At 31.2% G+C, this 144,179-nt stretch overlaps 3 protein-coding genes and 1 long non-coding RNA gene across 4 annotated transcripts; 1 reads left to right on the forward strand and 3 right to left on the reverse strand.

Annotated features, from left to right (window-relative positions):
• Positions 1-20,026: 20,026 nt before the first annotated feature.
• Positions 20,027-57,565, reverse strand: LOC139504237 (fibropellin-1-like). Its single transcript, XM_071294304.1, has 28 exons — positions 57,455-57,565; positions 56,868-56,918; positions 55,361-56,035; positions 53,331-53,444; positions 52,370-52,483; positions 50,944-51,057; positions 49,641-49,754; positions 48,677-48,790; positions 46,766-46,879; positions 46,161-46,274; positions 43,700-43,813; positions 42,572-42,685; positions 41,560-41,673; positions 40,180-40,293; positions 39,169-39,282; positions 37,773-37,886; positions 37,545-37,658; positions 36,758-36,871; positions 35,366-35,479; positions 32,961-33,074; positions 32,733-32,846; positions 31,952-32,065; positions 31,249-31,362; positions 30,133-30,246; positions 24,898-25,011; positions 24,039-24,152; positions 22,039-22,152; positions 20,027-20,255 (listed from the first exon to the last, which is right to left on the reverse strand). Exons 1-28 carry the CDS (start codon positions 57,468-57,470, stop codon positions 20,104-20,106), a joined length of 3,630 nt encoding a protein of 1,209 aa, XP_071150405.1. The 5' UTR covers positions 57,471-57,565; the 3' UTR covers positions 20,027-20,103.
• A 9,179-nt stretch (positions 57,566-66,744) lies between these two features.
• On the reverse strand, positions 66,745-69,501 carry LOC139504238 (uncharacterized). The gene is made up of 2 exons (XM_071294305.1): positions 68,661-69,501; positions 66,745-66,809 (listed from the first exon to the last, which is right to left on the reverse strand). Exons 1-2 carry the CDS (start codon positions 69,499-69,501, stop codon positions 66,745-66,747), a joined length of 906 nt encoding a protein of 301 aa, XP_071150406.1.
• Positions 69,502-120,178: 50,677 nt separating this feature from the next.
• LOC139502627 (uncharacterized) lies at positions 120,179-125,850 on the reverse strand. The gene is made up of 4 exons (XM_071292156.1): positions 125,825-125,850; positions 125,062-125,510; positions 123,702-123,892; positions 120,179-121,877 (listed from the first exon to the last, which is right to left on the reverse strand). Exons 2-4 carry the CDS (start codon positions 125,474-125,476, stop codon positions 120,693-120,695), a joined length of 1,791 nt encoding a protein of 596 aa, XP_071148257.1. The 5' UTR covers positions 125,477-125,510; positions 125,825-125,850; the 3' UTR covers positions 120,179-120,692.
• Positions 125,851-142,359: 16,509 nt separating this feature from the next.
• On the forward strand, positions 142,360-143,740 carry LOC139502406 (uncharacterized). Its single transcript, XR_011658834.1, has 2 exons — positions 142,360-142,670; positions 143,187-143,740. It is a non-coding gene; the product is annotated as an uncharacterized lncRNA (long non-coding RNA).
• The last annotated feature ends 439 nt before the right edge of the window (positions 143,741-144,179 follow it).

A 144,179-nucleotide genomic window follows, 5' to 3' on the forward strand; every position in this document is an offset into this window, starting at 1 on the left:
GGCCATATTGAATCTCGTAGTGACGTCACGAGAATCATAAAGATAACTCAAATATCCTCGATCTCCTATGTTGGAGGTGAGGAACGCCTATGAAAAACAAGAACAGATAACTCTTTTAGAAAAACACGTGTTGGTTTGTTTACTTATTTCTAACCGTCAATCGAGTGTTTTCAAGACTTTACAACATTAATTCGTTCGAAATATTTAAATAGCTTGAAAGAATTATTATTTCCATTAGTATTTAACCTTAATTAAACGTACTTTCATTCAAAAAGTAATGAAAATAAAATAAAAGACAACGTAAACAGACCAACACGTGTTTTCCTATAAGAGTTATCTTTTCTTGATTCAATAACCTATGGCTATAGAAAACTAGAAATGTAATTCCACGAGAAGGAACAACTGTCACAACAACGTTTAAAAAAACATGCTCTACTTGAAATTATCAATACCGAGTAAAAATATGTAAAGCATGGTATCTAGTCCGAAAATACTATATGTCCGTTAAACTGGAACATCTGAACTGCATTTATGGTCGTAGTGAGGTCGTAATAACGTCGCTGTGAGATCGTAGTAAAGTCTCTCCAAATAGAATCACGCTTTCGCTACGCTCTCACTACGATGGTACAGCGACCTTTGCGATCTTACTACGACCTTAGTGCGCCTTCACTACGCTTCTACTACGACCTGATTTAGTCACGACCGTACCACGGTTGTTTTGAACATGTTCAAAGTTGGCCACGCTCATCACGATCTTGAAGACTTTACCACGACCGTGATACGATCTTACTGCGATCGGCACGATCGTACTACGATCATCAAAACTAGCATTTTTTTTCACAGATCGTAGTGCGATCGTGGCCTAGTGGGACTGCGGTATTAGGCAAATTTTACCTGAAAAATATATTCTGTTCTGTCTACGTGATTTTGGTTTGAAGGTTTCTGATGAAGGTCAATCAAGCAAAGCGTTTCAGATGCACGAAATTGATAAAGTGTTCTTTCCATTTGCTTGTTGGTGGATATTTTGAACGGACTAGGATCTTATGTTTCGTATTTTAAATGTTGCGCGCAGGAACATTCATGGATGGACGTTAATCATTGAAAGTTGACCTCTGAATATGAGAAAACTTAACGACAAAAGATGTATATGAATTAAGTTAGCAGCCGGTCGACTGTTATTCGATACTCGATATTCAATACTAGTATCCAATGATATTCAAAATTTAGAAATCATAAAAGAATTAAATACTTGATAACATTAAAAGCATGATTTTTACAGTTAAGAGGACTGAAAAGATACGTAGGAAATCGCTTAATGACCTCTTCAAGCTTCTAAGTTGCATATTTGTCTTTATGTAATATAGATTTTTGTCAGTAAAACACCTTCAAAGATGTACTTTTATATATGATATTTCTTGAAACAAAGAGAAAAACCGATTACACTAGATAAATTTAGAAATATAAATATAAATATTTATGGAAAGCCCCGAAAAGAAATATATAGCGAAAACCTACCTGAGATCACTGAAATGAGGGTGAGACCCCCTGGTCTTTCAATGTCCATAAAATTCAACTAAATCATAGACTCTGTATATATTAGGGTTGTATTATGATTTCCCAGAATAATGTCATCTTCGATATCAACAGAGGACTTAGATAAAACTATCATCGGTAGAAAAAAAAACCTGTCAGGATATATTAGAATCAAATCAAGCGATATACCTTGTTGTCTGTTATAGGCTAGATAGTTGTTGACAGATGATTCGCGAGGTTAGAGCTAATCCCAGCCATGATAAGTTTTATAACTGTACTTACCTATAGTGGCGATGGCGGTATTTAAACATATAGCGAAACATACTGAAAATAGCATTTCTGAAAAATAAACAAATAGTTTAGAACTGTCCTTTCATACCTATTGAAAAAGGTGTTAAACAGCTAATTTAGTTTTTCTATTTGTTTATTTTTAGTATAATTGTTTGTTCTTTTCTATTTAAAAATACGGAGAAACAGTATGATTTCCATTGAAACAACTATTCTCAAAATTTAAAAAAAAAGTGGATGTAAGCACTTATTGGCAACCGAACAGCCTTCAATAATGACAGAAACCAAAACCGTAAAGTCAGGTATAAATGGCCCCGACATGAAAATATGAAACAATTCTATCGAGAAAATTTGCTGCCTTTTTTATAACCAAATAATGACTTTTTTGTACAAAAAACAAAAATGACAGACATGATCCAACGACTTGACTTGAGACAGGTACATGTATACATGTGGCGGGTTACAATGTGTTTAAATGTGCCACACATATTCTAAACATGGCAAAGTGGTGTAACATTTTTACATTATTGTTTTCCCCTTTTATTAAGATGTATCTTCTTTGTTGTGTGCATTCGCGCAATACTTTCATGATTTTATCAGTGAAATACACCTGCTCATGCTGCTTGACATATGCGTAACAAATCTCCAATTCAGGAATAAATTGAAGCTCGCATGCATAAGCATGTAAATGAGATAGCATTTTTAACTTGCAATCTTATTATTCCTTCACACATTTTTTGAGTATATTTTGAAAAAAAATAATCGAACTGAATAGCATTTCCAATTTTTCGCTTTGATGAATGTTTGAAATAATAATCATTACTTAGATTTAATGTTTGAGTCGTGGCTTCATGTTATGACCCTTTAATATTTTGAGAATAGCATCCGAAAGCGGTCGAAAATAATCATTTTTTATAGTACAGTATCGAGCATCAGGTGTGTAACACATTTTCATTATTTTAGTAAGTGTACACATTTACAGGTACAAACGTAGGCATAAAAATGCATTTTTACTCTTAAAAGAAAATGAAAATTCATAAACATCTTTGAACAATTTATTTCCTGTCATTCGGATTTGATTTGTTTTATTTGTTTTCAAATTTGTCGAAGGTGTCTCACATTTAAGTGTCCCTATCTCAAAATGTTTTAAGATTACCAGCAGGTATTCTATCCATTATAACTCGTCTCAATTTCATAATTTTTTCATATACGAATTTTGAAAAATTGAATGAAAGCTAGTTGGTTTCCTAAAATATGTTTATTAGAATAGTTTTACATTAACACTCGTTGTTTTGCATGATGAGTTGTCGGCGTATCTTTTTTTTTCTTCACTTTTGTTGATAATGGAAAGTGGTCTTATACACAGGCACTTGTCTCAGATTTTTTTTTTATATATATATATATATATATATATATAATACCTTAATATAACACAGGGTACTTAACTCGCAATTTAGAAAAATGTCAGCCGGTGGCGAAATTTCGTTGTATGCTGATTTCTTGACTGTCAACCCCACTAAAACTTGTTATGTCATAAATCTGAATTGATTTATCTTCAAAATGGTGTATTAATAACACGCCTACTTTTGTTGTCGGAATCATCCGTAGCAATCCTACCCAAGTATGTCAATCGTAATTAGTTCGTCTACCGACGAAATAAGTGTCTTGCAGCAAAAGGTATCTTCCCAACTGTCTTTATATATCTCTGTTTCCGATTGGCCAAATTTTACGGGAAAGTCTAAATGATTCTCGAAGTTATCTGATCTTATTTCATTTCATACGTAAAGTCAGGAGAGTGTCTGAATGACATTAACGTTATGGGAAAATGTGTGTTTAAAAAGGGAAATTCGTAACTTATTATAATTAGACATTCCACAAATAACATTATATTTTTTTCACGGTATCTTATACAATCTTACTAACTGGATGAGAAGTTCTATTCAGACAAAAACTAACAGGTTTCTTTTTAAAACAATTTTTATATTTAATCATTTACTGCGAGTTTAGCGCTTCCAATCCGTCGTCAGTAGACGGAATAATTACGATTGATATACTTGGGTAGAATTGCTACGCATGATTCCGACAACTAAAGTAGGCGTGTTATTAATACACCATTATGTGGAAAAATCAACTTACATTTACGGCATGACAAGTTTTAGTGGGATTGATAGCCGAGAAATCCGCATATAACGGAATTTCGCCACCTGCTAACATTTTTCTAAATTGTGAGTTAAGTACCTTGTGTTATATTGAGGTATATAGAAAAACATTCTTAGACAAGTGCTTGTGGTCATATATCATGTATATACACATGTAATTGAGCCTTTAATTCCAACTTTATATATTACAAATTTGTTGTATAATTTATAAGGGGACTTTACTTGTTCAGCAAAAAATATTACATGCATTTAAATGACTTGTTGGACATGCCAACTCTATAACGGTTGCGTCTGATAAGGACAAACAGGTAAAGCTAAATCCCAACAAGGAATCAAATCGATGCATAAGGCAGATGCGTTCAATAAGGGTCCCGTTTTTTTTTTTGCATAATGGCCCTGTTTATTCATTATACAAAATGTAGCTCTGAGACTGTTAATTTATAACGGCTTATGTATTATCATGTATATATATCATGTTAGTCTGTAATAGACCCGTTTTGCAATTATAAATAAAGGGGCAGTTCTATACTTACATGTACATGTACATTGTACGTCACTAAACTGGTTAATAATGGGTAATAATAACGATATGTATTATATAATGAGTGGATTAACTGTATTTCATTCATCCAAAACATTTAGGATAACTTAGTAACCATTGTATATAATTACGCATCAAAATGTAAACTTTTGAATAAATGTAATGCAACTCCTTAAAGAAACTAAATGTTAGAAATCGATCTTTTTATGTCAATAAACACAAATACCCTAGCTTCTTAGTGGAGGATAAACCCATGCATTTGCCATTATATACTACAGTTCTCTGATTTGGAGCCTCTTGTATTCCCTTTTATTATTTACAATTGATATTTTCAAAATTTTGCTTTCACTGACTAGACTGTGTTAATGTAAAAAAGAAGATGTGGTATGATTGTTAATGAGACAACTGTACACAAGAGACCAAAATGACACAGACATTAACAACTATAGGTCACCGTGCGGCCTTTAACAATGAGCTAAGCCCATACCGCATAGTCTGCTATAAAAGGCCCGATAAGACAATGTAAAACAATTCAAACGAGAAAACTAACGGCCTTATTTATGTATAAAAAAATGAGAAGGGTTTCTTAATTAAATCAAGTTAAAATGGAGTACAACAAAGTTACCAAAGCGAGCGAGTTACATTCTTTTTTATTTGATATCTTCAAGATTAAAGTTAAGAATTTCAAGATGAAAGTGGACAATTTTGAAAATAAAATAAAACAGGATGGTCCTAATATTACTCTCACGTACAAAGTACATCGATATGATAAAGATGTGCCTCTTTCTATGATCGATATCGTGGTCTTGTAATAAATTCAACAATTTGTTTTACATGAAAATGTCAAAATAACTAAGGCGTGTTAAATATACTAATGACAAACAACAGTTTATACGGCGTTATATATGATTATACATGTCACTTCGCCAATCTGTGCGTCTATTTGTCTATACGATAGTCTCTGGTCTGTCCGTCCGTACTTTTGGGAAAATTTTCCGTCACGGCAAAACAAAAATCAACGTTACGCAGTTGTAGATCACTACCTGATAAAATTTATATAACTGACTACAATTTGGGTCCGAAATTTTTAAATAGGGATAGGTATCGCTAATGTCATTGATTATCTGTAAAGAAACATCAAATTCTCATCTCGAGATGTTATTTTGTTAGGTCCCCTACATCTAACATGATTTAAAGTTTTATTGATCTGCTCCGCAACAACTAACATACATATGACATAGTGGATAATAAAGGGTATGACAGCGATCCATTTTCAAACCAGAATTATTTATACAAAATAAAGTAGCGTACAGTAGACATTTATGCAAATTATGGTCCATTAAAACGGAAACATACAATGATAACAATGCAATTTTACAACTATTGAACAGAACAATAATTTATAAATCATTGTTAATTGAACTTGTGCATGTGTTGACTTTAGAGAACAATGAACAGTTCAAGTATAGAGAAACAGGTGGATTAGAATATTAACACAAGATACATGTAAAATGAATGACATTTTATGGATTGTACTAGTCAAGATCAGATATATTGTTATCAAGACATGTGTTACTACTTTTTAGAAATTCAAATAAACTCCGCCTTTCAGCTTATCAAATTATGAAACTTCCTTGATGAATTCCGTGGTTTCTATGTTGTCTTTAATATATGATAATTTTTAATTCAAACGTATAATGATAAAATAAATAACAGAACGGGAAAAGGAAGAAATTTCAAACACAATGACAAAAACACCAACACAAAGAAGTTTCACTACAAATATTAAATGCACCTTTTTTTTCATTATAAAAGAAGCATCAAATATAGAATATTTTTTTTTTTTTTTTTTTTTTTAGATAAATGAGATATTTCTGCAACAGTTTTAGCCATACCTTATCAAAGGAAGCAGACAATTGATGCGTACATACGACGGATAGAAAGTTAATGGAGTTGTCGTTCCCTAGTCTTTAGCTCTTGTGCAATGTTTTGTATGAATTTTATACGTCTTTTTTTGTGCCTGTGTCTTTATTTTGTTGGTTTTTCTTCGGCTTCTGAGTTTCGATTGTCCGTTCGTCTCTTTTTATATAATTGTTCACTTCAAGGGATTACTTTAAAAATTGTAAAAGTCTGTATAGGTATTAATCCAAAATAGCGTCTTACGACAACAATATCTTCATAAAGCAAAGTAAAGTGTAATATTGAATACTTATATGTATGCGTTTAACACTGATGTTAACTTTTTTTATTCAAACAGAGATGAGATTTTTTTATTTTATCAATCTACTTTGATTCTTTTTTTGTTTGAAAACAAATATATCCTGATTTTGTAAAGACTATAAACCATAAATATATCTAATAGGTTAAAGATTTTAAAACATTCAATATTTTTGGGAAAATCTTACCTTCTATATATTTTGCTTTGTTTTTGTCAATGATACTTAATTATTATAATCCTCTTTTTCCACAAAAATAAAACGTATACGAACGTTTCAATTGTTCTAACTTTAATGCATCAATTTTAAAAGTCGCTTTTTCGGACTGTAAAATTTAAACTGCATTGATAAGATATAGATTTAAACAGTCTAAGGGCTTTAATTTCTACTACAAGTACCATATGGTTTTTGTAGAGTGTCATCTGATTAATCTTGTTTAAATCAACTTAATAAAAAGCACGTCTCAAAATGTTTTTTATTCATTCATCTAGGGAAGATCTATATAATATTGTTAAAATGTGCCATAATAGGATCGACGTAAAGAAATGAAGTACAAAATTACCTGTTGATTTTTTAATCAAGAGTTTAAGAATTTTGTCACAAAAATACCGCAATTGAATTCAAATCTGCAAGTTTCCAAATGAATCTTCAAAATTATAAATATTGGCCTGACAGACTTCTTTAACGACTGAAGACACGTTGTTTAAAATTGTAAGCACGTTAGGGCAATATTTAGCTTGGGATCCTGCGAATTAAATATTGAATATTAACGGAACCATATGATTTTGCTTGCGGCAAAAAACATACAAACTACATGTATATCACGCAACTGCCAAAGACAAAGATGACCTCATGCATAATTAACTTAAGAGCTGCCCCGTTTTATTTTATAAATTGTTGTATTTCAAGTGGAATAAATATTGCTGGATGTTTTTCACTCGTCACTTTATCATAGTGTTATTCAAAATTTTTACTTAATATTCAGTCGAATAAGTTTTGTCCTGTAGTGTCTTGTAGTGTAGTGTAGTGTAGTGTAGTGTAGTGTAGTGTAGTGTAGTGTAGTGTAGTGTAGTGTAGTGTAGTGTAGTGTAGTGTAGTGTAGTGTAGTGTAGTGTAGTGTAGTGTAGTGTAGTGTAGTGTAGTGTAGTGTAGTGTAGTGTAGTGTAATACAGTGTAGTGTAGTGTAGTGTAGTGTAGGGTAGGGTAGTAGTGTGTATTGTAGTAGTGTAGTAGTGTGTAGTGTAGTGTAGTGAAGTGTAATGCAGTGTAGTGTAGTCTACTGTAGTGTAATAGTGTGTAGTGTAGTGTAGTGTAATACAGTGTATCGTAGTGTAGTGTAGTGTAGTGTAGTGTAGTGGAATGTAGTGTAGTGTAGTGTAGTGTAGTGGAGTAGAGTGGAGTGGAGTGGAGTGTAATACAGTGTATTGTATTGTATTGTAGTGCAGTGTAGTGGATTGCATTGTATTTTTGTTTCTGAGATTTTCAACACGAAAACACAAGATAAATGAATATGAATATTTAAAATCACAAAGAGCAATAACTAAGTAAGATTTTAAATCTTTTTCCTACAGGTATGTTGTTTCTAAATTTGAAAGAATCGGCAAACAGAAAGTTGCTACATAGCGGATGTAAAAATGCTAATTTACAGCAACTTTCTAAAATAAATCATTCCCTTTCGCAGAAGCCAAAAAAAAAAAGAGAATTTCCTGCAAAAGACGCGAATAGAAAGAACGGACTCGAGCTGTAACAAACACTGATTTTCCCTTGACTTATACATCTTTATGTTCAACCATTTTTCGAAAACTTGCGGATAAGCTTGCAAAAAGTATTTTTCATTTGTTTGTATCAACCTGATATCAAAACATGAATTATTCATACGTTTTGCACACGAAGCTAAATATATATCTGACGTGTAAGAACAATATCAAATTTTAAAACAGGAAACAGATTACTCGGTTAAATAGTTAAAATTAAACTTCGTTTGGTTTTACTTAATGATACCTAACAAATATACCTTAAAAAACATGTATTGATTTAGGGGCACATAGCATGTAGAATAATGTGATCAGAAATAAAAGTAAATCTGCATTGCTTAGTACGGCAGAAGTGTATATATTTGAAGAACAATTGCGCAATGAAATATAACATTATTATCTTTGATGGTATATTCAAATAATTGACAGACAGTTGCCCTACAATATCATTATTTATTCCAGCCGGAAGATCTTGATGTTTAATCAACAGATTACAAGGCCTTTTATTGTCCAATCATTACAACACTACATATGCATGGTTTTTCCCTGCACACTCAACGTATTTTTGATTTAATCTATTTTAAAGCAAACCAGTGACATTTGTTATGATTTATTTTAACAAAGACAAAAGATATTAGAATGACAAACTTAAGATACCTGATAATAATAATTTGTCAAAATACACCTTTTTTGAACCCCTGTTGATTTGAGCATATGCATATCGAGTGGAATCAACACAGGCAAATCATAACATCTTTTGTTCGTTACGGATATTCCATATATAATCAAGTCATTGGAAATTCAATAGGGACTAACTATGCGCCACTTAGTATGGACACTTTTTTGTACAGTTTTAAGTTACAATGTATTACTAAAATCAACAAAGTTCTATCAAAACAGCATCAGTTACAAAAACGTTAGATATTATGATGATATATTGGCTCCTAATAATGTCGACATCGGTTTGTACACTTCAGAAATTTATCCCGTTAAACATGTTGAACTGACATTGAATAAAGCGATCTCCAATAATGAATACTGCTCATTCTTTGATCTTGCTATCTGTATCGTTGAAGAAGAAGTTCCACGATAAAAGAGATGATTTTTTCGTTTATTATTTATTTTTGAAACAGAAACGTTTCATTGGCACAATCTTATGGTATTTATATATCTCATCTTGATCAATGCACTAGTGTATGCAACAACGTATTAATGTTAACAGGAATCTGATGTACAGTAATTTTGGGGCCTTTTATAGCTTGATGTTTGGTGTGAGCCAAGGCTCCGTGTTGAAGGCCGTACCTTGACCTATAATGGTTTACTTTTATAAATTGGTATTTGGATGGAGAGTTGTCTCATTGGCACTCATACCACATCTTCCTAGACCTTTTTATTTGTTTTTGTAAATTATTAAACTTTACTGTTGAGTCCTGATCGCTAATGTGTTGTAGTGCTGTAGTCGTTTTGCGATTTTTGTCTTTTATTTTTGCTAATACTTTGCCTATTTGCCAATTTTCGTTGATATATTTGTTTGATTTATAGTTAGTAAGATTATAACGCGATGTTGACTGCTGTACCCCTTTTGTAGACATGTTTACCTGTTATGCACGTTTATGTTTGTTATTTTTTTTATACATTGTTGTCAATTTAATAGAACTTAAAGCAATTGTCTTGCAAGTAAGAGGTTCAGCTAACTATGTACCAGTTTTCCGTTTGAAATGACCTTCCGATTTTAATTTTCCGTGAAGTTTGATAATTTAGTGTGTTGTTATTTCATCCCTTATTTTTCGATGATTACTGACAGCATTTTAATTGATATTGATTATGATATGGTCTTTGCATCGGAAATACATACATTCATTCTAAAACCAGTGGTTATACTGCAAACATAATAGTTTGATCAGTTTAATTGATATCTTGAGTTGGCATGTCGTTAACTATTAGCATGATTAGTAGTTGTTAATTTATCATGTTTATGTTGATCATTGTCATTTTGCGTATTTTTTCATTCTGTTACCTATTCTAACCTCAATTGATCGTACATGTTAAATACGAAAGTAGTTCTATTGACGAATTCAAAGCACATGAAAAAGATCCTGTCACACAAATCTTTTTCCAGAATCAGCTAGTTGCCACAATGCATTGTCGATATGTAGCTGCGTAATAAGACATCCGGTACAGCAAAACAGATTTCCTGATTGTGACCATATGTCTATTCCCTAGTCCCTCTTCCACATAATTTTAGACAATTGAAAGACCTTTTTTTTTAAATTAGTCTCATTAAGAAGTTTGTATTCAATTTCATTTTACGACACTGCTTTACGAAGAAGGAATTTGACAACCGTATACAAATGAAGCTTGTTCGCAATAAGTTATTTGGACTTAATAAACAAAAATGGATACTAAAAAATGTATACCAAAAAAATACTTCGTGCACGTAATCTGCGTTGTATCCAAAAAACTAATTCCGCTTTGAATTAATGTTACATCAACAACTATTGATCACTTGCATGTTCCTCTAAATGGGTATTATTTCTACGGGTAAGTGTTTTAATGTGTTATCAATTTGACAGACAAATCTTGAGCGAGATCTGTATCTATGAATGTTGGACATTCAACTAATGTCTATAACTAAAAATATAGACGGTCCTTGAAATGCTGAAGAAACTAATATATTATAACATGTTTGCTTTGATGTGACGATATAATCAATACAAATAAGTCAAGTCGTGATTATGCATTTGCCCTCTTTACAAGGTTGCATAGAAATAATCTATTTAAGTAAATCGGCCATATTAGAACATGTTATCGCAAAATACACAGTATACATGAAGGTTCTAGTCTGCAATGTATAAAATAAGTGTAATATTGGCCATTATTTTACATCTTTTTTTATGTTTATATTAACAAATTATAGAAAGATTATGAAAAAGTCAAACATTTATGTTACCACTCCATATATGGGGTTTGCTAAACGTTGAAGGCAAATTAATAGGAAGTTATACTATAGTTTTCAGTGAACTTGTGAAAATAAGAACAATTATTGTTACTGTCATTTTGGTCGCCCTTTTCAAGGTTTTTAAGAATCAAAATACATTCAGGAACGAGTTCATTTTTATTACGAATGTTCATGTAGTTATGGTCTTGGGTGGTCTCATATATAATGTATTGACTGTCTGCAAGTCTTGAATTTAAATAATAATATGCCAATAGTGTCTGTTTGCAAATGAAATAGACCTAATGCTACCATATTTGGAAATGATATTGACTCAATATTACTACTTTAGTAACATGCAGACACTATTATTTTCAGACTATTGAAAACATACAAAATATATATTGGGAAACACGTGAACAAATAAACCAATGAGAAACAAGAGAAATCAAACCATATGTAATATATAAATACCCCTCATTGTTGCTGTTCTGGTTTATACAACCTTCATCCTCTGGATTTGGAGTCTACTTATATATTTTGCAATGCAACTGTATCTACTCATTTTCAAAAATTAAATCAAATGTCTTCTTTCGACAGTTTTTGTGAATACATAAGAATAAATACAGTTGTCTACAGCTCATATTATACCTATTTTGGAGTTTCAACAACAAAGATATCGATACAATGGCAGGTGAATGCTTCTTTGATAAAATTTTGAAAAAATACTAAATTAATAACGATTTTTTTTTAAATTCAAAGAGCCAAAAGTTACCTTGTGGAAATTTATATTGTTACCAATCATACACAATGATACATAAAACACATCTCCTAATTTTACATTACTAGTTTCATATCTTGTCATTTTTTTTCGTTTTTTGTTCGGATATTGATAATACCCGGATCTGTCGAATAATCAACATGGGTACGCTGGAAAAAGCCGTTGCGTCAAATGCACCAAACTACACTTGATACATGTGATAATATCTTAATTTTTCATATGTAATTTTAAAAAGTGCGTCCATTTCGATATATTAATAATTACTGCAAAAAAAGAAATGATGGTATTTCAGGGTTTAAATAAACAATGATAAAGTGTAAAAACGAAACAGAAGTACTTTGCAATATTTCAACTAATCAGGAAAAAATGTACATGAAGTACTTCTTACATGCGTTTTTTTTCTAAAAACACAAATTCTTCACGATATACGGGGTCTATACATGCTATATGTGACCCACAGACAGTAAATAATTGAAATCCAACTAGAAAATAAAGTAGGAATCTTTCGATTTAACAATAATGTAAGTTATTTATTTTTGTCTTGTACTATTTAAAGAAGGATACGAATGAAATAAAAGATTATTGACAATATCACTTGATATTGACAACTTAAATCTCTTTGTTATTCTCTTGAAGTATTTAAATATGTTTTGGTGCAGTTTCAACGGTTAACTGATATGATACGTGCTCCACCTGGGGAATGTTTGTAGTGGGTAAATTAAGTAAACACAAAACATGCTTTTACCAAGACATGTAACCATAAGGAAAAATATGAATATTTAATATCGTTGTCAACAAAGGAACGCAAGTTTTAGATTAATATTATATACTATAATACTGTTGTATTTCTATACAAAGGAGTGACTATTTAGATTGGAATGCATGTTTTATATAAATGGTCTGGGTACGTTGACCATTCGAAAATACGACGCACAGAAAAACATAAATGAATCAATGTGCATACAGACAATTTAAATATGTTTTAGCTTCATAGACATTTATGAATACATTTTTTTTGTGTTGCCTTTCGTTAGGAGATATAGACATATGATATTGGCATTCTCAAGATTTGTAGCTCAGTTACGCATTGATAGTAACCTGTTTAACAAACAATTATTTGATATATAGACATAGAACATGTAGAATAAACATTAGGTTAATCTTATGATACCGCTAAATTTAAACTCATGCGAAGAAACGACTACCCTTCTAAATAAAATAAAAAAAAAAAAAATAATAATTAGAAAATAACAGAAAAATAATAATAATAATTAAAAACCAATTGTTCAGAGAACAATTGAAGGTCTTTCCATCAAAACAATGTATTTTGATATGAAAAGTTGTGAAACTAAGTTTAAAATGTCATTTCATTCGTCAAATGATAGCTCCTAGTAAGCTGATTCCAAAAATATATTGTTTCCATACATTTTTTTTAAATAAGGGAGATAATTTGTTACTTCCGGTTTGAAAAATGTTACTTCCGATTATATTTGAATATTTACTTGACACTGATTCTAAAAAATATCTGGTTCTATATACTTTTATATTAAAAAGTACAAAAAAATAGCTATTTCCGGTTTACAAAAGGTCACTTCCGGTTGTTTTTTACAAGGTTAAATGGTTTGATATCTTTTCTAAAAGTTGTATATCTTTATCATGTATACATATAGAATAAAAGCAAAGGTCAAAATCTAGAACGTCAAATTAAGCTATGACCTTGAGATCAATTTCAAGGTCATAAACCAAGGACCTCAAATCAAAAGACCATAGGTCTTTATTATATTTAGTTAATGAGTTATATCACCAAACGCGTATTTTTAAATACAATAGGGGAGAAAACTCCCTTTTACATTCAACGTACGCTTGCAATCAAAATTTACATCTTACGACATGTCGCAACTAACAATTTAGTAAAAATAATTTGTTGATATCTTATACAGTCTTTGGATATAAGTGAAAATAAGCCAAATTCAAATATTAGAATATGACCTTGACCTTTGACCTTGACCTAATTTTCATTTTTTGGGACCAAGGACCTCAAATCAAAAGATCCTAGGTCTCTATCACTTATGATTTATAAGATAGAAATTCATATCACTTATATCAGATGCATAAGGGGAAATAACTCTCATATGGAGCGGTCATATCGCTTCGGTCAAAATAGGACAAATCATGCGAAGGATATAACGAGCAATTTTGTAAAATAAATTTGTCATAATCTTTTACGGTTGCGAAGGAGATGCGCTAACAAGGAAAACAGTGTTTGGGGAGATAACTCCTACAAAGAAAAGTATTCGTTTACGCAGGGTAAATTTCAAAAGTGCATAAACTGTTCGATATCATATACCAAATATCTAAGCGACATATTGCGAAACAAATGTTTATCGCAAGAACAAAATTAGGCGGAAGAAAAAAAAAAAAAATAATCAGAAGAAAAACAATAGGTCTTTCCACAGAAAAGTGGAAAGACCTAATAATGATTTGAAAAGAAACTCAGATTGACCAATTTATCCTCGATTGATCTTTACCACTACTTGTAGTACACAATGTATATGTATTTTTATGAACTGACAAAATAGAATATTGAATGGAATGCATCATGTTCTCCAATACCACAACACAGGTTCATCAAATTTATTTTGCATGACATCTAGCTTCAAAAAGACCAACAATATATATATATATATATATATGTTTTATATTGGATGGAAAAATCGGAATCAAATCAGATTAACAGAAATTGTTTGTAGATATTTGCACATGTCGAAGACCGTTCGTACAGATGATCCCAGTTGTATCTATAATATTTGATCTTACCTCTTAAAGATTTAAAGATATATAATTGGTTTAAGGACTACACGTGGTGACAATGTATATTTGATAAAGGGTCCTAAAACATATAGGGTTAGTTACCATACATGGTTTGTTACCATATGAGGTTAGAAAGGAGTTACTTCCCTTTCAAAACAAAAAAATGAAGCCACAACCCTTTATAAAAACAACACGGTGTTGAGGAAAAATCTAAAAAGATTCAACAGACGAAGAAAGAACGATTAAAAGGTTGAAATAAGTTCATAAAACATAAAGCTAACAATTTGTTATTGTTGTCATAACGTAGTTACTTCCCTTTCAAAACAAACAAAAAAAGAAATCTAAAAGGACTCAACGGTCCTCTCACCCCATATGGAATTTACTGACCCCATATAAACCGTACTAGGTCACTAGCACACTATGTAACTAATAATACACCTGGATGCATTTGGTTTGAAGGTGGTATTTTAATCTATTTATGACGATGATATTATTTGTAAAACTTACACATTTTATTGTGTCCATTTTTTTAAATCAATTCAAAATGAAGGATAATGTTCAAAGACAAACTATTGTTTCAGAAAAAAGGAGAAGGTTTTATACCATTAGAACGTTTAATCCCGCTGCACATTATTTCACCTGTCCAAAATCAGGAATCTGATGTACAGCAGTTGTCGTTTGTTTATGTAATTTATACGTGTTTCTCGTTTCTAGTTTTTTATATAGATCAGACCGTTGGTTTTCCCGTTTGAATGGTTGTTAACTAGTAATTTTGGGGCCCTTTATAACTTATTGTTCGGTGTGAGCTACGGCTCCATGTTGAAGGCCGTACATTGACCTATAATGGTTTACTTTTTTAAATTGTTATTTGGATGGAGAGTTGGCACTCACACCACATCTTCCAATATCTAAGAAAAATGACTGTATGTCAAATATTGTGTTTTGGAATGCAATAACACTTTACTTATACATTTAACAGTTATTAAGTATGTACTTAGGTAAGGTTTTTTAAAAGTGTCAAATGTTCGGACTCTTTTGTGTTTTTCCATACGATACACGTTAAAATATATCATCCCAATAATACCTATTTATCTCTTAACATAAGACTTAATAGCTTATAAAAGGTCAGTTTTACAAAATTTAAGCAGATTTTTTTTTCTTTCGATTTGAAAACCAAATAATACAAATGCAAATATAAGGTAAAATTCCGAATCAGCCTTTTCCTGCCATATTTTATCAATCAAATATCTCGAAAAGGAGCTCATAGGCCTTTCAATATTTTCCCCTTATTTTGATTCTTAACTAATACTCTTCCAGTTTGAAGTATCAATTTTGAATTCTTCATTTATTTATTCTTAACTTAGATCACCTAAGAACATCCTTAAATTACACATTCTTAATTACAAATACAAGACATACTTAATAGAATAAACCACTAACATAGAGAGGGACATGTCCGGTTATATTGGAATTATTCCCTTTACAACTTTGAATGAATACCCTTTCCTGACTCCAAGAGTATCAATACCTTTACCATAAACCGATTATCTCACTATATAGTTTACTGTTATAACAGATAGTACTAAACTATAATACTATGAATATCGTTTGGAGTTACTTCAATAAAAAATATCTTATACACTTAAGGATTTGTGATATTATTGCCAATGACACAACTATCCACCAAAGATAAACTGAAGTGAATGTAAGTCATTACAGGTAACCGTAAAGTCTTTAACAATTAGAAACAATTTCCATGTTTTTTCTTGACGTTCTGGTGCTTGTTAAATCTGCTGTGATTAATCTCGTTACAGTAGATTTATCATCTCTATATATGACACACTCGATAGTTTTAAGAAAAAAACACCCTAATTGATGTAAATCTAAATGTAACAACTCATGAAACTTGTAAATTTATTACTCATCTTTTGGTAACCACTTATATGACATACAATATTCATCTACATTATAATATTCGTTATTCGTTTATGATATCGCACATGACAGATCGATTAACGGATACATACATAAAAGATTTTACAGTTTACTTCATAAAATATGAATATTTATAACCCATTAACATATATTTTACTGCATAACTTCAAATTACCTCAGTGAGATTGCAACCCAAATTGATATATTTGACATTCTTAAGTATATGAAACAAGAGTATATTAAGAAGTTCATTTAATAACAGTATATGCGTTAAAAATAGAGAAAACAACAATGAGAACATTATGATCTCTCCGCTGGCATGCGATTTTATAAAGGGGCATAACTTGAGACATGTGAAAAAGACGCTACCCAAATTCAAACTTTATCAGCACTTCTGACAAGCGTACACTGGTCCTACGTACAGACATTCCATTTGCTGCGACGAGTGCATACAATCATTTTATACAATTCACCAAGCATATCACTTTAATTAAAACATGACAAGTCCTATAGTGCTGTCCGATAGTGCTGTCCTAAAGTGCTGTAGAGAAATCTGTTAGATTATTCCGAGGAGATATATCTTTTTAATATATTATGTTGTCAGTAATATTCTTTGGTCACTGAAGACAAATTTTTTTAGTAGTCAGACGCTTCTTTTTAAATTCTCCAACTGTTGTTTTGTCGCAATTTACGCTGTCTATAAAATATAAAGAAAACCCCTTTATTCATATCATATGCATTATCAAATCTGACACATAAAATAAAGAAATAAAGGTAAAACTATTATTTGGAAGAGTTTTATTGATATGTAAACTAGGTTCTATACTTTTAACTAGCTGTTAATTATTTTCAATACTCTGATCCGATCTGTATTTGGTGTATTTCTTGTGTGGGGGTATATACATATCCATTAAAGTTGACAGTTGTCTCATTTAGTAATGATACCTCATCTTCGTCTATTTTTTTTTATATTAGTAAAATCTAGTACTTCAAATTTGTAACAGTATTTAAGAGTAAGAATATGTTGAATTATTGGTTAGTCATATATTTAATGGCGTTTTAAAGAATATTATTCCAAATCAAATTCATGACAGAAATAATACTTTAATTTATTATATTTACTTATAGCAGTGTCTCTTCCATAATCTGTTAACACTATCTTTGTCTTCATACACTGTCCACTAACTTGATTTGCATTTTACCAAAAAAGATATTAGCGCCATGCTTCATGCTTTGGAAATACTATGTCAGATCTGAAAGTGTCAGCAATTATAAGTACTGCTAAAATTCCTGCGAAAAAAAAATGAAAACCATGGCTATATTGGTTTTTTTTAAATTTCACTTTAGAAATGATAGAACAGTGCTGGAAACGTTGCTTCCGTCAAATCCCAAACTGATGTTATGATAGACATATCTAATCATATTCACTTAATATTCACTATTTATAAACGAAACGCATTATCTATAAACACATTTTATATTACGACCGACTTTGGTTTCGGAAAATAATAGCGAAATGATACAGCTTTGCGCTTGCAGGATGGTTATTTCAGATTTTTTTGTTATTTGTTATCTATTCATGCTTTCAATACAAAATTTATATTCGGCATTTTTCAGATGTAAATAAATGTCTTTATCTTTCATTTCTTATCCAGCATTGCAACTGAAAGCGTATGGATATCAAATGTTATAGATTGAGAAAAATTTCACTAAAGATACCACTTTTGCAAATTTGTTATCTATCTGCGGGTTTTATCCACAAAAGACGCACAAGTGAATTTAAAACATTAAGAGACCCAAAATAAAGAACCAGTCATCTTAAAACTAAAGTGCCACTCTTTCTTTTATTACAGTCTCTGAATTAAGTAAATGAATTAATTAGCTAAATGTTCTATAATTCATGTACCATACCCACTGGTTTCACTGCAACTCTGAAGATATACATTTTCTATATTTAATTTTTGTACAATCAAAAGAACAAACAGAATTGCTTAAATGTTTGCAGTAATTAAATCAAGTTAACTGTTGATAATCACTATCAAATGTATTGCTACTTATCCGTTAAATTGGTAATTTGACAGAACCAATCATTTTAATACAAACAGTATGAAAACCATACTGTTTTATTGCATTTAAGTTTATTTTCTAAGCTTAATAACATTAAAAGGAAGAACATGTTTAAGTATTGCAATTAATTTAGTTTTGCCTTAACAAGAGTATAATATAAACAAATAAAATAAAAGATAAAAAAAATAAGTACTTGATCTAAAAGCTCTATATCTAATAAATTGAAAAAAAATATATCAGATATATATACCATGTATACAGAAAACATATAATGTGATTAAAATAGAATAAGAGACTTCTAATAATGAAGATAAATATGCGTAAAAACAACACACAAGCAGATAGTATATAATATATTGCAGCACATCATGACAAATAATTAAAAATTGAGCAGCAAAATAGCTTATATTATAAAAGTATATATCTATTAACATACATCATGCAATACTTTATCATTAAACCAATTAAAAAGGTGAACATTCAAAACACAAAATATATGATAATAATTAATGTTGGTAAAGAATTTTTGAATTAGCATATGAAAAATAAACAACCTCAGAAGACTGCGGGGTTGAATAACTTTGTTAAAAATGACTTCAAGTTTTTACTTCAATTTTTTATAGTTATCTAACATAGTAAGTTTCAATTCAATAAACATCCATTTTCAACAGGTTTCACCAAATTTTGATGTGTATCTGCTCCATCGTTATGTACAAAATAGTCATTAGAACAAAAACAATTAAATTATATGTTTATTTTATTTAACCATGTCAATTTTACAGTTTATGTATGAAAGAGAAAGTTCATGTTGTCGTAATGTGCATGTTCATGCATCCATTTTCAATAAATTGCAACAAATATAAACGGGTTTCAGTAAATCTATCCGATTCGAATTTTTACCATTCGTCAAAACAGGCAAATAAACTTAAATTCCCGAAAGAAATATGAATCTCATAAATACAGTTATTTAATCGATATAAAGCCTTAAATGCAGTCTGTCAATTGTATTGAGAAGGTCGAAAAATATGTTTTTGGAATAACAACATCAACAACAAATATGTTTGAATGCAGATATGACACACATTACTTTATTAATAACAACTCATCTGAGTAATAGTTACCTGTGCTACAATTTTTGTCAGTGAATCCAGGAGGACATATGCATTGGAAATCATTGACTCGATCAATACAAGTTGCACCTTGTTCACAGGGATTAGGTAGGCAATCATTGATATCTAGAACGGATTTATAAACATTAGTAAATATTGTCATATTCAACAGGTTTAGCTAGCACAAATTGATCTAAGATAACTAGGCACTTATACACAACAGCATTTTAATTATAAGCATGAATAAAAAAAGCATGATCAGAGAGCGGAGATAGAAATTAGTCAGAAAACAGTATTATGTTAGAATTGATTTGGGAATCTATAAAAGTGATGCTGCTTAATAATTAAGAGTGCTAAATATTTTGTCAGTAAATCCAAAAAGACGTGTTTATTTAGGAATACATTGGTATCATGATTTTTTGTAAAACAAAGAACCTTTATACAAAGAATTGTTTATCACTTCACATAAATCAAATCGGGAACGGAATTGAAAACTAGTTGGAAAACAGTATTTTGGTGGAATTGATATTTGAATTAGTATCCGAATGCAATATGCACACATACACAACATTAAATGGGCATGGTCGTTTGTGATTAACATGTGATGCAAGTTTGGTCATTACATGTATATTCAGATACATGGACACATTAGAAAAAAATCATAACGGTACAGGTTACACATAGTCCAATAGAATATATCATGAACAGTACTTAGTCCATAGGTTTAGCCTTATTAAAGAAAAAAAATGTTTTTTAAAGAAAAAACGCAGAAAAATAGCATTTTTATTTACATTATTACATATCTTTCATGCTGATTCATGATTGACATTGACCAACATATTATTATTTGCTACAGTAAACCGAGTCGTTAATTATAAAGTTAATACATTTTTGATAGGAACATGTATCATTAAAGCAATTACAAGAAGAGTAGGTACAGGTTTAAAATCAGAACATGTCATTTACACACACCTATACATACTTTAAAACAGGTTTAATAATTATAAAAGCGTTTCAGTAGATTTACGCGAAATGTACACTAACCATTCACCTTCTATATAAACATATCAACATACAAATAAGTGTATAGATTACATAAACCCAAATATTAAATCGATACTCTTATTAAGGACTGTTTGTGAAATAAAAGCATATACAACAGCATGATCAAAATTGAATGTGGATGCAGATATGAGGAACAATATTTAAGTAATTAAAGTAATGCCGCTTAACAGTTACCTATGCTACAGGTTTTGTCAGTAAATCTAGGAAGACATACGCAATAAAAAATGGCTGACCATATCAGTGCATGTAGCGTTATTATAACATGAGTTAGATAAGCACCTTTCAATATATAAAATGAATATCATTCACGACTTATTAAATATAGTGCTACAGTTAGCATGCAACCAAGTACATATAACATAAATACAATTATTTGAATTAGAAAATAACATGCAATTTTTATCTATCCATACTCCATATACCAATACAATTGAAAAAGATATACTGTAATATTACAAAAAATACCGAGCTCGGAATGTCCATTATGAAGCGGCGTTATCAAATGCGTAAACGATTCAAACGAATGTAATAATCGTGTCAGTAAACCTACCTGATAAGTATTTGCTCCATCCGTCATACACAATTTTAAATCAACATACATACATCGGAATTAAACACATTTATTCTAAAACCCGTTGTTAGAATGTTACAGGTTATGTTCTTTCACATATTTTATGATGGTATGATACTGAACATGCTGAACCCTAACGGGAAGGATAATGATAAAGACATAAACTTTCAGTCAGTTAATTGAAATCTGAGGTGTTTTCGAATCACAACATAAGCAGAATGAAATTGGAAGCAGATATGAAACACAACAGTTAAGTAATGTTTAAATACTTACCTTTGCTACAGGTTTTGTCGGTAAATCCAGGAGGACACATGCATTGAAAATCATTGACCAGATCAATACAGGTTGCATTACGATCACAGGGCATAAGTAAGCAATCATCGATATCTGTTTTGAAAACAATATTATACAAATATAGCCTTTGTATGAGGTCGATACAAGGATATACTGACCTGAAAGAAGTATATTGACTGAGGACGAAGTCCGAGGTCGATATATTTCTTTGGGTCAATATATCCTGTATTGACCAAATACATTTTTGTACAAAGGCTATATTTGTTTTATTATTAATTTCAGACCATTATGCATATTTGTATCAAAATCGTCATTTGATTTTGTTTGAATTTTATAGATATCATATTGTCTCCTTGACAATAACAACATATTAGTTGTTATTTATTTTTTATTATTTTTTGTTTGTTTGACATCTTATGTATTTGAAGATTTTTTCGTCAAATAATCGATCACACTGTCAGATATCCATTTGTTTCAAAACGTTTAACGATATCCTGAAATTCATTACATGACGTCACAAAGTAAATCGGTTTTTAGATATTCTAGAAATAACCGTGCAATATGCTCTGTGCAATATGCTTTTTGCTATCTTCCGTTTTCTCTCTACCTTCGAAAATATAGTTTATCACGAATCAAATTTGTTAAAATATACGAATTAATAATATCAATAGATATTAACTATTATGTCTAAGTAACATCAATTGTTGTCATCAATGTCATTATATTTGTCATGTATAGGTTTCATGAATAGATTTAGGTCAACACGCATCTATGGACAACCAATTGGTTATGTTGTACATTGTAGTATAACTCAAACAGAACGATATGTTAAACTAGATGTGTGTTAGGCATTGACAGGAGTAAAGAAAGACAACATCGATATCTGAAATAAACACCAACGCAAGATTTATACTGTAAAAGATATGAAAATTGGAATTAAAATTACGTTCTTTTAAGACTCTTTAACGCACAAAAAGTATCACCCGTTCTTATTATTTTATATATATATATATATGGTACGCTCATATCTGATTGGCGTTAACTTCTGCTGCAATACACATTACTGTTAATATTGGCGAATGCTTCTTTTCAAACCATAAATTAAGATATTTCCAAAGTATTATTGTAACTATCCTATCATGAATATCATCTATATGAATTGAGAAATGTTTATATGCCGGATTAGATTACTTATCTATCCATTTTTATTGTATAGTTAGTCACCGATTTTGTCATTTATATCTATCACATAGTCATCTATAAAAAAATACTGTTTGCAAAAGCATGAATTATTCTAAATGATAAGGATGTTCTTATTCCAGGCAGAAAATCCTAGCCGTATTTGGCACAACTTTTTGAAATTTTTGGTTCTCAGTGCTCTTCGACTTTTAACTTTTTTGACTTTCGAACTTTTGTCATCAGAGCGTCACTGGTTTGTATTGTCTGGACGAGACGCGCCTCTGGCGTATTAAATTTTAGACTTGGCACCTTTTGTTAGCTATTATCCGTGTGTTTCTGTGTCCTATACGTTTTCCCATTTATTTATATTGTAGTCCTATCATGTAATGTTGTCATTTTAATGTTATATTTAACTTTGCAATACAAGAGTGAGGTTTGGCATGCCACAAAACCAGGTTCAACCCATACATTTTAATGTTGTGTTTCTGTTGTGTCGTAGTTCTCCTCTTATTTTTGATGTGCGTCCCTCAGTTTTAGTTTGTAACACGGATTTGTTTTTTTTAACGCTTTTATGAAGCCTTCTTGATTCGTATATTTATATTTTGACAATCTGTTGTGTATCGTAGCAAGAACAAACCAAATAAATAACACAAGTACAGATAATAATTTGCAGTTAGAAAGTCGCTAGAGTTATTTTTGGAATAATAATAAAAGCAAATGTGTTTTGGAATGTAAATATTAGTTATGCTACTATATTTGTAACAGTAAAGCAGCTTAAGAGATTAGTGTTTTAGTGTTACCTGAGCTACAGTTTTTGTCTGTAAATCCAGGAGGACATATGCATTGAAAATCATTGACCAGATCAGTACAGGTTCCACACTGTTCACATGGGTTAGGAAAGCAATCATTGATATCTGAAATGAACGCAAAAGCAAGACGTAGTAGTATATCAAGTAGAACGGTTGTTTAAATTCAGTGGCATCGTGTTTCACTTTTATTTGTTTTATAAATAGATCTAATGTTCTATAACAACAAACACCTTTAGACCATTAGTTTTTTATTTGGATGAATCAAACAGCAAACAGTAATGTAAACTGGTTGTTGAACATTTCTTGTCGTTAAAAGCTATCCAACTCAACAGCCCAAAGCTCTTTGTAGCCAAATAAATAGCCAATGGTGAGAAGCACATAATTCACATTCTGGAATTTACATGTGATTTTCTCCAACCTATATTCCAATACATAAGCAAGAAGCACAAACGAGTTTCGGTAGAACTTCTTGATCTGTATTTGACAATTTCTAGTCTATATGAACTTGCGTCCAGAAACAATATAAATAAACAATAACAATTAAAACCAAGGAGTAAACAAAGACTCACAAAACCAAAGGACATTTACATCAACATAAAGAATGCATTAGAAACTACACAAACTCCGCTAAAAACCTGGAGTGAAATCAGGTTCTCCGGAAAGTTAAGCATTTTCTGCACCATATACACACTGGTATTTAATCAATACAAGGTCTTTACATGCAGTTTATAAACTGACGTCAGATGCCTATGAATGTTATTGAGGAATAACAATATCAAAAAGTAATACTTTGGATGCAGATATGAGGCATGCTAGTTTCTTTATTTTATTGAAGCTGCACAAAGGTTACCTCTGCTACAGTTTTTGTCAGTATATCCAGGAGGACATGTGCATTGAAAATCATTGGCTAGATCATTACAGGTTCCGCCATGTTCACATGGGTTAGGAAAGCAATCATTAATATCTGAAATGAACACAAAAGCAAGATTGTTAACTTAAGTGAATAAAGTAGAAAAATTGTTTTATTTGTTTTATAAATAGATCTTGGACAACAAACACCTGTTAACAACTATGTTATTCTATTTGGTAAGATTAAATCAAATGCAGAACTAGTTGTAAGACAGTTTTTCGATAGAAAGCTATTGGACTCAATATCATAAAGCATTTAAGTTAAATTAAATGGCCAAAGGTGAGGTGCACTTTATTCAAATTCAGGAATCCGCAGGCAGGTTAATGCAGTTTAAAAAAATTTAACAATGATTTTCGGTGTTTGCATCGCAATCTAAATCTGACGTCATTTTCCTAACTATTCGACACATGATTGGCTAGAACGTTTCGTCGACGTCAAATTTGAGCTTGTCACCAACAGCTGATCGGGCACCTTGTTATGATAGAAGTCAGTGTCTTCAGTTCGACAACAACACGTTAATATAGATGTGGGCTGCTTATATTTTGAGGTACGTTAGTTTTAAATTATTTTAGCCTTCTTCCGAGGATCTTGGATATTCATTTCATTCACGATTATGAATGTAGTCTGAAGAGAAAGTTGCGTGTTTACTTAAAAATGTGGTTATTTACAAGTTTCGCTGTCAGCATGATGTGGGCAATCTGTTGAAACTTCCTTTGAATTAATTTTTTACGTTAACCCTATTTTACTTGCTTATAAACAATCCAATCTTTATTAGCTATTGACTTTATAAAAATAGTTTCACGTCGACAGTTTGTAGACTGACCAGGGTTGCATTCATGCGGGTCAAATGTTTAAATTTGGAATCTCGGTGGTCAGGAACCATGATCAACCATGCAACGTAAGCAGTAGAATTTGTTAAAATGTCCGAACAACATGCCGGCTGATGCCCGCCACCTTTCACCTATGCCTTTATAACCCCCCCCCCCCCCCCTTAATTAGTCTCGTATAAAACACCTTAACATTTTCTTTAAATATCTATTAGGTATATTTGTACCTGAATCTTAAAATCGATCGCATGTTAAATCATTCCTTATTCCAATTTATAACATATTGTAGAAGTAAAACAAAGAATTATTCAAAATATATGCATGCATGACTCTGTGCATCATACTTATGCCTCAGTCTGTATTTAGCAAAATTGTGTAAGCATTCACATGAGATGTTATATGTGAGAAATATTATTTATTATCATGGCCATAATTTATTAACAACTTAAAAGTTTTCATTTATGGTTTTAAATTTGATGCTAATTCATTATAGTATTATTTTTAAATCATCCCTTTTAGTGTACATTTGAATTTTTTGTCTTTATTAATTTTTTGTCTTATCTTTTTTTTATATATAGACATAAGATTAAATTAAATATGTACTTTTAATATTGATTAACTATAATAATGTGTATCTGAAGTATATGTGTGTTTGTGTAAATCTTTTCAAATTTTGACACACTTGTTATAAAACAATTTACATCAACAGATCAATCTTAATTGTGTAATTATTGTAACTTCTTTTGCAGATTGATTTACAACTGGCACTAATAAGTTGACTGTTAACATGGTTAATGCATAAAGAGTGTAGTTTCTATGATATGAGGTCTACACAATTAAATGTAAGTATTAATTGTATTATAATGAATGATTCCCTTCAGTTCTATATTTTATATACCATTTTCTATAATCTTTTAATTATCTGTTTTGCTCATTATTCTCTATTCTTTGTATTTTAATACACCATCATTCTCTTTTATTATCAGTGTTTTCTTAATCTTTAATGTCTCAGCCTTTAAATTTTGCTCTTTTGCCCATAGGGATTATTACATGATTGGTGTATTCTGTAAACACCATCCAGACCCTCAGTTTATGTGAATATATAAGTTATCTGGTGTATTTAGTCACACTCACCCAATCTTGATTAAGCCATATTGATTATTAATAACAAATTGGCAAAGCAATGTGATGGGTAAATATCAGTTAAAGTAAGTTGTACTTACAAACTTTATTGTACTTTTACAGACAATTCATCAATTAAACTTTGTGTCAAGTTTTCTTTAAATTCAATAATAATTAAGGAATACACAAATGTGACAATTTTGACTGAAGTTTTCTGTTTGTATCATAATATGAATACCAATTACTTTTAAATGCCATTAATGGTTTACATATTTTTTTTCAGTACATGCATGAAGATGACTTGGAGGTAATGGTGTCATACATGTTAGTTTTAACTATAATAGCCTAACTGAAATTTGAAAAAAGTTATCAGAGGAAAAGAGTGACCACTTCTTTCTTATGAAGATCAACACACACAAGGAAATTATCAGACAATTTGTAACCAGATATGGGGGCAGTATTAGATATATGCATGAAAAGAAAGTGAAATCAATATTTTTTTAGACAAAAGCTTGATGATATAACAAAAATATTAAAACAGTGCTGAATATGAAAACCCCATGCCATGTCACATGTAACTTTTGGAATGCAGAGATTTTCAGTATTGCAATAAAAGGAATGATTTGATTACTGTTAAAACTGACTCTGGAACATTCAAGACAAAGAAATAAAGAAATAAAAACATGAGAGGAAATGACTGTGCACTTCTTTTTTGAAGGATCAACACACAAAAGGAAATATTCATATCATTATGCATCATGTGCAGTAGTTGAGTTAATTTTGGATATATATATATACATAAAGCTGTGAACTAAGTGATAATTATAATTCAAACATCATATGTGGTACCTGCATGTACTTACTGGTATATATATTGTTATTCACAACATTTTACATGGATATATATATAGGAATATTCTTTGCATGATACATGTGAAATAAAAAAAGACAAGTATAGGAATAAAGAATTATCTAGTACAGCATTATCATATGAAAACCAGCAGGATGATACATGTATATGTCTATACATTTATTATGGATCATGGAAACCTACAAGGAAGTATTGTATGCATTGTTATAAAGATTATTAGTTTAAATTCAATGTGACATATATGCAATGCCTTTTGTTTTAATTTGGAGAAAACTATTTGAAATGAATGAAAAATTATAAGTTTCTTTGACATTGAAACCTTTGAAATAGTCATATTTGTATGTAATAGGCAGATAATACTCATACTGAACTCAAGGCTTTCACATGCATACAACTTTATTGAATAAACAAATAGATTTACCTCAAGAAAATTTCTTTTTTTAATGTTTTTTTTCTATAATAATTTACTGTTTTGTACTGGAAAAAGTGCAATGAATGAATGATGCACGTTCAAAAAAATGAACATTGCTCTAGAAATTATTGCTTATAGCTGATATAGTTTTAAAAAAGACCCATTCACACATGTGATGTGAAAGTAACTGATCCTTATAATTCAATGAATTAATTAAAAATGTTTTTAAATAAAAAAACATTGAAAAAACTTGAATAGGGCTGAATAGATAAATATTTCTCATAAAACATGAGTATGATAGAAGGGGCTACATACTACCATGCACTAGTGCTTGTTTTAAAAAGTGTTTTCCCTATCAGGAGAATCATTTTGTTTGAGAAATACTGTTATGCCGTTCGTCATCACGTTATTTCACTATGCTAAACCTTGGTAATCTAAAAGTCGTAAAGACCCTATGATATTCAAATTTAAGGAAGGAAGCAAGATAATATTATTTGCAATCGGCAGTTATGACACACATATGTTTAGAAAAGAACATTTGGTTACGAAAACCCTCACAAAGTATAACGTCAGAGTATCCCCCCTTTTTTTTTTCTTCGTATGTATGGTGATTCGTTAAAGATTCATGAACAGCTCAAGTATGAAAATGTGAAAAAAACCCATTATTTTACATCTTTAATGTGTTTATCTCTAGTCAGAAACTATCAAAATGTCGATTATTTCTTTCCCTGCATTTTTACACCGAAAAGGGGAATAATCGATCTGAATCAATTCAGTGTTTAAATGTCGCCGAGTAAGGACTTGAATATCATTCATCTATAAAGATCACATTGGCACACCCCGTTAACATTTATTGATCTCTTTAAAACTTGGCATATTTATTCTTGAAAAGCTCAGGAATACGAAGATTGCTGTTTCTTGTTTTTAAAATGAATATAAAATATCTAAAATTGGCAAAATAGTTGACTTTTGGTGGGGCCACGGTTGGATTGTATGTCATTTCTGTTATTTTTTATTATAAAAGGGCACATTTAAAGAATGAAACAGCTGTTACGGGAAAGATAACATATTTGTCAACCAAATACAACTTTATTTTTATTCATTTGTCTAGTTCTATGGTGGTTGCCAGGCTCTTGAAGTTGGGCGTTCACACGCCATCTTTGAATGCTGCCCGTTACCATGGCAACCAGATGGAGGGTTCTGAGACACCAGAAATTAAAACTTTGGATACTATTAGGGATGATAAAAATAAGTTCTGGGTATGAAAGTTTCTAGTCAAAAATTCTAAATAATTTCAAATTTCATTGATTTTTATATGAATAAATAGCCGATTTACTCTCGAACAGCATTAACCTACCTGCGTCTACTTGTTATATTCACTAATGAATATTCCAATACACGAGCAAGAGTTCACTTTTAGGAATTACATGTAATTTTTACAAATTTATTTTCCAAAAATTAGCAAAAGGCATAAACGCGTTTCAGGGTTAATTCTTTACCTGTAGTTGACATTTCCTTGGCAGTATGAACATATTACTATTACTAAGAATAAAATGAATAGATCACTCAAACATGTATTTTCTATTAAAACACGGTCTTTTAAGGCAGTTTGGCAACTGAAGTAAGAAAGCCAATCAAGGTGTAATAGGAATAAACATTTCAACAAGTATTATTTTTAGAAGGCAAATAAGAAACGATTCTGTAAACTAACTTAATTTCGCGACTTTTGCGAGTAGAAAAATAGCGCGAATATAAATCCTCACGAATATGTCTAATTTGGATCTTCCCTTATTAAACTACATCAAGTAAATTAGAAAATTGTGCAAAATTTAATAGCCGTGAAATGATCTAGAAAGGGTAAAACACGAAATTAAGTATCCACGATAACAAGTTGCTTTACAGTAGTTTATTTGTGTCAGTAAAGCTGCTTAAGAGTTAATTACTTGCGCTACAGTTTTTTCCAATAAATCCAGGAAGACAAATGCATATTATATCATTGACCAGATCAATGCAGGTTCCGTCATGTTCACATGGGTTAGATAAACATTCATCGATATCTGAAATCAAAGCCAAAGCAAGACTGTTAACTATTGTTTTTTAGGTAGAGCAATAGTTGTAATTTAGTAGCATCGTGTTCGCAATTCTTGTGTTTTTAAATTAAGCTAGGTCAACAAACACTGGTAGACAACTAATGTATTGGTTTGCCTGATAAATCAAAATGAGAGCGGAAATTATAACAATGCAAGTTGTAAAACAGTTTCATGTTAGAAAGCTATTGGATACCTATTTCTTAAAGCACTATATAACATGTATAAGACAAAAATCAATTGCCATTGGTGAGAAGCACCTAGTTCACTGTTAGAAATAACATGTAATTTAATTTTTTTTTATTTGAAAACATGAGCAAGCAGCATAAGTTTGATAAAATCGTTGTAGGGTAACTTTTCTTTCTGTATTTGACATTTAGTCGTTATTTGAACATATTTATTTTTTCAGATCATGGGTTAATAGCATGCACTCGTTTCAGGGTAACTTTTCCTTCTGTATTTGACATGAAGTCGTCTACGTGATATGTTAGTTATTTATTTATGTGAAGAGAACAGAGAACTGTACTACAAACTAGTTCTAAAAACGTTTTTTTTAATAGATGTTGGATTTGTATTCAAATATCTAAAAGCACTTCATAAACCAACTGCAATGGCCAATGATAAGAAGTGTATAATTCAAATTATTATCGAATATGCATGTGATTTGCAGCACGCTTTTGTATTCTAATACATGATCAAGAAACATAAACTTGTTTCAGTATAACTTACGATGTGTATTTGACAATTCGTGTTCTATATGAACATATAACCAGGAAAAATAGATACAAGTAGCTATAGATATCTGAAACACTTATATTAAATCAATACACATTATTTGAAGAAGTCGATCATCTAAAGTACGATGTCAATACAATGTGTGTCAGGAATAATGAAGTTCAACAAGTAATGTTTTGATATTCAAATATGAGAAATAATAGTTTATTTGTTTCAATGAAGCTGCGTGAGAGTTACCTGTGCTACAATTTTTGTCAGTAAATCCAGGAGGACATATGCATTGAAAATCATTAACCAGATCATTACAGGTTCCGCAATGTTCACATGGGTTAGGAAAGCAATCATTGATATCTGAAATGAACACTAGATTTATCAGCTATAGTATATAATGTAGAAAGGTTGAATAATCAATAGCAACGTGTTCAACTTGTATTTGTTTTATAAATATATCTAGTCTCCTATGACAAAAAAACACTTTTAGACAATTTATTTTTTATTTGGTAAAAATTTTTTACCAGAAAACGGTAATATAAACTAGTTGTTAAACATTTTTTTAGATATCAAAAGCTATTCAGCTCAATATCCTAGAACATGTTTTAGCTAAACAAAAATGGCCAATGTTGAAAAGCATGAATTTACATGTAATGTTTCTTTTCTCAATTTATATCCGAATACAGAAGCAAACAGCATAATATCGTTTCAGGACAGCTTTTCGATCTGTATTTGACAATTTCTCGTCTATATAAACATGTTTCCTGAAACAACATAAAATTCATATAAACACGGATCTTTAATAAATACACGGTTCATGTAGTTTATAAACTGATGTCAGAAAGTCAATCAATGTGCTTGAGGAAACATAATACCAATAAGTAATATTTGGGATGCAGATATGAGGCATGCTTGTTTATTAATTTTAGAGAAGCTGCACATGAGTTACCTCTGCTACAGTTTTTGTCAGTATATCCAGGAGGACATGTGCATTGAAAATCATTGACTAGATCATTACAGGTTCCACCATGTTCACATTGGTTGAGAAAGCATTCATCGATATCTAAAATAAATGCCAAAGCAAGACTTATTAACTATGGTGTATACGAAAGAGCGATTGTTGTAATTCAGCAGCATCTTGTTCACCCTATTTGCTATTAAATAGATCTATATCAACATTTAAGAATCTGTAGACAACTGTTTTGTTTTAGTTCGTTACATGAATTAAACCAAAAATGGTAATACACACATATTTTTGTTTGAATAGATGATGGACTCGTATCCAAAACCTTTATTTAATGGCCACTGATGACAAACGCCTAGTTAAAAGTCTCGAATAATATTTGTAATTTTCAAGCATTTATATTCCATACATGAACAAAATAATAATCTCGTTTAGGATAAATTAATGATCTGAATTCGACAATTCGTCTACTATATAATTATATAAACATGGACAATATAATTAGATCACTTTTACATTTTAACACGGATTTTTAATTAATACAAGGTATTGTTAGGCAGTTTAGAAACTGAACTATGATAGTCAATACAGGTGCTTTATGATATTAAAACAATACACATAATTTTGAAGAAGTCGATCATCTGAAGTACGATGTCAATACATGTGTTTTATGAATAATGAAATTCAACAAGTAACATTTTGAGATACAAATATGAAAATAATAGTTTATTTGATTCATTGCAACTGCTTAAAAGTTACAGTGTACCTGTGCTACAATTTTTGCCAGCAAATCCAGGAGGACACATGCATTGAAAATCATTGACTAGATCATTACAGGTTGCATTATGTTGACAGGGGCTAGATAAGCAGTCATCGATATCTAAAATGAACAACAACGTAATGATTAGTTACTCTAGTATAACACATAAAGCAATAGTTATAATTCAAAAGCATCTTCAATATATGTATAAGAGTACAGCTTCTTAAGAGTTACCTGTGCTACAATTTTTGTCAGTAAATCCAGGAAGACATAGGCATTGGAAATCATTGACCAGATCAATACAGGTTGCACCATGTTCACAGGGCTTAGGTAAGCAATCATCGATATCTGAAATAAATACCAAAGCAAGACTTATTAACTCCAGTGTATGAGTAAAGACAATTATTGCATTTCAGTGACATCCTGGATATTTTTTGTAATGTATTCGATTTTCTTCTATAGCTAGTCACCACTTCAGTTTAATCATGTATATCTATTATATAGTCATTTTATAAAATTTACTGTTTGCAAAACTATGTATTATTCTTGATAATAATGATGTTTTTGTCCCAGGCGGATAACCCTGGCCTCACAACTTTTTGGATCTTTTGGTCCTCGACGATCTTCAACTTTGTAGTTGTTCATGTTGTTATGGCTTTCAAACTTTTTACTTCTGAGCATGTGTGGACGTAGCGCTCGTCTGGCGTATAAAAATATTTTGTAACCTGTTACTTTTTGATGGCTATTATTCGTTTGTTTCTCTGTCCTATATTTTCGCCCATTTATCTGTTTATTTATTGTAACCCTGTCGTGTAGTGTTGTCACTTTAATTTTATAATTAACGCTAACATTAAAGCGGGAATTTAGGCATGCCTCAAAACCAGTTTCAACTCACCATTTGTTCATAAAATATCCTGTACCAAGTCAGGAAAATGGCCAATGTAACATTATAGTTCGTTTCTATGTGAGTTACATTTCGCTGTTGTGTCTCTGTTGTGTCGTAGTTCTCTTATATTTGATACGTTTCCCTCAGTTTTTGTTTGCAACCCAGATTTGTTTTTTTTTCTATCCATTTATGAATTTTAAACAGTGGTATACTACTGTAACCTTTATTTCGTCTTACACATTAGTATAGATAAACTGTCTACATGTTTTTGTAGACAATACATTGTTTAATTCGTTTCACACAGAAACATTGACCAGAGAACGATAACATAAACTAGTTGTTAAACATTTTTTTAGATATCAAAAGCTATTGAGCTCAATATCCTAGAACATGTTTTAGCTAAACAAAAATGGCCAATATTGAAAAGCATGAATTTACATGTAATGTTTCTTTTCTCAATTTATATCCAAATACAGAAGCAAACGGCATAATATCGTTTCAGGACAGCTTTTCGATCTGTATTTGACAATTTCTCGTCTATATAAACATGTTTCCTGAAACAACATAAAATTCATATAAACACGGATCTTTAATAAATACACGGTCTTTTCATGTAGTTTATAAACTGATGTCAGAAAGTCAATCAATGTGCTTGAGGAAGAATAATACCAATAAGTAATATTTGGGATGCAGATATGAGGCATGCTTGTTTATTAATTTTAGTGAAGCTGCACATGAGTTACCTCTGCTACAGTTTTTGTCAGTATATCCAGGAGGACATGTGCATTGAAAATCATTGACTAGATCATTACAGGTTCCACCATGTTCACATTGGTTGAGAAAGCATTCATCGATATCTAAAATAAATGCCAAAGCAAGACTTATTAACTATGGTGTATACGAAAGAGCGATTGTTGTAATTCAGCAGCATCTTGTTCACCCTATTTGCTATTAAATAGATCTATATCAACATTTAAGAATCTGTAGACAACTGTTTTGTTTTAGTTCGTTACATGAATTAAACCAAAAATGGTAATACACACATAATTTTGTTTGAATAGATGATGGACTCGTATCCAAAACCTTTAATTAATGGCCACTGATGACAAACGCCTAGTTAAAAGTCTCGAATAATATTTGTAATTTTCAAGCATTTATATTCCATACATGAACAAAAAGCATAATCTCGTTTAGGATAAATTAATGATCTGAATTCGACAATTCGTCTACTATATAATTATATAAACATGGACAATATAATTAGATCACTTTAACATTTTAACACGGATTTTTAATTAATACAAGGTATTGTTAGGCAGTTTAGAAACTGAACTATGATAGTCAATACAGGTGCTTTATGATATTAAAACAATACACATAATTTTGAAGAAGTCGATCATCTGAAGTACGATGTCAATACATGTGTTTTATGAATAATGAAATTCAACAAGTAACATTTTGAGATACAAATATGAAAATAATAGTTTATTTGATTCATTGCAACTGCTTAAAAGTTACAGTGTACCTGTGCTACAATTTTTGCCAGCAAATCCAGGAGGACACATGCATTGAAAATCATTGACTAGATCATTACAGGTTGCATTATGTTGACAGGGGCTAGATAAGCAGTCATCGATATCTAAAATGAACAACAACGTAATGATTAGTTACTCTAGTATAACACATAAAGCAATAGTTATAATTCAAAAGCATCTTCAATATATGTATAAGAGTACAGCTTCTTAAGAGTTACCTGTGCTACAATTTTTGTCAGTAAATCCAGGAAGACATAGGCATTGGAAATCATTGACCAGATCAATACAGATTGCACCATGTTCACAGGGCTTAGGTAAGCAATCATCGATATCTGAAATAAATACCAAAGCAAGACTTATTAACTCCAGTGTATGAGTAAAGACAATTATTGCATTTCAGTGACATCCTGGATATTTTTTGTAATGTATTCGTTTTTATTCTATAGCTAGTCACCACTTCAGTTTAATCATGTATATCTATTATATAGTCATTTTATAAAATTTACTGTTTGCAAAACTATGTATTATTCTTGATAATAATGATGTTTTTGTCCCAGACGGATATCCCTGGCCTCACAACTTTTTGGATCTTTTGGTCCTCGACGATCTTCAACTTTGTAGTTGTTCATGTTGTTATGGCTTTCAAACTTTTTACTTCTGAGCATGTGTGGACGTAGCGCTCGTCTGGCGTATAAAAATATTTTGTAACCTGTTACTTTTTGATGGCTATTATTCGTTTGTTTCTTTGTCCTATATTTTCGCCCATTTATCTGTTTATTTATTGTAACCCTGTCGTGTAGTGTTGTCACTTTAATGTTATAATTAACGCTAACATTAAAGCGGGAATTTAGGCATGCCTCAAAACCAGTTTCAACTCAACATTTGTTCATAAAATTTCCTGTACCAAGTCAGGAAAATGGCCAATGTAACATTATAATTCGTTTCTATGTGAGTCACATTTCGCTGTTGTGTCTCTGTTGTGTCGTAGTTCTCTTATATTTGATACGTTTCCCTCAGTTTTTGTTTGTAACCCAGATTTGGTTTTTTTTTCTATCGATTTATGAATTTTGAACAGTGGTATACTACTGTAACCTTTATTTCGTCTTACACATTAGTATAGAAAAACTGTCTACATGTTTTTGTAGACAATACATTGTTTAATTCGTTTCACACAGAAAAATTGACCAGAGAACGGTAATATAAACTAGTTGTTAAACATTTTTTTAGATATCAAAAGCTATTGAGCTCAATATCCTAAAACATGTTTTAGCTAAACAAAAATGGCCAATGTTGAAAAGCATGAATTTACATGTAATGTTTCTTTTCTCAATTTATATCCAAATACAGAAGCAAACAGCATAATATCGTTTCAGGACAGCTTTTCGATCTGTATTTGACAATTTCTCGTCTATATAAACATGTTTCCTGAAACAACATAAAATTCATATAAACACGGATCTTTAATAAATACACGGTTCATGTAGTTTATAAACTGATGTCAGAAAGTCAATCAATGTGCTTGAGGAAACATAATACCAATAAGTAATATTTGGGATGCAGATATGAGGCATGCTTGTTTATTAATTTTAGAGAAGCTGCACATGAGTTACCTCTGCTACAGTTTTTGTCAGTATATCCAGGAGGACATGTGCATTGAAAATCATTGACTAGATCATTACAGGTTCCACCATGTTCACATTGGTTGAGAAAGCATTCATCGATATCTAAAATAAATGCCAAAGCAAGACTTATTAACTATGGTGTATACGAAAGAGCGATTGTTGTAATTCAGCAGCATCTTGTTCACCCTATTTGCTATTAAATAGATCTATATCAACATTTAAGAATCTGTAGACAACTGTTTTGTTTTAGTTCGTTACATGAATTAAACCAAAAATGGTAATACACACATAATTTTGTTTGAATAGATGATGGACTCGTATCCAAAACCTTTATTTAATGGCCACTGATGACAAACGCCTAGTTAAAAGTCTCGAATAATATTTGTAATTTTCAAGCATTTATATTCCAATACATGAACAAAAAGCATAAACTCGTTTAGGATAAATTAATGATCTGAATTCGACAATTCGTCTACTATATATATAATTATATAAACATGAACAATATAATTAGATCACTTTAACATTTTAACACGGATTTTTAATTAATACAAGGTATTGTTAGGCAGTTTAGAAACTGAACTATGATAGTCAATACAGGTGCTTTATGATATGAAAACAATACACATAATTTTGAAGAAGTCGATCATCTGAAGTACGATGTCAATACATGTGTTTTATGAATAATGAAATTCAACAAGTAACATTTTGAGATACAAATATGAAAATAATAGTTTATTTGATTCATTGCAACTGCTTAAAAGTTACAGTGTACCTGTGCTACAATTTTTGCCAGCAAATCCAGGAGGACACATGCATTGGAAATCATTGACTAGATCATTACAGGTTGCATTATGTTGACAGGGGCTAGATAAGCAGTCATCGATATCTAAAATGAACAACAACGTAATGATTAGTTACTCTAGTATAACACATAAAGCAATAGTTTTAATTCAAAAGCATCTTCAATATATGTATAAGAGTACAGCGTCTTAAGAGTTACCTGTGCTACAATTTTTGTCAGTAAATCCAGGAAGACATAGGCATTGGAAATCATTGACCAGATCAATACAGGTTGCACCATGTTCACAGGGCGTGAGTAAGCAATCATCGATATCTGAAATAAATACCAAAGCAAGACTTATTAACTCCAGTGTATGAGTAAAGACAATTATTGCATTTCAGTGACATCCTGGATATTTTTTGTAATGTATTCGTTTTTATTCTATAGCTAGTCACCACTTCAGTTTAATCATGTATATCTATTATATAGTCATTTTATAAAATTTACTGTTTGCAAAACTATGTATTATTCTTGATAATAATGATGTTTTTGTCCCAGGCGGATATCCCTGGCCTCACAACTTTTTGGATCTTTTGGTCCTCGACGATCTTCAACTTTGTATTTGTTCATGTTGTTTTGGCTTTCAAACTTTTTACTTCTGAGCATGTGTGGACGTAGCGCTCGTCTGGCGTATAAAAATATTTTGTAACCTGTTACTTTTTGATGGCTATTATTCGTTTGTTTCTCTGTCCTATATTTTCGCCCATTTATCTGTTTATTTATTGTAACCCTGTCGTGTAGTGTTGTCACTTTAATGTTATAATTAACGCTAACATTAAAGCGGGAATTTAGGCATGCCTCAAAACCAGTTTCAACTCACCATTTGTTCATAAAATTTCCTGTACCAAGTCAGGAAAATGGCTAATGTAACATTATAGTTCGTTTCTATGTGAGTCACATTTCGCTGTTGTGTCTCTGTTGTGTCGTAGTTCTCTTATATTTGATACGTTTCCCTCAGTTTTTGTTTGTAACCCAGATTTGTTTTTTTTTTCTATCGATTTATGAATTTTGAACAGTGGTATACTACTGTAACCTTTATTTCGTCTTACACATTAGTATAGAAAAACTGTCTACATGTTTTTGTAGACAATACATTGTTTAATTCGTTTCACACAGAAAAATTGACCAGAGAACGGTAATATAAACTAGTCATTAAAAAATTTTTTAGATATCAAAAGCTATTGAGCTCAATATCCTAAAACATGTTTTAGCTAAACAAAAATGGCCAATGTTGAAAAGCATGAATTTACATGTAATGTTTCTTTTCTCAATTTATATCCAAATACAGAAGCAAACAGCATAATATCGTTTCAGGACAGCTTTTCGATCTGTATTTGACAATTTCTCGTCTATATAAACATGTTTCCTGAAACAACATAAAATTCATATAAACACGGATCTTTAATAAATACACGGTCTTTTTGTGTAGTTTATAAACTGATGTCAGAAAGTCAATCAATGTGCTTGAGGAAAAATAATACCAATAAGTAATATTTGGGATGCAGATATGAGGCATGCTTGGTTATTAATTTTAGTGAAGCTGCACATGAGTTACCTCTGCTACAGTTTTTGTCAGTATATCCAGGAGGACATGTGCATTGAAAATCATTGACTAGATCAATACAGGTTCCACCATGTTCACATTGGTTGAGAAAGCATTCATCGATATCTAAAATAAATGCCAAAGCAAGACTTATTAACTATGGTGTATACGAAAGAGCGATTGTTGTAATTCAGCAGCATCTTGTTCACCCTATTTGCTATTAAATAGATCTATATCAACATTTAAGAATCTGTAGACAACTGTTTTGTTTTAGTTCGTTACATGAATTAAACCAAAAATGGTAATACACACATATTTTTGTTTGAATAGATGATGGACTCGTATCCACAACCTTTATTTAATGGCCACTGATGACAAACGCCTAGTTAAAAGTCTCGAATAATATTTGTAATTTTCAAGCATTTATATTCCAATACATGAACAAAAAGCATAATCTCGTTTAGGATAAATTAATGATCTGAATTCGACAATTCGTCTACTATATAATTATATAAACATGGACAATATAATTAGATCACTTTAACATTTTAACACGGATTTTTAATTAATACAAGGTATTGTTAGGCAGTTTAGAAACTGAACTATGATAAGCAATACAGGTGCTTTATGATATTAAAACAATACACATAATTTGGAAGAAGTCGATCATCTGAAGTACGATGTCAATACATGTGTTTTATGAAGAATGAAATTCAACAAGTAACATTTTGAGATACAAATATGAAAATAATAGTTTATTTGATTCATTGCAACTGCTTAAAAGTTACAGTGTACCTGTGCTACAATTTTTGCCAGCAAATCCAGGAGGACACATGCATTGAAAATCATTGACTAGATCATTACAGGTTGCATTATGTTGACAGAGGCTAGATAAGCAGTCATCGATATCTAAAATGAACAACAACGTAATGATTAGTTACTCTAGTATAACACATAAAGCAATAGTTATAATTCAAAAGCATCTTCAATATATGTATAAGAGTACAGCGTCTTAAGAGTTACCTGTGCTACAATTTTTGTCAGTAAATCCAGGAAGACATAGGCATTGGAAATCATTGACCAGATCAATACAGATTGCACCATGTTCACAGGGCTTAGGTAAGCAATCATCGATATCTGAAATAAATACCAAAGCAAGACTTATTAACTCCAGTGTATGAGTAAAGACAATTATTGCATTTCAGTGACATCCTGGATATTTTTTGTAATGTATTCGTTTTTATTCTATAGCTAGTCACCACTTCAGTTTAATCATGTATATCTATTATATAGTCATTTTATAAAATTTACTGTTTGCAAAACTATGTATTATTCTTGATAATAATGATGTTTTTGTCCCAGGCGGATATCCCTGGCCTCACAACTTTTTGGATCTTTTGGTCCTCGACGATCTTCAACTTTATAGTTGTTCATGTTGTTATGGCTTTCAAACTTTTTACTTCTGAGCATGTGTGGACGTAGCGCTGGCGTATAAAAATATTTTGTAACCTGTTACTTTTTGATGGCTATTATTCGTTTGTTTCTTTGTCCTATATTTTCGCCCATTTATCTGTTTATTTATTGTAACCCTGTCGTGTAGTGTTGTCACTTTAATGTTATAATTAACGCTAACATTAAAGCGGGAATTTAGGCATGCCTCAAAACCAGTTTCAACTCAACATTTGTTCATAAAATTTCCTGTACCAAGTCAGGAAAATGGCCAATGTAACATTATAATTCGTTTCTATGTGAGTCACATTTCGCTGTTTTGTCGTAGTTCTCTTATATTTGATACGTTTCCCTCAGTTTTTGTTTGTAACCCAGATTTGTTTTTTTTTTCTATCGATTTATGAATTTTGAACAGTGGTATACTACTGTAACCTTTATTTCGTCTTACACATTAGTATAGAAAAACTGTCTACATGTTTTTGTAGACAATACATTGTTTAATTCGTTTCACACAGAAAAATTGACCAGAGAACGGTAATATAAACTAGTTGTTAAACATTTTTTTAGATATCAAAAGCTATTGAGCTCAATATCCTAAAACATGTTTTAGCTAAACAAAAATGGCCAATGTTGAAAAGCATGAATTTACATGTAATGTTTCTTTTCTCAATTTATATCCAAATACAGAAGCAAACAGCATAATATCGTTTCAGGACAGCTTTTCGATCTGTATTTGACAATTTCTCGTCTATATAAACATGTTTCCTGAAACAACATAAAATTCATATAAACACGGATCTTTAATAAATACACGGTCTTTTCATGTAGTTTATAAACTGATGTCAGAAAGTCAATCAATGTGCTTGAGGAAAAATAATACCAATAAGTAATATTTGGGATGCAGATATGAGGCATGCTTGTTTATTAATTTTAGTGAAGCTGCACATGAGTTACCTCTGCTACAGTTTTTGTCAGTATATCCAGGAGGACATGTGCATTGAAAATCATTGACTAGATCATTACAGGTTCCACCATGTTCACATTGGTTGAGAAAGCATTCATCGATATCTAAAATAAATGCCAAAGCAAGACTTATTAACTATGGTGTATACGAAAGAGCGATTGTTGTAATTCAGCAGCATCTTGTTCACCCTATTTGCTATTAAATAGATCTATATCAACATTTAAGAATCTGTAGACAACTGTTTTGTTTTAGTTCGCTACATGAATTAAACCAAAAATGGTAATACACACATATTTTTGTTTGAATAGATGATGGACTCGTATCCAAAACCTTTATTTAATGGCCACTGATGACAAACGCCTAGTTAAAAGTCTCGAATAATATTTGTAATTTTCAAGCATTTATATTCCAATACATGAACAAAAAGCATAAACTCGTTTCAGTATAAATTAATGATCTGAATTCGACAATTCGTCTACTATATAATTATATAAACATTGACAATATAACTAGATCACTTTAACATTTTAACACGGATTTTTAATTAATACAAGGTATTGTTAGGCAGTTTAGCAACTGAACTATGATAGTCAATACAGGTGCTTTAGGATATTAAAACAATACACATAATTTTGAAGAAGTCGATCATCTGAAGTACGATGTCAATACATGTGTTTTATGAATAATGAAATTTAACAAGTAAAGTTTTGAGATACAAATATGAAAATAATAGTTTATTTGATTCATTGCAACTGCTTAAGAGTTACAGTGTATCTGTGCTACAATTTTTGCCAGCAAATCCAGGAGGACACATGCATTGAAAATCATTGACTAGATTATTACAGGTTGCATTATGTTGACATGGGCTAGATAAGCAGTCATCGATATCTAAAATGAACAACAACGTAATGATTAGTTACTCTAGTATAACACATAAAGCAATAGTTATAATTCAAAAGCATCTTCAATATATGTATAAGAGTACAGCGTCTTAAGAGTTACCTGTGCTACAATTTTTGTCAGTAAATCCAGGAAGACATAGGCAATGGAAATCATTGACCAGATCAATACAGGTTGCACCATGTTCACAGGGCTTAGGTAAGCAATCATCGATATCTGAAATAAATACCAAAGCAAGACTTATTAACGCCAGTGTATGAGTAAAGACAATTATTGCATTTCGGTGACATCCTGGATATTTTTTGTAATGTATTCGTTTTTATTCTATAGCTAGTCACCACTTCAGTTTAATCTTGTATATCTATTATATAGTCATTTTATAAAATTTACTGTTTGCAAAACTATGTATTATTCTTGATAATGATGATGTTTTTGTCCTAGGCGGATAACCCTGGCCTCACAACTTTTTGGATCTTTTGGTCCTCGGCGATCTTCAACTTTGTAGTTGTTCATGTTGTTATGGCTTTCAAACTTTTTACTTCTGAGCATGTGTGGACGTAGCGCTCGTCTGACGTATAAAAATATTTTGTAACCTGTTACTTTTTGATGGCTATTATTCGTTTGTTTCTCTGTCCTATATTTTCGCCCATTTATCTGTTTATTTATTGTAACCCTGTCGTGTAGTGTTGTCACTTTAATGTTATAATTAACGCTAACATTAAAGCGGGAATTTAGGCATGCCACAAAACCAGTTTCAACTCACCATTTGTTCATAAAATGTCCTGTACCAAGTCAGGAAAATGGCCAATGTAACATTATAGTTCGTTTCTATGTGAGTTACATTTCACTGTTGTGTCTCTGTTGTGTCGTAGTTCTTTTATATTTGATACGTTTCCCTCAGTTTTTGTTTGTAACCCAGATTTTTTTTTCTATCGATTTATGAATTTTGAACAGTGGTATACTACTGTAACCTTTATTTCGTCTTACACATTAGTATAGAAAAACTGTCTACATGTGTGTGTAGACAATACTTTGTTTAATTCGTTTCACACAAAAAGTAGAGAACAGAAATTACAAACTAGATCGAAAAACATTTGTTTTTTTATATTATAAGTATCTCTATTTGTACAGTTACCGCCATTTTCACATTGTTTAATCCGTTACATAAATTCAAAAAAATAGAACAGAGACACACACTAGTTCAAACTGGTAAAGTTGTTTAAAAGTTACCTGTGCTACAGTTTTTGTCAGTAAACCCAGGAAGACATAGGCATTGGAAATCATTGACCCGATCAATACAGGTTGCATTATGTTTACAGGGTTTAGGAAAGCAATCATCTTTATCTACAATGAATACCAAAATACGACTTATTAACTTTAGTGTATTAGTTAAGGCAATTGTTGTAATTCGATGACATACAATATATATTTAGGTCTCATTAATTACTTTAGAAAAACAAGACCTCTGTAGACAACATTTTTTTTAAATTTGTTACATAAAAAATAGAGTCTAGAGATGCAAACTTCTTTAAACTAGTGAAGTTGCTTAAAAAAGGGACAAAAGATACCAAAGGGACAGTCAAACTCTCATATCTAAAATAAACTGACAACGCCATGGCTAAAAATGAAAAAAAAGACAAACAAACAAACAAAAGTACACATGACACAACGAAGAAAACTAAAGAATAAACAACACGAACCCCACCAAAAACTTGGGGTGATCTCAGGTGCTCCGGAAGGGTGAGCAGATCCTGCTCCACATGTGGCACCCTTCGTGTTGCTTATGTGATAAGAAATCCGGTAAATAGTCTAATTCGGTAGGTGATATTCATGAAAGGGAAGGGGGTTGTAGATATGACGTAAGGACATATCCGATATTATTTGTGAATAAAAGTTTTCTGTGCTACAGTTTTTGTCAGTAACCCAGGAAGACATAGGCATTAGAAATCATTGACCCGATCAATACAGGTTGCATATGTTTATAGGGTTAAAGGGGCACTAGCTACGATATATATAAAAAAATAAAGTATGATTTTTTTTTAGATCAATCATTAATCAAATTGGAATAATGAAAAAATAATTTGCTTTTAGCAATCAATTTCCTTTAATTTTGTTGAAATAAGCGATTAAACATAATTTTTGACTGATTCACTTGCAAGTGAAAACGTCATCATCATTCTAACCGTTATGCATGTGAACTTCAAGTTAACCCCTAGCTAGAGATTGACAACGCATGCATTGTACGTGTACTGGTTATTTAAAGAAAAAAAATGTCAACAATGGAAGTGAAACTACGGTAAATCATTTGATTACTAATTCGAGGCACATAAAATCATTCTTATATGGTTAAAAACAATGAAAAACATCTATTTTTAATCTATAAAATAAAATCAAACAGACCTATAAAAATGTAATTGCACGTGTTGGTTTAATCTCTTCGTATCTTTATTTTTGTTTACATCGCTTATATGGGCATCTGAGGTCAAATCGATAGTTAATGAGATGGCGTCTGGACTAAAATACAGATCAATCATTAATCAAATTGGAATAATGAAAAAATAATTTGCTTTTAGCAATCAATTTCCTTTAATTTTGTTGAAATAAGCGATTAAACATAATTTTTGACTGATTCACTTGCAAGTGAAAATGTCATCATCATTCTAACCGTTATGCATGTGAACTTCAAGTTAACCCCTAGCTAGAGATTGACAACGCATGCATTGTACGTGTACTGGTTATTTAAAGAAAAAAAATGTCAACAATGAAAGTGAAACTACGGTAAATCATTTGATTACTAATTCGAGGCACATAAAATCATTCTTATATGGTTAAAAACAATGAAAAACATCTATTTTTAATCTATAAAATAAAATCAAACAGACCTATAAAAATATAATTGCACGTGTTGGTTTAATCTCTTCGTATCTTTATTTTTGTTTACATCGCTTATATGGGCATCTGAGGTCAAATCGATAGTTAATGAGATGGCGTCTGGACTAAAATACACACGAAACGAACCTATATATTATCTACCCCATGCTCTGTAAACTGTTTATTTTAGACTTTTGATAGTTTGGATAAATGTTTTACATTGTTATAAACCAAATATGAGAATTTGAGTCAAATCGGTTACAATGAATTTGACAGCTAGTGCCCCTTTAAGGAAAGCAATCATCTATATCTACAATGAAGACCAACATACGACATATTAAATTTAGTGTATTAGTTAAAACAATTGGTGTAATTCGATGACATACAGTATATATTTAGGTCTCATTAATTACTTTAGTATCATAAGACACCTGTAGACAACATTTTTTTAATTTGTTACATAAAAAAAAATAGAGTCTAGAGATGCAAACTTCTTCAAACTAGTAAAGTTGCTTAACAGTTACCTGTGCTACAGTTTTTATCAGTAAACCCAGGATGACATAGGCATTAGGAATTATTGACCCGATCAATACAGATTGCATTATGTTTACAGGGTTTAGGTAAGCAATCTATGTCTACTATGAATACCAACAGACGACTTTTTGAATTTCGTGTATTAGTTAAAACAATTGTTGTTGTTCGATGGCATACTGCATATATTTAGGTCTCACCTGTAGAGATCAAATTGTTTAATTTGTTCCATAAAAAATATACTAGAGTTGCAAATCTCTTCTAACTAGTAAAGTTGCTTCAAAGTTACCTTTGCTACAGTTTTTGTCAGTAAACCCAGGAAGACATAGGCATTGGAAATCATTGACCCGATCAATACAGGTTGCATTATGTTCACAGGGGTTAGTCAAGCAATCATCGATATCTACAATTAGCACCAAAGCAAGATTGATTAAACTTATTATACAAGTTAATGCAATTGTTGTAGTTCAATGGCAACCTGAATATGTCAAGGTCTAATATTTTTTTCTATGAAAATAGGTCAGACGAATCGTTTTATTCGTTACATAAAAACAAAATATCGAATGAGATTGGAATAAAATAGCAGACATAATCGTTATTCAGCAATAGTTTACAGTACACAACGATCTTATCGAAAGACATAAAGTTTGTAAAAAGTAAGAGGCCAATACAAAAATGTTTGTTATTAAACAATTAAATCATCTTTATTGCACTAAATGCTGTTTAACAATTTACCTAGCTTACAGCAAAAATGTTGATTGAAAGTATTAATTATCGTTAAGTAAGAAGGCCAATTAAGTTGTTTTCGAAATAACGACATTAACAACATTTAAATTGTTATGCATATATGACGCATGCTAGTTTATCTATTCAGTAAAGCTGCTTAAGAGTTACCTGTGCTACAGTTTTTGTCAGTAAATCCAGGAAAACATAGGCATTGGAAATCATTGACCCGATCAATACAGGTTGCATTATGTTCACAGGGGTTAGTCAAGCAATCATCGATATCTACAATGAGCACCAAAGCAAGATTTATTAAACTTATTATACAAGTTAATGCAATTGTTGTAGTTCAATGGCAACCTGATTATGTCAAGGTCTAATATTTTTTCCATGAAAATAGGTTAGACGAATCGTTTAATTCGTAACATAAAAAAAGTTTACTCGTTAAATTTCTTAAATTTATTTAAACTACAATAGACTTAAATTTTAGTTATCGAAATTCAACAAGCACTGACTGAGATAATTGTTTAACAAGATATACATTTTTAGTTTAGAATTTGATTTGTTCTTTTGATATATGTGCATGGGCAGATTTGTCGAGTTTTATTAAACGTGCTATTATTTCATTCAGACGTGTTTAAATTACATTATCATTTATAATAAACTTAATTGTTTACCAGTGTTTGAAACGTGATTCTCTTTCAAATTTATTTTGTACTGTAAAGAAACGATTTTTTTTTGCAAATTTGCATATTTTTCCATTGATCTTTTTTAGTTATAATTTTTGAAATCGAAGTAATCGCTTGCGTCGACAAATTAGGTCGCTCTTAACGTTAGACTTGGCAATATTAACATAAACACGAAATAACCAAAATAGCGATACACAGAGTATCAGTGGTATTTCAGTCTCGGTGACATTTCGTTTATAGACTAGCATGTACCATATCTGGATTAAAATAGTTATAAAAAGTACCAGGATTATAATTTAGTACGCCAGACGCGCGTTTCGTTTACACAAGACTCATCAGTGACGCTCATATCAAAATATTAATTAAGCCAAAGAAGTAAAAAGTTGAGGAGCATTGAGATCCAAAATTCCAAATAGTTGTGCCAAATACGGCTAAGGTAATCTATGCCTGGGATAAGAAAATCTTTAGTTTTTCGAAAAATTCAAAGTTTTGTAAACAGGAAATTTGTAAAAATGACCACATTATTGATATTCATGTCAACACCGAAGTGTTGACTACTGGGCTGGTGATACCCTCGGGTACGAAACGTCCACCAGCAGTGGCATCGACCCAGTGGTGTAAATAGTTATCAAAATCACCAGGATTATAATTTAGTACGCCAGACGAGCGTTTCGTCTACACAAGACTCACCAGTGACGCTCATATCAAAATACTAATTAAGCCAAACAAGTAAAAAGTTGAAGAGCATTGAGGATCCAAAAACCCAAATAGTTGTGCCAAATACGGCTAAGGTAATCTATCCCTGGGATAAGAAAATCCTTAGTTTTTCGAAAAATTCAAAGTTTTGTTAACAGGAAATTTGTAAAAATAACCACATTATTGAAATTCATGTCAACACCGAAGTGTTGACTACTGGGCTGGTGATACCCTCGGGGAAGAAACGTCCACCAGCAGTGGCATCGACCCAGTGGTGTAAATAGTTATCAAAAGTACCAGGATTATAATTTAGTAAAAATGTTTTAAAAAACAATAATTGTTTATCTCGTCATATCGAAAACACTTATATTGACTGTTTTACTGCAGTTAACAAACTACATCGAAAGAATTTGCATTGATTAAACATATTACTGATTGTCAAGGTAAAACTAGAGTAGGTCTACTTAAACGCGTTAATGCTTCTTGTACAATGTATTGGAATAAGAATCGTTGTAAATGTAATGTAAAGTTCGAACTTCGCGCCTTGCATCATTGTAAAAATGATACACTTTGTAATCGTATAATGCATAATTGTATTTTTTTAAACGTGTCAACATTTAATTTAGGGTGGAATGTATATTATAATGATTATAATGACATATTACTCCGTTTCTTATTTCGAAACAATGGAACTTACTAGTTTCACAATTCTTTCCAGAATACCCCGTGACACAATAACAATAGTAATTGTTTTCTCCGTCTGTACAGTTACCTCCATTTTCACATGGGTTGGAGGCACACTCGTTTATATCTGGAAGTAAATATTGTAATTTAGTGGAAATAAAGATATATAATATATTAAAAATCAAAATAGTTTTTGACATACAACGAGATTATAAATGTTATGAATTAGGTCATGATGACAATTGGTTACTGCCATCCATACCAACTAAATAAATGTAGACCTTAAGTTGGCGAAAACCAAAATCTATTTGATATAGATCGCTGTTCTAATTGTTATACTTTACATCATGACTGCATTCGGTTTAAGCCATGAAAACCAAATAAATCAATGATGACACATTTAAAAGTATTTGATGAATGTGCACATAAAGGTACATAATAACAAAAAGCTATGCGAATTATGAATTATAAATTAATCTTTATAAACATATATATATATATATAAATATATATATAATAAAACTATAACACAAATCCCATACGTTTCGGCATATATTATATATATTATCCTGTAACGTAATGTTTTCATTTTAGGTGGTATTTTGTACCATTCACATAAAAGCGGGATGTTTTGCTAGCAAGAAAATCCTGTACCAAGATAAGAATATGTCAGTTTCATTTCAGTTGTGAACGTGTTTCCCTGGTTTTCAGTTTGTAATCCCGAATGTTTTTCATCTAATCGATTTATAAATATTGAACAGTGGCTTACTACTATCGCTTTCATTCAATAAGTTACAATATAGCTGAATGTAACACATTTTTTCCAGGGCTTACATATTGATAGATGGATATCAGTCAGTGTTCAATTTTAATTTAAGAACTTATAAAATTAACCAAATACAATTTGCTTTAACGTGAAAATAATATCATAATTATATTTTCTCCCTTTCTTGTTTTGAAACAAGAAACCAACTTACTCGTTTCACAATGCCTCCCAGAATACCCTGTAACACAATCACAAAGGTAACTATTGACTCCATCTGTACAGTTACCTCCATTTTCACATGGGTTTGAGGCACACTCGTCTATATCTGGAAGTTGTCAACAAAGACATATAATTGATAGCAAACTACAATCGTTTTGACATACAACACTGTTATAAATTAAACCATGATTGTACTTGACTACTGCCATTAATTTCAACCTTAATTAAATGATGACATGTTTGAAAATAGACATTTATACATCATACGGTTACAAAAAAAGTATCATTTTATCAATAGTGAGAAGTTCAAAATTCAAACTCAAGACTTGACATAACATCTACAACCATTCATATTCCAATACATTGTGCAAAAAGCACCAACGCATTTTAGTAGACCTACTCCAGTTTTATTTTGACAGTCTTTCAGATGTTCAATTGATACAAGCTCTTTCAAATGGGTTTTCAACTGCAATAAGACAGTCAATAAAAGTGTTTTATATTTAATATGATAAACAATATGTCTAATTGTTTCTTTATATACACTTGCATTCATCCTAATGGCATAAAAACAAATTGTAAAACTAGCAGGAAAACAATTTTTTGTTAGAATTGTTTTTGAATCAAAATCCGAATGTAATATGCACAAATAAACACTATTAAATGAACACGGTCGTTTATAAATTATTTATGTTAAAAGTGATGTCTTTAATCAGAAATGCAGAGATCATTTAAGACTTGTTTTATTGACATATGTTGCAGTTTGTGAAACTTGAGATATAATGACAGCAATTCGTCGATAGATACAGTCAAATTATAGATAAACAAGTTAATTTGAAAGTCCAAACGCAGGGAAAAAATCCATTAAAGGGGGTGTATATTTTTCATGCTGATTGCTGATCGACATTTACCTGATATGCGTTATCATTAGGAACTGTAACCAGAGGCAGACGATACTTGTAAAGTTCATGCATTACTTAATATTAAAATTATTTATCAAAAGAATGATAAGAAGAGTATGATTCGAGTTATTTCAAAAGAAGTGTACCAATTATAAAAGCGTATCAGTAGACCTTCTCACAATGTACTTTAACCATATCAACATGCTAACACGTTTAGAGATAATAAAAAAAACACATACTAGTATGCAATCGATACAAAATGTTAGGGTTGTTTGTAAAATAGAAAAAAGAAAGTCGTTATGGGTGGTTTTGAAACAACAGCATGCACAGAAGCATGTTTAATGAAGATATGTATATAATATATAAGTAATGACAGTAATTCTGCTTCATAGTTACCTGTGCTACAGGTTTTGTCAGTAAATCCAGGAAGGCATACACATTGAAAATCGTTGATCGTATCATTACAGGTAGCGTTATTAAAACATGGGTTAGATAAGCACTCATCAATATCTGAAATGAAAATCAGAGCTAGATCAAATATAGTATATTGGTAAGAAACACTGATGGTATTTGAAGGTATTTATTTAGAAATACGTTGAAACCATGAGTTATTTTAGGAAGACAAGGAGCTTATAAACAACGATGTATGTATTACCTCACCTACATTAAATATAGAACAAAGTTGGCAAATCAGTGTTTTTTACAATGCTACTCAAATCAATATCCGACGGCAATTTGCGGACATAAACCTTATCAAATTGGCACGATCGTTGTGATTTACATGTGTTCAGGTTATATCAATGTATTTATCAAAGTTGTACAAAATCGAACATGTAAAATGTTGTTTGTTTATAGTTAACACGTGCTTGTTTAATTATAGTAAGGTCGGTTCGATTTGGATATTGAGTGCATGCACGAGTGAACTCAGGTGGTTTAAAGTCATTCGAGCCATTGCAGTCAAAGTGTACAGTAGCATTTTGCAAAAAAAATAATATTATTAATCATATTATTTATTTTCAGATTTGTGGACCACAAGTATGGGGAAACCAGTACAAGCTGCTTAATAGCTATATATTTGTATATGAACTTTCAATAATATTATACTCATATTTATAATAAAATGTGCGCTTGTCTCTGCAAGTGGCGTCTCCCATGTAAGAGTTTGTGGTTATTTGATAAAAATTTTATGTTCGTTTGAGTTTACGAATTAGAATTAATATATATCTAGATGCATAGATACAATCAAAACAAACATTTTTTTGTACCGATACAGTATGCATTTTTTCAAATAGGATATATAATGAATAGCAAAACGTTGATAGGTTTAGTCAAATTAAAGACAAAATATTATTTTTAAATGTTACATATCGTTTATGCTGGTTGCAAATTGATATTGAACAATGCTTTATCATTTGCCAATGTAAACAGAAGCATACGTTCTTATCAAGTTGATACATTATTTCATAGTTGATACATTATTTAAACAATGATGAGGATAGTATGATTCTAAAACAGGAACTAACATGTCATTTACACCTTTTAATACTAAATTCTTTAAAAAGTGCAACAATTATATAAGCGTTGCATTAAACCTACTCAAAGTATACTTTGACTATCCGTCTTCTATATGAATATATTAAAATGCAAACACGTATATATATATCACAATAACCCGAACATTCAATCGATATGACTGTTGGTTAGATAGCAGAAAGAAGTTCTTTATAGGTTTTTATGAAACAAAAGCATACCCAGTATCATCTGAAATGCAATTATGAGACGCAATATATAAGTAATGACAGTTATTCTGCTTTATAGTTACCTGTGCTACAGGTTTTGTCAGTAAATCCAGGAAGGCATACACATTGAAAATCGTTGATCGTATCATTACAGGTAGCGTTATTATAACATGGGTTCGATAAGCACTCATCAATATCTGAAATGAAAATCAGAGCTAGATCAAATATAGTATATTAGTAAGAAACACTGATGGTATTTGAAGGTCTTTATTTAGAAATACGTTGGAACCATGAGTTATTCTAGGAAGACAAGGAGCTTGTAAACAACGATGTATGTGTTACCTCACCTACATTAAATAGAGAACACATTTGGAAATCATTGTTTTGTTACAATGCTACTCAAATCAATATCCAAAGGCAATTTGCAGACATAAACCTTATCAAATTGGCTCGATTGTTTGTGATTTACATGTGTTGAGGTTATATCATTATATCTAGATGCATAGATACAATCAAAACAAACATTTTTTTGTACCGATACAGTATGCATTTTTTCAAATAGGATATATAATGAATAGCAAAACGTTGATAGGTTTAGTCAAATTAAAGTCCAATTTTTTTCTTTTTCTCGTTTGCCAATGTAAACAGAGGCATACGTTACTTATAAAGTTGATACATTATTTCATAGTTGATACATTATTTAAACAATGATGAGGATAATTATGATTCTAAAACAGGAACTAACATGTCATTTACACCTTTTAATACTAAATACTTTAAAAAGTGTAACAATTATAATAGCGTTGCATTAAACCTACTCAAAGTATACTTTGACTATCCGTCTTCCATATGAATATATTAAAATGCGAACAAGTATATATATATCACATTAACCCGAACATTCAATTGATAGGACTGTTAGTTAGATAGCAGAAATAAGTTTTTTAAAGGTTTTTATGAAACAACAGCATAACCAGTATCATCTAAAATGCAGATATGAGGCCCAATATATAAGACAGGACAGTAATTCTGCTTTATATCTACCTGTGCTACAGGTTTTGTCAGTAAATCCAGGAAGACATACACATTGAAAATCGTTGATCGTATCATTACAGGTAGCGTTATTATAACATGGGTTAGATAAGCACTCATCAATATCTGAAATGGAAATCAGAGCCAAATCAAATATAGTGTATACATAAGAAAAACTGATGGTATTGTAGGTCTTTATTTCGAAAAATGTTGGTATCTTGATTTATTTTAGGAAAGCAAGGAGATTGTTAGTTAAAAACTAGTTGGAAATCAGTGTTTTCTTGGAATGCTATTCAAATCAATATCCGAAGGCAATACGCAGACTTAAACCTTATCAAATTGGCACGATCGGTTGTGATTTACATGTGTTGCACATTTATCATAATATCTAGATGCATATACACAATCAACACAACCGTTTTTTTCGTATCGCTGCAGGTTGAATTCTGTCAAATAGGATATATAATGAACAGCAAAACATCGATGTAGTCAAATTAAAGTTCTTGGTTGAATGTTATATATAGTTCATGCTGATTGAAGATTGACATTGAACAATGGTTTATTATTTGCCACTGTAAACAGAGGCAGACGTTACGTATCAAATTGATACATCATTTCGTAGTAACATGAATCAATAAAACAATGGAGAGAAGAGTATGAATCCAAATCAGGAACTAACATGTCAGTTTCACCTTTTATTCCTAAAAAAACGAGTGCGAAAATTATAAAACCGTTTCAGTATTTCTACTCAAGGTATGCTTTGCCCATCTGTCTTCCATATGAACATTTCAACATGCCACCAAGTATAGAGATCACATATATCCAAATATTCAATCGATACAAAATGCTATATTGCTGTTTGTAAAATAGCAGAAATAAGTTCTATATAGTTTTTTTTATGAAACAAGTGCATGAACAGAATCATTTCCAATGCAGATATGAGTCACAATATATAGATAATGACAGTAGTTCTACTTTATAGTGGTCAGTAAATCCAGGAAGACATACGCATTGATAATTGTTAATCGTATCATTACATGTAGCATTATTATAACATGGGTGAGATAAGCACTCGTCTATATCTGAAATGAATATTAAAGCCAGTGTTTTGTTGGAATTAATATTTAATGACCATTGCTGTTTGTAATATAACTGTGTAGCAAACTGATTTTGCAATTGATTTACTTATCAACATTAGCATCAGTAACCTCAGACTTTAAGAGGTCTACATTTATGGAAACCTATACCATATGACGTACGAACAATAGCATAATGTTCATGTTGTCGTATAACCAATTGACACTATTGTCACCTTGTATTGATGTCGACATAGAATTTGTCATTCAAATTTAAGTTCCGTTACACATGGAGGAACAACAAGTATAAGTTAACAAATATAAATAAGAAAAATTGAAATAGTGTACCTCTTTTATTGTCCATATAGTTATTTAGGTTAGTATTAGTAACACTCATGAAAATACACTTGTATATCTCTGAATATAATGTATGTAGTACTAATAGCTTTGATGTACCAAAAAGACATAGTATTCCAAAGCAATGAAGACTATTGTCACCTTTTGTGCATGTCAGATTAATTGCAGAGGTACAAACTAAAAGAACAGAATTACTGGGTCATTACAAGAGTAAATAAAATATTCATTGTGACTTTTAATAATTATTGACATACGTATCAGCAACCAAAGACTTATCGAGCTTGTAAGTTGTGTAAACTACTCAGTCTTCACTTGTAGTTTAATTCCTGAGTATAATTTAAACGCTTCAAATGTGAAATCTACGTTGAAGTAATCATTCTGATTTACTTGTTATCTTATTTTCGATGACACAATAAACCCTTATTATTGATTTATAGATAATTATGTACCTTTGTTATAATGTTTGTTATTTAAATGGTATGTTAAATTAGTAAATAGTTGTATCAATGTGTCCGATTATGGATTTTGTCGATATGTTAAATAAATATGCCAACTTTTCATTAAGCTTACAAAAGGATGCCGTCAAATGAACACTGTAAATAATTTTACCTGTTGTTGTTTGAATATTATAAGTTGTTAATGGGTTGGAAGTTGGTGTTACTGTTGTTGGAGTAGTAATCTCAGTTCTGACTTGAATTGAAGTCTTTGTTGTTGTCGAAGTAGTAGATGGTATATAAGTGGTAGTCTTTGTTGTTGTCGAAGTAGAAGGTAGTGCATAAGTGGTAGTTTCTGTTGTTGTCAAAGTAGTAGGTGGTGTAGGAGTGGTATTTCTTGTTGTTATCGAAATAGTAGGTGGTATAGAAGTAGAAGGCTCTGTTGTTGTAGGAGTAGTAGGTGTTGTAGGAGTGGTAATATCTGTTGTTGTTGAAGTAGTAACTGTTGTTGTTGGAATGGAAGTTGATATAGGAAGAATAGATCGTGGTGTTGTTGTTAGATCAGTCAATACTGTTGGAATGGTATAAGTAATTGTTTTAGTAGTTATCGTATCTGTTGACGGAATACTTTGTTTTGTTGTTGGAACAGTTATGATTGTAGGGGTAATAGTATCTGGTAGTGTTGCAGGTGTATGAGCCATAACTGTAACATTAGTCGGTGTTTTAGATGAACTCCTTATTAAATCATTAGCTGTTGTTGAAGAATCGTTCATGATTGAATTATAATCTGTCACCGATGTTGATTGCTGTATTATCGTTGTGCCGTTTCCATTTATTATATTTGAAAGCCCTGTGTATAATAAAGAAATACAAATATGTATGAATATGCATGTAATACATGTAGTTACAAACACAAAACTTAGACTAAGAACTCCGGAATCATATGCACGACGAATGTTGATACTAAAGGATATTTTCAAACGTGATTTATTATGAATAGTCTAATATTGAATAAAATCGACTTGTTTTTCTGATTGCTATCGGTTTAAGTCGTTTCAGCTTCACAAGAATGTCAAAACAATCTTAATGAAAGCAATTTGTTGTACTTTTTCATGTTTGTTATCGAAATATAATAATCGATTGGTAAATATTTAAATCATTTATGTGTTGATCGATTCTGTCAATTATTTAGATTTTCATTGATGCATTCAAAGGATGGAATAAAAAAAACACTAAATATAGAAGATATAAAAGGGATGGAATAAAACTACATATCCATCGTAAATATGTTATGTTCTCTTTGCTACATGTTAAATATAGTTCCCTTATTCTAGTTGGACGTTGCCACGTACATGAACATCTCGCAAAAAAAAAAAGACGAAGGCGTCTTAACTGCAGTTATAGCTTTGCATTAAAAAATTGCTTAATTTATTTGATAAACAATTAAAAAAATACTTGTAAATTTGTAAACTCGTCAATCCTTGAATACCGTAATGTAAATGTGTGTTCTTTGCTGCATATACGTGGTTTCCTTGAAGTGAATACCATTACCTTTTTCACTTTTTATGCATTGATATCAAGATATACATATAGGTTATATATCATAATGCAATACATCAATTTTAAAACATCAATAACATATTGGTTAGCCGCTTTGAATTATACATGCAAAACAAACTTACATATTTGGGCTACCAGAACGTATAGGACTGCAGATGCCCTAGAATACATCCCTATATACAAAAGAAAAACAAATTTATGATATCAAACGGATAAAGATGATCATGTTGTTCTTGTAACTTTGTTTTGATATTTGATAATGATACTATTATATTTAGCTGTAGGCCACACGAATTAAATGTCTTGTTCTACGTATTATTTCACTCAAAAAATTTGGGCGAGCAAGCGATTTGAAAATAAAAATAAATTGCAAACTTTTGAGGAGAAGCTTGAAAAGTAAATGCGAGTGATTATATTTTTTTGTTTGTAAACACAAAACCATAGGTTTTGACAATATTGATCAAAACAAGATGGTATTACAATTGATTAACCGTTTGTGCCTTGACATTTCTTTACTTCTGAAGTTTTTCCCCTATTCACAAAGACGTGTAATTGCCTCTTTTAATTGCAGCATTATTATAACTTCTGGTATTTGTTAGCAAACATTTAGCGTAAAAAAAACATGGTACCATTACAATTGACTAACTTTTATTCAATTTTAGCTGTATATAATAGAAATCAAACACAATACTATTTTGTAATCTCTTACCTTCGACGGATAACATATAAAATACCAATACAAAAGTCCCCTGTATTGTTGATATATGTAGAAAGATAAGCGCAGACAATCTTAAATCATCTCATAAAACTTGAACGTATTGATTCTATTTACACTCTGTATATATATTATCTTTTATTATCTATTATTATACATATTTTGAAATAGATAACCCTTTTTAAATATAAATACTTTATCTACTTAGGTTTTCTCATAGAAATAGTTTAATCTGTTTATAATGATGTTGCTTGTTATCGTGGACATGTTATATCTTCGTTCTTTTATGTGAACTGCAAGTTATTTTATTTCAAATCATACCGCAGCTCGTTTTTATTTACTGTGAACACTGTTTTGATGAAGTACCTTAAGTTTCATGTATCTGCAATGTATTTCATAATTATCCTTAATATCTGTAATGCACAATATCATCAGGCAAGACGGTTTCACAGATTTGTACGAACTAGTAAACTAGAGAAGTGCAACAATCAACGCATGTTTCATATGAGGAAAAGTGGAAGATAATTGATATCCCGTAAAAGTATTGTTTGCAAAAGGTCATGCACATCTAATTGATTTTTGCAGTACAGAGTTATGAATAAATGATACGGTCATATTTCAAGAAAGGTGATTGTTAAATTCATCTGATATTATCACTACATAAAACTTAAGATCGGCATGATAAAACAAAAATGTTCGAGTGTCTTAAAGTATCAATGATTTCAACGTTTGAAGGATTACTGGGTTGCTTGTCAAGTTTCTTTTTTAGTTGACAGGGCAATCTTCATTTATAATCTTGTGTTTCACTGTTATTTAGATTAAACAGTTTATCTGTAAATGTCAGGATAGATTATTATGTTGTTGGGTTTATCTGACCTGAGATTGAACTTCCTCATACTAAAATGAGCCCTGAACATTTTGCTAGCCTTCTTTGGATGCTTTCACCTGTTTATTTAGGTGTGCCTTAATTGTGTAAAAGTATGCTGAAAATGTTAGATTCATTATTTCCTGAATAATTGGGTGTTTTGTAAAGACACAAATTTCAAATAAATGAATGTTTTATATTACTGTCTTTGAATATAAATAGTTGGCATAAACCCGTCCCATGCAAGTAGCTGGTAAGCAATCAGCGACTGTCGTAGACTGCTATATGCCACCTTTTTTTACTATTTCTGTATACACCGTAGGTTTTGTCGTTTGCATTATTTTACATTTTTTCATGTAAGTGTCATAGCAAAATGTAAACATACGAAAAAAAAACTCCGACGAACCATTACAGATTTACTGCTTGATATGCTAGTTGAATGTTTGATTCCAATTTCATATTATACAGCGTATTCAGCATTGTTCAGGATGATCACAAAATTGCAATAAATTGAACAGGCATATGCAGGTTCTGAAATAGGCGGGACACAGTCATTTTGAATTGCAACAGAAATCATACGAATACCCTACAAAGTAGTTGCACATTCTCAGTTGAAAGCATCTAATTTGACGTTCTAACTCTGATCGGACGTGATCTCTAATTTTGCATCCTGCACTGCCAGGAAAACATATCAGCTGAGGACCATATGTCTAAACTCAAGTCCCCCCTTTGTGGTTGATAATAACTGAGCTATACTTTGGGTTCCACAATTGACTGTACAAATGACAAATATCTGTCTACGTTAACACTATTTCCTTTTTGCCTAGCAAACTATATTTCATGTGCATAACAACAATATTTATGCCTGTCCCACTTGCCTGTGATTCAATAGTGATTCTCCTGTTGTTCTGTACCATATTTGTTTTTCTTTCATTATTTTCTACTTACTATTAAATATGGCTGGTAGTTTTATCGTTTGAATTGTTCATAGTTCGAGGCCTTTTATAAAAAAAAAACCAATGGTGTATGGATTTTGCTCATTCCTGAAGGCCATTCGGTGACCAATAGTTCTTATTTTTTGTCTTGTTTGGTCTCTTTTGGAAAGTTGTATTATTGACATCCATGCCACATTCTTTTTATTCTTGTATTAACTGTTAATTGGCGATACAAAATGTATCATTGTATATTGCTTCCAGTAAAACAAATACAAATAGTAAACACGGTATAGTTTCCTAAACAAGGAATGCTTGTTCAAAAGCCAAATGGAATCGTCATCGTAACTTTAAGAATAATTTTAACGCTTTTTGTCATACGGAATAAATAGGCATGCCTTTACAACTTCCATAGCGCTTCAATAATTATCATACTTGCCAAGGTCGAAATATATTCCAAAGAAGTCAAATAAAACAATGAGAGTTGTAAATGATCAACAGAATACGATGACACACAATCTCACATATCAGTATCATGCATTTGTTTTGCCAATTGATTCAAGGAATGATTGTGCCCTGACGGACGCATGGTCAGATAGACAAATAAAGACTCTCTGTAGCTTATTTAGAGAGTCCAGGGATATCAAGTTTGAAAAGGGTATAACTGTGTTGCCATTAAGTGTAATTACTTAGTATATGCTAAATCTGGAAGACTCTGTTTAAAAGATAGACTTCATACCTTAAGATTTGTATCACTTAATGTATTGGGTTTTTTTCTCTCTTGTTAGTTTAAGGTTCTGTCAGAATTCGAGCTAGTCCTGCTTTCTTTGATCAGTGTACAAAGTCGAATAATATATTAGAAGATTTAAATGTCAATGGTTAGCGGCTTACAGCATATACGCAGTTATCTTCCTCTGACACCCATCTCCCCCCAAAAAAGACTAGAGAACAGAAATTTTATCATTTTGATATAGCTCTAACTAGAAGTAAAACACCCTAGCAGAAGTGGGGCGTCTATTTGGCAGCGCTGAATATGTAAAACCCTGTCACCTCCGGTCTGATTACGAACGTCTAGTATAATGTTTCGTGTCAAAAAGAGTGTCAGTCCTTGATAGATAGTAGATGGCCTTTGCAAACCAAAATGTATATCCCTATCATATCAGCCAAAAACTTCCAGGGCAGTCAACATTTTATTGACCACCATTTCAAACAGGGAAACTAAATATGCACCACATATTGCAATGGTAACGTTGTAGTTATATTGAGGATGTATTCTTCTGACATTTCAGTCTCGTTCAGTCTCGTTGAAATCTTGTTCTGGAATTATTTCTAAAAATGTGATACAAGTGAAAAATATCAATGAATTTAGAAAATGTTATAATCAATCTTAACTCAGTGAAAAAAGGGTCTTTCCAATGAGCAGTTTTTGAGTAATCTTTTTTTTCAAATTTTATTACCAATCAAGTCAGTCTTTTTAGCCAAAATTTTGAGAAAATGGGTGAGGAATACAAAAAATGATTTTTACCAGAAACATGTACATCCAACTTCACTTTTTTTCTTTTTTAAATTTCTTAGATATGTATTTTTTTAATCATTTATAACAAAGAAGTTGAAATATATGCAATTTTGTACTTAAAACGGAGAAAAATCAAAAATTGACAAAATTGACAACATGGTAAAATTGACACAAAAAAGTATCAACATATGATAAAACTTTCTTATATAAACACCTACCTATAATTTTTTAATTCAAATTGATTCAGATTGGTCCCCTTCATCTTTATTGAAAGTATGACAACAAGTATAATCGTGGAAATGTGATTTATTTCATGATTAAAGCCCAAAAATAGGTAAAAATTTATGGAAAATGGGAAAATCATCAAACTTTGGTACTTTTTAAGGGCCGTAGCAAAAAAAGAAGTGCACAACCATATGCTTTTTGCTTCACCAATTATTTTTGGACAGTCATATAAACCCCAAAAAACAGGTTTAGAAAAAAAAGTTAAATTCTAGAAATTTTGGGCTCCTCAGAGGTGTACATGTACATCATTAAATCGTATTTTTGTATATAATGAACTCAGATATATAAACCAGGTACCAAATGTAACGTAATATAGACATAAACATATCTAGAAGGATAAAAGGTTGGCATACAGGTTTAAATGATGTTCCTGATGACATACTTATGACACGTTACAGAGACATGTGATTTTTTTTCATAATGATTCATTAACTGTTAATTTTCTATAAGGTACAATGCACATAGTTTTGCAACATAAAACAAGAAAGAGTATTGGTTGTGTGACATTGAACATCAATTACATTTGAATTGCACCCACCTAATATACGGATAAATTAAATGTATATACCATATACAGAATATCAATTGTACTACCTTTTTTGTCCGCCTATACATTTTATATAGATCTTTCGATGAAACAGGCACGCATGGTATACATATTGAAAAAGCAAAAACAAAATATAGTGTTCCAAACATTTAACAAAATAATGTTTCAGCTCTCCCTTGACACCAGAGAGATCCATATTTCTTGCACGTTAAAAACACCTTTGTAGATTAAAAAAAAATGCAGGCTAATGCCGCTATAAGGTATCACTCACACCCCCAAAGTGAAAAGGGGTTAATATAAGTTGCAAAACTTGTTTCACAATCCAATATAAAACAAAAACAAACGACTTCAGTATGTATATTAATGAAATTCATCCTGTTGAACTTACTTTAAATAAAGCTAATACTAACAATGACCACTGCCCTTTTCTCGATCTTGATATCTATATCACTAATGGAAAGCTGAATACTAAAATTTATGATAAAAGGGATGATTTTTCATTTCCTATCGTTAATTATCCGTTTTTAGATGGTGACGTTCCCTTGTCACCATCTTACGGTGTTTATATATCTCAACTTGTACGATTCGCTCGTGTATGTAACAATGTTTTAGATTTTAACGAGAGAAATTTATGTATTACTGAAAAATTAATACACCAGGGTTTTCGATATCACAAACTAGTCAAAACATTTACTAAATTTTATCATCGGTATAAAGACATTATTCGTAAATATAGCTCAACATGCAGACTTTTAATACGTTCAGGTATTTCACATCTAATTTTTTATGGTAATATTCTTTATAAAGCACAAAGGTGTCAGTATTCACCTCAGAAACTTACAAAACCTTTGAATAGACTTATTAAGAAGGGATATAATTACGATACTGTTGTCAAGTCATTAAAGATTGCATATTTTGGCGTTAATATTGAGTCATTGATAAGGTCTTTGCATCGGAACTAAACACATTTATTCTAAAAACAGTTGTTGGCATGACACGGGTTATGTTCTTCTCATATATGTTATGATGGTATGATACTAAACCCCTAACGGGAAGGATTGTGCCTGATGTTCATATGATGAAATCATAATCTTTCAGTCAGTTTAGTTGAAGTCTGGAGCTGGCATGTCAGTTAACTGCTAGTAGTCTGTTGTTATTTATGTATTATTGTCATTTTGTTTATTTTCTTTGGTTACATCTTCTGACATCAGACTCGGATTTCTCTTGAACTGAATTTTAATGTGCGTATTGTTATGCGTTTACTTTACTACATTGGTTAGAGGTATAGGGGGAGGGTTGAGATCTCACAAACATGTTTAACCCCGCCGCATTTTTGCGCCTGTCCCAAGTCAGGAGCCTCTGGCCTTTGTTAGTCTTGTATTATTTTAATTTTAGTTTCTTGTGTACAATTTGGAAATTAGTATGGCGTTCATTATCACTGGACTAGTATATATTTGTTTAGGGGCCAGCTGAAGGACGCCTCCGGGTGCGGGAATTTCTCGCTACATTGAAGACCTGTTGGTGACCCTCTGCTGTTGTTTTTTATTTGGGCGGGTTGTTGTCTCTTTGACACATTCCCCATTTCCATTCTCAATTTTATGTTTAAACTCAACAATAAATTATCAGGTTGTGTCTTGTTTATCGATCGCTAACTTCTTTCGGGGAACAGGGACAACTTTGTACTTTTATACATTTCATTGAGTTTTAATTTTCGAATTATATTGTCATGATTGTATTGGACTGGACTCAATGCTTTCAATAACTATAACTATAGTTCACAATGCGAGATTTATCAAGGAACAGGATTATATTACAAAGATGAGTGCCATCCGTTATCAAGGAAACACATTGAAATAGACTGTGAACGAAAATATTACAAACAATAGGACAAAACACAATAATCATCAGACTTAGGATCTTTAACGTTTGGAGGATTTCAGACGTCCGAGATGGGCCTAAAACAATCCAATTTTTGAAGTAAATTCATGGAACATATTGACTCATGAAACGTTTTTTTTTTCATTTTTTTTCATAGAAAATCATAAATTATATATATCTTTTAGAGTAAATGGTATCGTTGATGAGATCAGTCATGCTAGTTAGATAAAAAAAAAAAGATAAGTACATATATGTTACAGACAATTTAATAAAAGCGGAACCCAGCTACATCTATTTTTCGATCCAATCATGTAATACCTCCTTGAAATTAAACCCCGTTAATACATTTCACATTTTACTATAAATATATATATATATAATGAGACATAATACCCATGTCATTACAGTATATGTGCCAAGAAGATATTTTAAACATGTCATCATACTCTTCAAGCATATACATTAGTAAGTTTAAGTAAACAAAAGCAAAATATTTTTACATGTGGAAGAGAACTATGTTAGAATATTCATTTGAACAATTCTGTAGCTTTTGTTGCGTTCGCAGTATAATTTTGCCACATGAAACTAACACTCGTTTTCCAGTCAAAATGTATTGTGAGTAAACTGTAGCTCCATTTCTAATGATCTAATTGTGTTGCGATATCATTGTCCCTGGATGTTGGCTGTTGATATGATTAAATGATACCTTCATCGTTATATATCTATAAAAACCAAGAGAGGTACAAATAAAGTAAGGTTGTCAATGAGACAACTGCCCACCAGAGTTCAAATGAAGTGGATATAAGCATTATAGGCCATCACACATCAATCGAGTCAAACATGATATCACAATCAGTAGTCGTCATTAAACAGGTCCAGACATGAAAAAAGTAAAATTATTTTAACAAAACACTGATAATCTCATTTATAACAAAGCACGAAAAAATAATATGTCAGTCATAAAGCAATGGCAAACACTTAACTGAAATGTATGAAGATTATGAAAAGAATTTATACATTAATAAAAACAATAATATGTCTACCCTGCCTTGACGGCATCTTTCTAAAGAATATTTTTCATCGCGAAGAAGAACCTGATTTGTCAATCTTCTCACATTTTGCTATCAGCGTTATAACCAAAAGTGTCTTACCAACTAAAATTCAAGTGTTACTAAACCGTAGAGCTAACCGCGTCATTTTGGACTTTTATGGATAGTTGTCGCATTGGCAATTATACCACTTGTTTTGATTTTTATAATGTTAAATACTTGTTTGTAAATGTATAACTCTAGATAAGAGAACATATTTGGATATGATTAAGTCAAGACTTTGGCTTCGTAGGCTTTAGAGGCATAAATATACTTCTTATATACAATGACATTGTTTTAAAAAATTTAGCAATTTAAGTAAATCAAATACACAAACACAAATAACCAAAATAAATCACTATTTGAATACTTACTCAGAACAGTGATTGTATCTTCTATGGTTTCAGTTGGTCCTACATTGTGTTATCGCTAACCAAACTACCAGATTATGTACTGGTACTGGCACATCACACATAAACACATTTTGGTTCGGGAGAAACAATAGCAAGAGGTCGCATAAGGTTTGAGCGTGTCCATTGTTATTTAATGACATTAGTTTGCTACAGTTCCTGTGGATAGAGGTCAAGTCAGTGAAAACCATGATATGTATTGTTCATTTTAAAGAATAACTTAATACATTACTGTGCTTAATTATTTGTAACGTAGAGAACCCTTCAAGCACAGTTTATACTTTGAAAGCAAAAGTTGATAAATCTTTGATACATTATACACAATTAGCAAGTCAATGAGTACCATTACATGATAATTAGCAACAGTTGGACGACACACATGTAAAGTAATGTTACATATCATATTTTTATACCTTACATATATTTCAATCAATTCTATTGGATAAAACGTAATCACTTGACATGGAATAATTCAGTTAATTTTCATAAATTGCAAGAAAGGACAAATAATCCTAAACATTTACACCAGCGGTGAATAACACCATTATTCACCGGTGAATGACCTTTTAAGTTTGTGTGTTTGTTCTTTAGTTACCTCTCATGAAAATGACGTCACATACGTAAATAAACAAAATGGCAGCGTTCCCGTTACACTGGTAACCCATCGAGAGACGAGGAAATATGACATTGGACATAAAAAGAGCTGAGAGTGTCAGCAGCCGATGATATTTCTTATAAACAGTCCTTTTCAGGGCCATCAATATCTTACAAAAAGATTCTACTTTTGTTATAAATTCGAGAAAATCGAACACAAATGTATTTTCAAACGTCTGTCTGTGTTATGTTAAAAATATAAACAAGTAAGTGTTAGTTCGGAATAATAAAACAATTGTGTCAACTTAGATTCGATGAATATCCAAAATTATCAACCCTCAAAAGTTATTTCACTTCAGGCTGCGCCATCAATGAAATAACCTTCTCGTGTTGATAATTTGGTTATTCACCTCTTCAACGGGCCATAATTGTATATTATATTTACGAATTACCGCACACAAATAATTTACATAAAGTGTCTTTTGATGAGGGATATATGTGATTATCAAATTAAATTGTCAGATAACGGAATTGATTTTCTATTTATTAAACGTCAATTAAACCACATGAATTGTTTCTTTCAGGAAAAGTAATTATAGGTATTGTATATCTATAGAAAAAATAATGTATTAATGTTAATTATTTGGTAAAACCAATTGTATTTGAAACAGTTTCTTCATACATTTTGTACTAACCTACAGAAATAGCATACTATATTAATTATCAGTTGCACCACAGTGATGCATCCGATAATTAATCATTGGAGTTAGAACGATACAATTTTCAATGAACCAGTATACATTTGTGTAAAGGGACCAGCTGAAGTCCGCCTCCTGATGCGGGACTTTCTTGCTGTGTTGAATATCCGTTGGTGACCTTCGTCTGTTTTACTGATTAGTTAGGTTTTTGTCTCTATGACATATTCACCATCTGCTTTCTCTATTTCATGACACTAATAACAGTGATGTTACGATTTGACATTTAACATAAGATACATGTATGTAACAGCTATTCTCAACTTGCATTTTTGTAACACTCTTTCGATCCAGGAACTACTTTTTAGTTGTTTTAGTGTTTGTCAATTCCGAATTTCCAATTTACGCAAATTTTACGGGTTTGTGTACAGTGCATGTCTACTTTCTAAAATTTTGAAATGAATACTTTCAGCTTTAGACGTCATCTAGGAATCTTAGTAACAAACTATGGTTAACAGATTGTCCAACTGTAACCGTTTCTACAACAACAAAACAGAACTTCACTATCATGTTAATGTCTTAACATTCAATATTTGTAACAAATAGTTATCAACATACACTTAAACAAATGCGTACCTCATTCATTGGCTTCTCTTATTTTTTGTTTAAATGTTAGTATTATATTTGTTTCGGTATTTGTCAACAAGTGGTATTGATTAATTATGCATTTAGCCAACATTTGTTTTCATAGGTTTTCTTTACTTAGTATCTTAACTAGATAGAACAAAAGCAATGCAATTGCTTAGTCTTATTGTATGCCATCCATTTTAAAAAACCAAGAATTTCTAAAAATCTAAATCAAATTAAAAGTATAACATGTATAAGTAAATAAGGTTGCAAATCAATTAACATACACATAAGAACTAACAAAAAATTCACAAACGCTCTTATCGAATATGATAAAATTTCAATAACAGTTTTAAAATGATCGATACATTAGTAAAGCTCTATTAAATGATACACAACACACCAATAAAAAGCGAGTAAAACATTGCGATTCATCTAGCATAATAACCTATACACAAAAGTCATATATTTTGTAAGCATGCATCATGCGTTTAAGTTGTTTTAAGTACATTTAAACAACTCTTTATTTGAATAGTTAAAAAGGATATATTATTATATAACAATTTTGTACAAAAAAAGAAAGATAGTTTATAGATTGTTTATGTTAAAAGCGCGAATGTTGGATACCTTTATCATAAAGCCTAAACCTCCAAACATTTCTCTACGAAGGATGTATCAAAACAAAACTTGTATTAAGAAAAGGTACAACTTGTGAAAAATCATGAAACTGATAGTTTTGATACTAAAAAATGATCAATATAAGTTTGTAATATATTAACTCATTTACTAATATTTCATTTGATATGATTAAATCCATCAATCACATTTTTACTTAATAGTAACTCATCTGTTAAACAATAATTGTGACCTGGTCTGTATTACAATAAGGAAGAACATACATATTGCATTATAATCAATATAACAATAGTAGTTCTAAATGGACATTTTTGGTATTAACATCATCTGAAAAGTCTGAACGTCAACATATTTTGTTTTCTTATTTTTTAGATGATTGTTTTTCGCATGTCGTCAACCCTGTCTCATTCTGAGAGTTCAGTTGGGTTTAACCACGTCATTATAGAGATCTGTCTCTTTGACAACCTTACCACATCTCTTTATTCTGATATACGTAAATTTGTACAGGTTTACAGATTCAGAGTTTTGACATAAGTCCATGATGCTTGTGATGTTTCATAACACACCTTCAATTGACTTCCGAACAATCATAGTTCTTAGTCCGAATTTGTCTACACTTTTTTTTCCAAAATGCATTTATCTCCTCTATATTGGGACCTGTTTTTCTAACTTTTATAAAAAATATTTTTGACTCGAGCATCTCTGTAAAAAAAATGATGATTCCTATATGCATCTATAACTATCAATTACAGGGGTACCGAGATATTCTTGTTTTAATGCGCTGTGAACGTAGAAATATATCTTTATTCGAATACCACAAATGGACATCTGTTGTATTTTTCATTTATTGTTCAAGGGTTCGCATTTGTTACTTTGGTTTTCTGGCCGAAAACCGACTTCTCTCTTTATTTATATTTGCCTCCATATAAAATGTACATGGTGTCTTGTAATGCAAATTATGACGAGGTCAATCTGTAGGAAAAATGTAAATGAAACATGTGTAAATGTGTTGCCAAAATTGAAGATAACCTTTTTTTAAATAAATGATCTGTTGGTGGCATTGTATGTTGTATTTAGTTACTTTAGTTAGGAAATTTGTTGTTTATTTCTTACATTTGATAACTTACCAACCGTAATCATCGGTGGAGAAATTGTTGTATTGGAAATAGCTGTGTTATTTGAATATGTTTTAGGGACGGACTTGCTCGTCGTAGAAGAAGTCTTAGTTTTAGTAGACTTCACGTTCATAGTAGCAGACAAAGTTGGTGCCAACGATCGTGTTTGATTTAAAATCAAACTCGTTGTAGGAGTATTATTAATTAGTTGAGTAGACATAAATGTTGAAGCGACAGTTGATGGTGAAGCAGCAGTCGTTGAAATAGAAATCGTATCTAAGGCATAAGTCGATGTTGGAGCAGAAGTCTTTGTGTAAGTAGAAGACGATGTCTGCGTAGAAATCGTTGTTGGAGAAACATTCATTGTTGGAGCGATAATCATTGTTGGAACAGCCGTTGTTGGTAGAACAGTAGCTAATCTAGACGTCCTAGATATCTTCTTTGGAGTAGAAGCCGTACTTGTCGGGGTAGTCGAATGTGCAGTAGAAGTCTTAATTGATGTAGACGTGTCTTTTTGAGGAGGAGAAGTCGGTTCTGATGAAGTATTCGATTTCGTCGTTGTATTTTTTAAAGACATCGGAGTTGATGCTGCTGTAGTAGCTGACATCGGTAATGAAGAAGTAGGCGCTTTTGAACTAGGAGTTGCTTGTTGGTTAGAATTAATTGATGAATATGTAGCCATTGTTTGAGTAGTTTTCGTTACTGGAGTAGAAGTCGTGTCTGGTATTAATGTTGCTTGTAGAGAAGATGTCGTTGATGGATTTGATATTCTTATTTGATTAGTAGTTGACGTTGATATAGTATCTTTTGTTGAGACAGTTATCGTTTTAAGATAAGTGTCAGTTGTTCGCATAGTTTCGGTTGATAGATTAGAAATTGTTGTTGAGCTAATATCCACAGTTTGGTTATTAACTGTTGTTGTGATATTGTCCGTTGGTTGGAGATTATCCGTTGTTATGATAGTATTTGTTGTTGGAATAGCATGTGATGTCCTGATAGTATTTGTTGTTGTGGTATTTGTTGTTTCAATATAAGTCGTTTTTGGATTAGAAGTCGTAACGCGAGTTGATTTTCTAACTGTTTGGATTTGTGGTATTATTGTGGTGCTGTATCCAACTACAATAACCGAAAGCCCTGGTAGGTAAAAAGACATTAAACAGTCAAAGTCAGTTATTAGTCATTTTCAGTTTCATAACAATGTGAAATATATTTATTTTACGTACATGTTTACACCATTACATATCAGATTTAACACTGCTGCTTTGATAGATGTATATTTTTTTACCTGCCCAATGTACAATATATGCGCTAAAATTTAGTAAAAAAACGCGTTTCCGTTTCAACTTCACAAATTATACATTATGGTCTTTGATTGTTGACTTTATATACTTTCTGTGTTTCTTTCAATTTGTATGTTTTAACGGTGATTAATATTTGAACACAATGCAAACTTCTGAACAAATATTTCGACATTTTACCTTCAATATTAAAGATAAAGAAATATAGCCTCTTTGGCAATTAGATAACTCTACACAAGAGATCCAAATGATACAGGAAATTAGCAACTATAGGTCATCTCCAATGAGCAAAGCCCCAACCGCTTTTATATATTTCAATATAATGGATTATATGCGGTTGTCATACAGTTTCACCTACATATACAAAAAAAGGTTGATTCACAATGGGATATTTTTTGGGGGGATTCCAAGTGTTCTAGTCTAATACAATGTATGTCTCTTGCATCATGTGCATAGAGTTTTTTTTATAAGATGACTGCTTGTTCCGGTTCCACGCTACTTTCAACTATCTTGTCGTAATCGTGGCGGGAGTTTTTACCAGTGGAGGAATTTTGAGTACCAATTAAGGGTTTTGCTCACAACTAACTTTAGTGACAGATATCACTACGCAGTTTTTAGCATGTAATCTAAATTTACAGTTATGTAGTTATGATTCGCAATATTTAGTTTAATTGCTCAACATGTTCGAAAAACTATGTAATTCCTTTGTATTTTATCAACATTGTTTGGGCTGTATAAAGTGCTTTTATTGATACCTTAAAGTATAATGTATAGTAGTACAATTTAGTAGATATCGACCACAACGTACTAGTCAGTTCACATATCATTGTGTTTTTTATAATTCTATTAAAATATAATCTAAAGAAACTTACATATCTGAGCAATGTATACGTAAAAGGTTGAATATGCCTTAAAAAACATTTCTGTAATAATAAAACAACAAAATAGACAAAATAAAGTTTTAGCATGATAAAAAATGAAAATTTCTCTTCGAACATCAGTGTTGCATTTTAAAATCAATTATTCCGTACTAATACCAGGCTATTGAAATTGTATTTGTTGAGATTAAACGTCGATTTTTGAAATATTACAATGAATAATTTAATCCATGAACACATTTAATGTTTTCAGTAAAGTTTTCTTACATTAATGGTTCAATTGTAGCGCAAAACACGGTTCAATTTTGAGCACTTACTGTTTACACAATGTCAGAGAATTACATCAGCTTTTTTTAATAGTATTAACCTAAGTGATGAGGACACATTTCGTCCGTAATTATGTCAATATAATAAAGACCAAAAAGCACTCTATGTGGTAATTACTGCAATTCTTTCTTTCTTTTCCATTGAATATAATTCCAATTATGATCTCTTTCTTCGAAGAATTTACAAGATTCGTCTTAAACAAACACGATACCTGGCCACGATACCTGGCCATTAAGAATAAGAAAAATAAAACTCGCAAATTAAAAAAAATATATGCCTTATAAACTTTTTTTTAAATAAAAATCAGCATCTCTATATATGTATGCAGTTTATACTCACGAAGGTATCCGCTGTGTTTAGCAAACAGCTGTAACAACGTAACCTTCGTCACATTACAATATGTGTTTTATAAATAACATTTAACTGTATATATCACGAATGAAATGCAATACTATTTTGATTCCTCTTACCTTAGTCGGACATATACAAATGTCCCCCGGAGTGTAAAAATATGCATAAAGATAAGCGAAAACAAATATAAAACATTTCATACAATTTGAACCTATTGATTAAATTTGCACTTTGTGTAGATTAGTTTTTATCATAGATATTTTGAAATAAATAACTCATGCACTTCTCAATCTTAAATTTGTAGTATTTTGTTATTGATATTATCATGATTATTATGATATACATGTAGTTTGAATTTCGTCATGTTTGGGAATGTCAATAGATAACTGCAGTTGTTAACTCTTGTAGCTTAGGAATATGCAATTGTTGTTTTAATCCTCGTAAAATTGAATCTTATACATGTAGTTGTATAATTATATAACATATAAATATAGGAAGATGTGGTGTGAGTGCCAATGAGATGTCGATATAACATGTATGATTAAATGAGTTAATCATGGATCTTACATGTCAAACAGTCAGGGGCATTACTTAAACAAGTAACAATTAAAATTACCTATACAAGTAATGTTGAAAACGAGGCTTATTTAAATATAACTTATATAAGTTATTTTTCTGAATATTATTTTTATAGGTGTCCAAGAATACAGATTTTACTAGCTTTAAATAATTTTCACAGTTATCTGGTTATTTTTCCATTGATATATAAAAACTAATTCTTCAGAAACACCAATTAACTTTCCGACGCACTTATCTTTCATACCGACGCTTCTGGGTCAAAGATTGGTCTCTTGGGACTATTAAATTATCATTTTCCTGTAAAATCTTGAAGGTAGACTGATATAAATAGATAGATACTTGTGAATTAATTAAGACCTGAAGTTATTTATAATTTGTAGCCTAAATCAATTACATATGTGCCTTAGATAAGTGTAATTGCTATTTTTTTCAAAAATGTTTAAAATAACTTATTCAAGTAATATTTTTGTTATTATTTTCAAAGTTACCCTTCATCTCTATACTCCTCTCAAATTTGATAAATTCTTTATTTTATGATATAAAATGTAGTTTAAAATCATGAAAACTACATTTAGTCTATGTTTCTATTGAAAATTAAAATAACTCTATTAAGTAATTTTATTGTATTTAAAATAAAAAATTACTTACATAAGTAATTAAAAAAAATAACTTGTTTAAGTAACGCCCCTGACTGTCAAATGTCTACTATGTATGTTACATCTTTCCGAAGTAACGTAGATATATTGTATTACTAGGGTGATATGCATATGCGGTATTCAGACTAACTGTGAATCAGAGAAATAACGCGAATGTTAATCGTCGCAGATTGGTGAAACAATGATCTTCTTTTTATAACATTAAGAAACCTGTTGAAATGAATTAAAGTAAAGTAGGTAAGAAAGGTCTAAACGGATAGCTCAATCCGCCAAAACATGCTGATTCACAGTATCCACAATTTTAATTATATAACGTATGTACATGAAATAAAACGAAACTTAAATGCAGATCTGAACTTATAAAACCGCAGTCCCGTTGGACCACGCTCGCACTACGATATTTGAAAAAAAATGAAAATTTTAACGATCGAAGTGCGATCATTCAGATTGAAGTAATGTCGTCGTACGGTTGTAGTGTGGTCTTCAAAGTCGGGATGAGCGTGACCAGCTTCGAACGTGTTCAAAACAATCGTTATGACATCATGTCGTAGTTGAAGCTCAGTGAGAGGACAGTAATGTCGTTGTAAGATCACAAATGTCGCTGTACCATCGTAGCGACAGCGTATACGTAGCGAAAACGCGATTCTAGTTGCGCAGACTGTGCTACGATCTCACATCGTCTGTATGGGATTTTGACCTCTTATTCTTTAATTCAAGCGACTCAATCATTTTTGACACATCTGTGTCATCCCTATTATCGTCATTTGATCTTGATGGACCAGCAATAAGTAAATGTTGTTATTCAGGTTGGATTGGTCGGTCCGGCATATATCTACTGGATCATGATTCGTTACTATCAGATCTCCCTCTGACTTTACCCTTACACTTACGTATATTCTGGTTGCATGACTGCGTTGTTTCCGTATGTTTCTGCGTTATCTACGTATCAATGAAAAAGAGAAGGAACGATACAGTATTTATATGGAAGACGATGTTGACGTTGTTGCTGGGATCTTAGAACGATCGTGATAAGAACATGCTATAATCGTAATAGAACCATGGTAAGATCGTGTTGCAATCGGATGAATCGTAGTATGGTCGTAGTCAGGACTTGACGGGCGTAGAAAGATCGTGATAATCGTAGTGGGGTCGAAGAATAAGCGTGGTGAAAATGTTGTTTAATCGTAGCGGGATCATTGAAGAAGCGTAATGAGGACAAAGTAACATTAGGTTTGAAACAAAAACCTACATTTTCATGCCACTGATACTGCAAGTTCAGTACAATCTGAATTTATTTTAGATCGCGGTGCTCGTTGTTCCATCTTGAATGAATGAATGAGTGAATGAATGAATATATTTTATTGCGGAAGCAGACATAATGCTATAACAAAATGACATAATATACAATTACAATAATGACAGTAAATAAACAGAAAACAACACAATATGGTCATAATAAGCACATAACTACAACTGCTATGCAAGGATTATTTGTGATCTTAACTTCCATGCCGCATTGAGAAATTTACACGATTGTTTAGTTAGACTTTTTGGTCTAGTGTAACTAGAGATGCTTAACGACGATACAACATACACGCGCCAAATAATAAGTTTCTTAAGATTTGTAGAACATGAATGCTATACGATAGAGGCAAACTGTTTCGAAAAAGAAAACCAAAAATTACTACATAATAGTGAAAATCCATATTCATTTCCTAATTTTACGGTAATTTTGGGTGATAGATCCCTTACATAAAGATCCAAACGATGCAATCTAATATATTAAATCTCACTAATTCGTTTGTTTACTAACATTGGTGCTTTTACTAACGATATCAAAATTATTAAATAGGTATTTATAAACTGATATGAACACTAATTGTCCTTCATTTTATCATGTTATAACCATACTTCGTCATTGCACTAGGCCATGTCTTTTCAAAGTTTTAATGACTTCTTTAAATTAGATGTTGGGTGTGTTCTTACTGGTGTGTTTGTCTGGGGAAACTTGATAATAATTTAACAAGTCATGTCGACATCATGGGACAATCCTTTTAAATTCATTTCCTAAAGTTTGCCTATTTTTTGTTGGTAAACTTTGTCTAAGGTAGGAAAGGTGTGAATAATTACACATATTTTAAAACCTACAACATTAGGATATATATGTACTTGGTCCTAGTTAGGAGACAGAAAACTATGGTATCTGCGTTATATCATACCAATTATCGTAATTAGTATTTTAATTATTAATAAATATATATCATGTGCATGTCAGAATATGAATATCCACTGTTGTATGATGTGATTTATTTATGACTGTAACTTGTAAATAGTTGTACAAACATAACTGAGAATATGGTGAAGTTCTTTTCTTTGTAGGTGTGCCTTTTATTTTTAAGCATTATTTTACCTTTAAAACGTTGTAGGTAGTGTTATAAATCATACAGTTAAACATTTACAACCATAACAATAGCACTTTTTAATGGCAAACAAGAAAATTTAAAATTTAAGATGTATCAAAACATTGCTGCTTTACAGAGAAGAATATTTAAAAAGTCAATACATATAGAAAAATGGTATTATTAATAGTACCTATGGGGACACATTTTAATCAGCTTATTCTTTTATCAAGTGACATCTGATAAATGCACTTAATCATAGTTAAATTGAATGTTTTATCGCATCTTAAGAATACAAAATTGGTAGCAGATAGATTATTTGTAAATCAACTATTTCTATCTAAACACACATGGCAGACGGAAGGTAGGTTCATGTCATTGTTTATGTTAACATGTTTAATGGTTAGACCATTTGTATATCAATATACGTAATAAGCTCACATTGTAGTATTACATATGTCAGTTTCTGGAAATTTGCCTAGTTAAGCTACACATTGCTAATATATGTCGAAGTTAAAATGAGCACACGAGCTACGGATGAGGATAATTGTATGACATCCATTATACAAGACATTTATTATGAATATGTTCCAGACCATATGAGTATTTTTACCATATGCGTATGGTCATGACCATATGGGTGTATACTCATATGGTCCGACCGTTCGTGTATGGTCGGGGTAATTTACATGTTTACCTTAAATACGTTTGAATTCTTCATAAGGTATGACCCTTCTAGTTGTCACGTCGTTTAAAATGTCATTTTATCATATTGTAATAGTAAAACAGATTATCTAAATAAAACTAAGAAAATTCACACAGTTAGTTTTACTTACTATTTGTAAGTAAAATAAAAGATGTCAAAATCAATCATACACATTGTAAACGGAAGCTTTTTAACTGTACGTATACCGGTGGTTGACAGGGCGTCTATTAATTTCATATACCACGTTTTTTGTGAAATGTACATCACCTGCACGGACCATAGTTTATATAAGTTGTTCTGTGAATCAATGTAATGCAGTAATGTTACGACATTGGAGATAAAAAAATAAAAATAAAACGACCAGGAATAGCCCGAAACCTCGGTATCACTGATTGCAGCTGCAAAGACGGCTAACTCTTAAAGGTGTAACTGAAAAGGATCGTGCAAAACCAAGACGTGCAAATTCAGAAAATCAATGGTACCGTGTGGAAGTAAATGTCGCCCTAGGCATACATGCAAGAATACAAATAGCGATGACAACTATGATTTACTGACTGTGGCATGTAATTTAATGTTGATGAAGCCTTTGATTTATAAAAAAATAATACGTTTCTATTTATACGTAAATATCATTGTTTTTTACGATAAAGTTTATTGTATTATTGAAACGTTTCAAATACATAATTGAAAAAAAAAAAAATATTTGGTTCAATACTCATATGGTCCGTTAATAACCAAACTAGTATATACTCATATGGTCCGACCATACTCGTACGGTCGGACCATACGCGTATGGTCAGATCATATGAGTATACGCATATGGTCATGACCATACGCGTATGGTCTAAATACTCGTATGGTCCGGAACAAATACACATGTTGTACTTTCTATCATTCGGAGATGTATACATCGAGGAAAGGAGGACATGGATTAGCTACTCAAAGTTAAATACATCCGTGTTGATCTCTATATATCATCTGTGTATACAAATCCTTTCAAAAGTAAAATCACAAAAATACTAAACTCCGTGGAAAATTCAAAACGGAAAGTCCTTAATTTAATGGCAAAATCAAATGATAACACACATAAGACGAATGGTAAACAACTGACATATTTCTGACTTGGTAGTAGTGTTTTCAAATGTAGAAAATGGTGGATTGAACCTGTTGGTTATACAGACGTTTAGATGATCATTAGACATAAATCACCATAAATACACGACTTGAAGCAGACCAAACTATATCAGCTGCGCTTAAACACGACCAATTTGGTTTTATAATTTGCCGTTGTATTGCATTACAAATAAAAATTGTCGATTTTTTTTTTATAAGACCTCAAGGAAAAAATGAAACGGGTAAATCATCAACTTTTTTTCAGTTTTCCTTGTGCTCGACCTTATACGACAAATGCTCTTAGTGTTTCCTTTCTCATTATATCCAACAATTGCTGACTAACATATACTTTTTGTGCATATTACATGCATAGCTAGGGAAATGTAACTTTTTTTTATAAACAATGGCCACGTGTTGATTATTCAACAAGTCTTACTCATGTAACATAGGGCAATATTAAGTGACAATTTTAAATGTCTTTTCAACGTATTTGAGTTCATTGGTATTTTTAAGCGCAAATGTTGAAACATCAACGTATATTTTCGAATTCTGCTTCACGAAATGTGAAAACAAAACCACTCATGTATGCACTTATAAACTGAAGATAGTACCACTTTGGCGAAGCATTGTAATTAAAAATGTTTGCTTAACCTTCAAAAGGTGAAAAGGAGTGGACTGGATCAAAACAATTGCCTAGCTGATATATTCATAAATCTATTTCCAATTCATGTATACATATTATTATCATCGTTGCCTTGCATTTAACCCATTGCTCGGCTTAAACCTTGACTAGATCAATTGATTCTCTAGCTGTTGATATGAAATTCTAAGCCGAAGTTAAAATATTTCAAAAAGTAAGGTCAAAGTCTATCCGCAGGATCATTTTTGCACTTGTATCGGGATGCTGAAGTGAAATGCTCACACTGAGCACTTGTTTTCATTATTGTATCTGTCTTCGGCCTTTAATAACCCAAAAAAAAAAATGTAGAACTTCTTCAAACATACAAAATGACTTCTACTTTAACATGAAAACATTGAAATTGAAGTTTGTGTAGACTATCGCACTTCAGCATTACCATTGCTACCACCGTTACACATCGCATATATTTTAAACTATCGTCACAATGCCATCTTTGCACTTCAGCTTTTAACCATCGCACCTCAGTATGAACATTGCGGTTCCGAGTCTTATTCATATATGTAATGCAAAATTTTAAACAATGTGGGTGTCCCCAAATATTGTCTTTGATCTCTTGGTTTACACAAAATTACTCAAACAATTGTACGAGCCTTAAACTGATTTTTTCCAAAATTATTATAAACATATGTCATCCGGACCACAAAAACATTTGGTATAATATACTGTTATCCGCCATGAGTATTCGTAAAACAACATTGGCGGTCACGTCACGGAAGGGGAAACAAGATTTTACCGTCGTCTCCATGTCACAATCGGGATTGCAATAATTCTATATATACTGTGGATTCATTATTATTCGTGGTAGACCAATTTTCGTGGGTATCGTGGGTACAGGTGAACAACGAATTCAAATGTTCAACGAATGTCATATATCAATAGGCGTTGTATACCGAGATGGGCTAGACCACGAAATCAAGTATCCACGAATATGCAAGTTTTCAGCAATCCACGAAAATTGGTACCCACGAAAATAAATGAATCCACAGTAGATGGTCATGTTGAAAAACAGGTGGTTGTAATGATACACGTGCGTGATGACCTCAGAGGCGTCTACACTTACGTTGTAGTTAATGTAAACAAAATGGGTCGCAAGGGAAAAGAACTGACATCTGATCAGAAAAGTCGTCTCGCTGCATAAAATGATGCACGTTACAGAAAAAGTGACATCGTCAAACTGACGGGCATTAAACAGAGTATTGTTAACAGTTTTTTTAAGAGGTATGAGCACAAGGGTGATATAGAAAACATTCGGAGAATAGGCAAACCAAATTCCTTTCATGACCGGGACAAGAGAAAAACCGTAGTGTAGAAATCATCGCCGTAAATCTTTAGCTGAAATGACTAATATTTTTAATTAGATCATAGTTCGACTTTTCTCTAAACGAACTATTGAACGTTAATTACATTCTGATGGGTTTCACAAGCGGTCAGTAAAGACCAAAATTCTTATCCGTGAGGTCAACAAGAAAAAACGAATGGCATATTGCAGGAGGAATTTACTTGAAACTGTTCATGCACACTGGAATAAAGTAATTTTCAGCGATGAGTGCAAGGTAGTCATTGGGCAGGATTATAGTGTCAGTGTCTGGAGAAAGTTCAGAAAAGAGTGGCTGACGGATTGTATTTGCCCTCCATCTCAGCTCAAGTATAGTTTAATGATCTGAAGATGCATCACTTACCATGGTGTCGGAACTATTATTGTTGTTGAAGGGAACATAATTGCCTTAAAATACATTGACATTATTGACAATAACTTGTGGCCAGTGGTTGTTCGTCATTTTCCAGATAATAACTACGTTTTTCAAGATGATAATGCCTCAGTCCATCGAGCCCGATCTGTTCAAGATTTTCGTAGGTAAATGGGTCTAAAAAGCATGAACTGGCCAGCTCAGAGTCCCGAACTCTATATTATTGAGAATTGTTGGTGGATATTAAAAAGGGAACTGCAGAAACGAGCTCAGATAATAAATAATACTTAAAACGTGAAATTCGTGAAATATGGGACAAATTACCTGTTTCTTACCTGAAATCGTTAAATAACAGCATTCCTAGAAGGATTTTTACAAGAAATGATGAACAAAAGAAACATTACAAAGTATTGAGGTAGAATTTTTTTTTGTTACTTGTTAAATAGTTCCAAGTTTTTTCAGGTGCAGATTTACATTGACTTGTGGCCATTTTGTTTTAACGAATACTTATGGCGGACGACTGTAGTATATGTTATGCCTTATGTCAGTCGAATGAATAATCATGGTAATGGTTTCTCACTGTATTTACTATATTGATAACCTTTATGTATCTTAATATGGTTGTACAAATTTCTGATTTAATCCCTGTGACCAAGTTAAATGCTAGTTAAACCTGATCATCACCAAAAAAATGATATTAATTTTGGGCACCGATTTGGTTATTTCTATCTATGTTCTATTGTACTAATTCATTAACATGATCATGTTTGTTCAGAAAAAATGGCTTAGGTTTCATAATTCAACTTTTTATTTGTTTATGGTTAATTGTCTTGCAGATAATTTCTTCTTGTTGACCTAAACAAATGTAGTTTAACAGTTATGTTGTATAGGTTCCTGTTCCTGGTAAGTATGGTTGTATAGTAAGATATATCATAGCACAGCTGCAATAAAAAAAATACGCCTTAAATATTGGGTGACAATATTTTTTCAATACAAATATCAGTGGTTTTAAATGTCTATTGATGGCATAAATAAGACGGTATAATAGCTTTAATGAATTTGGAATTTCAGTGATTTAGAAGCAAGTATCTACTGAAGAAATCTGGATACGACATAAACCTCTAAACTATAAAATGAATATAATTTCTGAGATAAATATTTACTTTTTCTAAAGCCAGTGTTGCTTCAGCGAGCGGTGTGTGTCTTCCAAACATATATACGATAATGATAAACAAAAGAAATCTTTCTGTGTAGTGATGACACTTTTAGCACGTCCAAATCTGGTTTTGCAGACATTGTAAAATGTACATGTTTAGATGTTACATTACTGCATTGTGTTGTAGTGTTCTGTTTACTGCTGTATTTTTTAAATTTTATTTTGATAAGGTATTTGTTCTTTGAAAACGACTGCATCATACACAGATAATGCTGGTTTTAAGGCTTGTTTTGAACTAACATTTCAGGTCCAGAATTCTGAATTTTTTGGCCTTAAAAAAGTGTTTGATAACACTAGCAAACTGTATGTTATACACAATATCAAGTCTGAATGGTTTAAAGTAGTTATGAAATAAACAGAAACAAAATATTTACCTTCACCTTAACAAAAGTGTTTTGTACTGGAAATGTTGAACTGGGGTAGCATATTATAAGTATATTATATTTTGATAGTTAATCAAAGAATGCCAGACTGGTCAATACCCTTTATTTTTTATACGATGCGTCATGAAGGGGACACAGAAAACACATGGGGATTAACTCTTTGATAATCAGCTGCACTTTTGAATCATATTATATTGTTAACAAAAGAAATCAATTTCTAAATATTCAAAATAAATGCTCTGCAACTTTGTACTATATTTGGCCATTTTAACGTTTTATTATTTAGAGCGTAGATGAAACACGCGTCTGGCATAAATATAACATTTCAATCAAGGAATCTATGATGAGTTCATTTACAACCACTGAGTCGATGCCACTGCTGGTGGAGATTTATTTTCCCGAGGGTATCACTCGCACAGTAGTCAGCACTTCTGCGTTAACTTGAATTATCATTGATATGTTCATAATTATAAATTGAGTTTTGCCAAAACTTTAATTTTTTTAAATACTAAGGCTTTTCTACCTCAGGAAAAGATTACCTCAGCTGTATTTGGCAAAACTTTTAGGAATTTTTTTTTCCTCAATGCTCTTCAACTTCTTATTTGGCCATTTTAACATTTTGGTATTCGAGCGTCACTGATGAGTCTTTTGTAGACGAAACGCGCGTCTGGCGTAAATATAAAATTTCGATCCTGGAATCTATGATAAGTTGTTTTTTTTATTAAATTGCTATATACATGTATCACATTTAAATGTTTCTGTGAATTTGTGGTCTTAAAATATGAAAATTAAAAGGGCAAAACATATTATAGTCGAAGAGGGGCGAAATATACCAGAAAAAGATTCAAATTCATAGATCGATATGCTAAAACGTGGAGGTTAAAATATAGTAAACATATTAAGGAAATATGATGATTGGAAAAAGAGAAGTGAAGAATAACGAATGACCTTTCAAGTCGAAAATAAAGTGACAACGCCATAGTTAAAAAAGACTAAGCATATAGCAGTTCACTTAACACAATACAGAAAACCGAAGACTGAGCAACACTAACCCTATCAATAAATGGGGGGAGGGGGGTATCCCGTGCACCGAAAGGGAAAGCATATTCCTTTGAACATGTGAAACCCGACGTGTAGCTCATGGTTGTGCAGACCCATTGATAAGCATAATGATGTATGGGATATTCGAAGAAAAGGGGACGGTATTGAAGTAACGACAATTAGAACACATTAAAGGAAAGGACGATTTCAAAGTCACCAAATCTTGGTTTAGTAGCTTCCTTGTGAGCAGCAACCATCTATCAAGGCAAGTATGAGAGGAAATACAATCCCTCGAATATCGTAATACATAGGTGATGTCTTTCCAGATAATACTATTTCAATAAGGTTCCAAAGGAAATAGACATTGAAAAAAAACATTCTCCGAAAATATCGTTCTCCTCTTATCTTGTGGAAATCATCCGAATTGAAATCCTTAAAGAGTGCTTAGGTAGCTGTACACAGTTAGGAGTTTGGTTTCGCATTTTGACCCCTGTGGATTTTTTAAATATGAAAGTTATTGTGTATTAAAATTCATTTTTAGACAACTTAGTACTAATTTAGCCTTCAAAGATTGTTTAGAAGAACATCAAGATAAATGTTTACATGTTTTATGGTCTATTTCTTGTTTGACTCTCTGTATTTTCATAGATAGACCGGCCATTGGTCCAGAAACTAATGTAATGTGTACACAACAAAATTCTACATGAAGTTTTTGTCGCCATTTTACAAAAACTGAGCTGAAGGTACCAGTCTTGTATTACAACTCCAATTTCTGGTGCATGTCAAAACATGGAGGAAAACAAAATAGTGCATTTTTTTCTGGATTTTTTTCTGAACTCAATTTTTTCTGTTTGATTATAGGTTTATGCTGAATTGAAACATATATTTACTTTAAAAAAAATCTTGCATCAATCCAGGAAAGTGGAAGGATATCATGTTTACTGGAAGTGGTGCGGCCTAGTAAAAATAGCAAACAGAAAGTACAAAAAATGTTTTGACTTCAGGATTGCGTAACTTTTTATTCTTCGTGGCAAGACCCTCTTTTTTTTTCGATTAAATCACAATTTCACATAGTATATACATGATATGAACATGAAATTTTTTTTCTATGTAGCATTTTTTATTTTTTATTTTCAAAGATCAGCTGTTTTGTATGTAAGCCTATGGAGCAGTCAAGTACAAGACTGCAATAAAATTAACGGTACCAATTTTCTTGCACCAGATGCGCATTTCGACAATACACGTCTCTTCCGTGATGCTCGTGGCCAAAATATTTGAAATCCAAAGCTTATATAAAAGATGAAGAGCTATAATCCAAAAGGTCCAAAAAGTATAGCCAAATCCGTGAAAGGAATCAGAGCTTTGCATGAGGGAGATACATTCCTTAATTTATAATAATTTCAATTGATAATGCAACCTGCATAGGGGATTTTTTTCATATGTTCACTGCAAGGAAGTAGCTCATGTGGACTTTTGTGTGCCCAGAATGATAAAACATTATGATTCAAGAACTTTTTAAAAGAAAAAAATCATGGGGTATCAAGTTACACTGAAAAAACTGAAATTATGTAATAATTATGCATTTTCATACTAGACACCATTCAAAAGTAATAATAGATATAAAGCACAACAGTTTGAGGAAAATTGAGATTTTGATGGTATTACATACATGATTTTCTATTAAAAAGAACATAGAAAGATTTTTTTCTCAATGAAATCTTCTTCTTATGATGCAAATTTTAGTTGCACAGTTTTATTGAAAATTAGAGCAAATTTGAAGAGACAGCTACATACAAAAGTAATGTTTTTCTTTAGGGTGATTATTTTCATGGCTCAATTGTTGACATCTAGGTAGAATATGTATGAAATGAACTTTTGGTGAAAAGATTTTCTTAAAATGTTCATTTTTCATGAGTCTATACTTCTTTTCCTGTCTGCCGCACTGCATGGTTATTTGAAATTTCCATATTTGGGTTAAAAATTTGTTTAAAAAGTAGAATTTTTCTAAAATTATCCATCATGACAAGGATTTTTGTGATTATGTGTGACAAGAAATCAATATTCTTACCAAAAACACCAACTTGAGTATTCATTTTTTTTTTTTTTTTACTTTTATTTCAAATTTTATATGCATTGGTGGGTCAAGTACAGTCTAAAAACCATGATATAGTAGGCATGTATAAAGACCAGTATAATCAAACAAGAGAAAGGTATGGTCTTTCTTGTGTCCAGATAGTTGTATTGTAGCAAATTCTTCAATATGAAAAAGTTTTTGGGTAGTTTTTCAATTTTGACTTAAACAAGAGGCCCACTTGGGTAGATTTCATTGAAAAAAGGGGGAGGGGTAAACTTTTGAATGTGGTTCATGTAAACAGGAGGAAAACAATAAAAATAATAGATAAGAGTACTCTTCTAGCTCCATAGTATCCAAATAACAGGAAAACATTCATAAAGATAGACTAGAATGAGATTTACAGATCATTTAGTAGACATTACTGATTTCCAAATTTTGCCTGTTTTCAGAAAGGGGTACTGCTTTAATAGTGGGGTTATTTATATTAATACAGCCAAACAGTTCTTATCATGGCATTCTTTATGTTCAAATATGGCTACTTAATGAAACTAAGTAAATGAATTATTTTTTTAAGACATTCAAGATTATTGTCATAGGTACCAGTCTTGTATTACAACTCCAATTTCCGGTGCATTTCAAAACATGGAGGGAAACAAAATAGTGCATTTTTTTTCTGAATTTTTTTCTGAACTCATTTTTTTCTGTTTGATTATAGGTTTATGCTGAATTGAAACATATACTAGTATATAGACTTTAAAAATCTTGCATCTTTTGGGGATATCAATCCAGGAAAGTGGAAGGATATCATGTTTACTGGAAGTGGTGCGGCCTAGTAAAAATAACAAACACAAGGTAGAAAAAAAATGTTTTGACTTCAGGATTGCGTAACTTTTTATTCTTTGTGGCAAGACCCCCTTTTTTCGATTAAATCACAATTTCACATTAGTACATACATCATTGTACATGAAATCAACATGACATTCTTTTTCTATGTAGCATTTTTTATTTTCAAAGATCAGCTGTTTTGCATGTAAGCCTATGGAGCAGTCAATTACAAGACTGCAACCTGAAAGACAGATGGTTTTCATTTGATTTTCTGAAAGATATATGTAAACTGTTTCAGATTAGGTATTACTTAAAGTGATTAAAATACTACTTTAAGCCGAATTTTGGGGAAATATGTGACTGACATCTGTTCCCCCTTTTTTACCAATTTATATACTGAATATAAAACTTATGGAAGACTCTGATTACATACATATGCACATATATGACACAAACAGTAAGTTTAATATTGCAAGAAAGCAATGAAAAGGGGATGGTAAAATTTATGATGGCAAATTTTGAATTTTTTCCCTATCTGTTTATTGCTACCTTATCATGCTTATGGCATACTAACTAAGCTCAGAATTGTATAATTTAAGACTGTGTATACCCAAAATTTATTGATATTTAGATTCTAAATCAACTTCTGAGGGGATTAGGTATTTAAGAATGACAATACATGTCCATTTTATTATTTACAGCCCATAGCAATCAAAATTAGACATTTTGACACAAGGCTTTTATTTGTACTGTATTGGCCTAACCCTTTCTTCTGAAGGATTGTGCTGTATGCAGTAGCCTGGACATGGAACTCTTTGTTTTTTTCTTCCGAGCATATCAAATAATCAGTTTTATCCAGATTTCATGTTACATTTTGACCTATATTAAATATAAAGATGATACAGCTGCAAGTAATTGAGTCCCTACTAGATTGTACCAAGTATTTTAAACAAGTCTTTGGTATGCAATAAACATTTCCATGCTTGAAATTGCAAAATTTTGTAAAATTTTGCATCATCAGAGATCTTATTTAGATTTTCAACATTAAAAAACTGACAAAAGAGGTGTAATAGTTTTTAAGATTTTGCCCAAAAATGAGGTAGACACAAGATTTTACACTTTGACTTGACAACTTTCTTGAAATCAGTTTTTGTCGCGTTTCAGTGTCAACTGATAACCTTCATAAAATATTCATTACTCAACCAATTTTCCAAAATAAAAGGCCATTTTACTCGAATTAGCTAGCAAAACACAGAAAATTAGTATAAGGTAAAAATTTGAAAAACACATTTACCATTAAGGTAGCACAATACAGTTTGGAGTTTGGTTTCGCATTTTGGCCCCGGTGGATTTTTTAAATATGAAAGTTATTGTGTATTAAAATTCATTTTTAGACAACTGAGTACTAATTTAGCCTTCAAAGATAGTTTACAAGAACATCAAGATTATTTTTACATGTTTTATGTTCTATTTCCTGTCTGACTATTTTCATAGATACCTGTTTGTTTCCGTATTTTCATAGATACCTGCCGTTGGTCCAGTAATTAATGTAATGTTAACAAACATTTTTTTTTCAACACGAAATTTTTGACGCAATTTTACAAAAACAATGAGATTAAAGACATATGATTTTCATTGGTTTTCTGAAAGATATATGTTAACTGTTTCAGCTAAGGTATTACTTTAAACGATTGAAATTCTTCTTTAAGCCAATTTTTTTGGAAACATGTGACATCTTTCCCCCTTTTTTGCAATATTGTATAGCAAATAATTGCAGATTGTTGCCATGGATACACCCAACACAAATTATATTTTACCATTTTATATACTGAATATAAAATCTATGGAAGATTCTGATTACATACATATGCACATATATGACACAAACAGTAAGCTTAATATTGCAAGAAAGCAACGAAAAATGGATGGTAAAATTCATGATGGCAAATTTTGAAATTTTTTCCTTACTGTTTGTTGCTGCCTAAAAACAAATTTAGGGAACCAATACTACGTTAGTCGATAACGTCATATTTTTGTTTTGACAAACATTATTATGTCAACTTTTGCACGAAGCGAAATGGCAGTTCCGAACGATGTTCAAAAACAACTTCCATATATAAAAGTATTATTTTAATCGTAACTTTGGTTGATAATGTTTAATGTTGCCCGCTTTTTATAATTGTTTTATTTTTCTCTGAATATCGACTAATTTAGTGTGATGACATATTTATATAATCGCTTGTAATAAAAATGCTGAAATATAATTCGTTTACGCATGATAGATAAGTAGTTTCCTCCTACGTAATATTCTAAGTTTTTTCTTAAATAAAGCATATAATTTGGCATATCATTGCACTGACAAATGCATTTTGTATTACAAAACTATACTTACCTTGTGAATATTCACCCATGTACTGTCGGATAAAGAGACATAAAGCAATTCCGTGTTTTTATAAAATTGCATTAATGAGATTATCTTAATAACTCAGATTAAAGATATGGCATTTGGCAATAAAGACGTCTGCTCAAGTTAGTTCATTTCATAGGCAAATTCTTCTTAAAAGTCGTTACTTCTTCCAAAAAAAAAAACATAACAAAATTTACTATAAACAAGCAAGGGACAAATCCAAAATAATCTTTTTGGAAGGTTATAACTAAAGCAAACATTTAGCAATCAATCTATTTACTAGTATTTATCTATTAAAATTGTCAAGGAGACTTAATTTTTTTCACGTAGGTACATGTTCAAGTCCATACTATATTTACATGTTTTACAAGTACGACGTCGACACGATTTCACGATGTACGTCATATATTTATATGTATTCATTAAGGATAATGTTGATAAACCAGACGACATTTAACATGTTAAAGAAAACTTGGAAGCTTTCGAATCCCTTATACAAAAAAAGAAAATATAATAAGTTGTTCCCTTGTGGAATTGTTTTTTTTTCCTGTGGAGAAAAAGGTTTCTTTGAGAGAAAATTGATTTCTTCTTCAGTTTTAACAGAGAAAAATGTGAAACAAAACTCATCCAACATTGGTGCTAAACCCTAAAATGTTATCACAAACATACGGAACCATATCGTGCTCTAATTCCTTTTTCAGTAACAAGAAAGATTAAGATATCAACGTAAGCAAAAACAGAATTTGTAGCTTATCCCAACAGTGTTAGTTAAATAACTGCCATATATGTCATGTACGTTCAATGATATGTTAGCTACATGCACAACACTATGTTTAGTCCACATTTTTGTCTTCTGGAAATGCCTGTACCAAATCATGAAGATCACAGTTTTTTGTTTACTCGTTCCGTTTGTTGATAACGTTTGCTTTCTGTCAGTTTTTATGGATTTCCCCTTTTTGAACTTAACAATAGAGTTCGGTTTTATTGTATGATTACATACTAAGTTGTTTTTTGGGCATATAATGTAATCCCTTGTAAAACTAATGCTACATTTAACTATTTTACAAAGGCAAGCATATTCCTTTGAACATTTGAAACCCGTCGTGTAGCTCATGGTTGTGCAAACCCATTGATAAGCATAATAATGTATGTGATATTCGAAGAAAATGGGACGGGATTGTAGTTACGACAATTACAAGGACGATTTCAAAGTCACCAAATTTTGGTTTAGTAACTTCCTTGTGGGCAGCAACATTCTATCAAGGCAATTATGAGAGCAAATACAAGCCCTTGAATATCGAAATACATAGATGATTTATTTTCAGATAATACTATGGCAAACAGGTTCCAAAGGGGAAAGACATTGAAAAAAACAACATTCTCCGGAAAATCTCCCTCCTTAAACAAAACAAAAGATGTGTCTTGTGGAAATCATCCGAATTGAAATCCTCAAAGAGTGATAAACCCAAATTTAGGGAACCAATACCACGTTAGTTCATAACGTCATATTTCTGTATTGACAAAATTAGTAGGTCAACTTTCCACGGAGCAAAATGGCAAATTAGTCGCGAACAATGTTCAAAAATCACTTCCATACAAGTGGTGGGTTTACCTTCTAAAAATGCCTGTACTAATATGAAAGTCGTTTTTATAGTGTAACTTTGGTTGATAATGTTTAATGTTGACCGTTTTTTATAATGTTTTACTTTTCTATGAATATCGACTAATTTAGTGTTCTATTCTAATAGTGTTAATATTTTAAGGTCAATAAAATTATGATATACATTACATTTATTTTGTCTTAAATAAAGCATATAGTTTGGCATATCATTGCGCTGAAAAATGCATTTTGTATTACTAAACTATACCTACCTTGTGAATATTCAACCATGTACTGTCGGATACAGAGACGTTAAGCAATTCCGTGTTTGTATAAAATGGCATAAATGAGATTATCTTAATTACTCAGATTATAGATATGGCATTTATCAATAAAGATGCCTGCTCAAGCTAGTTCATTTCCTAGGCAAATTCTTCTTAAAATTCGTTACTTCCTCCAAAAAGAAGAAAAAAACAAAAACAAAAACGAATCTTACTATTGACAAGCAAGGACCAAACCCAAAATAATCTTTTTGGAAGGTTCAAACTAAAGCAAACATTTATCAATCAATCTATCTATTAAAACTGTCAAGGAGACTCAAATATTTTTATTTAGGTACATGTTTATGTCCATACTATATTTACATGTTTTACAAGTACGACGCGATTTTACGGTGTACATGTAATGCATATACTTCTTTGATACTAGAGAAATGCATATTCATTAAGCATAATGTTGATAAACCAGACGACATTTAACATGTTTAAAAAAAACTTGGAAGCTTTCAAATCCCTTATAGATAAAAAATAATGTGTTGCCTGGAGGAATTGTATTTTTTCCAGTGGGGAAAAAGGTTCTTTGAGGGAAAATTGATTCCGTTTTCAGTTTTAATACAGAAAAATGTGTAACAAAGCTCTTCGAACAGTGGAGCCAAACCCTAAAATGTTAACACAAACTTATGGCTCCATATTATGCTCTCTATACATTCTTTTTTCAGTAACAAGAAAGATTAAAATATCAACGTTAGCAAAAACAGAATTTGTAACTTGTCCCAACAGTGTTAGTTACATACAAGTGGTCGGTTTACCTTCTAAAAATTCCTGTACTAATATGTAGTCGTTTTTTTAGGGTAACTTTGGTTGATAATGTTTAATGTTGACCTTTTTTTATAATTGTTTTACTTTTCTATAAATATCGACTAATTTAGTACGATGCCATATTTATATAATCGCTTGTAATATAAAAGCTGAAATAGAATTCGCTTACGCATGATAGATAAGTAGGTATGAAGTGTGTTTTTTTCTCCTACTCAATATTCTAAGTTCAACAAAATTATGATTTACATTACATTTATTTTGTCTTAAATATAGCATATAATTTGGCATATCATTGCGCTGACAAATGCATTTTGTATTACAAAACTAAACCTACCTTGTGAATATTCACTCATGTACTGTCGGATACAGAGACGTTTAGCAATTCCGTATTTGTATAAAATTACATTAAAAAGATTATCTTTATTACTTAGATTATAGATATGGCATTTTTCAATAAAAAAATGCCTGCTCAAGTTAGTTCAGTTCCTAGGCAAATTCTTCTTAAAATTCGTTACTTCCTCTAAAAAGAAGAAAAAAACAAAAACAAAAAGAATCTTACTATTGACAAGCGAGGACCAAATCCAAAATAATCTTTTTGAAAGGTTTTAACTAAAGCAAACATTTATCAATCAATTTATCTATTAAAACTGTCAAGGAGACTCAATTATTTTTACGTTGGTACATGTTTTAGTCCATACTATATTTACAAGTTTTACAAGTACGACGCGATTTTACGATGTACTTCATAAACTTCTATGTATACTAGAGAAATGCGTATTCATTTAGGACAATGTTGATAAACCAGACGACATTAATCATGTTAATAAAAACTTGAAAGCTTTTCGATTCCCTTTGAGAAAAAAATAAGTTGTTCCCTTGAGGAATTGTGTTTTTTTTTTGTGGGGAAAAAAGGTTCTTTGAGGGAAAATTGATTCCTTCTTCAGTTTTAACTCGGTAAAAATGTGTAACAAAACTCATCCAACAAAGGTGCTTAACCCTAAAATATTATCACAAACTTGTGGACTCATATCAAGCTCTCTATAAATTCATTTTCTTGTATCAACAACGATTAAGATATCAACGTTAGCAAACACAGAATTTGTAACTTTTCACAACAGTTTAGTTACATTTTTTGTGCACTCGTTTCGGTTTTTTGATAACGTTTGCTTTTAGTCAGTTTTTTTGTGTCATGGAGTTTCCCTTTTCGAACGATAGAGTTCGGTTTAATTGTATATGCTTACATGCTAAGTTGTTGTGTGGGCATATAATGTAATCCTTTATGAAACTAATGCTAAATTTAACTATTTCACGTATGATGAATACGTAGGCATAAGTAAGCATAAAGTGTTTTTCTATCAATAGGTAAGTTCAAACAAAAGTATGACAGACATATAGTATATAAACGACAGCAGCAAATTTTTGAAATAAACATTATCAATTTAAACTAACTGTACTGAAGTTTATATATTTATTCGTCAAATACTTTTAATAATCCAGCGAAAAGATGTTTGCTTGCTTGTTAATACTTTTCATATTAGTTTGTAGCCAGCAAGTTAAAGGCGTGCCTGGTAAGTAATAATGTGATGCTCTTCTATTAGCAATTTGCTTTTAAAAATGTATTTAATGACATGTTCTTGTTTAACTATATAGCTACCGAATTCAATAACGGGAGGTTTTGTGAAATGTATGATAAAATGTTTAACAAGAAAAAAGTTCCACTAAAAATTTGATAAAATCTTTGGTATTGCCATTAAAATAAGATTTTTTTTTCTCACAAATTGTCATTTGGAATTAAATAATGAATTATCTCCCTCGCGCTAAGGTCTGATTCCTTGGCCGTGTCTGGGTAAAACTGGTTTTCTTAGTTCTTGGACGTTTGTATGTTTAAATATATTTGCCTTGATTATCACTTAGTAATACGTATTTTACTACTTCTTGACAAGATGGACATCTGGTGCAGTAGAACTGGACCTGTTACAATGTAACGTCACTACAATCCAACAATAATTGCAAAGATTGTATAACACCTTTATGAGTATTTGTACAATATACATCAGACTAGAAAGTGTTGTTATAGTTACATGTAGTACTATGACATTATTACTTTGTTGTATTGACGAGTTCTGAAAGTATAAAATTTGACAGTCTTTGCTATTCATTGATTTAAAACCCTATTTTCACAACAAGAAAAATTACTATACCAATGCAAATTTTGATTGAAATAAAAACATGGCGAATATTGGTAATTCATTATTGTTAAAAACTTATACAACAATCATTAAATTGTAAAGATATATATGGATTAAACTAAAACATACAAATAGAGATTAGATTTGACACATATTTTTGAAAAAAAGTCTCAGTATCTTTATACCTTTCAGAGACCTATTAGTTAAATGCTAGCATAAAATTAATTTTTAAAAACACGATGTTTCATTTAACAATATTTTCTTGTACTAAGTGAAATATGTCGCAGATACCGTCGTTATAGTTAGTATGATCGTTTAGATGCATAAAACCCCAATAAACTCACCTTGAAAATAAACAATGTTAGATTTATTTATTAATGTCATGTTTATAATATGAGTTTTCAAAATAATCTAGTTCAGGCTTTTTTGTTCACACAGACGAAATAGCTACACGTGTTTGTGTCCGAAATTGCATGGATGAATATTCACCAGGTAAGTGCTTTTTGGGTATACACAATGTATTTATCGGCCTTAATATATGCTTAATTTGAAACATACATATATATGTATAGACGTAAACAAAATAATTCACAAGTGCAGATATATATATATTCATAAAATAATAAGTAAAGTAAGTATCAAGTAAACAGTTCCAGTTCAATCGATTTCATCCTTCCATTGGGACTCTTCAGAATAACTGATAGAGCGTCGTTTTGGGCGACGTCGTTAAGGAGATTTGTGACGTTCCGGCATTGTTCGTAATTAAAAGTTCTCTAGATTTAATTTTGATCGGAACGTTGTGATAAAATAACGTTCTATCTACTTTCGATAGGCTTCATCCCGTTTACATTAAAAAATAGGTATTATTTAAAAATATTTTTTTTCACCACACGTGTCAAGATGGACACTAATTGCCAAGTTTCTGTATTGTGGGTGTTTTATTTGTTCTTTATGTACTCAGACCCGTTCACATAGGCTATTACCGGTCTTTTAAATATAATTAGCATGACAAACAGAACAGGTGACGCAGTAAATAAGGTTTGTGTCATACAAGTCATATTGGCGTTCACATGAAATTTTCTGCCATCTTTAAATGTTTTTTATTTTGCCCGTTTACAAATATTTTATAGTTTGACCGCAAAAAAACTTTCTTAACGACGTCGCCCATAACGACGCTATATCAGTTATCCTGAAGAGTCCTAATGGAAAAATGAAATTGAATGAACTGGAACTGTTAACTTGTTACTTATTTTGCTAATTATGTTATGACTAATATTATATTTCCATCGGGTCTACATGATAAGTTCTTCCTATTTCGACTCTTTAAAATTCAGGAGTCTGTCCTAAATTGAGGTATAATAAATGGCTTTCAAGTTACCGTTTTGATCACTGAAGAATACTGAGCTTATATGCATGTAGTGATTTAAAATATAATAATCTGACGGGTACTCAATATTTTTTACACTTTCTGCTGACAAAATCGTATTGAATATACAGTTAGAACCTTGATTATTTAGAAAATATATTCAATTATGTTATTGATCAGATATTTAACAAAACAAATATTGGGGAGATTATAAGTCACCAATAGTATCCAAATTATGTCTGTATTTTACGGGAAAAGACAGAAAGCTTTCACTTAACGAACTACAGTAGTCGTGAAAATATGATCAATAATTTACGGGGTATATTTTAACCAAACACTGTCAAATCAACAACAAAACAATACAATTGGATTTTGCAATGGTTAGTCAACATGAATATATATTCCAATGAAAACATTTACTTTTGCACTCATTGCCATTTTACTTATATCTTACTTTTACAGGACCCAAAATGGCTGGATGCATTAGTAGCTGTGACAGTAAGTTCAATATTTTGTCGTTTCTGATGAGTAAGGGAAACTTTAAGTAGGGACAACATAATTGCATATAGTTTTTATTGAAAACCAAAATTTGAGTCCCTCCCATCTCTTGTTTCATGTCACTCAGGTTTCAATTCATGACTCGCAATATTACTCCTCCCAAACATCTATATTGAAATAAATTACGAAATATTTAACATTTGTTCATGATTTTACTACTTTTTTTTGTTGGTTATGTTGTACCCTTTTAGACTTACTTGTTAGAAATGAATACTCTTCAAAAGTAATACATTGACTTATAATTTGGTTCTACTGAAGTACGTTTTGTCTATAAAAGACTTATGGTTCATTGCAAAATAAAAAAAAAAACATTCCAAAACATTTTGCAAAATACGCCTTATGCATATTTTCGTGACAATTTTATCTCGGTTTTTTTGTTTAATTTAAATTTTCTGAAAAATCTATCCTCAAAAAGCTCTTAACAATGATTCTTCATCATTGTTCATGTCAGCTTGATGCAATAGTTGTTGTTCAAGTACTCAATGATTTTTTATATTGTTTTATAGCTCCCTCCTTAAACAGAAAGTTTTATTTAGAAATGATTTTTTCTAAGATGATTAACTGCCAGGGTTAAAAGCCCTATTTGCATCTTTGTCTTTGAATTGTTAGTATAAAAAAATCAATTCATTTTCAATAATTTGTTATTTGATTGTAATTAGTTTATGACATAGTATGGAAAGTCTAAACAGATGTTATAGACTTCAATCTAAAATGCCTTCTTTTTTTATTATTCCTTTATTGTTTTGCATCTTTATTAAAGAGGTACCACTGAAAGGCTGTGTGGGATATTGCAAAGAATATGGTTATACTGGTAAGTCAACACAATTTAGACAGTTTAAGTTTTATTCAAATTGAAATTGAGACGCACTATTTTTTCAATGTTTTTATTCTGATATCAGACATGAAATATACAGCAAAGCATGTCTTTATAATGGTGAGTTTGATTAATAATGCGATTTGAAAACTCCTTTATTAAAGGCCGGTACTAAGCCGATCATTAGATCATGTGGGTTTGAGATTGTTACACGAGTTTCTGCAGATCTACATTATTATGTTCTGCGGTACATGAAATTTAAAGAAGATATTAGGAAATTAAAATAAGTATATTTTTTAATTTACTTTTATATAAGAAGAAGTTGCCAAATATATATAACAATGGATGGTCATTGTTTTATTATGCACAGAATGCATGACCCGTATTTTGGGATATCCCAAACAAGGTTATTTTTTAAAAATGTAAACAAGGTACCATGTTCTGACAACAACTCGTTGTCGGAACATGGGAAATGATTTATAGTTTGCGTTGTTTTCTCATTTTATATTCTATTTTGATTATCATATATACAGTTTTCATCATGATTAAGAAAAATAATCAAAATTAAGATATCTTTACTTTCAATTAAACGATCTCGGGACTGTTCCGAGGTAACATGTTTCAGTAAATGAAAGTGATTTTCAAACCTCTCAATTATCCACATGGTGTTTGTTATACAAACAGATTGAAATGAAAACATGGAAAGTCGTTACGAAGAGAAAAATTTGCCACACTGTTAAAAGTTTTCTGATTGTTAGTTGTAGTATGAAGCAGTTTTTTTAGTCTGTCGTATACCCAATGAAAATATGCAGGGGATATGAAATAAATGTACATGAGACAATACTAATATCAATACATGGTAAAACCAACAATGGAACGTTTTTATTGTTGTCCTTCTTCTTCAAATCACCAAGAGGCATTCAACAATGATCAACATTTTTCATAACGGGTTGTAAGTTAACGTTTACCCTTCGAATTTGTTTGAACAGAAATCATGGTTAAACATCATGCAAAGCTACAATCCTAATTTTATGCGGTCCCTGAAATGCTTTCCACGGAAGGTCGGTCAAAAAAGGAATCGTTGTGTTCGTAGTCCAATCAATGCACTATCATTACACCACGGCTCTCCATCTACCTGTGGAAGTATAAGTTATAGTTCATGATATTTTGTTCATAGATGCGTCTGAAATAATCGAGGGATCTTCATAAGAAATAAAATTATCTCGACTACGTTTCACATATGAGTGACGGATGAAAATTTGCGTTAGAGTCCATATCTGAAAAATGATATTTTGTTAGTAGATTTGTCTGTTATACTCAGAAAGAGGGACGAAAGATACCAGAGGGACAGTCAAAATCAAAAATCGACAATAAACTGACAACGCCATGGCTAAAAATGAAAAGGACAAACAGACATACAATAGTACACATAACACAACATAGAAAACTAAAAAATAAACAACCGAGGGTCCTGAAATATTGCATCTTGACATAAAATTCCTTGATGAGTAAATGAGGGTTAAGGCTGCGTTTTAGTCCATAGATTAGATGAAGAATACATTTTTTTTGTCAGTAGATGCAACATTTGAGTGTCAAAATAAAGTCTAGAGAATAAAATAGATGACATTCCATTTCATCACGTGCACTCAAAAGATATTCGATTTCATCAACTACACAATTAAGTAATATCTAATAGCATTATAATTACTACAATTGAGGATTAAAATCAACTCAATATACTAATTGTTCATATAATATTTTGCACTTTTTTACACCAACAACCTCCATATTTCAGGCCCAATAATTTGTGCATGAACCAAGTAACTCTCTTGTTTTAAGTGTGATGGGAATTTATTCCTATATTAGCTAATCTATTAAAGCTACCGCTGAAATCTAGAAATCATAAAGTATTGTTTGTTTAAATACATTTGTAACAAAAAAACTATTACATTTAAAAGCGTTGTCTTTTTTTTGTAAGGAATAAAACTTATTTATAATGATAGTGTATCATAAGTCGTTTTCGGCTGATATTCTGTTTTACCAAACCTTGGGTTCTTGTGATTTTGTTTATAGTATATAAACGCCCTAAAGCGTACACAACAGCACAAATAACAATAAAAAGGATTTTTTAAGTATCTATAAGTAAACTGAATTATATGAATTTATTTTGATTGAACTATAACATTATGAAATATATATAATTATACAGTTTAAACCGATGCTTCCACAATTCTAAATTTCAAGAATTATGCGGTTATATAGTTATTAGCAACAGTGACTGCAAAAATAGACTTTTCAATGAAAAAAAGTAATGTGTGATATAAACTAATACAGTTTTAAAATTAAAACATGTAAAAGGTCACAATAGTTAGGATGTTACAACAACGATTGCGTGGAAATACAATCCCAATAAACAGCACTGACCGATATAAGCTAGTTTAATATTCCAAACTTGACAACCTGAGAGTATTTACAACAGAGGCTGCGTACATGTATTTAAACATTCTACACAAATTGCAGCTTGAAAATGATCAATCAAATATTACAATTTAAAAGGGACAAAGCAATAGAGGCTGTAGTATCGAGTAATGTAATTCAATGAAAAGGACTGAGCCAATTTGAACTACACCTTTTTTTATCACATTTTTAGTTTTCTTATCCAACATATTTTCTGAATGAGTCGCACAAACAGTGCTGTGATATTCATGTACGATCATAACGGTCAGTTGATTGAGATTTTCCTTAACGTGACCAGGACCAAGACAAACAGACAAACAATGGTACACATGACACAACATAGTAAACTAAAGAATAAGCACCACGAACCCCTTAAAAATAGTTATACACCTCTTAAAAAATAAGGTATCTTTGATGACTTTAAGATTTGTAGAACTTATTCACGTATGACCCTAGATGTTTAGAAAATATGTTAATTAAAAGGGTAAAGGTAAATAAAACTAATTCGATTATAAGTGTCTAGAAAGTGTGAAATAAAGCTGACAAAAAGTAAGTGTTTTCATAATTATATGCAGACGCTTACATGTTTTTCAAGAAAAAGTTTTATTTAAAATATGGATTATTTTTGGCAACAAATAAAGGATGAATCTATTGCACAGTATTAATTGTAGGTCAGAAACTGCCTGAATGCCTTCGATCATGTACATGTAAGTTTTATTTCAATTGTGAAAGATAAGAACACGGATGCAAAATTCTGCATTTGAGTTCATACTATAAAGTATTTCGTAAGTCAATATTCAAAATATTTAAGCATAGAATATCTTAAGTAATGTTGATATTACCAGTTTTGGTGAAACTAGTAACATAAAAACAAAGTGAAAGCAGACTGTTACAGTTTGTAAACATATAGTCATCTATTAATGTTATTACAAGTGCAGTCCGATGAATGTACTTCACAACCACACACACACGCACACACACAGACAGATGCATTACCAAATGAATGTTACAAGTTGTTCTAATATTGTGTGGTTACTTAGTTATTGTCAACGGCAGGGGGAACAAAATCATGCTTGCGTCGCCACAAACTACATACGTGTGTCCACAATCTCAAACATGTAATCAAGTAGTTGTTTTATTAACTGTTTGTCATATTTGGTTTGTGTATTGTTTTGTTCTAGTTTTTGACGTTGTTTTTTTCTTTTCTTTTGTCTGGTTCAGCAATTTATCATGACGGGAACTTTAAAAGTAAGGTTTTCGGAATTTTGTGTCCTTCATGCTCTCCAACTTAGTACTTTATCATTTGTTTATTTTGCCATTTTAACTTTGATGATCGAGTGTTACTTGTGTAGACAATACGCATGTATTGCGTATAAGATATGCTGGTATATGGTATAACATGTAACACCTAATCGGAGAGATTGTGATCGATATTCATATGGTTAAAACAAAATCTTTAATTAGTTAAATTGAATTCTGCAGCAGACTTGTCAGTGCTGCTAGTAGTACTTTTTTTTTATATATCTTTGTCATTTTACGTAGTTTCTTTTGTTACCTTACCTGACGTCGGACTCAAAACTTTTTTACTGAGTTTTACATTGAATATTGCTGGGTGTTTGTTTATTCTACATTTTCTAAAGTTATAGTGGAGGGTTGAGATCTCAGAAATGTAACAATCTGCTTTTTTGCGCCTTTCTAAAGAAAGGATTCACTTGGCTTTGTTAGTCTTGTATGTTTTCAAAATTCACTCATAAATTTAGGAGTTTAGTGTGACGTCCATTTCACTAAACTAGTACACATCGTTTTTAGGGTCCAGCTGAAGCCCGCCACCGGGTGAGGGGTTATCAATGATTATCTTCCTGTTTGTTAGACTCATATGTGGCCTTCGTCAGTTTTCTGTCCTTTGGTTCGGTTTTTGTCTCTGACACCTTCTGCAATTTTTTTTCGCAATTTGATGATAAGTGAATTTGCAATCAATGGTTCGATATCACTGATTGTGAACGTGTCTCCCCAATAGTATCACTGGATTAGTAGTTAGCTCTTTTGTGTTGCTACGAATAATATTTGATCTACTATTTAAAAAATATAATCGGTCATTATCTACTCATTTATCTTTAAAGTTTGCGAAATATTAAGAATATTCTGCTCCCAATGTATAACTTTAGTAGACCTTCCGGAATTGTAGGTTATCAGTGTTCACGTAATTTTTATCTATTATGCATTTTTGAACTTTTCTTTCCAATAATCACTGATTGGCCTTTTTTAGTCGCAACGCGGGTCTCCATAGTGTATCACATTTTAGTGCATGTATCTATAATTAGTGTATTTGTACGTGAGGTCAGAATGTGTTTTCTCGCAAATTTAACTCATATGGTAAATAACATGATCATGATGATAGTGCAAAGATAATTAAACAACATGGATTTTCCGGAGCATCTGAAATAACCTCATTGTTATTGTTATTTTCGGGGTGGGGGATAGTTTTGCAAGTGTAATGATTTCCGTTTATTTGAGGAATCACCATAGATAAAATATATATGCAACCTCAAGGCTTCGTGGCCTTGAAAAATATTTACTGATGATTATAAACTACCGCTTTAAACGCAAAAACACAAGTGATTTCTTCAGGAAACTAGTTTCTAAACTAGATTTTGTACAATTACCAACTTTGTCAAAATATAATGCAAAGCAACGAAAAATACCATGTATAGACAATTTACTTAACTATTGTAACACGACGTAAAACATGTACGTTTTGGCTTACCCCAGATAGTTTTTTACGATGGCTGTAATTTTCACCAATATGCTTGGTCTGTATGCCAATGTATGCATGTTTGTAGTAGGTTTTTTTCAGTGATAAGGATTATAGCACAGTTTTAATCCACCATTTTCTACATGAGAAAATGCCTGCACCAAATCAGTAAAATGACAGTTGTTATCCATTCGTTTGAGATTTTGATTTTGCAATTTGATTTGCATAACCATTGTACTTGTCATTACGTTTACAAATTTGTGCTTAATATGTCAATATCGAAGACAAAAAATTAAAACAACACGTTGAATAGTTTCACGAGTCCAAAGTTCTTTTGTTGATGTACCTCACAAAACTATATGTTGGAATTGTATTTTGATTAACATTCTGCAAATTATGGTTCATATTTGTAAAGCACAGACAACACAAACATTTAATCATTCATTTTACTTTAAAATAAGCGTCTTTCTTAGAATTATTTATTTTTTTTTGTGTTCCTATTTCATTGATTTTATATGCTCTTGCTATTTTCGCATTAACATTTTTTTTCTTTTTCAGATGGTTAAATAAGCCAAAGTAAGATCAGCAGATCTACAAATATATATTGAAATGAATCTTACTATATTGCCTCACATATGTTAAAGTATCATGAGTATTACAAATAAAATTAACTAATTCAAATCTATTAACTTATATGCTTGCTTTAAGTCAATAATCTTGGTGTACATAACTATATTCGAACAGTTTTAATGCTTTTACGCATTGATGATTTTAGAACAGAATTTACACCGAGTGTCAATCTCTAGTTAATAAGCATGTCTAATGTGAAATTTGAAAACTGCTACAGTTTGTAAAAAAACCCATTACACTCCAATAGTCCAAATGACCTTAAAATGGCAACATGTATTTCCAGTGCGTGTACCGAAAAACAAAACAGATACAACAAAAGCACATGTAAAGGTAAAAACAATACACAATTCTACCGGATCGTTTTATGATTTCCACAAACAAATTATTAACTACCTTAACACACACAAATGGAAAAGTAACTGCATTTATGATTAGAAGGTACACACAGATGTCAGAATACAATTAATTAAAATGTGTATTGCCAAATACAAGAAAATGTTTTGAAGTGTCAACGTATACTGTGCGTAACATGTCAATACAAGTGGTATATAAACATGATAAACGAAAGTTAAGATTCAAACACCTCGAACATCCAAGTATCAGTATTAATGAATACGTTTAAGGGGTCATACACCGTAATAACCTCAATACCAGTATTAGATAAACATTATTTGAGTGTTATAATCGTCGAAAAAACTCTAGAACTATTTAAACGGTTAAAACCCCAGTATTATGCTGACAAACTTTAAAAACGAAACACATTTTGTTGATTTGAATAAACAATCAAGGTTGATCTTTAAATTAATGCTATGCATGCTTCCCATACTTCTTCACTATTCTTTCTCTTTAGTAAAAAAGCAAATCAATAGTTGTGACTTACTTGATAATACCGGATTGTTGAGGTCTCGTGAATTTCTTACACTAAAATTTAAAACACAAAGTTACATTTATACATGATTTCAACCCATACGAATATTGCAGATAGGAAAATGTGAACGTGATTTTTTCAGACAAGTTGCCGTCAAACACTCGTCTTACTGTTTTTCCAACAACGATACAGGTTGAAGGGATTTGATGATGACTTGATTGATTGATTGCTCTTTGGTGTTTTAATGTATCTTATAATCACCGCTTCAGGATATTTTGTGGCGGTCGGTTTAATTGGTGAATGATGCTGGAGTGCACCTTCGATAAGAACACTGACAATCTTAGTACATTAAGATTGGAGTCGAGCGCACCCGTACGAGCGGGTTCGAACTCGCAACCTCAGTATTTACTAGCTAGTGATTAGAGTAGTAACTACTTAGACCACTCGGCAACCATGGCTCCGTTTAGTTGATGACCAACATTGATCAGATTTCTATGTAGTGATGACGCCAAGTAAGTTTAGATTTCACCACTGTAACAAGTAAGTTATGATATTGCTCCACTCGAGACAGTTAAATTTGAAACTGCTGAGAGTGTAGACGAAAATATTTATTGTGACGGTTGTGTTGTGACGGAATGACTAAGACATGTTTAGTTAGCCTATGTGTAGCCCACGTATTTTTAGAGGCATTTTAAATGACAATTTAGCACAAGCATTTAAAACGAAATGTATTTCATTTACTAGTATGACAATCAGTGATGCCTTTTTATCTTTCGAAAGAAATTCTCAAAAAGATAAATGTTACATAAAGGAGACAGGAAACCGATTAGTCAAGTAACTTTTTGACTTCCAATGCTTGGTACTATACCGAACGATACTCGAATACTCGAGTACCTGTTGACATCCTTAGAAAATGAACAAAAAGGAGAATGAAGTCTAAAGTTCACATGAGGCAAAGATTGTGTCCACACAAAGTACAAATGATAGATAATGTCCTAACCTTTCTTATTCCAAAAGTCCAAAGTGGGTTTATTCGCAAATCCCCCGTAACAAAATCCAAAGGCTTGGAATTTGCCCTTAACCCTAGCATCCTTACGTTAGTCCATTAAAAACTCCAAACGTTTGTTTTTTTATGATTACTAGGCATAAATGATTGGCATGGGCTGAAGGTTCCACGGAGCAAAAATTCCCTCCCAACGTTAGTTTGTAAAACATTCCCTACAACTCTTTTGTTTTAAGTGGGAACAAATATAAGCAATGGCATAATGTTGACCGATCTAAATGTTTACGAAGGTAAGTTCACCGAACGCCTTAACGGAAGTCCGAAATTGGGATAGCGATGACACTCACCTCTCCCTATCTTTTTTTTGTCATAAAAAATTAACCGATAAAGAGTTTCTCCACACTTGGTACAAATAGTTGGAAATGCCCCGAGGTTGTATGGACCAAAAAGTCAAGGTGATATAATTTGCAGAATACAAGCAGAAGATTACATTGAGGATACGAGGCCAAGGTAAGTAAAATTATAAAACACATATAACTGAGGTCAAAACTTTAGGTATTCTGACCCTAACCCCTCCCAGCTTTAATTCGTAAAGAATTCCAATTGGCAAACATGTTATTCATGCTAGGTATAAATGATAAGCAGTGACAAGAGGCTGCATGAACAAGACGCTCTAGAAAAATACACTTCTGTAGAACGCCAGCCCAAATTTTGAAAATGGCGACCTGACCTTTTTACATTTTGAATGCATAAAAAAACATTCAGCTTAGCTTTTATCTACAACAGGTACTCATGATAGGCAATGATCAATAATAACCAAAACCAAACAGCACAAATCATGGGTATGGGTGTACATATAGCACGCGTACCACATCTGTTTATATCTACTTACATGTAGAACTACCGTGACGTAACGCATTTTGTCGGTCTTGTCTCCGAAGTGCTTTTCGAACTTGAGTTTAATGTTAAACTCACACAACCAAAAACTATATACGATTTAATCAATAACAGATGAGTTAACCGTACATGTGAATATGTATCATGTGTATGAAAAAATGCTAGTAAAAAGTTGACCAATTCATCTAAGGTCAACATCAACTAAATGATTTCAAAACCTGAAAAGATTTATTGATTGATTGATTTGTAATGAGATGATCCACGACAAATATTTCTATCATATTCGGAACGGTAACAACTTACTTCTTATGGAAAGAGCAAGGCCCTGTATTGGTTGGATGGGTTCTTTAAAAAGCAGGCATCTGATTAACAGTCAAAACCTCCCAGAATCTCAATGCGCTGTCAAACGAAAGTCCCACTATGGTAAGCATTTAAACAGGGTTGATCATATGCATCTTAAGATCACTCAACCTTTTTAGGTAAATATTATTTTGGCAATGTATTATTCATAATTTGCTGTTGATGAGTCATTGGTTGTGTCAATCCATTTTGTATTTTTTTTAATTTTTTAATATTTTTTTTTTTTTGGGGGGGGGGGGAAGAGGGACATCAACTAAAATGTGTATTATTTGTAAGTACATGTAAGAGATTCGATTAAGTTGTTATCAACAGAACAGCTAATAACGGTACAAAACGATTCGAAACTTTGGTACACATGTCATAATTAAATGCCGGTATGTAATTGTCTAATTCATTACGCTATTTACAAATAATCTCACCAACAATTGTCACATTGACTCATATTTTAGTGAGGACCCCTTATGAGCGTACCCGTTAGCATGTTTAAATAGTAAACATAAAAGCCAAAGTAACAGAAAGAGTTGTAAACAAAAAAAACTATGACGGTATTTTTACGAAAAGTCGATAACACATTAATTATTTACAGACGGACATCAGGAGAGACAAGCGGACGAATCGCTTAATATTGCTGAAGTTGAGGCAAGTGGTTATTAGATGCACACATGATTAAATTGTATAATACAAAGGCTTTTGCCTTACAACGCAAACAAAGGAAGACATTAAAAGATCAATATGACTGGTGTGGCGCTTATGCGCTTCCTTAAAACTGTGTTCCTGTTGAAGATAAAAAAGAAAAATATTTACTCTTTACAAAATCTGAAAGACTTTTTGTCATTGATAGTATACTAAGTTGTCGATGAATTTAAGCTCTCTTTCACAATTTGAGTTATGCCGCTTTTCCTTGCAAAATATTACAATGACATTTTGGCTTTCAAAATAAGTGCCAAACACAGAATTTAAATAACATCAGTAGATATTATAGTATAGCGTATCATTTTGAAAGTTAAAAAAATGATCAACAAAAGTCAATAGTATCTTTACGAATCAAAAATAAATATGGATTGAAATATGTGTTGATGAATGTTTGATGCGTTTTTCTACCTCCGAAAGGTGACTGTAGAAAACGGTCACTTTGTTCTCCTCCTTTCAATCGATAGTTTAACTCTCACTGAAGATGTGCGTCATTCTGGCTTTGTGTGATGTACAAGTACACAGCAACAACGGTCAGGGTTGGGACGTTTGAAGATCCTGTGAAGAAAGAGTCATAATTTCTTAAAGTTTAGAAACTTGCATAAGATTCTAAAATTTTGAAAATAAAATTAAAAAAAATAACTTTCTTGATAAAGGAAATCTAATGACTAAAAACATGTTATTGTTATGCATTTACTTTTCTACATTTGCTATAGCTATAGGGGGAGGGTTGAGATCTTATAAACATGTTTAACCCCGCCGCATTTTTGCGCCTGTCCCAAGTCAAGAGCCTTTGGCCTTTGTTAGTCTTGTATTTTTTTAATTTTAGTTTCTTGTGTACAATTCGGAAATTAGTATGGCGTTCATTATCACTGAACTAGTATATATTTGTTTACGGGCCAGCTGAAGGACGCCTTCGGGTGCGGGAATGTCTCGCTACATTGAAGACCTGTTAGTGACCTTCTGCTGTTGTTTTTTTTCTATGGTCGGGTTGTTGTCTCTTTGACACATTCACCATTTCCATTCTCAATTTTATTAATTTTCTGCGATTTTAAGATTTTTTAGGCCCAGTTAGCCTTTGATTACTTGGGCTAACAAAACAACACATTTGTTAATGTTAAAGTTTGTTTTTTTTTATATTTCAGAACATTACTGCCATATTCTGTCAAATTTGGAAATCATCTTTGTATAAAATGTAAAGGTGTGTTTTTTTCAGCGTAACTTATTAAATTTTAATGAGACTTGCCATTATTATAACTTTCTTTGTTGAAGTAATAATGAAGAATTTCTAAACCTCAGATTCTAGTCTCATACCGATGCATGCAGAATAATGTAAATAATTTAATATTATAAACCATTTCTTTGTTTAATGGTGCATTCAAACATTAATCATTTGTAACACAAACTGAAAGGCGACAAACTAAATTGTTGAATCATTGGTTTGTTGACTAAATTTGGATATTGAAAAAAATGTTTGTTATTACTAAATACATCATTTCATTTGATTTTATTACCTCTACAATAGCATGTTATATCCATAAGAAATACTACTTTCAATGAGAAACAAATACTTAAAGTTTGTAAACAACCTCAACAAATATACACTGCAAATTGGAAAAATTAATGAAAGGAAATCCAAGTAAAGTTTTAATGATCTTCTTTGAAGATTTGTAGAAAACAAAATAAACTAACTTAAGATATGATTTGAACTGCAAAGTCCTGTTTTAGTACCTTGTCTCTTTTTTTTTAAATTTCTTATTTCTTAATATTAAACATAATATTTAATTGTTTTTTTTTCATCAAAAACATTTGATAATTTTTGTGTAGCCGACAGTATGCTTATTTATAAAATTGTTTCACGGTATTTGTTTGACCTTGACGTCACACGTTCAACTGCGTTATAATATTACAGTTGTAGAATATAGAGTATTATTGTTTATGCAATCAAACATACATATAAAACTCTCTATGGGGTATAAACAGCAGGGTTTATACCCCATAGAAAAGATGTGTTTTTCCGCCTCACTTATTAAATGTTAATGAGACTTGTCATCACAACAACTTTTTTTTAAGTAATAATGAAGAATGCCTTGATCTCAGATTCAAGTCTCCTACCAATACATGCAGCATAATGCAAATCATTATATATTATAAACCATCTCTTTATTTAATGGAGCATTCAAACATTTATCATTTTTAATTAAACACAAACTGAAAGGCGACAAACTAAATTGTTAAATTATCGGTTTGTTGACTGAATTTGAATATTGTAAAAATGTTTGGTATTACTAAAGACATAATTTCATTTGATTTTAGTACTTCTAAAATAAAAAGAAATGCTACTCTCAATGAGAAACCAATGGTTACAGTTTGTAAACAACCTCATAAAATTTACACTGCACAATCGGAAAAATAAAGAAAGGAAATCCAATTAAAGTTTTAATGATCTTCTTTGAAGATTTGTAGAAAACACAATTATCTAACTTTAGATATGATTGAATTGCAAAGTCCTGTTTTAGTACCTTGTCTCTTTTTTGTGAATTTTTCATTTCTCAATACTAAACATAACATTCAATATTTTTTCTTCATTAAAGTCATTTGATAATTTTTTTGTAGCAGACAGTATGCTTACTTATAAAATTGTTTCTCGGTATTTGTTTGACATTGAAGTCACACGTTTAACTGCGTTGTAGAATATAGAGCAGCATTGTTTATTCAATCAAACATTCATATAAAACTCTATATGGGGTATAAACAGCATGGTTTATATTCGATAGAAAAGGTGTGTTTTTTCAGTCTCGCTTAATAAATTTTAATAAAACTTGTCATCATAACAACTTTCTTTGAAGTAATATTGAAGAATGTCTTGATCTCAGATTCAGGTCTCCTACCAATACATGCAGCATAATGCAAGTCATTACATATTATAAACAATCTCTTTATTTAATGGTGCAATCAAACATTAATCATTTTTAAGTTAACACAAACTGAAAGGCGACAGACTACATTGTTGAATTATCGGTTTGATGACTTAATTTGAATAGTGAAAAAATGTCTGGTATTACTAAAAAAATCATTTCATTTGATTTTAGTACTCCTAAAATAAAAAGAAATGCTACTCTCAATGAGAAACCAAAGGTTAAATTTGTAAACAACCTCAACAAATTTACACTGAAAATTGGAAACATAAGGAAAGACAATCCAATTAAATATTTAATGATCAAATTTGAAGATTTTTTAGAAAATAATACTAGCTAACTTTAGATATGATTTGAATTACAAAGTCCTGTTTTAGTACCGTGTATCTTATTTGTGAATTTCTCATTTCTCAAAACTAAACATAATATATAAATGTTTTATTTCATTAAAATGAGTTGATATTCTTTTGGTAGCAGACAGTATGCTTACTTATAAAATTGTTTCACGGTATTTGTTTGACCTTGACGTCACATGTTCAACTGCGTAATAATATTACAGTTGTAAAATATAGAGAATCATTATTTATTCAATCAAACATTCATATAAAACTCTCTATGGGGTATAAACAGCATGATTTATACCCGATAGAAAAGGGTGGGTTTTTTCAGCCTCACTTATTAAATTTTAATGAGACTTGTCATCCTTACAACTTTCTTTGGAGTAATAATGAAGAATTTCTTGACATCAGATTTTAGTCTCCTACCGATACATGCAGCATAATGCAAATAATTATATATTATAAACCATCTCTTTATTTAATGGTGCATTCAAACATTAATCATTTTTAAGTAAACACAAACTGAAAGGCAAAAAACTAAATTGTTAAATTATCGGTTTATTGACTTAATTTGAATATTGTAAAAATGTTTGGTATTACTAAAAGAATCATTTCATTTGATTTAAGTACTCCTAAAATAGCATGTTATATCAAAAAGAAATACTGCTCTCAATGAGAAACCAATGGTTACAGTTTGTAAACAACCTCAACAAATTTACACTGCACAATTGGAAAAATGAGAAAAGAAAATCAAATTAAAGTTTTAATAATCTAATTTGAAGATTTTTTAGAAAACAAAATTAGCTAACTTTAGATATGATTTGAATTGTAAAGTCCTGATTTAGTACCTTTTATATTTTTTGTGAATTTCTCATTTCTCAATATTAAACATATTATTCAATTTTTTTTCTTCATTAAAATCATTTGATATTTTTTTTTGTAGCAGACAAGATGTTTACTTATAAAATTGTTTCACGGTATTTGTTTGACCTCGAGGTCACATGTCGTTCAACTGCGTAATACTATAATTACTGTTGTAGAATATAGAATGTCATTGTTTATTCAATCAAACATTCATATAAAACTCTCTATGGGGTATAAACAGCATGGTTTATACCCGATATAAAAGGTGTTTTTTTAAACCTCACTTAATAAATTTTAATGAGACTTGTCATCATAACAACTTTCTTTGAAGTAATAATGAAGAATGTCTTGATCTCAGATTCAAGTCTCCTACCAACACATGCAGCATAATGCAAATCATTATATATTATTAACCATCTCTTTTTTTAATGGTGCATTCAAACATTAATCATTTTTAAGTAAACACAAACTGAAAGGCGACAAACTAAATGGTTGAATTATCTGTTTGATGACTTAATTTGGATACTAAAAAATGTCTGGTTTACCAAATATATCATTTCATTTGTTTTAACTACTTCTGAAATAGCATATTATATCAATAGGAAATGCTACTCTCAATGAGAAACCAATGGTTACAGTTTGTAAACAACCTCAACAAATGTATACTGCACAATTGGAAAAATAAAGAAAGGAAATCCAATTAAAGTTTTAATGATCTTCTTTGGAGATGTTTTAGAAAACAAAATTACCTAACTTCAGATATGATTTGAATTACAAAGTCCTGTTTTAGTATCTTGTATCTTTTTGTGAATTTCTGTTTTCTTAATACTAAACATAATATTCAATCTATTTTTTTTCATTAAAAACATTTGATAATTTTGTTGTAGCAGACAGTATGCTTACTTATAAAATTGTTTCTCGGTATTTGTTTGACCTTGACGTCACACGTTTAACTGCGTTGTAGAATATAGAGTAGCATTGTTTATTCAATCAAACATTCATATAAAACTCTCTATGGGTTATAAACAGCATGGTTTTGTCATCTTGATTTCAACAATTCAAATTTAATGACACATCTAAGAAAAGACATTTAAAGACATCAAACACTCCGTTGTAAAAGTGTTTGGAACAATACACAGATACTAGACCTCAGATCCTAGCCAGAGACCAATTCAAAGTCATAAATACGTTTTAATATACCTTTCAAATAAAGGTTGTTTATTCAATCAAGCGTTCATACAAAAACTCTCAATGAGGTATAAACAGCATATTTTTTCTCATCTAGATTCTTACAAATTTGATGACACACCTAACAAAAGACATGTGTAAAGACATTAAACACTCCGTTGTACAAATGTAGAGCACAAGACCTCAGATCATAGTCAGAGACCAATTGAAAGGCATTTAATATAACATTTAATATCACATTCCAATAAGATTCAACTTACAAAATAAATTAAAAACCATAGAAACAAAAACAAATGTATTAACAAAGGCTATACAGGTAGCTTGAATCTCAATGACGAGCATTTTACCGAGGCAATGAAACATAATATTTTGCATATAAAAAAATAAATTGAAAATGACGGAGTTTACCTTGTTGATCCGATAAATTAACTCAGTCTGTGGTCAAGATCGGACGAGTTATCGTAAAAACGACATTTTGTTTTAGGCCAGTTGATTTTTATATAACAAACAATTATTGCACCGGATATTGCTTATTAAGTCATAGTAAATTCTAATTGTTGTAAAATCGTTTGTAAAAAAAAACACAAAGTAGGAACCGACCGGACTATGATAGAAATACAATATTATAAGTGTTTTCCTCATACTCTCATTCGTTCGTACGATTCATTGGAAATGATATACAAGTTTTTTCTTCTTACTTTTATTCGTTCGTACATTTTTGTACGTTTCATTGCAAATGACAGTTCAATGACATGGAACAAAAACATATAACCATAATTATTTTATTGTGAATGAATATATCACATTTTTTTCTGTCAAAGAAATAATAACATTTTTTCATACCGTGTTTTTAAAGTCATATGAAACGAGTGACTGGTGAAAAATAATGTTTATCCATTTCTTGAACCAATGCATGTATATATCATTATCTTAGTCCTCTGTACACGATTATAATCGTAATTTATTTTCTCTCTGTCTTAAATGATTTACCAAATATGGCTCCTCATTAAATGCCGTGTTTTGAAGCCAAAGTTTATCGATTGTCAACTTATAGTAAACAATCAACAAAGAGCAAGGGTATTGAGAACTGGTTTAACATGTACAATCAGATACTTGTTTATTTTCATGGAAGATCCATGCGTATTGCGATCACCGGATTGTTACGAGGAGGGTTACGCTGCTAAGGCCACTATGCATATCGGAAAATATGTCGGCGAATTGCATCTTTGAAACAAGCAATTAAAAATAAATAAACTTCTTATAAATGTGGACAAATTACAGAAACAAGTATATGTACATAAGTTGTATAATGAAACTATCCATTTAGTTATTAAAAACATATGCATTTTTTTTTAGGTTTCATTTGTCTTTAAATCAGTCGTTCTGTTTTCATTTATTTTTCTTTACTCATCCCTTATTTCCTGTAATACTTCAAAAAGTTTTAAAACCACCCAATTCGAACATGTCGGACTATAGTCCAACGATATGTGTATCTAGTCACTTGATGACTTTTATATATATTGGATTGAACACTTATGTTCAGGTTCTACTGAATTTTATTTAATTGGCTTTGAAATAATGTCAGATTTGAGAGAAATACATGACAAAAAATTGTGAAGTATATGTAACAAATCAATTTGTTCAAAACAGAATGTAAAAAGACATATATAAAGAGAAAATGATGACCATTTAAAATTTGTACGCTTTAATTAGTTGAAAAAAAAAACATTACAAAAATGTATATGTACAATACATTTGTCAAATGTGACACTCCTTGTGAAGGGCATGCATATAATCATTTGACCAAAATAAAGAAATCAACATTTAGATTTAATATTTTTATAATAAAATGGTGTGTGTGTTAATGAAAGTGTTAGTAGGATGGGTATCATCAGCACAATAGTGAGCGCTTTTGTGTTCGTGCCGTAGCGGATGTGGCATACAGTGTAACATTCGTCCGTCCGTTCCGAACGTCCCAAAAAATGGTTTCCGTTCTCCTAACTTATAAAGTACTATAAAACTTATACATAATATAAAAAAAGTAGATGTGGCATGAGTTCCAATGAGAACTCTCTATAAGAGACCAAATGATACAGAAATAAACAACTATAGGTCACCATACGGCCTCCAACAATGAGCAAAGTCCATACCACATAGTCAGCGGTATAAGGCACCGAAATAACAATGTAAAACAGTTCAAACAAGAAAACTATCGGCCTAATTTACATACAAAAAAAGAACGAAAAAAAATATGTAACACTTAAAGCAACGATAACCTCTGAATTATAGGCTTCTTACTTGACACGGGCACACACTTACAGAATAAGGCGGGATTAAACATGTCAGCGGGATCCCCAACCTCCCCCTAACCTGAGACAATGCCTATTACCACAAACACACAAAATTTAATTTGAAATTTGATAGCATCACTGTTACTGTAAATGAGTTATCATGCCCTTTTATAAACATAGAAAATGCTGAATTTTTCGTTTTGCCTCAATCAAATGTTATTTACCTTATACATGTTATACGCAATGCATATTACCCCAAAACACAGATCTATTAAGTTTGATATCGGCAATGCATGAAATGATGCATTTATTAGAAAATTATATCCATATAAAAGCTAATATATATTTAAAATTTCAAAATTTATCATTAGTATAATCCATTTGAAAATATCTTATTTACACCGTATTTACTTTAAGTTTAATATAACCAATGAACTTTTAAGATTAAACCCAATTTCATATATTTTTAAAGTTGTATAAATCTCAAATTTATTTTCTTTTAAATTGCAGTGAACTTATTTAAATGAGAAACTTTTTTTTTGCGTCACGTTTACTGTTCATGTGTTATTAGATGTAAGAAGATGTGGTACGAGTACCAATGATACATATAATAACGCGCAGCCTTAATATACATGTAGGAAAATGCTTAATTTGTTGTTTCTATTTTCTAACTTTTAGTTTGCCTCAACCAAATGTTATGAATCTTATACACAATGCTTATGGTCACAAAACGGTTAAAACTAAGTGAATCTGCATCTAGATGCGGAGGTTTACTAAGGCTTTTTTTAAGCGGGGGCTTCTGTGGCCCAAAGGCATATTCTACATTTATTTCAGCTCCTTTACTTCCCTTGAATTCTGCTGCTAATAGAAGAAACTTGCATATTTCTTTTTCAGGATCTCAATGCAGTTTGGTAACATACAGTGATATTTCAAGTTACATGTGACCAGGATAACAAAGTGTTTCACTAGAGTTCAGTTTATTGATTCCTTTATACCTTCTGTGTGAATTTTTAAGATTTACAAAACAGACTATCCAGAAAAACGAAATGATAGGTAAAATGATTGAAACTTTTTGTATAATCTAACACAAAAAAAATTGAAAACAACAATTGTTATAATTTAATGCGTCCGACGCGTTTTCTGCACAACTGGCAGCATATGGTACTACAGAAGCATAAAATGTTCTCTCTAGTTTTTCACGAAATGTAAGGGTTGAGTTTTCATTTGAACCAATCATTCTTAAAAATTGAGAATTGAAATGTGGAAAGTGTAAAAGAGACAGTAACATGACAAAAGAGCAGAAAGCAGTCGAAGGCCAACAATAGGTATTCGACAAAGTGAGAAAAAACTATCATCCGGTGACGGGCTTCAGATCGTCCCTAAACAAAATGTGTACTTATTTAAACACAAAAACATAAAATGAACTTACAATTGAAAATATACAAAATGCAAGACTAACAAAAACCAGAGACTCATGACTTGGAACAGACGCACAAATGTGACGGGGTTAAGCATGTGTTTTTTGCTTTTGGATCGGGTTGTTGTCTCTTTAACATAATCCCCATTTCAATTCTCTTTTTAAAACAAAAATTGTATTTGTAAAATATCAACCCTCTCCCTATACGTCTAGCCAAAGTAAAAGAACAAACACACATCAATATCCACAGTAACACTCAGTGTAAAAGAAGTTCGAGTCCAATATCAGAATAGTTAACAAAAGAAACTAAGCAAAATGACAATGATTACAAAAAGAAGTGGTTTGATTGCCGATGAGACAATATGACAATGATTATAAAAAAAGTGGTTTGATTGCCGATGAGACAATATTACAACGATTATAAAAAAAAAGCATGAGTGCCAATGATTTAACTCTCCACAAGAGACCGAATGACACAGAAATTAATATTTATAGGATACCGTACTGCCTTCAACAATAAACAAAGTCCATACTGTATAGTAAGCTATAAAAAAACAAAAAAAACAAAGTAAAACAACTCAAACGAGAAAACTAACTGCCTTATTTATGTACAAAAAATGAACAAAAAAAATGTTTAACACATAAATGATGTACATAATGACAAGGGAGCAGTTACTGACATGCAAGCTCAAGATCTCAATTGAACTGATTGGAAGAGTGTATTTTCTTCATATGAAAATCCAGGACAACCCCTCCCGTTAGGAGCTAATATCATGCCATCATATAAATATATGATAATTTAACTGGGTTCTATCTGTCAGACAGCCAATAAGAGAAAGGAAAATTAAATACAAGCAAAATGCTTATTGCAATACATGGATACTATCAGGTTTTGAAACCTGTACTGTTTACTTGAGAGTGCTAAGCACAAATTGTCATTAATTCATAGATAATATTTATGTTAAAAAAAAGAAAATCACAATGCCTAACTGCCTTGTAGAATTGAATTGCGTTATTTAATAATTTACTAAGTCCAAGTTCTCGGTAAAGACAACACTGCTTTATTTTTCATACCATGATGTAAAAACTACATACTTTTCCGTCAATATTCATTGATAACTTTATTCACAAAAATATATGTTTTCACAGAATTGATCTAGCAAGAAATACTTAAGATATGATGTTAAATTTGTAATCTTCATTTCTTTTCTCTCTCGTAGAAATCTATAATTGTTGAACAATCAATTGAATTCATCAATCGATTAAAAAGATAAAATCATACATATAATTAAAATAGCATGAACAGGTTTTGAGATTTCCCAAAATATGGAGAATCATCAAACCCAAACTACTTAATAATCATGTTTGAAAAAAAATCTTTTAAATTATTCAATCAAAACACGGGAGTCAGGGGCATATGGAACGATTAAACTTTAGTTTATGCTTCTTCTTTGTATAAGTTCACCTTGCCCTAAAAATAGCCTGATACAAATTTTGAGTGTGTAGCCACTCCAAATAAGTTGACACATTGATTAACTTTTAACTTCAAACTAAGGTGAAATAAAAGAAAACTACAAATAACATAAACACTCAAATGTTGTGAATGCTTTGTTAATCTCTGCACATTATTGTGTTTCCATCCGAAAATTAATACACAGCCCAAATACGTATTGTAAAAGTAATTATTAAGATTATCATCAAAATGAGCAACGACCAGCTTGGAAGAATGTGGCTGTCAGTGAACTAGCACTTGTTATTTTTTTTAAACCAGTTTAAATTTAGAGCCCAGAATTTCTAAAGCATAAATGTAAAGCAGATTGAACATGGAAATTTGAAAATTTGGCAGATAGCAGAAATCGCCATGTTTGAACTGCGACGGACATGACACAGGTTGTGTTCTTCTTATATATGGTATGATGGTATGATACCAAACCCCTAACGGGAGGGATTGTGCTTGATATTCATATGAGGAAGACATAATCTTTCAATCAGTGTTATTAAAGTCTGAAGCTGGCATGTCAATTAACTGCTAATAGTCTGTCGTTATTTATGTATTATTGTCATTTTGTTTAATTTCTTTTGTTACATCTTCTGACATCAGACGCGGACTTCTCTCGAAATGAATTGTAATGTGCGTATTGTTATGCATTTACTTTTCTACATTGGCTAAAGGTAAAGGGGGAGGGTTGCAATCTCATAAACATGTTTAAACCCGCTGCATTTTTGCGCCTGTCAAAGTCAGGAGCCTCTGGTAATTGTTAGTCTTGTATTATTTTGAACTTTAGTTTCTTGTTTACAATTTGGAGTGTAGTATGGCATTAATTATAACTTAACTAGTATATATATATATACACGGCAACTGAAAGCTTTATTTTTGTAGAGCCCAGGTGGTCGTGTGGTCTAGCGGGACGGCTGCAGTGCAGGCGATTTGGTGTCACAATATCACAGTAGCATGGATTCGAATCCCGGCGAGGGAAGAACAAAAAATTTTCGAAAGCAAATTTACAGATCTAACAACTCGTCTAAACATCAACCCAACAATGTTAGATCTGTAAATTTGCTTTCGCATATATATATATTTATTAAGGAACCAACTGAAGGACGCCTCCGGGTGCGTGAATTTCTCGCTGCATTGAAGACCTATTGGTGACCTTCTGCTGTTGTCTGTTATTTGGTCAGATTGTTGTCTTTTTGACACATTCCCCATTTCCATTCTCAATTTTATACAACTACTCAAAACGGGTATGCAGGTAAGATTGTGAAGTTCTTATTTAATTTTTTATATACTCCTTATGACAAATACAATTTTGATATGTCTTTTTAAATTGATGTCAAAGGAACAAATATATAGCAGGCAGATTTACTGTGAACTGTTATTCCTCTTTTAAACGTTTCTACACTGAGGATGTAATATTGTGTAACTTTAATATGGGATAAGGCGGCATGATAGCTATTATCGATACAACGAACATACGTTGTATGCGTACGTTATCAATACTTTGTTGAAATAGCCTTGTGGTATTTTTTTATTTTCATACTTAAATGCGAATATGCTGATTGCCGTTAATAAACCTCTAAACACGCTTAAAAATGTATTTATATGAAAAAGTACCTTGTAACTAGATGTTGGGTGTTCTTTTTTGCTATATGGAACATTGTAGCATTTGATTGTTTGTTACACGGAATATCCTCCGCAATACCACTGATGTTTTAAACACGCTTAAATATGTATTTATATGAAAAAGTACCTTGTAACTAGATGTTGGGTGTTCTTTTTTTGCTATATGGAACATTGTAGCATTTGATTGTTTGTTACACGGAATATCCTCCGCAATACCACTGATGTTTACCAGTAACTCACATGTAACATAAAAATGTATTCTAATGCAATTATTTTGTATCAATGGTTCTGATTGGATGACAGTTGGAGTAAAATTCTCTATCGCCTTGTCTGTAACTAAGGAAGCCGACATTTTGAATTGCTGAATGTATTGACATATAATGTCTACAATAATAAGCCAAAAAACTGACATGTTGCACCTAAAAATCTTCTTTTTATCAATTTTTATTACGTTATGAAGCGGCACAGACGCCAGAAAATGCCCGGTGTTAATGTTTGAGGCCGGAGGCATACCAATGACGTCACCTAGTGTAGGGACCAAAGACGATAACATCTTTTCGCGGAATTTTCTTTAATGAAGATTTTACACTGAAATAATGATTGAAATTTAATTATGAACTTGTTTTGAATGAGAATAGAGATAACTGTATTGTATTTGAAGCTTTGCGGACGTCCATCGGTAGTTTTACAGTCGCAAATTTAGTTTACCTGGTGACGCGGTCCTTAAAGCTTCAAATACAATACAGTTATCTCTTAATTATACTGAATTTTAAGCCTCAGTAATGTTCAACCGACTGTGTCGTGTACGGGAACAAATATACTTTGATTGTACTTTGTGTGGACTACTTTATGTTGTTGAAACTCGACAAACTTTGAGTAAAAAAACAATCAACACGGGTCGGATAATAAAGATCAACAATTCAGGGTTCTGTATAACAATGATCCTCCTTTATCTCGAACAGTACGCATCATCGAGACAAGTTATCACACCTGTACAATAGCCCTGTATCAAGTACTTTTTTTTTCTCGAAAAGATAGAGAACATTGCTGTAGTGTTCTGGATAAAGGAACTAGTAACTTCAATGTCATATGGTTGCAAAAATATCATAAAAGTAGTAAAAACTTTGACAGGTCCAGCCTGCAGGATGTAAATGTACTGAGCTAAGTTAATAATTCCTAACGACACCAATGCCTAAACATTACAATCTGCCTAATTAAAAAAACAATGTCTTCTAAATATGGATACCATCCTGGGAGCTTTGGGTATCTTTTAATTTACATCTTCATCATCCGCTATAATTACATAAAAAGGAGGTTTCATATAAAATCCACTGTATTTTTGATTTTAGTCTGTTCATAAATTAATTGTATTCTACAGTTGTACCAATTATATTGCACCACAAGTATTTAAATGTAAACAAGTATTGCATGACCTTCCTTTAGAACAAACATAAAAAGCCTTCTGATATTTGAATGCTCCCGTTCGCTTATATTTACAGCTCCTTTGGTCATGTTATTGCTGGGGATTTATACATAATGCAACATGAACATCTCATTAATGTGATATATCATGGTTTTAAGATTTAAATACACCAACAGATCTGTTGGAACCATGGAGAAGGGCTCGATACGAATAACTTAATCTGGTCACTTCGTCAAAATGGGTCAAATCAGTCAAGTATATGATAAAACGTCGCATTTAAAATTTGAAAATCTGTGTAAATAATTGATCAATACCGTTTTCAGAACAAAAAAGTCTGTGTAATGTTTAACATTTCTCTACGATAATTATGTTGTTGTTTTTACGGAAAGATTTCAAACAATATAGTTTGTGTATGTAAATCGCACTTCCAGTGTCTTAGAATAAGAAATAAATGAGCACTAATGTAATCACATACACAAAAACGTATCATATGACAAGAATAACCTTGTTTGTATTAGATACATAAGCTTCGCAAAATTCCGTACAAACAACGGTACCTTGCTGGCTCATCTGCTTGTTCGACTAACGAAATGTCTTTTAAATTGACACATTTTCCATCCGTAGTGAAAGAGGATCTTCAGACATACTGTGAAACTGTTTACTCGCATAGTGATATTTATCATAAAACTCTAAAAAAACGCCTTGATTATTTTAAAGTTCGCTCTCTTTTTTTAAATTAGTTCTACAAAACATTTTGATTTTTCAGCCCTTTTTCCAAAATTCCCCATGTGAAGTTAAATTTATTACTTTTGGATACCATACGACATAATTTTTTTTAAAGGTGAACAGAAATACGTGTGATCAATTCGCTGGATTTATTTGTTATTGAGAACATATTTGTTGAATTTTGAGGTAGACTTGTTCAACAAATTATCGGCATTCCTATGGAAACGAACTGTGCGCTTCTCCCCCTACTTCTTCTTATTTTTATATTAGTCAGAGTTCCTTTAGACATTTCTCAAAAACATGAAAATCAAAGAATCCTGGCCTTGAAGTAATAAAACTTGCGAGTCAGCTTGTTGTACTCATACTCCAAAATCAACCAATCAAAATGCTGGATTTCATGTTTCGAGCATAAATTTTGTGCTCCAAGCACCGAGTAAAGTTTTATTATTTCAACCCCTGGTCATTTAATTTTTCATTCAGATATATATATGACGTCTTCTCCATTGACAATCAAAGTTTCTGATTTGGTTCCTCTAATATATCCTCGATAACTACAGAAATTAAAGAAATCACAGAAGCGAATTCTTATGTCTTATTTGTAGATTATACCTCAAATGTTCCATGCATCTCAGTACCACATTCCAAATCAAACCTGACAAGCGAGACGATTTCAATTTTGAAATGAAAATTTGTCTACACCTTAGTAGCAATAAACCAGCTTCACCTGCATATGGGATATTCATTTTCAAAACTTATTCGAGATTCGAGAGCTTGCAGCACCTACTCAGACTTTGTAAAACGGCACCAGTTTCTGAGCAGAAAGTTGATGAACCAGGGGTATATCAAAGACAACTCGTCCATTTTCACCCGAAGGTGCCAAGACCTTGTGGATATATATTCCGTATCAATCCAAAAGGTATTACACGATGGTCTTTATCATCTTAATATAGTGATATATATTAATTTGTTTGTCTTCATGAATACTTCTTTTATTGGGTGTCTATTTTTTGGTGATATCCATTTGACTTTTTCAATATTATGTATATATGCCTGTTTGTGTTTTTTTTTATACTGTTTGATAGTGCTTGAGATATTATAATACAATATTGACTGCTGTACCAATTTTTTTTTACATTTTTACACTGTGTCTTTTCATGTTTCCTTATTACATATGACGTGACTCTGTATATATGCATCCAATTATTGTTCTCTAGTACAGTTTGGTATTATTGTATTTAATTTTGCTAATGTGCTTTGTCTCTGATGTTCTTGTGTCATGTGCCTTTTTCATCCTTTTTATTATTATTTATAGAACACAAAAAAATAACAACAGCATTTATTTTTTTATTTATTTTTTCATGAAAAGTCACGAACACACATGTTAATTAGCTATAGAAATATTGAAAAACAAAATATTAAAAGAAAATATTAAGACGTGCTATTTTGAATGCAAAGTTTTCAAACATATTATTCACATTAATTTATGACATTAATTATTATTGATGATAACACACATGATAACGAAATTGAAAATAATAAAAAGTCTGCTAATATGTTAGTCTCTCTTTGATTTTAGTTTATCTATATCAAATATAGTTCTTAACCTAAATAGATCTAACCTTGTTTCATTGGAATATCGCGACATGGACCGAGCTGTCTGTTTTTGTTGGTGTTTTTTTTAATGATTTTAAACATGTATTGTTATAACACATTCTTCAAGATTAGCTGTTTGTTATTGGTTGTGTGAAAAGTTGTCTTTTCTAAAAAAAATTGTATATTAAGTGAAAATGTTATAGATATATTACATGGTTGGTTCAAAAAACACACACCAAGTCTTCAAATTGTTAGGCTTTCAAATTGAAGCGTCCCAATTGATTTTCCGGTCTGCAAATGCAGGATCACGTTTTCAAGAACATTAACTCTCGACTGATAACCTACCTGGTTATCTCTTTTCTCTCGGTCGATCAATTCCTGAATATACTGGTCGGTGCTCATTATGCAATGTTTCAATGCTTTTTTTTTTAGTTCTTTTAGAAGATCTTCAATCTTTACGATCGTCAATTGAAACTGGCAAAGCGAATCTTTAGGAGGTTTCGACTGAATGCTTTTTTTAGGGGCTGCTTCATCGACGAAGGCTTTGTTAACATATTTCAATTTATAAATGTATTTCTCGCGAATGTGTTTACCGGTGTCGCATTTATTGTCACAAATTGAGCATCCATTGCGATTGAAAATTTCGCATGCCCTTTTAAACATGTCTAATGGAACCCAACAATTTTCATGACATGTTTTCTTACAAATTTTACAGTTCATAGAAGTTTTCCCAGTGTACTGACGTTCGTACTCTGCTACGGGTAAAACGCACTCGGTTTCTTTCTCTGCATTTACGTTTGCGTTTGCGACCTCTTGAGTAAGTTCTGACAACTTATCTTTCAAAGCTTCTAGCTGAACCTGCAGACCCAATCGTGCATTCATGACATCAACGCTTGTTTGAACGGCCGTTTTTGGCGCAGTTTCAAGGTATTTGAAAAGCGAATCGAAAGTCGCTTTTCGTCGTCTCCAAATAATTGCGTCAGTCTCAGGGGAGTCCTTCGTAAATATATTTGAATTGTTAAATCTAAAAGATTCAGCGAAAGGTATTCCAGCGGCTCTAATTACATTTAAGCAGTCGGGGGCACCCCCGTCATCCTTTGTCATGGCGATTAATACATTTTTTTCAACGTCGTTTCCAAACAATTTGACTATACTTGAAAATATATGTGTCTGATCATCTGTCAGTCTAGTCTCACCCATTGGTACAACTATTACAATTGCATTTAAATGCTCTATTATATGTTCAAGTAAGTGTTTTATTTGAATCTCAATCCTTTTGTCGTAGAGTTTGTTGTTGCAATCACCTTCGGTAGAATTCCTGGTGTCATTAAATCCAGGGGTATCTATGATATTGACTCTGCAGTCGCCCTTTAAGTCTTTTCTGTCTGGTATTCTATATAATGTAACAGATGTTGTTTGGGATTCGTGCTGTAAAAATCAAAATATGTCTACAAATTATAAATAATTCTTCAAAATAAAACATGCAAATCAGAATAGAAAAACTTTAATTTCCTTTCACTTGAGATACTTTCATAAGAAAAGCATGTTTGAATGTTTGATAGTGGAGGCTTTGTTTTTGTTTACAGCGGTTCCTTTTTTTTATTTTATTGATTCATAGTAATTAGGCATGATTAGGTGTTTTCCTCTTAAGTTTTGATATTTACTGATGAATTAATATAGAATTATCCTAAATAAAATTTCACATTGGTTTCACATTGTTAACATCTGTCTTTAGAAAGCCACATATGATTTATAATGGTTCAACACTTGCCTATGTTTTATTGTTATCTTATACCTGCATGCTGCATATTCTGTATATAATCTAATCTTATATATAATGACATACAAAGTGAACACTTTTATTTATCAGTCGAACAAGTATTGCATGTAGGTGAGATTTTATCTCAATTTGAAGCATATTTAATTTTCAAATCATGACAAATACAAACCAGGTATTGCCAAAAATACAAATGTTTTTTTCCCTTATACATCGTAAAAAAAGTGACCAAAAAAGGTACGAAATATATGAAACTTTTTTTGGAACTATCAAAAGAATAGACCGCAAGAATTATACCAATCAAAGATTACTTTGGAAGGTTTTTTTTAAATGCATAAGCATAATTTAGATGCAGTGTTGAAAATGTATGAACCTTATTCTCCAAGGAATTACTATCCACATTATATAAAAAAAAAACTACTTTACAGTTCATGTTTAAGAACAATTCAAGACAAAATCGACAATGTAGAAAACAGCAGCATCAATCATACGATATGAGTGTAAAAGAAGAAAATACATAATCACCAGCTGATATAGGCATAAATTACAGCTCCTCTCACTTTGGTAATACTACTGTTACAATCACTTGTTTTTGGTAGAAAAGGCGAAGCAATGAAACCTTTGCATTCACCATTTGATAATATTGGAATTGAACTACACATATAACAGCAAAATATTTTACGAGTATTTATATTTTACTTTTTTTGTAAAGCAATAATTTTCTAGGCAATATTTTTAATGCAGTAAAATGGTCATTTAACAGGTGTGTTGATAACTGACAGTTACATTGAAAAAAATAACCTTTACTTTAAGAAAAATATAATAAATTGAAAAAAAATATAGAAATACCGACCAAGAACCTCAAATTTCAACTCGAAATTGTATGACCGTGCCTTTTTAACATTTTGCATATTTCGTTTTGCTTAAAGTCATATATGGAATGTCTTTCTCACGAAAAAAAAAGATTTTGAAAAGAATATACAGAAATAGACAACTTAAAAAAATACAATTGTTGTTAAGCAACAACAAAAAAAGAACACACTAATGAAATGCACTATATTCTTTGTTGATCAACTGATATTCAACAAGAAAAATTTCACAGCATTATCATTTCGAAAAGTGTGAAATGCCTGTAAATTTACTCGTATGCATTATACATAAACTGAATCATTGTATACGTAATATATTGGCTTGGTTTTTTTTTTTTAAATCTATTCAAATTTAATGAATATTGCATGAACATTACAGTTTTGAAAAAAAAATCATCCTATGGATATCGAGGACTGTGTGTAGATTTACTTCGTTATCTTTTAATTTAGTACACCAATATATTATAGTTTTTGTCTTAAAAAAATGCTGTTTTACACAATTTAGAAGCATTTCAATCAGTCGCTCATAAATATATATATATATCTTTTATTTAACATTTGGTCAAGAAACTTTGATACAAAACTATAACATATGCTTCGTACTACCTGAGAACTGGTTCTCTGTCTTTCATCATCTGATTTGCTTATAATTGAGAATCGATGATCGTCAGAATACGAAACATCTGTTAAATAATTAATTAAAGACTCAATCAAAGTACTTTTGCCCGTCCCTGTTGCCCCTAGCATAAGGATATTCTTTTCAGCACAAGTGGTTGTTGATGGTCCATACTCTGCAACTAATATAATTTTGAAATTGAAACATTAAAGTTATAATTTCTAATATCTTGTCAGACCGACATTTTTAGAACATTTATATCTTTTGACCTTTACAATCATTGTTAAGATGTTATTCATTGAATGTTGTTACAAGAACATCACATTTACGTGCTCATCTCATCATTAAATATTAGTTCATATTTAGTAAACTAAAACATGTAAATCTTGAATCATTCATTCCAGCGGCTAAATAGCTAAAACACATTATATATCAATAAAACTATTCTTTATTTGGCGTTTGTAAATGAAATCAAACTGAAAGCGTGATATTCGGAGAATGTAAAGTGTTATCTTGATTGTGAAATCCACACTTTCCTTGCATTTTGCTACCAAATCTGACCACAAGTCATATACATGACATAAATCTCATAAATGAACATTGTTGATTTATTAATACATCGGTAAAAGTTACATATGTTTTTCATTCACGTGTCTGAATTTAAAATCTAATGTTTATAGAATCATATTCAAAACAGTGTGGTCTGGCCATTGATTGACGACCTAAATTATCCCATTGACTGGGGCAGATTAGGTGAACGTTTGTCTGTAACGACCATTGCTCACTACTTACTTATTATAGAATTTAAACTGTGGGGTCACCAAAGGTTCTTAGCGCATTTAATAATAAAATAATTCGAAAAATTATTCAGGAATAACCTTTATGTTTTGATTTATATTATTGATATAAATCAACACATCGTATTATTCCGGATTCGTTTTTCGAATTGCTTTATTTAGGTGTTGAGAACCTTTGGTGACCCCACAGATTCAGTGTCTTTAACAAGTACATAGTGAGCAGTGATTGTTACCGACAAACTTTCACCTAATATGTCCCAGTCAATGGGATAATTTAGGTCGTCAATCAATGGCCAGGACCACACTGTTTTGAATATGATTCTAATACAAAATTATTATACCAGGATAAAACTTATTTAAAAAACACAGTTAATAGTAAATTACATTTAACACTCCAAACAGTATTAAAACAATCTCAACATCAGACAATCAACGAAGAATACGCAAACATACACCGTTTAATTAATATTATGTTAATATGATGTGTTTATCTATATCAAACTGTCCTGAATTAGAGGTATATGATATTAATCAACTTAAGAAAATTACTTACTGATATCGTTAACATAGATTACGTCACTCTTGTTTCTGTCATTTTGCACCGGAATCATATCTTTATGTTTTACTCGAAAGTTGTACACAGTCGGACGACCAGGTCTGTCAGCTGCACGTTCACAACATTTTTTAAGCTCATTATCTGTTGCTTCGTTTGTTTTGCAAGTTGTTTTGAACATTGAATGATTATCACCATCATCGTCAACATAGTACACGTTAATATCATACTGCGTATTTGACACCAAGCTGTCTATTTCGCCCTCGTTTATTTTTGTTTTCAAGTCAGCGAAGTCAGCTCCTTTGCTAGATACACGATACTTTATCATAAAGTTACTGTACTGATTATTCGAGTTGTCCCATACTACCTTTATACTATTAGAGTACGGAGTAGTTTTATAACTTGAAGATTCCATGTTTTCCCAATATAAATGTAGTGTCAGATATTGCCTAAAAAGAACATTGAATACAGCTATGCAAATAAAAGCTTCTATAGTATTACAGAAACAACCATATGTAATATATTAAACAAAATCTAAAGTATTTAAAACGTGTCCTCAAGTGCATTTCATCTTACTCATTTCTCATGAAAAAGGATGATTAAGAATAGATTACATTTTAGTTGATATACCTGTTATTTCAAATAACTATTATCCATTCAATTCAATCAGTCATGATGATTGAACGAATATAGACATCTATATGTTTTTACCACATACCAATAAATGTGGTTGTTATTATAAAGGAAAATACTATATACTTACTATTGAAGTTTTAGCTTTTCTCAGTGAGTTGTTTTGCTTAAAAGTTCTTTAAATAGTATTCAAATATGTCAATCATGTGATAAATTGTTTTCAGTGTAGCTTTTAAATGTAAGTTTTCATTGGTTTATACAACTGGTATGAGTTTTGTATTTAAACTTTGTCTTTCTACATGAAAATAAACCAGAATGATAAACAGAAGGTGCACAGTAGTTTATAAAAAAAAAGTTTTGTTAAATGTTTTTTAAATGTGCTCAGGAAAATAGGACACTGATATTTCGCCGATCTTCAGTAACTATACTACAAAAGTATAAAAGTAATGTTTTACCTAACAGAAATTGAAAATCAAACAAATCGTCTGTAAGTCCATTTGATTAAAGCTGATTTATATTGGTCCAATAACAAAGGAAGTATATGCAATATAATTGATTAAATTATAATAACCTTGTCAATTCTACTTTTAATCAAATATAACGATTACATCATTTCTTTAAGTATCGGATTAAGTCAAGAATAACAGAGGCAAGTAATCGTGATTACATTTGATAACAATGAATTGCAATATAACTTAATAACATGTAAATGATGTAAACATGTTTTAAATATATTAAGATTCAAACTGTACATGTATCATGTTTTGAGATAGGAATTATCTGAAAATTTTTTCGACATAATAAAATGCATGTAAGCACAATTGTTCTATTTGTCCAATTGTAAAGGTCAGATCAAATTCAAAGAATTTTAACAATTTATTTGTAAGAAAACTATTGTTACACATTAATGCCAAAACATAAATTAGATATGAAAAAGAAGGTATGGTATGATTGTCAATGAGACAACTCTCAACAAAAGACTACATGACAAAGGAAATTAACAACTATGGTTCATCGTATGTTCTTCAACAATGATTCAGATTAACATTACTAGGTATATTCAAAAGTACACATTTCAAAACACTGTCAAGCTGACGCTTCTTCTATCCTTGATGGTTTTATTTAAAAGGCATTAGCTGTCTAGTTCATCTTTACCGATTTGAATCAAAGGATTTCAATATGAATTCATATGTTATACATTTGTATTTTAGTGGTTAAACTGAAGGTCACATTCTATGGATTATGTTTGATCGAATTGCCAAGTGCATAATTCACCAGCGAAGTTGGTTTGCTAATTTACAAAATTAAATCAAAATGGACCATTATTCGAACTCATTAAAGATACGATACAAAATGTCGTTTCGTAATTATTTATCGCAAATATACGACATGCAGAAGACATGTCGAAATAAGTATTCTCTTACGTTGTCGTAGTAGTGTTGCAAGTCTCTTATAGTTGCTAATGTCGTTAATCTACAGAACAAACATGGTACGTAACAAGAACAAACGGAGATGTATTCAACAAGTGCCTAATTTGATAACTAAAGGCGCTCTGGCTGATATCAGTATCTCGGGATGATACGGCATGTGATACGGATTTTGTCATGTTTTATACGCTTTATCATGTATTTCAACAGGAGAGTTTATATGAACTGCTTTCTGATCCCTAGCATATGGGTTACCATCAGTTCTACTTTTGTCTTGTTTTAAAAGCTTTATACTCATCCGAAGCACCTGGGTTACCTTACAATTTGCGTGCTGTTATTTAAAACATATTTTGTTTATTGCATTTTTTTGTGTGTTTTGTATGGTATTTTTTGAAGTTGCATTTCGTGTGTCAGAAAATTTGAAGTTTGTGACGTCACATTCCAAACAATGACGTCATTCCAAAAATTGCCTCACGCCCGAATGACCTATCATTTAGGATATTAAAAAAGAAGATGTGGTATGATTGCCAATGAGACAACTATCAACAAAAGACCAAAATGACACAAACATTAACAATTATAGGTCACCGTACGGCCTTCAACAATGAGCAAAGTCCATACCGCATATAGTCAGCTATAAAAGGCCCTGATAAGACAATGTAAAACAATTCAAACGAGAAAACTAACGGCCTTATTTATGTAAAAAAAAAGAACGAAAAACAAATATGTAACACATAAACAAACGACAACCACTGATTTACAGGCTCCTGACTTGGGACAGGCACATACATAAATAATGTGGCGGGGTTAAACATGTAAGCGGGATCCCAACCCTCCGCTAACCTGGGACAGTGGTATAACAGTACAACATAAGAACGAACTATAAAAAGCAGTTAAAAAAGGCTTAACTCATCAGATAGACAAACATACAAGTAGACGTGGCCGGGTTCTTATACATCCCGACACAAAAAGACACAATGAACAGATCTGAGAGTACTCAGCCATTAACAACTAATAAAAAAATCATGCTTCTAAGGCTAGGACCCATTTTGAGGGAAAATATTTCTGAAGAAGCTTGCATTAATTAAAGAGGTGAATATGTAAAAATGAAACAAAAATAATGAGTAGAGGAGTGATAAAGGATACGTATAAGGGTAGGGGTGTGATACAGGGTGTGATAAAGTGTATGAAAAAGGGTTCGCATCAAAGTTGCACGATATGGATTAAACAGCAGGCTATTTATCAAATATTCTAAACTACTATATTTACTACTAAAAGCATAGTTTTTAAAATACAAATGAAGGCAACAGTAAATGACTGCAGACTCGTGCTTGTACTATGATAAGCAACTGGTAAGTCAGTAAAATTGATCAACTGACTATTGACTACCTTTTAACTTCATAAATTAGAATATATAGTATGATTGCTAATGAGACAACTATCTATCAACGTTCAAATTTGAAAAGAATTGGGTTTAAGCAATTATATGCAACCGTTTTGCCTGCAACATTGAGAAACCAAGCCCGACATGAAAATATAATCAAATCCAATTGCAAAAACTTACAAAAGACTAGAATTAAATGAAGTTAATATTAAAAACTTATCCATTAGTTTGTCCGTTAAGAGTTGAAATTAGCCACTTAAAGCGAATTATTACTCCACTTTACTTTATTTAAAAAAAATAGACCGTGTAACTTTATTGCATACATAGACTACGTGTACTTGAATCCTCATAATATATAGTAATAGCATTTACATATGTATTCACGTTAACAGTGCTCACGCTGTATCAGTGTCATCAATTGATATTTTGAACAATGTTACTCCTCTCACAAAACTTCTTTTCAGTTTATGTCCAAACATTTGCTCATTCTATCTGCACTGGTCTCAAGATGACTTTTCAAGGTCTTATCGATTTAATTGTCTTATCAAATATATCATTGAAAGCTCTATAGTTTCAGTTTTTTTGGCTGTTGGACTTTTGTATGATTTACAAATGGGAAGATGTTTAATAACTGCAAAACGCAGAATATTCATTAAACTTATAATAAAGTGGTAAAAAGCAACCAAAGGAATTAATACAGCTTCAAATATGTGGTGATAATATAAGTTAAACAGCCAATTCTAAATTATAAATTTTACAAGAAAATTATAAGTGTGTACTTCCTAATACATCAGCAATTGAAATATACAATGACCCCTTGATCTCACAACTTCAACGTACCAATCAACTGTGAAGTGCCAAAATTTTGTTTCATCTAACTTATATACAGTAACCAGCCAGGCAATGTCACACATTACCTCTGTCTGATTTTCTAGAAAGCTATATACATTAAAAATAACATATTTATATTTAATTAAAATGCTAGTTATCATAAATAATCATTTATAAATGATTTGGATTTTTGTTTTAATTTCATTTCATTCATACCAACCTTTCCACATGAAAATGAGTTTGTTTATATGTTTAACAGTTGATTACTTTCTTGTTTAATCTCAATAGGATTCACTCATAATGATCTTACTTCATTTTCTAAGCAAAGCACCCAAAACATCAAATTAACATAACCTTAATGTTATTATTTTATTAATTTCAACTATGTTAAAGCATCTTTAATCTATTAACAAATCTCCTTCTCACCTCACACATTCGTCCTATGACAGAAGCCTGTGATCCAGTGGTAGTCATTTGGTTGGGTTGTTGTGTCTCTGACATATACCCCATTTCCATTCTCAATTTTATTTTTATTGCCATATTTATTTCTTTTTTTCATAGTTTAAGCCTAAATCATTTGTTTGTTTTAAACATTTATATGCTGTTGGCTTTCATCATAGTTTACAGCTTGCTATAAAGTATGGGGTTTGCTCAATGGTAAAGGTTGTAAGAAGACCAATAGTAGATAACATCTACATCATTTTTGGTATTGTGTGTACATTTTTCCTTTTGGAAATTTTAATTCAACCCCTTGTTTGAGTTTATCTGACACAAAACAAAATCTGTCATTTTACTGAATCCACTACAGGTGGAATTTTAATTCCCCGAGGGTATCATAAGCCCAGTAGTCAGCATTCTGTGTTGACATGAATATCTAGATATCTTTGATGGGGAATATTCTCTCATTTTATAACTGATATATATTCATGGAAGATTTGAACCATCAACTTAAACTGCATTTTTTTGTGTATTTATTGTATAAGTTTATAGATTGTTTTTCCCCCCACCAGGGACAGTTTTAAATACAAATATTTTTAAGTCCAAATTAATCAATTATCATATATTCTTTTTTATACATGTGATCTCCCTAATATCTGAAGAATTAGCTTTTAAAAATACTCTGATTAAAATACATTTGCAAAGAATAGAAACTTTTTAGTGCAGTTGTTTCCCTTTCATCAATGCCAACTTGAAAGAACATTGACCAATTTTGAGGGAGTCCCTTAAAAGATGAACGAAAGATACCAGACCCTAGTTGTCAATTTCTATATATTAGTCAAGATATGAGGCCGACTTAATTGTATCTGTTGTATCCTTCATCTCTTTTTTGAATGAATAAATACTTTCAGCATAGTCAGCATATTTTGTATTAATTAGTGAAAGAACATCATCTATATAGCGGAAAGTAGAGTTATCATGGTTATAGGATATTGCTAACTATTATCTTTCTTCTTGAAAAGTTCCTGTATGAAATCAGCCTCAGTTCCAATTGGAATGCCGACAGTCTGTTGAAAAAACACGTCCTTTGAACGTATTAAATGTGTTGTCAATCAAAAGATCAAGCATCTTGATAATGTCAGTTTCCGAAAACTGTTTGTTTGAAACAGAGTGATTCTTTACAAAGTAGGATATATCCCTCCTCAAGACAAGATACTTGTATCTACGTTCTCCATTCTTTTTAATGAAACAATGTAATATCAACTTTTTCAATTTGTCTTTTAGTTTGGAATGGGAAATACTTGTGTAAAGGGTAGACAAGTCAAATGTTTTGATACTAGTGCAAGATGAGAGAGTCTTTGATTGAATGTACTTTAAAACGATTTTTGGAATTTGAGTATTCACATCTGATTCAGGCCACTTCTAGAAAATGCATTTTCACAAATTTTTGGAACCTGACTTTGCTTGATGATCAAATAGATGTTGATGAATTTAAAAGAGGTTTCATGGAGCACTTGATGACCCAGCAATACATCGCTGTTTGTAGGGACACTTATGTAGTTTAGGTATCCAATACAGTGATGGAAGATCCAGTTCTTCATCTTTGGATGAAATTCCTAAGAAACATAGAACAGACCTTTTTGGTAAGTGTCGTGAGAGTATATGTTGACTTTTCAAGTGAATCGTGAATACCTAATACATTTATGGAGAAGTTTATGTAATGATATTTACACACAAAAACGATAGTGTTTGTGGCTTTATCTGCGGGAACAACAACATGCTGGTAACGGAAGAAGGACTAGTGTGTTGCAACATTTGAGTCTTTAAAAACTGACGTAGCGTGGGTATTGATATACCCATTAAGTTTCTTAATTCCGATTTGTATTTACAACCTTACAGCCTTATTCCGTTCGGAAGGAGTATCTACGTCTTCTTTCTCGCGTTAAGCCTATTGCCTGGCATAATCCGCGACTGAATCTATCAGTATTTAGAAGTTGTATTTCCAATTGATTGATTTCGGCTCATGATATTTCGGACATTTGAACAACAAGTGTCAATGACAATGTTGAAGTCTCCGTTAATATGGTGACCAGCCGGAATATATGTAAATTGGGAACTAGCACAAGTGAAATCAAGAGGTTTAGACTTGAAGTCGTCAATGTTGTGATCCTGCAAAACGTGTTTGTACTTGAAAATGTTTGTTGCACTTGGTTTTGTATAGGTACAAGAAGTCATTGGTATAGACTGATCTTTTAAATAAGGAGGTATTTTTTACTGAAATAGATAATGACGAAGAAAATCGCCATCGACATATTTATAGGCGAAGTAAAGTTTTAGAAAAAAAGATGTTTTCTGTCTTTTATCTTTTCAAATGCGCACTTGTTTGAAAAGTCCGAAATGGTAGCTGTTAGTTTGTCTTGGTTTGAATTAGGGTTTGTAACTGCGTTTTTCAAACATAAATTGAAAAGAGAATGATGTTTTGAAAGGGGTAATTAATTAAGTTTAGTGCGAATATGATGAATGCCTAACTGCGCTTGTATAAATGGCAGCAAATCATTACTAGAGACATCATGTAAAGTAGAAGACGTATAATGACGATGATAATGACTGCGTCTACCTCGAGGAGTAGAGTTGAAAATATTCATCTCATTCACCGAGCTTCAGGAAGGACTAGATAGATTACCTATACAAATTTTTGTCATTCCAACCATATGGTGTCGCAGTTCCTAATTGTCGAATCCAGAAGTCCTCTGTTTGTCTACAGAGAGTTGGGGATTATTAGTCTTGTGGTATATCTTTTCGATAATATGAACTGTCATAGACATGATAAAATGATCAGGCTGATAAAAATGTTGGTACATAATGTGGTTAGCGTTGAGGTTAATATATGTGGCCGCACAAACGTGTGTTTAGCCGTCCTTTAGTTTCACCGATGAAAAACAATCCGCAATCCGCTAAACTGACCAAGGAGTATTTACAAATATGTCGTAGAAAAGCACAAAAGACAAAATTACATGTATCTGAAATATTATTTATGATTAGTTATTAACGCTGATCATGGAGTGTTCATAAACAATCTAAAAGAAATTGTCTAAGTAAAACAAAATAATCATTATTATTTTAAATACAGTATGGGGGTAAAATGCTAACCCAGCTGACAACGCAGCATTTACAAAACTGTCGTAGAAAGTTTCAAAGTAGAGATTACATGTATCTCAAATAATATTATTGTTTATTCAGTGCTAACGTACATGATTAAAACTGACAAAAGAGCGTTTATATATACGTGAAAATAAAACATTAAAAAGGGAAATTACATGTCTCCCAAACATTGTTATTATATCGGCTACGGTACAGATGACAACAATATCTGATGCATTTTTTTATGGAGAATATCATAATACGAATATGATAGAATGACATGGCTACGCGTACAGTCATAGTGTATACATATCTACACTACATCTCATTCCAATAGATCACCTGCTCTGTTTGAAGGCTTATAATGTCAACATGAATGTATCCCCCTTTTTGTAGATTTTTATATTTGTAAAGAAAATGAGACAAATAAACATCATTAAATCAACTCAAATGTGGAAACAATAAAAATAACGTCTTTGTAACCAATTGTTGCGAATAGTACGCAATTATAAAGACAGTGGACCTTTATTTGTCATTGTTTATGTTAAATTACATTGTTGTTTTAATCATAGCCAATGAATCATTCTAGAACATTCTAGATGGACAGTTAAAGTTATTATGTATATTTATGTTTAAGAAAGCGTGAGCAAATTCCGGAATTACCCTGTTACTTAACATAGATTATTTATCATTTCTCTAGTTATATATAGTTGGTTCTAGATTTATAATGTTCCTTTGATTTTGGTATATAAACTAAGTGGTTTTAGGAATAACGATCATTGTAAAACAGACGTGTAAATGGATAACCAGATAAAATAGAAAGAAAAAAAAAGGATTATTTAGCAGTTTATCTTAATGTTGTTTTAAGTAATTTTAACAAACTGTACATACTGCAAATAACTGTTAGAAATATGAGTAAAGTTTATAGAAAGTGATTTCGTGTTCGTCTGATTTCGTTAGAAGCATGAGGGGGAACAAAGCATTAATAACTAATTTAACTTTATAGATAACTAATATAGGGCAATTGTTTTGATTCTATATTACACCAATCCAGGCCCGTTTGTTTTCCACGTAATAAAAAATGCCAAAATAATCAAGCTCTGGAACAAACCTGACATCGATGCATATAGCATATGTCACCTTTTAACCATTACCCAATGTTTATGTTCCGCGTATTTCAGGCGCACCACAATTTCGATGTTTTTGGGATAGGCTATACATTCAAACAGAAGAAGACGAGCTGTGTAACTACATCATTTATTCACATGTTTTACTTAGTATCGAGGGAAAATGACAAATGACAAGTTGGTTAAAAATACTGTAAATTCAATATTATATGTAGGATACAACGGTTAATAATGCACACATGTTAAACACATATCTAGTTTCCATCAAACGTGTACGCAGATACTTGCAAGACAAAGAAATCAAATATAAAAACAAATTGTTTCGCAGTCCTCAAAAAAACATTATAATATCGGAAAAAGATTCAATCGTTCTAAATGCTACTTATCAATTCAACATTCTATCTCCTAAGGAGTTTTCTTTTTAAATTTCTATTTAAATTTTATACTATAGAGTCATAAATCTAAAACTGGAATCTAGGGTATAGTATATAATGTTCCCTACAAAAAGAAAATATATCAATGTGTTCAAAAGTCTTTTGTTCGACATCTCATCAAATTTCTTTACATCTCGACAAAACACACACAGCTGTAGGCCCAATTTGAAATTCTGTCCTACGCCCAATTTGTTTAACAGTTGTTTGCTATATTTTGTAATATAAAACGCATTCATACATCGTGTTTATTGCATAATTATGAAGATAACTTTTTATCTAGACCGTTTTACCTTAAAGTTTATAATCATCTATATTAAAATAAAAAAGAGCACTTCAAAGACAGTAACGATTAGATGACTATATTCAAAGGTATACAATTATATATTGATCATTGAGGCGGCACTATTATAGCCATGTCAATATTTTTCGAATCACGAAATTATTTGTCTAGAGTGTTTGGACAAATATTCATATAATCATAACAAAAACTTACATTTTATAAGTTTTCCAATACATGATTAAGCATAGCCAAAAGAAAACTAAAAAAATAAAATATATTATATTGATAAAAAAGAGTGATGATATCGTAAAACGTTTAACAGTTTAGTTTTGTAAATTGCTGGTATTTGAATGCGCCAGTTACTTATACACATTTTTTTAATTGTAAGATCGTATATATTATAAAATTAACTTTGATTTTAGTTTCTTGTGTATATTTTTGAGTTTAGTATGAAGTCCATTATTACTAAACTAGTATAAATATTTGATTTGGGGTCAGCTGATGGACGCCTCCGGTTTTGGGAATTTCACGGCGCATTGAAGACCTATTGGTGATCTTCTGCTGTTGTTTCCTTGACACATTTCCCATTTCCATCTGAATTTTATTTCATTAGAATTTAGTATAGATTTTTTACACATATTCATATGTTGAAGACTAGAATATATGGTCTAGTAGTTATCTACTGTTCTATACAAAAGAGGATATCATTTTCTTAAGAAAAGCTTTTGTTTCTTATCTCATCACATCTGTTTCAATCTTGGCAAGAAAAACTCAGCTTCATACCTTACAGGGAGTTTTGTTCTTTTTTTTCTGGTATTAACAATTGTTCCCATAATTTGTTAAATAAAAAGCCTTTTATAAAGACTGACAAGGTTACGTGACTAAATTCAATTTGTATATGTTTAAAATCCATACGTCACTACATTGCCCTTGTCAATAATTTCCCGAGTCACGAAAATGACACAATCGAAAAAATAAAATGCACGCAATAATTTCTGAAATTTCAATTCTTAAATTGTTTGTTTTTCTTCAAATATATCTTTTGTTTGTGCTGAGGGTGTACTAAAATGGGGATTAGGATATATGTAGCATTAATTTGATGGTAAACGTTCTATTGGATTAAATGTGTTTACAGTAATCAAAAAGAATTTAAATAGTAATGGTAAATTTTATTTACAGTTGAATGAGTAAATACCGAAGAAATAGAAAACCAGTAAGGACGACTGCGATCGTTTTTTTTTAATTTACACGTGCTTTCCTTCTTTAAAATATCTATATCATTTTTAATTATCAAGTCATCAGTCTTTCAAAAAATATAAATATAAACTGATAAATACAGATGTGAATGCTTTGTTCAACATGGTAAACATTCCATAGTGAACAGGAATACTATATATATAACAGGGTGATAAGGCAGATTGTTACCCCCGATAAAAAAAAAGATCAATCGCGACGAAGCCAAGGTCGACAATGCTTTTTCGAGGGGTTCATGATACTACTTGTCCTATTATTATAATCTTTAACAGATTAATTTAAATTTAAAAGTTATGTCTATGACGTGACGTGCATAACAACTTTACGAGTATTAGATAAAAAACAAAAGTTAAGCAAGATGGTTTTTTTATTCAATTTTGAGAGTCGCATAATACATTTGAGCCAAAACGTAGAACTTAAGCATTGCGTGTAATTTCTTGATGTACCTTCAATTTAGTGTCCTTTCAACTATCGAATTTGAATGGTCTAGACGAGAGGGTAACATTCCAAAAAATGGGCACCCTACCATTCATGTGGTAGAATAAATTAACACCCTCGTATAAGCCAATCAAAATATGGCATTTTTACATGAAGTATAATTAAAGAATATAACTTCTTCCATGCACGGATGATTTGAATTGTTAAGGAGCAACAACCCTTGATAAGCATTTAGAAATGTTTACCCACATTTCACTAGGATTTGAAGATATTAACTCAACTGAATATTATCTTAAAAACATAAACAATATTTGATTGATCATGGTCTTGTTTAGAAAAGACCTCATCTGATCACGTCTAAATCATATGCTATGACCATCACATTTGTTCAATATGACGTGACTGAATTCTCTGAATTGTCTTCTATTGGAATGGCGTCTGGAAATCTAAAAAGTCTTAACCTTTTTTTCTCTCTGTCGATTTAAACCTGATTTTAAAAAAAAAATACATATAATAAGATGTTTTAATTTCTGTCATGGACACTGCGATTGTGCGGGTTTGTTCTAGTTTCTATTATATTATATCCCCAGAAACGTGCATTTTGCATTTAAACAGTAGTACCCAAGTTGGATTGCGAAATATTATTCAACTCGAAGTTTTATGTTTTATTTATAAATTATAACGTTTTGATTAACAACATTCTTAATTCACATATTTAACTTAATATCGAGAAGAACAATTAAATGGGCAGTTGTTCAAGAAGAATATTGTGAATTAATCATTATTCTTTGTATACTACGGATAGTTAAAACAAATAATGCACGCAATGTAATGTTTTCAATAGATTTGTGTCACTTAAACTACACATTCACAATCCACAACATTCATAGTAACGAAAATAAACGAATCAACTTTGCGCAAAAGTGGTTTATCAATTCAACACCATAGCAAGTGACAAAAAACCACTCACGCCACTAGAGAAAGTTTTCTTTTGCAGATTATTTTTTTTAATTTTGAAATATTTAGTGGGAAAACATCATCTATGTATATAGCGGGAAGTAAAGTAAAGAATATCACTAACTTATTATCTTTCTTCATAAGAAGTTCCTGGATGAAGTCAGAATATAAGAATGAAGAAAGTTGGCATGAAGAGGGGCACCATTGGTTCCCATGGCAGTTCTGATAGTTTGGTGTCTTTCAAACGTAACAAATATATTGTCAATCAGGAAAACAGGCATTGAAACAATGTCGGTTTCAGAATTTGACATTATTTTATTATGAAACAAAGCAATACCAACTCTTTCAATTAGTTTTGAATGAGGGAAACTTGCGCAAAGATAAGAAAAGTCAAATGGTGTAATACCCTCGCAAATGAAAGAGTTATAGATTGTTTGTACTAATTAGTAAGTTACCAAGTCCACAGTATAACATGTTGAAAAAAAAAACATGTCATGTATTTCAAGATTGTAATATTTTGTTTTCAAATAAACTTTCTTTAGAAGCTTATTTTCTTAATTTTATAATGAGTAATTATATGTCTAAGAGTAGTATCAAGGGTCTAGTATTTCTCTACTGTTCCTTACAAAAAAAGTATATCAATGTCTTTAAAAAACTTGTGTTTCATATTTCATCAAATTTGTTAAGATCATGACAGAAAACACCAAGTTATAGACCCCATAGAAAGTATCTTTCTATGCTTGATTGTAATTACATTTGTTCACTTCTTTTGTTATATACAAAGCCTGTGTATAAGACTGACACCGTTACGTGACTAAATCAATCATCATGATCATTTTAAAATCCATACAGCACCATATGTCCTTGTCAATAATTGTCCGAGTCACAAATATTTAAATTGTATTCATATCTTCAAATACGCACATAACTTTTTCAAAGAAATCATACTGAAAAATATCAAATTTATTCAAACTTCTTTGAACCAAAGATGTATTTTATACCATGAAACTGTTTACTTGCGTACTGGTATTAACCATATTGTTTTATGTGGATTCTAAAAATCTCTAAAGAGCTTCTAGATACTTTCAAATTTATTTTTTTAACCCTATCTACCACCATTCACAATGTGCAACTGACAAATTGTCGAAAAAAAATATCTCCATTGCTTTTCAACGTAAAAAGGATAGCATAAGCTTTAAATACATTACTTTGGACTTTCATACGGCATATTTTGATTTACATCTGGAAATCAGGGTCGGTTGAAAACAAACCTTAACGACAAACGAGATGATTTCAGCTTACCAATTTTGAACATTCCATTCCTATGAAGCAACAATCCAGCAGCGCCTGAAAACGGAGTATATATCTCTAAAGTACTAATATCTGTCAACGCTTGTCTTTCATATCATAATTTTCTTGATAAAGAATTGCTGTCACCAGGAGGCTATTCAATCAAGAGTTCCAAATGGTTAAGTTGAAATCATTATTTTACAGACGCAATCACGAATTAGTTGATCGTTATTGAATAACCGTTTTGGATTTTGATGACTCTGTACAACACTTTCGCATTTCGAAATGTGAGACAAAAAGGTACCAAACTTTTTAACAAAAGATTCTCAATTCACTAGCAATTTAACTCAGAAGTCTCATATTATACGAAAAATAAACCACAGAACTAGCAATCCTCATCTTGCAACGCCTCTCCGTATACATAAAAAGGAATTATGGATTCGACAATTGAAAACTGCAACACCATATGGTTGCAATGACTAAATTGATGGTATAGGTATTTTATCTAGTCCTTCGTGTAGCTCGGTGAATGTGATGAATACTTTAAACTCTACTCCTCGACTTAGACGCAGTCATGGTCATAGTCATTATACATCACCTACTCTGCATGATGTCTCTATTGATAACCTGCTGCCATTTATGCAAATTTCGTAAGGTATTCATCACATTCGCACGACGTTTTATTCATTACGCCTATCAAAACTTCATTCTCTGTTCAATTAATGTTTTGTAACTGCAGTTATAAAACCCTCATTCTAACCAATATAGACTAATAGGTATTATTTCGGATATTGCAAGTCGCAGACTTTTAAAACCAGCTCAAACCGTACTGACCTATAGTTGTTAATGTATGTGTCATTTTGATCTTTTGTGGATAGTTGTCTCATTGGCAATCATACCACATATTTTTTTTTTTATATCATAAAGGACAAAAGATGGAAAAGAGAAAAGATCTTTTCTAAAACTAACCTTTGCCAACAAAGGTCGCGATGGCGTCAACTTAGACAATATCCTTCAGCATAAAAGAGTTCAGTCGAAAATACCTCCTTTTTTCCAACATCAGTATGTACTTATAATTTCTTATACCTATAAAAAAACAATTGCAACTCAAATTTTCAATTACAATTACGTCTTGTAGGATCTCAATATTCACGACTTCAAGTCCAAATCTCCTGATTGCACTAGTGCTAGTTCCCAATTCACATATAATCTGTTTACCAAGATATTACCGGTGACCTCAACATTTGCAATATCACTTTCCTACGAAATGTGTTACCCAAAGATCCGAACTATTGGAAGACTAAATCAATCAATTGGAAATACAACTCGAAAATACTGAAAGATTCAGTCGAGGATTATGCTAGGGAATTGGATACAAATCAGAATTATTTAACTGGATAGGTCTGCCAATACTCATGCAACGTTAATCTTTTAAGACAAAAATGTTGCAAAACACTTGGACTATCTCCATGACAAATAAGTGGTTGTCCCGTAGATAAAGCCCCAAACCACATCGTGTTTGTGTGTAACACTCTTTACATAAACTGGCTTATAAATGAATGAGTGGAGAGTTGTCTAATTTGGCAATCATACCAAATCTTCTTTTGTATAGCTATTGACTATTCACTTGGAAACTCAACATATTCCTTCACGACACTTACCAAGGAGGAAAACCTGGATAATCATAGGTCAGTTCTATGTTACTTTTAGAATTTTAAACACAGATGAAGAACTGCATCTTCCATCTTTGTATTTGATACCTAAATTTCATAAGTGTCCTTACAAACAACGGTGTATTGATTGGTCTCCAAAGTGCTTCACGAAACTTCTCTCTAAAATATTAGCATCTATTTTATTGTGAAACTGCATATTTTAAAGGTTGCTTGAATCAGATATGGATACTTAAAATTCCAAAGATCTTTTAGAGTACATACAATCTAAGACTCTTTCATCTTGCAATATTATTTAAGCATTTTACTTTTCTATCCAAAATTATTCCCCATTCCAAACTAAAAGACAAATTGAAAGAGTTCGTATTGCGTTGTTTCATAAAAAGGGAATGGCTAATGTAGATACAAGTATCTTGTTTGAGTGAGGGATATATCCTACTTTGTAAAGGATCACACTGATTCAAACAAAACATTCTCTGAAACTGACATCATCAAGATGTCTGATTTTTTGATTGACAACATATTTGTTACGTTTGGAGGACGTGTTTTTCTACAGACCATCGGCATTTCCATGGAAACCAATTGTGCTTTTCGTCTTTTCGACTTGTTTTTTTAATATTTTGAGGCTGACTTCACACATGAACTTTTTATGATGAAAAATAAGAAGTTAGCAATATCCCTTAACTTTAATCTCCGCTATATAGATGATTTTTTTCACACTAAATAAAATTTAATGACTATGTTTAACACATCTATCCAATCGAATTACAGATAATGACTTAAATCTAGAAATTTATACTGAGGGTCGATTGCAAACACAAGGTTAACTGTCCAACAAACGAGATGATTTCAGTTTCCAAATCTTGAACTTTCCATTTCTAAGTAGCAAGATTCCAGCCACGCCTGCATACAGAGTTTATATCTCTCAGTTGATACGATATTCCTGTTCTTGTATTTCCAATCATGATTTTCTTGCTCACAAGGAAGCTATTTAACCAAGAGTTTCAAATGTTAAAGTTGAAATTACCCCTTCGTTAATTTTACTGACACAATCACGACTTGATTGACAGATATAGAATAACCATTTCACAGATGATATCGAATATGTTTCTTACCTCTTTTCCTTTTTTATGAAAATAAACTACCAATTTAGGCTATTTATCGGATTTGTACTAACATGAACAACACTACGGTTGCCACATGTGGAGCAGGATTTGTTTACCATTCTGGAGCTATATGGAATCACTGTAGCATGAATGTATCGGGCCATCTCTTAAGGCAGTTAGTACGACCCCTTATGTGAAAATAGCCAGATGATAAGTTCCCCCTATTTTAAAGCGTTTTACCAGTTTATCATGTGTATGCATATAAAATGTATTTCTATGGCAACACTATCATATATAATGCCTGGAACATAAATAATTGTTCTCAAATACAAGAAAACCGGCATATTGTACTGTTGTAAACCGAAATGTTTACATCCATTGCTATATGTATCGAAGTTCATTAAAACGAATTTGTAAAAATTATAGCACTTATCAGTATTTTTGTAAATGTACTGCTTGTTTCCCTAGCACCCTATCTAATGGCCAATATTGCACAATTGAATATATAATTTGTTAAATGATTTTATTTGTTTTTTCCATATTTTTTTTTTATACGGTACGTTTGGTCTTTTTCATTTCTTTTGTGGACTGTCTTTTGCTTATGCATTTTCTTCTTTTGTTCTTTATTTCCAAATAATTATTACAGTGTTGTAAAAGATTCACTAATAACGAGAATACCCTACAGTTTATAAAAAACGTTTGGTTTATGATTATGTGTATGTTCCCTCTCATTGCTAAACTAGCCCAAGCTTACCATCTTAGTTAAACTCAAAATTTTCAAACCTTATATTTAAAAGAGTTAACAACTGAAGCATATAGGCATACATGTTGGAGTTTTTTTTTTTAAATCTTATTTTATAGTTACATAATTTATAGTAATGTGGTAGCCTCTTTATTTTGTTTATATTTTAATTGTAAAATAAAGATGTATAATTATGTTAATATTAAATAAACTTCATAAGATATTGTATCATATAAACTTTTATTACACTGAAACGTTTCCATACTTTATTCATGATTACTTGGATTTGATTGGTTAGTTTAAAGTTTTACCGCTCAGTTCTTAGTTTCTTTGTTTTGAGTTAGAAGGACTAATGGAGTCAAAATGGACAGATGTGTATGTCCAGTAGCCATTAAATAGTTTGAAAGTATATTGAATAGTCAGCATTGTATTGTATTGACAGACTTGACATTTTGACGTGAGTTTTCTTTATCTACTTCTTTATTAATATTTCTAATATATTTTCATAGATTGAATGATTTTTGGTATGAATGGTTATTTTTCTCTATGATTCCGAAAAGTATTATCGCTACATAAAATGCATATATTATACACTTATTTTATTATATAAAGTACTGGTAGTCATTCGTTAGAGCTATATGTAAATCACTTTAGAAAGTACACACATTCCGATCGATACTTTGAGGTGTATTCGATAAGACTTTGTTATGAGTAGATTTTAAATACCACCGTGTATTATTTGTGTGAATTAGTCCGTACACAATAACATTGTTGATTGATTATAAATAGAAAACATAAACAAAGTTGTATTAGATAGCGAACTACGTTTCTGCACATATTTAAAGTATTGTCCGAGTTATGTTTTATTTTATACACAAGGACACTATTTATATTGTATGTTTTATAATAAGGTCTATGTTTAAATACGGTTTCATTAAAATCCGTTATTTAACATTGTAATTTTGGTTTACAGAATTTGTAAGCTGTCATATAAATATCACTGTGTGATATACCAGTATGTACGTTTGAATTGGTTTGTGCCACAACAGTAACTACCTTGCTCCACAAGTTGGTAAGGATTAGTAATATGTTATTAGAATTATAATGTATTTCGTTTAAAAGGTTGAATTAACTATGGAGTATGTTAAGCACATAGTTTTGATAAAGAGTTATTTCCCTTGAGTTTAGATGCTTTTAATATTTGTTTAATTTATCAATGTTGTTAATCTGAACAACTGAATATTATATGTAAAGACATTAATACTATGATTTGATGATTAAACATAATATTTGATCTCATTATGTTCATAACTTAAATGTATTTTTAAAGTGTAATATTTTGTATAATACCATTATATGTAATGAAAGAATATTATACTTATCACGTGTATTACTAATTTATTATTTGATCTGTAAAATTAGTATAACTTTATCATTGTTATTACAGGGTGTTTTACGTTACTGATTAATAAATATCCTGAACCCTAGCAAAGCGACTTTAGTTTTCCTTGAGGCCTAAAAGTCAGCTATTACATGTGGCGCCCACGTAGGGACTATAGTGCATACATTACATTGATTGTGATTGATACATGTGATTATTGTGATTGTTTAGACATACTTGTATTGTTGTAATCTTTGTGTTGAGATTATAAACGTAAAAGTTTTATAATTCTCACATTCTTGTTTAGCTACTTGAGATTCTATTAATAAAATTTTCTTTTTCAGATTTCATTAATCATATTTGTCATATATTTCATTTACATTTCTTTTGATATATTGATTATATGCTTTGATTATTTTCACATAATTACTTTTGAATTTCAGGATCTTACTTTAATTACTTGAATTTAGTTTCAGATTTAATTATTTCATCATACTTTATTGATTTATTCTTTTCACTTTGCACTGATTCTTATTCTCTTTTGCAGATTTATATCTGATTTATTTATATACTTTATTTGAATTC

This window comes from Mytilus edulis, chromosome 14 (genome assembly GCF_963676685.1).
Source record: "Mytilus edulis chromosome 14, xbMytEdul2.2, whole genome shotgun sequence".
In the NCBI taxonomy this organism is placed as follows: Eukaryota; Metazoa; Mollusca; class Bivalvia; order Mytilida; family Mytilidae; genus Mytilus; species Mytilus edulis.

What these genes read in the sequence shown, in the direction of transcription:
- LOC139504237 (XM_071294304.1), bottom strand. An exon ending in TGACAAAAATTGTAGCACAG is followed by an intron (nt 33,075 to 35,365) that starts GTAACTCTTAAG and finishes TATTTATTTCAG; the next exon opens with ATATCGATGATTGCTTACCT. An exon ending in CGACAAAACCTGTAGCAAAG is followed by an intron (nt 20,256 to 22,038) that starts GTAAGTATTTAA and finishes AATCCGTTCTAG; the next exon opens with ATATCAATGATTGCCTACCT.
- LOC139504238 (XM_071294305.1), bottom strand. Translation starts at nt 69,501, where the DNA reads ATGCGAACAACTGACACTTATCTTAAAACGATAACTGTCTCAACAAAA. An exon ending in TCCACCGATGATTACGGTTG is followed by an intron (nt 66,810 to 68,660) that starts GTAAGTTATCAA and finishes TTGTTGTTGTAG; the next exon opens with AAACGGTTACAGTTGGACAA.
- LOC139502627 (XM_071292156.1), bottom strand. Translation starts at nt 125,476, where the DNA reads ATGGAATCTTCAAGTTATAAAACTACTCCGTACTCTAATAGTATAAAG. An exon ending in AATCTATGTTAACGATATCA is followed by an intron (nt 123,893 to 125,061) that starts GTAAGTAATTTT and finishes AAATTATATTAG; the next exon opens with TTGCAGAGTATGGACCATCA. An exon ending in GACAGAGAACCAGTTCTCAG is followed by an intron (nt 121,878 to 123,701) that starts GTAGTACGAAGC and finishes TGATTTTTACAG; the next exon opens with CACGAATCCCAAACAACATC.